Source organism: Budorcas taxicolor, chromosome 5, assembly GCF_023091745.1.
Source record: "Budorcas taxicolor isolate Tak-1 chromosome 5, Takin1.1, whole genome shotgun sequence".
NCBI classification, from domain to species: domain Eukaryota; kingdom Metazoa; phylum Chordata; class Mammalia; order Artiodactyla; family Bovidae; genus Budorcas; species Budorcas taxicolor.
Window position 1 is genome coordinate 163,313,987 of NC_068914.1, and position 116,888 is coordinate 163,430,874.

Below are 116,888 nucleotides of genomic sequence, written 5' to 3' on the forward strand. Positions count from 1 at the left end.
AAATGTCCTGTTTTGTTTAAGGGGACTATCTTTATCTCATTTTCATTTTTCTCTCCAGCCTTCACTTCTGAAGGAGAGTATTGCTGAGTATAAAGTTTATTCATTGGCAGGTTTTGTCTTTCCTTTGACACTTTTCTTGTTTGTTTCGTTTTTCTTTCGACACTTTGCATGCGTCATTTCACTGCCTGTGGCCTCCATCGTCTCTTGTGAGAAGTCAGCTATTTAACTGTGTCATCCTTCCCGTGAGTGTGATGGGGGTCATTTTCCTCTTGCGGTTTTCATGGATTTCTTTGTCTTTGACATCCAGGCATTTGGCTATGGTGTATACAGGTGTGGGTGTCTCTGTGTTGGTCCTGTTTGGTTTATGGAGGAGTAGTTTTCTCATCTGGGGAGTCCCAGGTGTCTCAGTGGTAAAGAATCTGCCTGTCAACGCAGGAGACTCAGATTTGATCCCTGGGTCGGGAATATTCCCCTGGAGGAGGAAAGGGCAACCCACTGCAGTATTCTTGCTGGGATAACCCCATGGACAGAGGAGCCGGGCGGGCTGTACAAGTCCACGGGGTTGCAGAGAGTCAGACAGGACTGGGCAACTGAGCACGCGGGCATCAGTTTCCCGTTACTCCAGTCTGTGAGCTGCCGCTCCACTGGGCTCTTGCGGAGAGCAGGACAGGCCGTGGTTCTTCCTGCTCTGGCCGTGCTCCAGGGGCACGTTTATTTCATATCAGAGTTTCACTTTTTCTAATTGATTGGTGAATAATTTTGCTTTGGGTATTTATAGTGATAAGAGTTAATTTTATTTGGTCCTTCTGTCCAGAAATTCTGGATTCAGCCTGGCTTTGTACTAGCTGTTCTGTGTACACTATGGGAAGAGAGTTCTATGGAAAAGCCGTAACTATCAACTACCTCTTGTGACCAGTTTCAGAAACAAGGACTGTAGTAGCTTAGCGTGTTTTCTCTTTGCATATATAATATACAAACTAACTGTTGCCTTTTCTCTGTTTTCCATTTTTAAGAAATACACAGTGTTGGAATGGACATACACACAGCAGTGACACCGCATATAAAGCAGATAACGAGCGAGAGCCTGCTGTGCAGCACAGGGGCCTTCGCTCGCTGCTCTGCGGTGACCGAGACGGGACGGAAATCCAAAGAGAGTGGCTGAATGTGCGCGTGTCGCGGATTCCCTTTGCTGGGCATCAGAAACTAACCCAATACTGTAAATCAACTCTACTTCAATGAGAAATGTTGCAGGAGTTGGAATAGTACATACGTATTTTGCAAAAGGCAAAATGGCTGTCTGAGGAGGCCTTACAAATAGCTGAGAAAAGAAGAAAAGTGAAAGGCAAACGAGAAAAGGAAAGATACAGTCATCTGAATGCAGAGTTCCAAAGAAGAGCAAGGAGAGACACGAAAGCCTTCCTAGGTGATCAATGCAAAGAAATACGGAAAACAATAGCATGGAAAAGACTGGAGATCTCTTCAAGAAAATTAGAGATACTAAGGGAATATTTCATGCAAAGATGGGCACAATAAGGGACAGAGATGGTATGGACCTAACAAAAGCAGAAGTTATTAAAAAGAGGTGGTAAAACTACACGGAAGAACTACACAAAAAAAATGTGAATGACCTAGATAACCATGATGCTGTGATCACTCACCTAGAGCCAGACATCCTGGAATGCAAAGCCAGGTGGGCCTTAGGAAGCATCACTGTGAACAAAGCTAGTGGAGGTGATGGAATTCCAGCTGAGCTCTTTCAAATCCTGAAAGATGATGCTGTTAAAGTGCTTCACTCAATATGCCAGCAGATTTGGAAAACTCAGCAGTGGCTGCAGGACTGGAGAAGGTCAGTTTTCATGCCAATCCCAAAGAAAGGCAATGCCAAAGAATGTTCAAGCTATGGTACGATTGCACTCCTCTCACACACTAGCAAAGTAATACTCAAAATTATTCAAGTTAGGCTTCACCTCTCACACACTAGCAAAGTAATACTCAAAATTATTCAAGTTAGGCTTCAATGGTATGTGAACCAAGAACTTCCAGATGATCAAGCTGGATCTAGAAAAGGCAGAGGAACCAGAGATCAAATTGCCAACATCCGTTTGATTGTAGAAAAAGCAAGAGAATTCCAGAAAAACATCTGATTCATTGACTATGCTAAAGCCTTTACTGTGTGTATCACAACAATCTGTGGAAAATTCTTCAAGAGATGGGAATACCAGACCACCTTGCCTGCCTCCTGAGAAATCTGTATTCAGGGCAAGAAGTAACAGTTAGAACCAGACATGAAACAACAGTTCAGTTCAGTTCAGTCTCTCAGTTGTGTCCGACTCTTTGCGACCCGATGAATCGCAGAATGCCAGGCCTCCCTGTCCATCACCAACTCCCGGAGTTCACTCAAACTCAGGTCCGTCGAGTCGGTGATGCCATCCAGCCATCTCATCCTCGGTCATCCCCTTCTCCTCCTGTCCTCAATCCCTCCTAGCATAAGGGTCTTTTCCAATGAGTCAAATCTTTGCATGAGGTGGCCAAACTATTATGCACAGCACATCATGTGAAATGTTGGGCTGGATGAAGCACAAGCTGGAATGAAGATTCCTGAAAGAAATATTAATAACCTCAGATATGTAGATGACACCACCCTTATGGCAGAAAGTGAAGAACTAAAGAGCCTCTTGATGAAAGTGAAAGAGGAGAGTGAAAAAGTTGGCTTAAAGCTCAACATTCAGAAAATGAAGATCATGGCATCTGGTCCCATCACTTCATGGCAAATAGATGGGGAAACAACTGAAACAGTGACTGACTTTATTTCTTGGGGCTCCAAAATCACTGCAGATGGTGACTGCAGCCATGAAATTAAAAGATGCTGCTTGGAAGAAAAGCTATGACCAACCTAGACAGCATATTAAAAAGCAGAGACGTTACTTTGCCAAGAAAGGTCCGTCTAGTCAAAGCCATGGTTTTCCCAGTAGTCGTGTATGAATGTGAGAGGTGGACCATAAAGAAGGCTGAGCGCTGAAGAATTGATGATTTTGAATTATGGTGTTGGAGAAGACTCTTGAGAGTCCCTTGCATTGCAAGATCAAACCAGTGAATTAAAGGAAATTAGTCCTGAATATTCATTGGAAGGACTGATGCTGAAGGTGAAGCTCCAATACTTTGGCCACCTGATGTGAAGAACTGACTCATTAGAGAAGACCCTGATGCTGGGAGGGATTGGGGGCAGGAGGAGAAGGGGACGACAGAGGATGAGATGGCTGGATGGCATCACCGACTCAATGGACATGAGTTTGAGCAAGCTCTGGGAGTTGGTGATGGACAGGGAGGCCTGGCGTGCTGCTGTACATGGGGTCACAGAGAGTTGCACACGGCTGAGAGAGTGAACTAAACTGAATACATACATTGAATAATAGATTTAGTTAACAAATACACAAGTTGTCCAAAGTTAAGACTGCTGTTGAGTTCGGAGAGCATAAGAGAATACTCGGTGGGGCAGTGACCATCTGAGGAGGGGTGAGTGGACACTCGGTGGTGGTGCGGTGACTGCTGGGACTGCACAGACGCCCTCCCTCAGGGGAAAGTGAGGCTTCTTCACTTACAGTAAGAGTGGATGCACCTCGCCAGGTGAAAACAGAGCCTTGTTTCTTGTTGATAGGAGGTTCAGGTGTGTTTGAGACTGCATACAGAAGCTGACTTTCCAGAAGGTTAGACTTGTTCGCTTTCCACTTACTGCCTCAAATCCAGACCCAGTTTCCTCTGCTGCTCTGTAATAATGGAGCTGGGTCCTGGGAGCACTGAGCAGGGCATGTTCTGTCCTTTCTTGAATATAGCATTCTTTATAATTAATCTCACTATCAGTAGTGTTTATATCAAATGTTCTCTGAAGTCACTGTGTGGTCTCTGTCTCCTTATTGAACCCCGGCTACTGATACAAGGAGGAAAATCCAAGCCGGGAAAGGGGGTGTGAGTGTGCCCGTGTGCGTGCATGTGTGTACACGTGCGTGTGTGTATGGAGGTTTGAGATTTTAAGCAGGGATGCCAGGGAAGTCCTCAGAGAGAAGGAGACGATGGAATAAGATGTAGGAGGTCGGTTAGCATGAGGACAGTTGGAGGGCGTGACAGGTTGCACAGACAATGGCCTGTGGCAGGAGGGTGTCATGGTTTGGCGCTAAATGAACAAGGGGCAGAGCACAAATGAGACCCGACTGTGTAGGACCTGTGGGTGGCAGCAAGGACTGGCTTTCATGCTGCGTGAGACGGGAGCCCCTGGGAGAGGGAAGCAGTTGAACTTGCTTCCACTAGGCGCTATTCTGACTATGACAAGCTGGCCTCCAGCAAGTATGGCAGGGTAGCAGCCAGGAGCCCGCTGGGAGGTTGCTGCTGTGAATTTGGTGGCAGAGACTGTTCTAAGACTAGGACTTCGGGGAGAGGGGCTCCAGTTAGAAGTGGAGGGACTAACTCAGGGTGGGTGGGAGAGGAGGGGGTCCTAGCTGACCGCAGAAGAGCATCATGATCAGACTGAGGATTGCCGGCTCTCACAGGAGGACAACCAGCCCGAGGATCGCAAGCGCCGGCCCCTATTCTGAAACTGCCTAGTGCACCTCCAGCCTCCGAGGTGGGGGCGGGGGCGGTCTTCGCCTGCAGGGCTTGTAATCTATTCTCGGTTGTAACATTGACGCTTTTAACCCCATTTCCTGAACGATCACCCTACAGAGCTTGCCAGAGATCCACCCGGCGGTCTACCTGGGAAAGATGTTCTGGAGGAGCTGTCTAGGCAAATGTGGGACCCCGGGGAAGCGGTGCTTGACGCCAGCGGAACGGCCCTGTAGCAAACCTTCTCTGGCAACCTCTCCAGCACCCTCTGCTGACAAGGCTCGGCATAGCTCAGGGATCAGATTCATTTTGAAGTGAAAAGAAACGCTCCTTCGAAGGAAAGCTATGACAAACCTAGACAACATACTAAAAAACAGAGAAATCACTTTACTGACAAAGGTCTGTCTAGTCAAAGCTATGGTTTTTCCAGTAGTCATGTATGGGTGCGAGAGTTGGACTATAAAGAAGGCTGAGGGCCAAAGAATTGATGCCTTTGAACTGTGGTGTTGGAGGAGACTCTTGAGAGTCCCTTGGACTGCAAGGAGATCCAACCAGTCCATCCTAAAGGAGATCAGTCCTGGGTGTTCATTGGAAGGACTGATGTTGAGGCTGGAACTCCAATACTTTGGTCACCTGATGCGAAGAGCCGACTTATTGGAAAAGTCCCTGATGCTGGGAAAGATTGAAGGCAGGAGGAGAAGGGGACGACAGAGGAAGAGATGTTTACCTAGAGGGAGCAGAGGGAGGGGAAGCCGCGCCCCCCCCCCCGCTTGAGGCCCTTCCGACCCCGCGGCCACGCCCACCACGCGCGGCCCCGCCCACCACGCGCGGCCCCGCCCACAGTCGCCACACCCACACGGAGGCCCCGCCCCGCCCCGCGCCGAGGCCCCCGCCCCCGGCGTGCGCGCGGCCGGCCGCCGCCGCCGCCATTTTGGAGCGACCAGCGCGCGGCCCGCGGCCTGAGCCGGTCCTGAGGCGCCGGCAGGCCGCGCCGGGTCTGTGGGCGCAGCGTCTGTGGGCGCCTAGCCCGGCCGGGCCCATGTGCGCGCGGCCTACCGCAGGCCGCCCGGGCTTCGCCTGCGCCCGGCCCCTGGCCTCCACCCGGGCCTCCGAGGAGCCGCCGCGACGCCCGGCCCGCCGGGCAGGTGAGTGCGGCCGCGGCTGAGGGCCGGCGGGGCCCGCGCCCCGGTGTCCCCATGGCAGCCGCCGCCGTGAGGCCCGGCTTGTCCGCGCCGCGCGGCCGGGGTCCGCCGGGCCCGCGCCCGCCGTTGGCGCCCGCCGCGTCCGCGTCCTCTCCACGTGTCCGCCGCCGCCTGCCGTGCCGTCAGCGCCCGCCCGCGGGGACCGCCCGCCGGCGCCCCCCGCCGTCAGCGACCCCCCGGAGCCTCTCCCCCTCGTCAGGCAGTTGCGCGTTTCTGCCCTTCCTTCCCCGGTGCCGCCAGGGCCCCCGCAGGCCGCGCCCCGCTTGCCGGCCGGGCGCCCCGTCAGTGCCGCGGGGCTGAGTCCCGCCCAGGGCCCGCCCCGCCTCCCCCGCCCGGCCGCGGGGCGCTCCCCTCGCCGGAGCCCCCTGTCGTCTGTGCCCTTCCCCACTCACTGCCTCCTCCTCCCTCCCTGTGCCCTTCCCGTCTCTCCAGTCGCCTGTCTCTCCGTCTGTCATCTGCTGACTCCTTCATGGCAGCCCACTCTGCTGCTCTTGCCTGGAGAATCCCGTGGACGGAGGAGCCTCGTGGGCTACAGTCCACGGGTCGCAAAGAGTCGGGCACGACGGAGCGACTTCTCTGTCACTGCCCCGTTTCTTCCCCACCACCTCTCCTTCACACCTGGGGCGGCCCTTATGCACTTTCCAGGCCCCGTGAATGTCCTCGCACCATCACTGTGAGGTCCATACAACCCCCCTTCCACTTTGTGTCTTCACAGCCTAACGCCCTGCATCGTCCGCAGACTTGTCCCTGACTGCTCCCACCTCGCTGCTGACCCCCTGGCCTGTCGCCACCAGCTCGCCCAGTCTGTGGCTTCCACGTAGCTCCTGCGTTTCGCTCTGCCCTGCCCCGTTCTCTCCCTGTGTCCACCTGCCTTGTCCATAGGGCCTTCTCCATCCTGTTACTCGCTTATACACCTGTCATCTCCCCCCTTCCCTTGTGTCTCAGCTGGTAAAGAATCCACCTGCAATGCAGGAGACCTGGGCTCGATCCCTGGGGACAATCCCCTGGAGAAGGGGAACGCTGCCCCCTCCAGTATTCTGGCCTGGAGAATCCCGTGGAACGTACAGAGTTGGACACGACTGAGCGGCTGTCACTCGCTCACCTCCCGCCGTGGCCTCTTCCTGCCCTGCCCTTGGCTTCTCAGGGCCTGAGTTCTCACTGGTACTCTCAGCTGTTCACCTCTTCTTCGTGTCCCTTCTGTTTTGGCTTCTCTAATGTCTTTGGAAGGAATGATGCTGAAGCTGAAGCTCAGTACTTTGGCCACCTCATGTGAAGAGTTGACTCATTGGAAAAGACTCTGATGCTGGGAGGGATTGGGAGCAGGAGGAGAAGGGGACGACAGAGGATGAGATGGCTGGATGGCATCCCTGACTCGATGGACAAGAGTTTGGGTGAACTCCGGGAGTTGGTGATGGACAGGGAGGCCTGGCGTGCTGCAGTTCATGGGGTCGCAGAGAGTCGGACACGACTGAGTGACTGAACTGAATGTCAGCTAAACCCTGGAAGGCGAGAAGAGCCTTCTGGACTGAGGGGGCAGCACATGCAAAGATCCTGGACCTCCTCCAGGAACCTGGATAAGACCGCTGTGTGGCCAGGGTAAAGGGGAGAGACACTCAGAGCCTTGGTTAAAACGTTGGCCTTCCAGTCGTCTCTTCCTTGTAGTCTGTTGACTCTGGGTTGTGAGGGGACGCAGGCTGCAGGTTGAGTTGGGGAGTGCCATCGACATGTGAATACCAGAGGGAGAGACAAGATGTTGGGGGGAGTGCAGCTCCTTTGTGTGCCGTTTTAGTTGTTGAAGCCATCCTTCAGAATTGAAAGGTAACAATTCCTGATTCTGATTTCTATTTTTAGAGTAATTTTGCAGGTCCTTCAGCATCGTAGAAGTGGAGCCAGAAAGTATACTACATAGTCTTTCGCGTCTCTGTGGGTTTGTTTGGCTGTGCCGGGTCTTGGTTGAGGTGTGCCAGATCTTTTGTTGGCAGCGTGCAAACTCAGCTGTGGCACGTGTGCTCCAGTTCCCTGACCAGGGGTGGAGCCCAGGCTGCCCGCATTGGCGGTGCGGAGTCTTAGCCATTGGACCACCAGAGAAGTCTCTGTGTCTGTCTTCTTTTGCTCAGTATATTTTTGAAATATAATGATTTTGATTCTTTTATCTGTAGTTGTGCTCTTCTTATTGATATTTGGGTTGGTTTCCCCTTTTGGCTCTTGTAACTAGTCACTAAGTTTATTTACATTCTTTTGTGGATATATGTATTATTTCTTTGGGATAAATGTGTGGGAATGGAATTGCTAGGTCATAGAATAGATTTATGTTTAATCTTTTTAGAAACTGCGAGTTTTCCAAACTGGTATCATCTTATACTCCCGTCAGTAATGTATGAGAGTTCTAGTTTCTCCACATCCATACCAACAGTTGATATTATCATTTTTTTAAATTTTATTTTAACTCAGGTGGTAGTGGTGTTTCATTATGGTTTTAGTAATGTCGGTGGGGCTTCCCTGGTGGGTCAGTGGTAAAGAATCTCCCTGCCAGTGCAGGAGACACAGGTTCGATCCCTGATCAGGGAAGATCCCACATGCTGTGGAGCAACCTAAGCCCGTACACTACAGCTGTGGAGCCTGCGCTGTGGGGCCCGGAGCTGCGCCTCTGAGCCCGTGTGCTCTGTGGAGCCTGCGCTGTGGAGCAAGAGGAGCCACCGCAGTGAGGTGCTAGGGTAGCCCCTGCTTACTGCAACTAGAGAAAAGCCCGCATCGCAAGGAAGACCCAGCACAGCCAAAACTAAATAAATAAATAAAGCAAAACAGTGGTGAGGGACTTTTCACGTGCTTTCCGACCGTTTGTGTCTCTCTTGTTAAGTCTTGTTAAGTGTCCAGTCTTCTGTCCGCTTTTTGTTGGATTGTCTTTATTATTTAGTTTTTGCAATTAAAAAAATTCTGGTCGTCAGTCTTTTATGATGTGGATACAGACACAGTGAGGGAGTGGGAGGAGGAGAGGAAATGAGGGCTTAAGGTTTCTTCTTATTTTGTAGTTTGCCTGATTCTCTTTTTTTCTGGAAAAAATTTATCTGTTTGGCTGCGACAGGCCTCAGTTGCGGCACACGGGCTCTGCTGGTCGCCTTGTGGGCTGCAGCGCGTGCGGGCTCAGTGGTGGTGCTGTGAGTGGGCTTAGTCACCCTGTGGCCTGTGGGGTCCTGGCTCCTCCACAGGGATGGAGCCTGTGCCCCCTGCATTGCCAGGCAGATTCTCAACCGCTGGGCCACTGGGGAATCCCCTAAACTGCAGGCGTTTAAAGTGTGAAAGTTGATAGCTCTTGACATATGCACATAGCTGTGAAATCATCGCCACAGTCAAGATAGTGAATGTGTCCATCATTTCCCAAATTTCCTCACATCCCTTTGGGATCCCTCCTGCCAACCTTTTTTGCCCCTCTATCTCCAGGCAAATACTGATCTCCTTTATGAATGATCCATCTTGTGTCTTTTATGTGTGAAGTGGAAAAGGGTACATTTTCCCCATATGAAATAGATAATCATTCTAGTATCCTTTGTTGAAAAGACTGTCTTCATTAAATTGCATTGGAACCTTTGTTATGAATTAATTGAATATGTGTATGCAGGTTTATTTCTGGGCTTTCTATTATGTTCCATGGGTCTATTTTTTATCCTATGCCAACACCATGCTGTCTTAAGGGCTGTGATTTTACGGTCAGTTTGGAACTCAGGCCGTCTAAGACTTTCACCTTTATTCCTCCACGAAATTGTCTTGCCAGTTTGAGAATAAGCTCTTCAGTTTGGACGTGAATTTTCCTGGGAGTTTGGTTGGGGTCACATGGAATCTCTAGATGGGTGGTGGTGGTGTTTGGCCTAAGTCGTGTCCAGCTCTTTCGCAGCCCCATGGACTGTACCCCGCCAGGCTCCTCTGTCCATGGGCTCCTCCAGGCAAGAGTACTGGGGCGGGATGCCATTCCCTTCTCCAGGGGATATTCCCAACCCAGGGATCGAACCCGAGTCTCCTGCATTTCAGGAGAATTCTCCACCACTGAGCCACTGGGGAAGTCCAGATCAAGTTTAGAATCGAGTTATTAACTGAGTCTTCTGTGCACATGGTGCATCTCTCCATTTATTTAAATTTTCCTTAATTTTCCTCAGCAACATTTTGTAATGTTTGGTGTGAAAGATCACTTTTTTCATTCAGTATGTTTGTAAGTACTTGGTAGTTTTGACGTTATTTAAAATGTCTTTATATTATTTCTCAGTCACTTACTCATGTGCAGGAGCACAGCTGGTCCGTGCGTGCTGGCCGCACTCCCTGCAGCCCCTCCCAGTCTACTCATTCGTCAGTGCGCATGGCAGGCTTGCATTCTGTCTGCATAAGAGTAGAGGCAGTTTTCTTTTCCTTTCCAATTACTATGCTTTTTGTTTCTTTTCCTTTGTAGCACCATCTAGGACCTCTGCTATAATGTGGAATGGAAGTGGTGATAGTGGGTCCCTCGGGTCTTCAGTGGTTGAGGAGGTTGCCCTCTAATTTGTTTTAGGGGATGTTTTTACCATGAAAGGGTGTTGGATTTTGTCCAGTGCCTTTTCTACATTTGTTGGGATGATTATTTAGTGTCTGTCCTTTATCTTATCAGTGTAATGAAAATGAAAGTGTTAGTCGCTCAGTCAAGTCCCACTCTTTGCAATCCTATGGACTGTACCCTGCCAGGCTCCTCTGTCCATGGAATTCTCCAGGCAAGAATACTGGAGTGGGTCGCCATTCCCTTCTCCAGGGAATCTTTCCGAGCCATGGATCAAACCTGGGTCTCCCACATTGCAGGCAGATTCTTTTACCATCTGAGCCACCAGGGAAGCCCCATCAGTGTAATGTGTTGTATTAATTAATTTTCAGATGTTAAAGTAACTTTGCATTTTTGGATAAATGCCCTTAGTGTGGGGGTATGGGGGGAATTCCCTGGTTGAGGAACTAAGAAACTAAGATCCTGCACGCCGCCAGGCATGGGCCCCCTGCCAAAAAAAACAAAACCAGAACAAAACACAGTGGCTGGATTTTTGTTCACTGGTGTTTTGTTAAGGGTTTTTTTTGGCACATATCATACATATATTCATGAGACATATTTGTGTATGACTTTTTTCCCCATATGATATTTTTTGTTTTGATATCTGTGTAATACTGGTCTCAAAGAATGAGTTGGGAAGTTTTTCATTCCTTTTTGTGGATTGGATTTCTATAAAGGATCATTTTCCTTTGGCTTAAAGTACTTTCTTGAGTATTTCTTATGTTGTGGCTGTGCTGGGGACAGAATCACTCCATTTTTGTTGGTCTGAAGAAGTCTTTACTTACTCTTCAGCTTTGAGAGGTATTTTTGCTGAATATAGAATTCCAGGTTGACAGCTTTTTTCTTTAAGTGCTTTGAAAAAATTATTCCATTGTGGTTTTTTTCTAAGATTTTTTTTTTTTTAATGTGGACCATTTTTTAAGTCTTTATTGAATTTGTTACAATATTGTTTCTGTTTTATGGGTTTCTGTTCTGTTTTTTGTCCACAAAGCATGCGGGATCTTAGCGCCCCCGACCAGGGATCAAACCTGACCCTCACGTTGGAATATGAAGTCTTGACCACTGGGCCGCCGGGGAAGTCCGTACTCCACTGTCTTCTAGCCTCTGTTGTTTCTGATGAGGAGTCAGCTGTCATTCTTACTTCTGTTTACCTGATATCCTTTTTCCTTCTGTGTTTAAGATATGTATTTATTTTGATTAAATAAATTCTTAAAAGCTTTTTTTCCATTTGAGTATTATTTTCTAGGTGTGGTGTTTCTATATTTATCCTGCTTGGATCTGTGGGTTGATGTATTTAATCACCTTTGGAAACTTTTTGGCCATTGCCTCTTAAATATTTCTTTTACTTCCTAATCCTCCTCCTCTTGGAACTCTGGTGGTATCTGTTTTAGACTGTTTGATACCGTCCCACAGGCTTTGAATGTGTTGGTATTTTCGCATTCATTTCTCTCTTTGTTTACGTTGTATAGTTTCTTTTCGTCTGTCGTCAAGCTCACTGCGTTTCTTCTTTGTGCCCATTCTGTTATTAATTCCATCCAGCGGCATGTTAATTTCAGATGCTGTGTGTTTCAGGCGTCCTTAGTGGCTCAGACAGTAAAGCATCTGCCTGCAGTGTGGGAGACCTGGGTTTGATCCCTGGGTTGGGAAGGTCCTGTGGAGAAGGGAACAGCTTCCCACTCCGGTATTCTGATCTGGCGAATCCCACGGACAGAGGAGCCTGGAAAGCTACAGTCTGTGGGGTTGCAAAGAATCGGGCACGACTGAGCGACTTTCACTTTCACTGAGTTTTCCAGTTGCAGAGTTTCCTTCTGGTTCTCCTTTCAAGTTTGCATTTCTCTGCTAATATTCTCCACCTGGTCATTCCTTCTGTTCCCTTTTCCTAAAACCCTTTAACATATTTATAATTACTCTTTTGAAGTTTTCATCTTCCAGTTTCAATATATGGCCATTTTTGCTTCCTGTAGCTTGTTTTTCCTCTTGATCATGGGTAACATTTTTCTTCTCTGCCTGTGTAATAATTTTTTTAAATTGCAAAACGGACATTGTGGGTAGTGTATGCTAGAGACTTTGTTTTAGGTTGTCTTTCCTTAAAGAGTGTTGAGGTTTGTTAGGGCAGGCTGTTAAATGACTGGAAGATGATCTTGATCCTGTCAAAGCTTTTCTAGGGTAGATCTGTTTTGGTTTTGTTCTAAATTTTAGGGCATAACTTTTAGCTCTGGAACATGGGTTTTACTCCTAAGGCATGGCCCTTCTGAGATTTTAATAGAAAACCCATCTAGTTTAGCAAAATTTAACCTCTGAATTCTGTCTCCACGGTGCTGGACAGCTGCCAAATCTTGGCTTAGCTCTTGTATCTTACAACAGCTGATTTCTGCTTAGTTTTTTTCCCCCCAGCTTCATCAAGGTGTAATTGACAAAAATGTAATATATTAAAAGTAGGTTGTGATGATTTGATAAATGTAAATGCTGTGAAGGAATCCTCCCCATCCAGTTAACTGTCACAGTCACCACTGTCTTATCATGCATACACACGTGCATATACATGGGAAGAACACGTGAGGCTTGTCTTAGCAGACCTCAGTGCCTTGTTACTGACAGCAGTCACCATGTCTCGCACCCAGTCCTCAGACCTTATTCATCTTGGGCTTCCCTGGTGGCTCAGTGGTAAAGAATTGGCAAATGCAGGACGCGTGGGTTCGATCCCTGGGTTGGGAAGATACCCTGGGGAAGAGAACGGCAACCCACTCTAGTACTCTTGCCTGGGAAATCCCACAGACGAGAAACCTAGTGGGCTGAGGTCTGTGGGGTCCCGTAGAGTTGGACTTAGTTGGTAAAGAATCTGCCTGTAATGCGGGAGACCTGGGTTTGATCCCTGGGTTGGGAAGGTCCCCTGGAGAAGGGAGCGGCTACCCACTCCAGTATTCTGGCCTGGAGAATTCCATGGACTCTATAGTCCATGGGGTCACACACAGTCGGACCCGACTGACTGACTTTCACTTTCGCTCTCATAGAGTTGGACTTGCCTGGGCACACGCATGCACTTCTCTCTTAGATTCTCCGGTCCAGTTTCAGCCGTCCTGGCAGCCCTGAAATCGGGCCTCCTCCTCCTGTGGCCGACGCGGTCTCAGGAGCTCCCCAGTGCAGAGCTCGTGGGGCTCGCTCTCCTTTCAGTGACTGTGTCCCCTCCACTCACTGCACGTTTCTGTGTGTTCAAATAGGTGTTTTTATGTTTAGTTTAGAGTTTATACTTACTATCAGCAGGGAGATTAGTGTGATATAGCCGCTCCAGTTTTTCTAGAACCAGAACTCGGAGAGCTGCACTTTTAAACCTGTGCAGCAGAGGGCAAGGAGGGAGACAGGACTGACGCTGGGAGGTGCCCACTGGTGGACTGAGCAGAAGTGGGAGCTGACAGAGAGTAGCTCTGGGGCCGCAGGGCCCTGCAGGGTGTGGTGTCAGGGAGGCTATGACATGGTGTTACTTCCACCGTGTCAGGCCAGGAGATGCCAGGGGGTGGTCCTGGGGGGTCACTGACTTCCTTCATGGGAACAGTCTGGTGGCGTGGTGGGCGCAGGAGCTGGATGGGAGGGGACGGCGCGAGCCAGCGTCCCTCGGGGGAGCATTGCTGTGAGCAGAATCAGAGAGGCGTCTGTGGGGCGACGGCGTGCACGGCTGTGCGTGCACAGTGAGCGAGGGGGAGACAGGCCAGGAGGTGTGAAGGGCAGGGTTGAGCGCGCGGGTACAGTGGTTTGTCTTGGCGGGAGCAAGGCCCTTTTTGTGCTGTAATGACGGGAGGCAGGGACTGTGATTCGGGTTGCAGATTTGGTGAGCTGAAGACTGGAGGGTTCCCACTTGAGACCGTGTGCTTTTTCTGTGAGTTAGGGGGGTAAGGATGTTGAAGGGTTGCGAGGAATCAAATGACTGTTTTTCCTGAGTTGGTGGGTTGAGCCCAGTTTGGGTGGCGCTGGCTCCTGTCTGCTCTGTGTGTGGAGCCAGGCCTCCTCGCGAGACGGGGCTCTCCAGGGTTCAGTCATCCTTGGGGAGGCTGGAAGGGCTTCTTTGCACTGGCCACAGGGCTCCTTGGGGGCAAGAGCAGAGGCCGTGGGGCCTCTCGGAGCTGAGACTTGGACCCGCCCCATCCCTCCCCACCTGTGGTGACTGGGGGTCCTGGGCAGGGGGACTTGCTTTGTGATGCGAGGGGTTGTGCAGAGTTCACGTCTGTCCAGCGCCTGTCCCGGTCGTCTCAGAAGAGGCAAGCTCGCTCCAAGAGGAAGCAGGCTCGCCGGGCTGTGTTCTCTGTGCACATGAGGTTTGTGGTCAGTAACTTAAAAGGAGTAGATAGAGCTCCTGCAGGTTTCCTTGTGGCAGCTGTCACTGAGCACAGCGCCATCCTGACTCCTGAGTTCAGTCCTGTGGGCTCTCTCCCAGCCCTCCAGCCTCTCCTCGGGGGGCACCGCAGAGCTGCTTTCTCTGTCTGGTCTGCTCCCCTCTGGGAACTTGACTGTTACCTGTCAGCCCACTGAGTGTGCGTGTTTTTTCATTAAGATGTAATTCCTGTCCTGTGAGATCCACTCTTTCAAAGGGTGCAGTTCGTTGGTGTTGAGCACACTCAGAAGGTTGTGCTTGGTGGTCACCGCCTGACCCCAGCTCGTCACGGTGAAGGCCCTGGGCGCTCTGCTCGGAAGGCTCGCTGGGTGACACCCTGGGCCATCCAGCCCTGGGTTGGGCCTTTGCTTCCATTCCGTCTGCCTCAGGCCTACTGCATCTGCTGTGATGCCTTCCTTTCCCCTGTATCAACTAGAATCTGGGTCAGAATCTGGGGTCGTGTAGAGATTGAGAACATGGACTGCTTTCAGACAGCCTGGGTTCCAGTTCGAGAGCTGACGGTAACCTCGTGGCCTTGGGCTGGCCCTGCCACGATTGCGGCCTCTGCGGTCCCACTTGTGCCCGGGGGTTGGCGGCGGATCGCCTCCTGCGCTGAGTCGTCCTCGGCTCGCGGGCTGCCGGCCCTTAGTGAGAAGGTCCCCGTGGCAGCGGCTCCTGCCGCTTCTTTTCTCAGGGCAGGCGTCACCCCGCATCAGTGCTCCTTAAACTAGTGCTTTTGCGCCCTTGTTTGGACTCAGCTCTGTTCATTGCCCTGGTTTCCACCCTCGTGCTGTTGGGGAGTTTTTCTGCCTATTTGGCACTGCTTCTTAGCTGCCTGTTTAACATTACTTTTCCTTCCAGAGTCTCAGCCTAGAGGCCTTCCTGGTGGTCCGGTGGTTAAGAGTCCACCTGCCTATGCAGAGGGCACGGGCTCGATTCCTGGTCCGGGAGCTAAGGTCCCACGTGCCTCGGGGCACCTGAGCCCGTGTGCCGCAAGTCCTGAAGCTCCTGCACCCTAGAGCCCGCGCTCCTGGACGAGAGACCCCTCCGCACCAAGAGGCCTGCGCGCCGCACTCGGAGGGCCGCGCCCACTCGCCCCTGGTCCAGAGGGCCCGTGCACAGCGACGGGGACCCGACGTAGCCAGAGCGACAGGCTCAGCCTTGGCTCGAGCCTGCCTGCCGCCGTTGGTTTTGGTTCTCCCAGGAGCGCAGTGCTGAGAGCAGGTCCAGGCAGGCGCTGCTTGCCGCTCTCAGCTGTGTGCTGGGGCGGGTGCCCCCCAGGGCCTTGCTGTGGCGGCTCTCTGTGGTGCAGATTCGTACCCTCCATGCCACCAGGGAACTCCTAGAAACATTTTTTTGAGTAGGTGGCATATGTCAGCGGTCCTCCATGGTGTCTCAGACAGTAAAGGACCTACCCACAGTGCGGGGGACCCAGGTTTGACCCCTGGGTTGGTGCTGTCCCCTGGAGAAGGGAATGGCACCCCCCTCCAGTGTTGTTGCCTGGAGAATCCCACGGACAGAGGAGCCTGGTGGGCTGCAGTCCATGGAGTCACCCAGGGTCGGACACGACTGAGCGACTAATACTGTCTCCATACGTAAGCAAATAGTTAACATTTATTAGATCTCAATACATGGATTTTTTGTAGTTTTCTCTGGACTTTTTAATATTTTAATTTTTTTTCATGATTGAAGATAAAAAATACTTAAAACTAGATTATAGTGTGTTGATTCTCTTGTAACAGTGCTGAGGAAGAACTCAAGAAAGCCTGATAAAAGTGATTGTCTTTGAATTTTGAACTTGAGGGGCAGATAGGAATTTGCCAGGTAAGGAAGGTGGAGGGAGGGTGTTTCAGGCAGAGGCCCACGTGCCGAGGTGTCCGCTGCAGAGGCTGGCAGTGAGTCAGGAAATCGTGCAGGGCGGGCAGGGGGAGTAGGGGTGCGCTGAGAGTGAGGCGGCGCCCGGCACCCCAGTGTGCCTCGCGGTGGGCTCTCGGGGCCCTTGTCCTCTCTCTCTGCCTTTTGTTGGATTTAGAGTATGTTTCTGATTCTCTTTGGGGCTTTGTACATCTTCCGTGTCTCTCTCTAACACATCTCGTCTTCCCTCCAGGTGTCTGAACATGGGATACAGTTACAACCACTGTCTAATGTCCTTGTCTGTCAGTTTTACTGTCTGTCATTTCTGGGTGGATCATGGTTTGTTTTTCCCGCTTCCTTGCATATCTGGTCATTTTTGATTGGATGCCAAGATACTGTGACTTTTATCTTCTTGGATGCTGGGTATTTTTGTTTTCTATAAATATTCTTGACCTTTGTCTGGAATGTTGTTAAATTACTTGGAAGGAGTTTAATTCTGTGAAGTGAAGTGAAGTGAAAGTCACTCAGTTGTGTCCGATTCTTTGCAACCCCATGGACGGTAACCTGCCAGGCTCCTCTGTCCATGGAATTCTCCAGGCCAGAAGACTGGAGTGGGTAGCTGTTCCCTTCGCCAGCGGATCTTCCCAACCCAGGAATCGAACCAGGGTCTCTTGCATTGCAGGCGGATTCTTTACCAACTAAGCCAGATTCTGTGGGTCTGGCTTTTAGGCTTTGTCAGGTGGGACCACAGGAATGTTGAGTCCAGGTCTCATTTTGCCCCACCACTGAAGCAGAAGTCTTCTGAATATTTGTGCAATGCCCAGAAGTTGGGAAAATAGCCTCTGTGACGGGGAGGAGGAGCAACTCTTCTTGACGCCATGTGAACCTGGAGGATGGTTCCGCTAACCCTTGGCTTGGCTGCTCTTCTCACACACACGGGCTGAGCAGTACCTGGCCGGCGCGGGTGCATCCTCGGCGCTGTCCGCGCCTCTGTCTCACCCTGTGCTCTGCTTGGCAATGCTCGTGCCTTGCCCCCTGGACTCCCAGCGCTCTTTCTTCCCCTCGGGGACTGCTGGACCCACCTGGTTCCTCTGCTGTGACCCAGAACTCTTTGTCAGGCAGGAAGCTGGGCAGTTAACGGGCTCCTCTGTTCCCTGCTTGAGGGGTCACTGTTTTCCCTGCCAGGTAGCCAGTGTCCTGAGAACCATTTCATTTGTAAATCTGGTCCAACTCCGCTAGAAGCGAAAGTGTCAAAAACAGATCCTTGAATGAAGGCATTGGGAGGCCCAGAAGGGCGTGCTGGGCCTGTGAGAGTGCCGGCCCCTGTCCAGTTCGGGGTGCCTGTGTGGACCTCAGGGAATACGTATGTTTAGGGATGGAGGTGAGGTAGGGCTTGGGAGAAAGAGGTCACAGGAAAACCAGGCTGCTGACAAGATCTGAGAGCCTGCTGTGATTCTGAGCAGGACAGTGTGCCTGCCTTGGCAGGGAGGGCACGGGAGAGGGTGGCGCTGCCAGGCAGTGCGAGCATGGGGTGTGTGCTCAGGGTCCCTGCCTGCTGAGGAGCCTCGTCTCCCGTTCCCCGGCTGCACACCCCGCCCCAGTTCCCCGGCTGCATCCCCAACCACGTCCCAGCTGTACCCCCCATTCCCCGGCTGCACCCCTCATGTCCCAGCTGCACCCCCCATGTCCCGGCTGTACCCCCCATTCCCCGGCTGCATTCCCATGTCCCGACTGCAACCCTCATGTCCCGGCTGCACCCCCCACCATGTCCCGGCGGCACCCCCATGTCCCGGCTGCAACCCTCATGTCCCGGCTGCACCCCCCACCACGTCCCGGTGGCACCCCCATGTCCTGGCTGCACCCCCCATTCCATGGATGCACCCCTGTTTCCTGGCTGCACCCCTCATGTCCTGGCTGCACCCCCCATTCCCCGGCTGCACCCCTCATGTCCTAGCTGCACCCCCCCATTCCCTGGCTGTGCCCCCACCATGTCCCGGCTGCAACCCCCATCTCCCGGCTGCACTCCTCATGTCCTGGCTGCACCCCCACCATGTCCCGGTGGCACCCCCACATCCCTGCTGCACCCCCATTCTGTGGCTGCACCCCCTGTTCCCTGGCTGCACCCCACATGTCCTGGCTGCAACCCTCATGTCCTGGCTGCACCCCCACCATGTCCCAGTGGCACCCCCATGTCCTGGCTGCACCCCCATTCCCCGGCTGCACCCCAGTGTCCCAGCTGCACCCCCTACCATGTCCTGGCTGTTGGGCTTCCTCCAGCTCACACTGAGGAGAATGTGTCAAGAAGATGCAGTGTTATGAAAGCACCCTGTTCAGTCAGAATAAACAGGTCTGAGGGCCCTTATAGAGAAACTGTATGAAGTGCTGAAAAGCCAGTTCTGAATTGGGTGGGAGTTTGAGAATAGCAGTGCAGGACAGCCAAGCAGTAACAAAAGCCATGGGCAGGTCTCTCTGAGAAGACGGAGGGCACTAATTAGGGGAAGAGGAGGAGGTGCGCGGCACTCTTGAGCAAAAGTCCCTTGGAGGAAATGAGAGTTCAGGGTGCTGACGGTTTGTTACTGACTGAGTTGCTGGGCAAATGGGAAGCCTTCCTCCTTGGGGGTCTGTGATCGAAACCCGGCAGTGCTGGGTGAGGGCTCCCCTTTGGACCTCCTGACTGAATTTTAAAGGAAGGGTCCTTTGTTCTGTTTCACAGTTTTAAAAACTAGTTTCCTGTGTTAGGGTATAACATTGACTTACTGCTGGTTTACTAGCACAACTCCAAGTACTTTTGTTTCTTTTTATATGGAATTTAAAAAGACACCAGAAAACACCGGATACCCTTGTGCTCACTTCCCAGCTTCATCGGTGATCAGCACTTTGCCAGGTTTTTTTTGTTGGTGGTGTTCTTCTCTCTCACACCTTTAAAATTTGTTTGGCTCTTGTGTTTTGGTAAAGTGTTTTAAAAGTAATCCGAAAAATAATGTCATTTCACTCATGAATACTTCATTTTTTCTGCCAGATAAGGGAGGTTTTTGTTTTTAAAACCAAAGTAACCATGTTATTTCTACAACTGAGAGGTTCACATCAATTCCTTAGTGCTAGTACCAGCCTGTATTTAGATTTCCCCAACAGCGTCAAAAACGCACTCTTCAACTCGGTTCATCTTAATTGGACCCGAACAAGACTTAAGTGTTGTGTTTGATGGGCCAGTCTCCTACGGCTGGTATGTTCTAGAGCGGCCATCCCTCCTTGTTGCGTAAGCGTGCTTTTCAGATGGTGAGATCATGACTCTCGTGCAAATACAGAGTGAACAGTCCAGGGCGCTCTTGGTCCACGTTTTTGCTGCACACCTTGAAGTCAGGATTTTCTCCGAGGAGTGCTGCTGACGTTTGGAAATGGTGTCTAGCAGTCCCACCTGGAACCCTTTGGAGCCCCTGTTTTCTGGAATTGTGAGGGGCGTCGTCTAGGCGTCTTGTGATCAGGATGTGTGTTTGTTGGGGTTGGTAGTGCGGGCGTGGCCCTGGACGGCTCCGCAGAGGCCTGCTCAGCCCTGCGCCCCGGGCATCCCATCGGCTGGCTGCCCAGCTGGGGGTGGGCGTGTGGCGCTGGCACCAGTCTCACAGAGCAAGCAAGGACAGGGGAGGTTTAGACCCTTGGTCACAAATTGTTCTGATAATCTGAATTCTCGGTTAAGGTAATGACTTCTGTTTTTCTTTTCTCTATCATTTTGGAGAGTTGACTTTAAAGACGTAGAACTTAAGTTTTTTTTCCTCTCTTATTTTTCAGGTGAAGAGATTCTACATCTACTGAATGAAAATTTTTTTCTTAAAGTTGCATATACTCCAAGAAAAAGTCCCAAATGTTTTTATATTTTGCCTAAATATAAAATTTAAACGAGGAGTTTCCACAGAAGGTAAGAACTGTTTTTGATTCTCGTTAATTGTGTGGTATATACAAATAGACGGTATGAGGAGACATTCAAGGATGGATGACAATAAAAATTTTAGTTTTGAAGATGTGTATATGGTCTCCTGACTTTTGGGGTTTCTTTGACCCTTGTGTGTCTGTGGGGTGCTGTGTTGTGGAAAAGTGACTTGGTCTCTCTAAGCCAAAGTGTAATCCAAATAAAACAGCCAGTTTTGAGGTGCTGTGTTGTGGAAAAGTGACTTGGTCTCTCTAAGCCAAAGTGTAATCCAAATAAAACAGCCAGTTGTGTGTGTGCCGTGTGGTGAGTCACTCGTGCGGAGCAGGTGGCTCGGGCTTAGGTGTGAGCGTGGCCACCGTCAGAGCACAGTCCGTGCAGGCGCCGGAAAGGGAGGGAAGGGCTCGTGCCTCCACAGGAGCAGAAGCGCCTGAAAGGCTCTCCCATTGCAGTCCAGTTAGATGCTGGATGAATTACGATAGTTATAACTTCTTGTGAGTGCTTCAGTGCTTTAGAAATTAGGCTAAGAGGACTTCCCTGCTTGTCCAGTGGGCAAGAATCCACCATGCAATACAGGGGACAGATGTTCAGTCCCTGGTCTGGGACAAAGATCCCGCATGCTGTGGAGCAAGTAAGCCCGGGCACTGTGGCGAGCGTCTGCTCAGTGCGCTGAGAATCTGCGCGCTGTGATGGAAGATCCTTCACGATGCAGCCAAGATTCCGAGTGCCACAGCTAAGACCATCGCAGCCAGCTAAGTAAATAAATAAAACTTTAAAAGTAAATTAAGCTATCTCTTCAAAAGTCGGAAGAGACTTGTTCTTTGGTCTCTAAGTCATGTCCGACTCTTCAGAACCGCGACTGCAGCACACTGGGCTTCCCTGTCCTTCACTGTCTCCCGGAGTTTGCTCAGACTCGTCCACCCTCTTCTGGAGGCCGGTTCTGGCCAGTTCTGCATCTGACAGGGCTTTGACTGGATTTCCAGAGTCCAGATGGTTCAGCGTAGTCTTAGGTAAACTATTCTTGGTAATCATTTAAACTTCCTTCATGCTTGTGGCCATTTCTTCTTTCACTTCTGAGTTTAGACTTTTATTCGTCGGTTCCTGCCAGCCACCCCCTTTCTCTGGGTCTCCCTCCTGCCGCCCCTAGCGGACTGTGTCCAGTATGGACGTGCTCTTGCTTGTGGACTGATGGATTGCGCAGGTATCCGCTGCTCTCCATGGACTTGCATTGTCACTTTTTTCCAGACCAGTGAGGTTTCCGCGGTGTGTTGAGAAATGTTTACCTACTGACTCTCTGGGAGAGTCAGAATCCTCCTTGCTTACAGCGTCTGTTGATTCCGCAGTGCAGAGCTCCCCTCATGCCCACCTCCAGCTACCAGTGTGACGCCACTGAAGCCGGCTCCGGGAGAGGCGCTGCTCCGCTGCCTTGAGCAAGCTGTGCCCACCCCGGCCAGCGCTGAGCCCAGCCTCGGCGGCATGGTGCCTGTGTCTCTGTCTCCTCCTCTCTGCCATCGGTACCTCTGAGGAGAGGCTGTGCCAGTCCTGTTCCGGGCTCCTCACCCAGAGGGCAGCTTGAGTCGCCCTCACAGTTGGCCCTCTTTGGAGGGGCTCCTTGTCCCAGTTTTCAGGTGAGGACCCGACACACAAGAGGCCGGGTCACCCAGCAGAGCCGGCGCTTGAGACTGCCCTGTGGCCGGAGCCTCCTTTTCCCTTAGCGACAGTCTCTGCCACAGAATGTCCGCGTCTCAAGGGCTCTGCTCATGGAACTGCGTGGTCGCACGGGCAGCGTTTCTCTTTGGAAGCTGCCTTCTGTCTGATGGTCGTACTGACCAGAAAAAGAGCAGCAGCAGCACTTGAAGTTCCTCTTTTGGCTCTTGGATGAGAGTCTGGAAGGTAATGGCAATCCTTTGCTTGGCATTCCCGAGAGACTGGAGGGCGTTGTCAGGATATGACAGGAATGCTTGTAGAGTATTGGAGCTCAGGTATAACCAGAGATACCTCGAGTCACCACGCCAGGTCACGAGCCAGGTGTTGTTCAGTCGCTCAGTCATGTCCGACTCCTTGCGACTCCGTGAACGGCAACACGCCAGGCTTCCTTGTCCTTCACTATCTCCCAGTTTGCTCAAACTCGTGTCCGTCGAGTTGGTGATGCCATCCAACCATCTCATCCTCTGCCATCCCTTTATTCTCCTGTCCTCAGTCTTTCCCAGCATCAGAGTTTTTTCCAGTGAGTCAGCTCTTTCCATCAGGTGGCCAAAGTATTGGAGCTTCGGTGTTAGTCCTTCCAATTAATATTCAGGGTTGATTTCCTTTAGGATTGACTGGTTTGATCTTGCTGTCCAAGGGTCTGTCTGGAATCTTCTCCAGCACCAGTTCGAAAGCATCAATTCTTTGGTGCCCCACTTTCTTTATAGTCCAGCTCTCACATCCATACATGGCTACTAGGAAAACCATAGCTTTGACTATACAGACCTTTGTTGGCAAAGTGATGTTTCTGCTTTTTAATACGCTGTCTAGGTTTGGCATAGCTTTTCTTCCAGGTGCAAGCATAGCTTTTAATTACATGGCTGCAGTCACCATCTGCAGTGATTTTGGAGCTCAAGAAAACAAAGTCTGTCACTGTTTCCATTTTTTTCCCTATCTATTTGCCATGAGGTGATGGGACTGGATGTCATGATCTTAGTTTTTTGAATGTTGAGTTTTAAGCCAGCTTTTTCACTCTCCTCTTTAATTTTCATCAAGAGGCTCTTCAGTTCCTCTTCACTTTCTGCCATAAGGGTGTTGTCATCTGCATACCTGAGGTTACTGAGATTTCTCCTGGCAATCTTGATTCCAGCTTGTGCTTCATCCAGCCAGGCATTTTGCATGATGTGCTCTGCATATAAATTAAATAAGCAGGGTGACAGTATACAGCCTTGTTGTACTCCTTTCAAATTTTGAACCAGTCCAATGTTTCATGTCCGGTTCTAAGTTTTGCTTCTTGGTTTCTTTGCTTCTATGGGTTTCTCAGGAGGCAGGTAAGGTGGTCTGATATTCCCATCTTTTTAAGAATTTTCCATAGTTGGTGGTGACCAACATAGTCAAAGGCTTTAGTATAGTCAGTGAAGCAGAAGTAGATGTTTTTCTGGAATTCTTTCACTTTTTCTGTGATCCAGCAGATGTTGTCAATTTGATCTCTGGTTCCTCTTGCCTTTTCTGAATTCAGCTTGTACTTCTGAAAGTTCTCAGTTCGTGTACTGTTGAAGGCTTGCTTGAAGGATTTTGGGCATTACTTTGCTAGCATGTGAAATGAACGCAGTTGTGTGGTAGTTTGAGCATTCTTTGCCATTGCCCTTCTTTGGGATTGGAATGAAAGCTGACCTTTTCCAGTCTTGTGGCCATTACAGACTTTTCCAAATTTGCTGGTATATTGAGTGCAGCACTTTAATAGCATCATCATTTAGGATTTGAAATAGCTCAGCTGGAATTTTGTCACCTCCGCTAGTTTGGTTGGTAGTAATGCTTGCTAAGGCCTGCTTGACTTCACACTCCAGAATGTCTGGCTCTAGGTGAGTGATCACACCATCCTGGTTATCCAGGTCATTAAGATCTTTCTCGTAGAGTTCTTTTGTGTGTTTTTCCTACCTCTGCTTAGTATCTTCTGCTTCTGTTAGGTCCATAGCGTTTCTGTCCTTTATTGTGCCCATTTTTGCGTGGAATGTTCCCATGGTCTCTCTGATTCCCTTGAAAAGCTCTCTAGTCTTTCGCATCCTGTTGTTTCTCTCTGTTTCTTTGCACTGTTCACTGAAAGTAAAAGTGAAAGTGTTAGCCTCTCAGTCGTGTCCGACTCTTTGCGACCCCATGAACTGTAGCCCCCTAGGTTCCTCTGTCCATGGGATTCTCCCCTGGAGTGGGTAGCCACCTTCTCCAGGGGATCTTCTTGACCCAGGGATCAAACCCAGGTTTCCTGCATTGCAGGCAGATATTTTACTGTTTGAGCCATCAGGGAAGAGAAGGTTTTCTTCTCTGTCTTTGCTGTTGGAACTCTGGGTTCAGATTGGTATATCTTTCTTTTTCTCCCTTGCCTTTTGCTTCTCTTCTTTCCTCAGCTGTTGGTAAGGCCTCCTCAGACAGCCATGTTGCCTTGTTGCATTTCTTTTTCTTGGGGATGGTTTTGGTCACCACCTCCTGTACCGTGTTACGAACCTCCGTCCATAGTTCTTCAGGCACTCTGTCGATCAGATCTCATCCCTTGAACCCATTTGCTACTTCCACTGTATAATCCTAAGGAATTTGATTTAGTTCATAGCTGAACGGCCTAGTGGTTTTCTCTTTCTTCAGTTTTAAGTCTGAATTTTGCCATAAGGAGCTCATGATCTGAGCCGCAATCATGAGCCAGTGCCTTGTTCTAAGGATGAGCTGTCAGTGGCGGGCCTCTGGGTCATCTTGGGAAGGAAAGTTAGTCTTCTGGTAGGCAAGGGCCCAGTAAGAGGATGCCAGCATCTCTTTGGAGGGTAGCACAGAGTTGTCGGGATACAAGAAGTGTGTGGATAAGAAGTGTGCAGCTGTTACCTGAGTGACAGTTCTGGAACCAGTTTATACCAGTTCCTTGGGCGGTGAGATGAGGTCACCTAAACTGGTGCTGTCACTGTGAACTCTTCATGGATGCTGCTGATGAGATGACCCGTTTCTTAAAGTACTTGGTAGCCACCAAAGCTCAGGAATGTTATTACACAGAGATTTTTGGTTGAATGACCTAGAGCTGTCCCGATGTGGGCCAGTGGGGTGATGGTCAGTCTAAGTGAGTGACTTAGAGAGTAATTCAGTTTTATTTCTAGTCACAGTGCTGGTTTATATGTCTTAGGTGAGATGAGCAAAGGTGAGCTTTTCTCTAAAAAATCGGTTTTTAAATTTATTCATTTTTGGCTGCATTGGGTCTTAGGTGAGATGAGCAAAGGTGAGCTTTTCTCTAAAAAATCGGTTTTAAATTTATTCATTTTTGGCTGCATTGGGTCTTAGGTGAGATGAGCAAAGGTGAGCTTTTCTCTAAAAAATCGGTTTTAAATTTATTCATTTTTGGCTGCATTGGGTCTTAGGTGAGATGAGCAAAGGTGAGCTTTTCTCTAAAAAATCGGTTTTTTAATTCATTCATTTTTGGCTGCATTGGGTCTTCGTTGCTGCCCGTGGACTCTCTCTGTTTGTGACGAGGAGGGACTCCTCTCCAGTCGGGGGGGGGCAGTCTTCTCATCGCAACGTTCTCATTGTGGAGCACAGGCTCCGAAGTTCTGGTGCGCAGGCTTAGTCGCCTTGCGGCCTGTGGGGTCTTGGACCAGGGATCGAACCTGTGTCGCCTGGATTTGCAGGCAGGTCTCGTGACCACTGGACCACCAGGGAAGGCCCCTAAAGTGTGTCTTTTGTTAGAGATTGTTTCTAAAAATTAAATCTGAGAAAATTCTTTTGCATTGATTAGTCCATATATTATACTACTATTAAAATTATCAGCACTAATTTCTTTTTTAAAATTCATTTTTATTGAAGCACAGCTGGTTTACAGTGCTGCCTGTGAGTGTTACTTTCTACCACTTTGTTCCACATTTCCCTTTACTAGTGCCTCCCCGTTTTTATATCTCCTTTTCTGTTTTCCGTCGGATAGATCCTTTTTGTTTCACTCCTGATTAAAAGTCACACATTCTGTTTTGTGCATGTGTGTGTGTGCGCGCATGTGTGTGTGAGGCCTTCTTGAACTTAAGACCTTTCGCCATGGGTGTTTGACTTTTCAAGCGTCACAGGATCTTTGCTTTCCTTCAGTAAGACGACTGTCCTAACACGCTCCTCTCCTGATTGACATGCCCCAAAATTCTGACCTCTGCTTTATTTTATTTAAAAATGTGAGTAGTGATTGAAGGATATGTTAGGATTCTTGGGCTTCCCTGGTGACTCGGTGGTAGAGAATCTGCCTGCCAGTGCAGGAGACACGGCTTTGATCCCTGACCTGGGAAGATCCCACGTGCCTTGGAACAGCTAAGATTGTGTGCCGCTCCCCTGGGCCTCTGGTCAGAGCGGGAGCTGCGCCTGTGAAGCCCTCGTGCCCGGGAGCCTGTGCACCGCAGGAGAGAGGCCACCACAGTGAGGAGCCCGCACGCCGCGCCGAGGAGCAGCCCCTGCTCACTGCACGTAGAGAGGGGCCTGTGCAGCGGGCAAGACCCAGCACAGCCCAAAGTGAATACAGTTTTTTGGAAAAAGGATATGTTGGGGTTCCTTATCATGTTACTGGATAATGCCAAGCTTGTTTTAGTAGCAGTTTTGTAGCGATTCTGGGTGGGAGTGGTAGGTGGTTTCTGCCTCCATGAAGACCGGTGGGATATGCCTGAGGCTGAGGTCAGGCTGCAGGCGGAGAGGCGGAAGGGGCCCTGGGGGAGACTGTTTTCTGTTTGGTTGTTGTTACTGAAATCCTGTAGATGTTTTTGTAAATTGCAGATTATTTTACAGTAAGCCTCTCCAATTTATGAATCCTTTCTAAATCTTGCGCTCAGCTTTATGGCTGTTTCGTCAGTGGCTGTTTGCCTTCAGTCTTTGTTTTAACGGTTTCTGGGCCTCTCTGCTGCTGTGCACAGTGCTGGCTGCGCATGGCTGCGCCTGGCCTTTCTCGCGGCGGCGCGGGCAGGGGCAGCGCTCTGCGTGCTCGGCGGCTCACGGCGGCTCCTCGCGCTGCATGCCTGGGCTCTGGGTGCAGGGCTTCGTTCACGGCAGCACACTCTGAGCCCCGCGGCACGTGGGGTCTTCCTGGATCAGGGATTGAACCTGTATCTTCTGTATTGTCAGGCAGGTTCTTTTTTTTTTTTCCTTTCTCCCCCCACCTTTTTTTGGTAATATAAATGTATTAATTTTAATTGGAGGCTCATTACTTTACAATATTATATTGGTTTTGCCATACACTGACATGAATCCACCACGGGTGTACACGTGTTCCCCATCCTGAACCCCCTCCCACCTCCCTCCCCATCCCAGCCCTCTGGGTCATCCCAGTGCACCAGCCCCGAGCACCCTGTCTCATGCATGGAACCTGGACTGGTGACTCGTTTCATATATGATAACATACATGTTTCAATGCCATTCTCCAAAATCATCCCACCCTTGCCCGCTCCCAGAGTCCAAAAGACTGTTGTATACATCTGTGTCTCTTTTGCTGTCTCGCATACAGGGTTATCGTTACCATCTTTCTAACTTCCATATATATGTGTTAGTATACTGTATTGGTGTTTTTCTTTCTGGCTTACTTCACTCTGTATAATCAGCTCGAGTTTCATCCACCTCATTAGAACTGATTCAAATGTATTCCTTTCAATGGCTGAGTAATACTCCATTGTGTATATGTACCACAGCTTTCTTATCCATTCATCTGCTGATGGACATCTAGGTTGTTTCCATGTCCTGGCTGTTATAAACAGTGCTGCGATGAACATTGGGGCTCACGTGTCTCTTTCAATTCTGGTTTCCTCAGTGTGTATGCCCAGCAGTGGGATTGCTGGGTCATAAGGCAGTTCTATTTCCAGTTTTTTAAGGAATCTCCACACTGTTCTCCATAGTGGCTGTACTAGTTTGCATTCCCACCAACAGTGTAAGAGGTTCTTAACCGCTGTTAAGAATACTACAAAAAAACCCAATATTACAGAAACATTATGTAACAGTATCACAGAAACATTATGTAACAATATCACAGAAACATTATGTAACAATATCACAGAAACATTATGTAACAATATCACAGAAACATTATGTAACAATATCACAGAAACATTATGTAATAATATCACAGAAACATTAATAATATCACAGAAGCACTATGTAATAATATCACAGAAGCATTATGTAATAATATTACAAGCCATGACACTGAGGGTGCTCATGGTGTGCTTGGTGCTCCGTTGCTTGGGACTCCGTGCTTCTGCTGTAGGGGACGCTGGTTCGATCCTTGGTCAGGAAACTAAGATTCTGCGTGCTGTGCTGTGCAGCCAAAGGAAAAAAAAAAGAATGAGAATAATATTATATGAGGTATAATTTACGTACAGTAAATGGACCCATGTTATGTTTGTAGTTCTGTGGGTTTTAATAAATATGCCGCCACGGTCAAGAAGCAGAGTATTTTGACATCGCCCCCACAGCTCCGTCTTGTCGCTCTCGCCTGTAGCCTGTGACCCTGAGCAGCCACTTGTCTCCTGGGCACCATGGGCTCGGTTGCTGTGCTTAAAGTCGCATATGAATGGAATCATTCAGCTTTACTTTTTCGTGTCCAGCTTCTTTCCCCACCAGGGTGCTTCACTTCATCTGTCCTCACAGAGGTGCTTGCTCCCCTCGCTGAGTAGTCTTCCGTTGTGGGAATGGCATCATTTGTCTCTCACCTGTCGGCGGTATTTGGGCTGCGTCCAGTGTTTGGCTACTGTGAATGAGGCATTTGTGAACCTTGTTTACAAGGAGTCTTTGTTTGGATTTATGGTTGCATTTCTCTAAAGTTAATACCTGGGATTGGAATTGCTGGGTCACATGGTAAGTGGATGCTTAATTTTATAAGAAACTGGCAAAGAATTCTCCAGGACGGTCGTGCCATTGTACAGTCCTGCTCACAGTGTGGGGGTTCCTGCCTTGCATCCGTGCACACGTGGTGTTGGCAGCATTTTAATCTCAGCTGTTCGAGTGGCGCCCCTTAGCATACGTTTCCTGACAACAGTGGTGATAGTTTTCCATGTGCTTATTGGCTATTTTAAAATCTTTTTTTGCAAAGTGTCCAGATCTTCTGTCCATTTAAAAAAACACATTTTTACTAGTCTTCGTTGCAGCGTGTGAACCCTTAGTTGCAGTGTGTGGGATCTAGCTCCCTGTTCAGGGACCAGACCCAGGCCCCTGCACTGTGAGCACAGAGTCTTACCCACTGGACCACCAGGGAAGGCCCTGTCTGTTTTTTAGTTGAGTATTTTTCATATTACTGCTTTCTAAAAGTTCTTCATGTTATCTCGTTAAGAATCCTTTGTCAGAGACTTGTGGCTCGGTGATAAAGAATTTGCTTGCTACTGCAGGAGACATGGGTTCTATCCCTGGTCCGGGCAGAGCCCTCTGCTGCGGAGTAACTCAACACGTGCACCGCAGCTGTTGCGCCAGACTGCAGAGCCCTGGAGCCGCAGCGCTGAGCCCAGCGCCCCAGAGCCCCTGCTCTGCAGCGAGCGGGGCCCCCACGGTGGGAAGCCTGCACACCTCTGCTCTCCACAAGTAGAGAAACGCCGCACAGCAGTGAAGACCCAGCACAGCCAAAAATGAAAAGCAATAAAATTATTTTTTAAAAAAAGAATGCTTTATCAGATATAGAGAACAAATGCTTTCTCCCTTTCTGTGATTTACCTGTGTATTTTCTTAATGATATCACTTAAAGAGCAGAAGTTTTCAATTTTGATAAAGTCCTGTGTATCGGGTGTTTTCTTTTTATTGGGCTGTGGGGGTGAGTTGGAAACCATCTCTGCCTTATGGCCGCTAGGGAAACGTCTGCTCTGATTCTCCTGGGATGGCTCTCAAAGCTGTTTCTTTTTCTTGCAGCCACAGCTCTCGCTGTAGCAGCCTCTTCAGGCCCACTGCTGAGTGGCTTCTCTTTGGGAGAGAATGTCCTCTTTTTCTTGGGATCACTCTTGTTTCCTGACTCTTCGGGGTCACTGTCTGGCTCCCCTCTGGGGACAGAGTTCTTCCTTTCGGGAAGACTTGCAGTGCTAGCTGTCTCTTCAAGATCACTACCAACCAGCTCCTTCTTGGAGAAAGATTTCTTTTCCTTGAGTTGGGAGAGGAGACATCTGGGTCTTCCATCCCGTGTGCCTGAGGAGCCTCCTGGGGCTTTTGCTTCTTCTCAGGCCTCTTGCGTGTCTGCTCAGGCTGCTCTGGAGTACTGCTGCTGTTTTCCGAAGATGCCAGGGCAGTTGCAGCCAACCATTTCGTTTCCTTCTGTAAGCGTGTCTTCTCCTGTTTTTTGAGCAAAAATAAATAAATAATAATAATAACAGCAGTTTGCTTTCCTTGTGTCTTATCTATCGCAAGTTTACAAATATTTTTTCCTTAAATTTTCTTCTAAAGATTTTAGTGTTGGTGTTTATGGTTAAGTCTGTGATCCGTGGATGATGTGAGGTAAGGGTTGAGGTCTGATTTATATATAGATACTCAACTTTCCAGAGCTGTTTGTTAAAAAGGATTATCCTTTCCCCATTAAATTGCTGTGGTACACTTAGTTGAAGTCAGTTGGCCGTGTGTGTGTTGGTCTTCATATGGTCTCTCTGTTTTGTTCTGCTGAACCACTAGACCCACACTCTCCTGAGTAATCTCACTTTATAGGAAGCCTTAAAATCAGGCGGTGTTAGCACTCCAACTTTGTTCTTTCCTTTCAAAATTGCTTTGGTTCTCCTGGGTTTTTTCCCATATACATTTTAGTAGCAACTTGTCCATTTCTATTTTTAAAAATCTGCTAGAATTTATTTGGGATTGCATTGAATCAGTAAACCAGTTTAAGAAAAAAGACCCGTGTCTTAACAGGGTCTTCCCTGGTGGCTCAGCTGGTGAAGAATCTGTCTGCAGTGCAGGAGACCTGGGTTCCATCCCTGGGTTGGGAAGATCCCCTGGAGGAGGGCCTGGCAGCCCACTCCAGTATTCTTGCCTGGAGAACCCATGGACAGAGGAGCCTGGCGGGGCGCAGTCCACGGGGCTGCCAAGAGTCGGACACGGCTGAGTGACTAAGCACGTCACAGCAAACGTTGACAGTTGGGTATTGCTAGTACGCTGAGAGACGGCTCCTTTTTGGATATCGACCTTGTAACTGGTAAGCTAGCGAGGATCACTCTCATTAACTCTCGTGGCTCTTTTCCACACAGGCTTCTAGGCGCCTCTGCTTACACAGTCGTGTCATCTGTGAGTGCGGGCAGTCTTGCTTGCTCTTTTTTGACCTGCATGTGTTTCCCCTGTCGTCTGGCACTGCCGTGGATGGAGCAGGTCTTCACTAGAATCTCGAATAGAAGAGCTTAGTTTCTTACTCCAGTCTCAGGAGGAAAACATTGTCTCTTCAGCGCATTAAGTGTGCTGATAGCTGTAGGGTTTTAGTAGATGCCCTTTATCAGGTTCAGGAAGCTCCCTTCTATTCCTAATTTATTGAGAGTCTTTTTTTGGTCATAGAAGTGTGTTATATTTTTTTCAAATTACGTAAACCCAACCATGTTACGTTAAATAATCTAAGTACTTTAATTAAAAGGCAAAGAATAACAGAATAACAAAGCAAGACCATATCAACTGTGTGCTGTTTAGAAAAGAAACACTTTAAATGTGAAGATACAGGCATATTTCACAGATATGTAAAAGGAAGCTGCAGGATGTAGCCAGCATGAACTAGGAGAATGGTGTGCTGTGTTCATGTGGGACAAGCTGACTTCAGGACACAGGACACAGAGAGACCACCTCTAGCTGCCCTGCTTGGCAAGTTCTTGTTTGGAAAAAAAGCCCTGGTTAGGTGGGGGTCTCCTTCCCTGGATTGTGTGTTATCCAGGTGCACAGGTCATTCTGTAGGGCTTCAGAAGAGAGGGCACCTGCTGTGTGGGGGGGCAGCAATCTTGTCCTGAAGGCCCGTCTAGTAATCGTTTTTTCTCGTCCCCTAGAATCTGTCACTAACACCGCAGATACCCACCTGCACTCCTCACAAGAGAAATAAGGAAGATGTTAGGACCTAGATGAAATTGAGTGCAGAGACTTCCCTAGTGGCTCAGACGGTAAAGCGTCTGTCTACAATGCAGGAGACCCGGGTTCGATCCCTGGGTTGGGAAGATCTCCTGGAGAAGGAAATGACACTCCACTCCAGTACTATTGCCTGGAAAATCCCATGGACAGAGGAGCCTGGTAGGCTGCAGTCCGTGGGGTCGCAGAGAGTCGGACACGACTGGGCGACGTCACTCCCTCACTCAGCTCGTGGAGTCCCTGCACTGAATGTCCCAGTGGCCTGCACCTGAGTCTGGCAGGCACCTGGGATCTTCGTCAGTGAGGGGCCTGAGCACAGGAGCGTGTGCAGAGGGTGAAGGCAGAGCGTGCTTTGTGTTGGCAGAGAGATGGCATACTTGTGGCAAGGGTGAAGTTGGGGGGCAGCAGGGAGTCCCCAGAGGACGTGGAGGCACACTGGGGACAGTGCCCTGGTGAGTGGTGGGCATTTGGGGCCAGACAGGCTTTAACGCCGACGTGAGAGGACCATGAAGATGTCTGTGTTTTGGGAAATGGAGTTTAATGCAGCAAAGACAAGAGGCTGTGGAGGGCATGGCTGGACAGCTGAGGGGCCGGTGTCATGGGGTTCTGAGAGGTGGGCTTCACACACACAAACTAGGGCTTCCTGTCGTGTGGGGAGTCCTTTACTCTTCCAAATAAAAATATTAGATCAGATAAATCCCCCGTCTGTTATCATCATGATTTTGTAGATAGTGATTTAACACTGAAAAGATTCGTAATCTCAAATAGAGGTTTAACTTGGTTAAAGATACAAGACTTTGAGGACTTGCCCAGTGGTACAGTGGATGAGAGTCCGCCTGCCAGTGCGGGGTCCGCAGGGTTGATCCCTAGTCCGGGAATGTCCCACCTGTGGAAGAGCAGCTGAGCCTAACACAGCCGCTGAGCCCGCTCTCTCGACTGCGCGCGGCGGCTGGCACACCGCAGAGGGAAGAGGCAGGAGGCCGGAAGGGAGCGTAGTGCTGCTCCCGGCAACTAGAGAAAGGCAGCCGAGACCGAGCGCAACAACGCAAAGATAAATGATTGTTGAATTTTTAAAAAGTACAGCCTTAGGTTTTCCATTTTGTATCTAACACAGAAAACTTTGCTGCAAACCAGCCTAGGCTCACAGACTGCCACAGGGACTTGGTGAGCGGCCAGACCTTGTATAGTCCAGGCACAGAGAGCCAGGCCTGGAGACAGGGTGGGGCTGCGGCCTGAGGGCTGCTGGGTGAGGGGCCTGAGGTGGGGAGTGTAGAACCTCGGTGTGCAGGCGGAGGCGGGGCGTCAGGGGCAGCCCTGGCCACCCAGCAAGGGACCGGCGGGGGGCAGGGAGGTGGGGGCGGCGGCGGAGAGACAGGAGAGCAAAGCTTGTTGCCCTCCTGGGTCCTGGAGACGGGCGGCCCCAACCTCAGTGGGGCCGAGTAGGGAAGCCCGGGGTCAGGAGGCAGAAGAGGCAGGAGTGGGGGGCTGAGGCTGTGGCCCTTGTGGGGTTTCTGCGTGAAAGGCGAGGCTGGGCAGGGGGAGCAGCTTAGGGCCAGCTTGCTTAGATCATTTTGGCGGGCTTTAAGCTGTGTGGGCGGGTTCTGCTCGCCTGGCCCCTGGTCCCTGGTGCTGGGATGATGAACGCAGAGGAAGGGGTCTGCTGGCCTGTGGGCCCGCAGCAGCGCAGAGCCCTGGGGGGTCAGCCTGCAGGCTGGAGATGTGCTCCCGGAAACGCCCTGCTGCTCTAAGAGTTGGCTGCACAGGAGGGGCCGTCTCTCCTCAGCCAGAAAGCTTTTTCAAAGATAGTGTACAGAAAATTAAAAACGTACATGATTCGGAGACATCTGGGGAGAGGTGGGCAGTGTTGATTAAGGAGGGAGGGGGACACTGGGAAGAGGTTTGTGAGTCGTGAACTCTCTGGGTGGAAGGGTATTCGCTGTCTGACACAGGGACAGGCCTCTGCGGCCTCGGGCCCGGGGCTGTGAGCAGGAGCTCCGGTGAGGGGAGGTGGCGGGGGTGGCCCATGGGGGCACCCCCTGCTGCCCGGGCCGGCCAGCATGGGCTTGGGATTCGCCTCAGGGTGGCTGAGGCCAGCGTGGGCGTGGGACTCGCTGCAGGGTGGCTGAGGCCAGTGTGTGCGGGCTGGGGGACGTGACCTTCTTCTCTGCTTGCAGCTCTGTGGCCAGCACCATGTTCTGGAAGTTTGACCTGAGCGCCACGTCGCACGTTGACAAGCTGCTGGATAAGGAGGGCGTGACGCTGCGGGAGCTGATGGATGGAGAAGACATCCTGCAGGAGTGCAAGGCCCAGAACCGGAAGCTGCTGGACTTCCTGTGCCGGCGGCAGAGCATGGAGGAGCTGGTGGGCCTCGTGACTCAGGACCCAGCCCTGGACCTGGAGGAGAGGGCCCGCTTCAAGTGCGTACCGGGCCGGCCGCGCTCAGGGGGTAGCGGATGGGGCTTGAGGACAGCCGGGCCTGAGCTGTCGGAGGGAGCGGCTGACCCTCAACGTTGACCCCACCCGACGTGTGAGAAGGGCCGCCAGTGGACGTTGTGTCTGTGATGTTTAAGGTCTGGGATCCCCGCGTGTGATTCCTCACCCTGGGATGTAGCGAGCAGCAGTGCAACACGTGGAAGCGTTTTGGGGAAATGCTGGAAAACAGCTGAGCCCTGACAGAGGCCGATGCGTGCGCTCGGCCTGGTGAAGCGGGCAGTCCCCAGTGATGGGTGGCGTGTGGCCGCTGGACCATGGGGCCTTCTGCCTGGAGGAAACACGCTGTGCCCTTCGTTGTCCCAACTGGTCTCAGAGCCGTGACGTTAGGAGATGACAGAGGGGGCCGAGTGAGGACTTGGGACTGGGGCTGGGTGCGGGTGCGGACAGAGGAGTGTGAACGGCGGGGCCTCGGGGGGCGGGAAGGACCCAGCACTGGCCTCTGACTCTGAGGGTGCCGCTCGGGTCCCACTCAGACTCGGGGACGTGCGGGAGCAGGGGTTGGTGGCACGGGGAATCAGGGCAGACAGAGTGCCCGCAGCTTCTCACGTGTCCCACTGGGGTCGGCGTGTGTGGTCACGTCTTAGAACGGACTAGGGAGTTACGGCCTGAGGTCAGATCCTGTTTTTGTAGGACTTGTCAGCTGAGAATGGTTTTACATTTTAAAATGGTTGGGAAAAAAGTGAAAAAATTGTATTTATTTACCTGAAAATGGCAAAATTCACATTTCATTGTCCATCAGTAAAGTCTTGTTGGATACACCCATGACCTGTTGGCTGTGACAACATAGGCCTTCTAAAATAGTTACTCTCTGACCCTCTGTAGGATGTCTTTGCTGACTCAGGAGGCAAATAAAGCAAGATGAACCGACGAGGGCGGGGGCGTCAGGGCTGTGGTCTGCACTCCTGTCTGGCTGGAGTGCTCCAGAGAGAGGCAGGGGCTTGCTCGTGGAGGAGCCGCCACTGTGGCGCGTCAGAGCCCGTCAGGCCATCTCCTGAGATGTGCCTGGTCTTATCTCCGCGTCGCTGTTAGCGACCCCATTCCTCTGATTCTTTCGCTCTCGGGTGGGTCCTGATGCTGCCCGAGCGAGGCTCTCCGGTCTGAGGCGCTGGCAGCAGTGGGAGGGCAGGAGGACCGGCTGGCTGGTTGTGCTTCTGGGTGGAGGGTCCCAGCACAGCAGTAGAGACCGGAAGAGCTTTACAGTCAGAGTCGGAGGAGATCGGCAGTCGGGAGCACGAACAAGGCAACAAGGAAACCTGCCGCTCTGGGCAGGGGCACGCACAAGTAAGCAGGTGGGACAGTGTTTGCACGTGTATACAAAAAGGGCAGCCCCAGATAGGGATTTAACGAAGAATTGTGGTATAATTTTATAGAGGCGAGGAGAGGGCAGTGGGGGGGACGGGCCGGATGATGGGAGAGCTCCAGCGTCACGCAGGAGGTCGGTTCGTGATGTCTGCAGTTGCTGAAGATGTCTGTTTGTGTTTTATTTGGAAACACGGAGGTGAATAGTAGAGAAGGTGCCAGGAGGCTGGGTGACCGTCTTAGCAGTGTGGCCTGCGAGTGGGGATGGGGGCTCTTCCTCAGGAGCCTGGTCATGCTGAGTCGTTACAGCATGTGTGCATGTCACCTGTTAAAAAAGTAGAACCTTTTTAATTTAAAAGTTAATTTTAAAATTAACTTGCTTATTAAAGATTAGTTTGCTTTTAGTTAAAATTAAATGTCCTTTTTGAAAAGAGAAATAGGCTGGGTAGATGGATGAGGTAGTAGCTGGAGGAGGGTGTGGGGTCAGGATTAGTTTTCAGAGGTGCCGAGGGTACAGGTTGGACCTGTTTCAGGCTCTGAGCCATGGGTCTCCGTCGAGCCACTCCGTGGGCTCGTGCAGCAGCGCCCGGTGAGCTGGGCATGAGTGCGGCGGGCAGGAGCGCCCTCGTCCCAGCCTCCGGACGGCTGCTCCCGTGGCTGTCCTGACGGCCGCGTCAGCCTTCTGGCTGCAGGCTGGATTATGCAGAGACCTGTCCGGGATGTAGGGGTGCCTCTGAGCCGAGGGGCCCAGGGGGCCACCCTGAGTGGTCGGCTGCTCTGCAAATGCCAGAGGAGCTCCGTGCAGGTGAGGCCCTGTGCAGCAGCCCAGGGCTGGGAGCTGGCCCGAGATTCCTGAGGGTGCTTCTGGCTCTTTCTTAAGGTTCCCGTGCAGTTTGCCTGCCGAGCTTTGGACCATTTGAGAAATGAGATGATAAAGAGTCCGCAGGTGGATGCCAAGCTCACACTGTTGTTTCTGGCGCGGTGGTGTGGCGATGGGTGGAGGAGGGCTTCCTCTTCTCGAGTCACAAACCTGCATGCCTGTGGGGAGCAGGGCTGGGCCCGGCAGCCCAGGAAGGGCTCCCCGCACCCCCACCCTGTCCTGCAGGGCAGCGCAGAGGAGGACGCCGAGCCCTGGGGAGCGCCTGGGGAGCAGCCGGGCGGCCACAGAGAGGCGTGCAGAGGGCCCAGGAGCCTCCACCGTGATGGCCCTGGACTCTTCTTGCTCACTCGGAGATGGCTGCGGCCCGTCCTGTGTTCCTGAGGTTCGCTTTTCTTGCTGCGGCCCCTCCTGTGTTCCTGGGGTTCGCTTTTCTCTCTTTCGCTTGCTGCCCCTGGCTAATTCTGTTCTCTGACAGCCTCCTGAGTGCGCCCTTTTCTCCCGGGCTGGCTCTGCCGGGTCACATCCAGGCTGGACATGGTTCTCTTGTCATTTTGAAGACTCCAGGGTTGTCTTTGCCAACTGAAAAAAAGGGCACAACTTAAAAGCTGAGAATTACGTTTTACTTGGCGGACTCTCTGAAGACTTTAAACCCTGGGGAGAGGACTCCCAGATCACTCAGGGATGCCTCTGAAGAGGCGAGTGAGGAGCCAAAATGTGTAGTTTTTCCAACAAAGATCAGGTAGTCAGAACTTCAGAAGATTGCTGTTCATTAAAGAAGACCAGACGACTCACGCTGCGGATTGAGCGCCTCTCTGTGCCTGGGAAGGTGCGGGGTCTGGGCTCACCGCTCGCTCTTCTGCCCTGCCCTGCAGCTGTCTTGGCAGCGTCCTGTGCACTCCCGTCCTGAGTCCCCTCGCGGCTCGCCGTTGAGGGTGGCGGCTCTGACAGAGGGAGGAGCCCCGCGGGGCTTCCAGGCCCGGGGCGGACTGTGTTTACCAGACGTCCACACGGTTCACTCACACCTTCTCTTCCTGACTCCATCCCTGCTGCTGAGAGATCTGAAGCCACAGGCCCCCAGTTTTCCTCAGGGGCATCCTAGGGCCTTTTCTAACTCTGTCGCTTTGCAGTCTCCCAGGACTTTATCCCCTGGGTCAGGACGGGGATCTCAGAAGTGGCGCCAATAATCCAGGAGAACTTTATAGTCAAAGTGTTTGGCGAAAATTAGTAATAAGTAAATACAAAACAAAGTGAACAAAACCAGGGAGTTTCATTGCAGCAAGCTGCAATGGGGACCTGCCTGGGGACCACTGTTTGCATCCAGGCCTCTCTGAGCGTTAGAGAACACAGGCTCCTATGCTCGAAGCACTGTGAGGCCAAACTGGAACGCCAGAGGCTGGAGCAGAGAAACGTGTTTCACTGTGGGGCTAAGCAAGAATGGTGGCTTGTGCTGTTGCCAGAATGTTGGCTCTCTGTGCCCCATTGCCAAACAGAAATATGAAGACACAGTTGTGGAGGAGAAGGAAAGAAAGTGAAAGTGTTACTCGCTCAGTTGTGTCCGACTCTTTGCAACCCATGCACTATAGCCCCCCAGGCTCCTCTGTCCGTGGGATTCTCCAGGCAAGAATACTGCAGTGGGTAGCCATTCCCTTCTCCAGGGGATCTGCCCAACCCAGGGATCAAACCTGGTCTCCTGCATTATAGCAGATTCTTTCCTGTCTGAGCCACCAGGGAAATGGCTTTATTACTTTGCCAGGCAAAAGGGGAACACTAAGTAGGCTAATGCCTCAGGGACTGTGCCCCCACTTCCTGGTGAGTTGGGAGAGATGATGTAGTCAGGCAGGGGTCTGTGATAAGGACCAGAGCCGTAACAGTCTTGCGTTCTTTATTCTGCAGTTGCTAAGGAGTGGGGTGGCTGACACGGTCAGAGTCTGTGTGCAGAGCCTCGGGTGGTCGTCTCCTAGTCTTCTGTGGGCCTCTCTGGGCCCTTTAGTCTTGCTTCCCGTGGCTTCCTGGCTGCTGCTCCTCTGATGAGTAGCTGCTCTGCCTTTTGGGACTCAAAGAAGGGCGTGGGAGCTGCAGTCTTGTCTATAAGAAGGCTGTGTGCGCGCACTCAGTCGTGTCTGACTCTTTGGGACCCCATGGACTAAAGCCCACCAGGCTCCTCTGTCCGTGGAATTTTCCACGCAAGAAGACTGGAGTGGGTTGCCATTTCTTTCTCCAGAGGATCTTTCCAACCTAGGAATTGAACCTGCATCTTTTGTGTCAGCAGGCAGATTCTTTACTACTGAGCCAAGAATTGATGCCTTGTCTAAAGGAAATGGGGGAAAAAAATAAGTAAAGGAAATGGGGGACAAAAAGACCTCCTTGCCTGGGAGACCTAGAGGGCCCTGCTTGGCATCAGTGCCCAAAAACCCCAAACTCCCCAGTAGTTTTAGGGGAGAAGCTTATAGGCAAATTTGAGGTGAGGGCTGCGGGATGTGGTGCTTTCTTCTCTTTGGTTGGTGGTGAGGTAACAGGGCAGAGCTCCAGGAATCTTGGGCTCAGGCTGAAGTTACTGTCATCCATCTGGGGGTGGGTGGGGGGAGCTTAGTTCTGCTGAAGAACTCAAAGGTATTGTTGTGTGTATCCCTTTAGCAGAAGGTGCTTGCTCCTTGGAAGAAAAGCAGTGACCAACCTACAAAGCATATTAAAAAGCAGAGACATTACTTTGCCTGTAAAGGTCCGTCTAGTCAAAGCTGTGGTTTTCCCGGTAGTCATGTATAAGTTGTGTGAGCTGGACAATAAAAAGGCTGCTGCTGCTAAGTCATTTCAGTCGTGTCTGACTCTGTGCAACCCCATAGACGGCAGCCCAGCAGGCTCCGCTGTCCCTGGGATTCTCCAGGCAAGAACACTGGAGTGGGTTGCCATTTTTCTTCTCCAGTGCATGAAAGTGGAAAGTGAGAGTGAAGTTGCTCAGTTGTGTTTGAGCGCTGCAGAATTGATGTCTTTGAACTACGGTGTTGGAGAAGACTCTTGAGAGTCCCTTGGACAGCAAGGAGATCCAACCAGTCAGTCCTGGAGGATATGAAGACTGAGTGTTCATTGGAAGGACTGACGCTGAAGCCGAAGCTTCAGTACTTTGGCTACCTGATGGGAAGAGCCAACTAACTGGAAAAGTCCCTGATGCTGGGAAAGATTGAAGGCAGGAGGAGAAGGGGGCGACCGAGGATGAGATGGCTGGATGGCGTCACCGACTCCACGGACGTGAGTTTGAGCCAACTCCAGGAGGTGGTGAAGGACAGGGAAGCCTGGCGCGCTGCAGGCCTTGGGGTTGCGAGGAGGAGGACGCGACTGGACGAGGGGACAGCATTGAGGACCCTGCCCCGGGGCTGTACCATTGTTTCTTGACTGCCCCTCGCTTCTTTGTCAGCTACTGTTTGAACCTGCCCTTCCTAACTTGGGGGAGGTGTGTGTTTGTTCCCTCCCTCAGTGGTGTCTGACTCTGTGACCCTGTGGACTGCAGCACGCTAGGCTTCCTTGTCCTTCACTATCTCCAGGAGTTTGCTCAAACTCACGTCAAGTCAGTGATGCCATCCAACCATCTCATCCTCTGTCGTCCCCTTCTCTTCCTGCCTCAATCTTTCCGAGCATCAAGGTCTTTTCCAGTGAGTCAGCTCTTCGCATCAGGTGACCAAAGTATTGGAGCTTCATCGTCAGTCCCTCAAATGAATATTCAGGATTGATATCCTTTATGATTCACTGGTTTGATGTCCTTGGTCTCCAGGAACTCTCTAGAGTCTTCTCCAGCACTGTAGTTCGAAGGCATCATCTGGGGCCCCTGTGGGGCCTCTGCCCCCTGGGCTAACAGGAGCACCTGCCCCACAGCCACGCTGATGGCCCTGCTTCCGCCCCTTCTGCACCTGGATGGCTGTGCGCGCCATCAGCTGTTTCCTCTCGAGTCTCTTAACCCCAGACCCCTCTAGCTGACCCACAGTGAGCACCTTAGTTTGGGGCCCTCTGGGTGGCTTCCGGGAGCTGAAGGTCACTGTGGCTGACCTTGACCCAGGGCTGACCGTGTGCCAGGCTCTGCTCTGCTTTATGCACAGCTCGGGGAGTGGGCTCTCAGCCCCCATGTTTGGCTGCGGCAGCTCAGGCTCAGAGAGACTCAGTCACATGCCTGAGGCTACACAGCAGGTCCCGCGCCTCGTGTGGCGCCAGGCCTTATCACTGTACTGCGTGGCGGCGGGCTCTGGGTGCTGCAGGGCGTTGGGTAGGCCTGTCCAGGGCCCGTGTCTGTGAGAGGGTCAGGCAGGGAGCACGGTGGTACGAGGTGATACATGCTGGGATCAGGACTGTGTTGTGTCCGATCATTTTTATCAAAGGAATAATACATTTTAACAGACATTGATATTTGTAGGGAAGTAGCCAATTAGCCAAAATGGCGGTGGTCAGGCTCTCTCACCCCAGCCCTGTCCCCCAGGTTTTGTAAACTCACGGTTGTGTAGCAGCTGAGGTCACTTACTGCACACACACGACACGATGTACCCACTCAGCCATGGGCCGCTTGTATTCTGTAAACATACATGAGCTCCACCTGAAAAGCTCTGGCCTCCGGGTTACGGCTACGTCAAGGCTGTGTTACGTCTGTCCGCTGGGTCACCAGCAAGAGGAGAGACCGCCGTGTGTCTGCTGCTACGGCCATGCCAGTCAGGAAGGAATAAATGTGTCTGCCATTCCTACGGCTCCTTGGGCTTTCTTCCAGCTTCCCCGTTCACACTTTGCCTACCCTGGGTTCAGCGAACAGTGTGGACAGCAAGATAGCCGGCGTAGTCCACAGTGAGCTGCAGTGAGACAGCATTTCTGAATACTAACCGGCATACCACGCGCCCTGGCGCTGCATCCTAGGCTGCGACACGGGGCCTCTTCAGTCTGGGAGCAGGCCGGGTCTGTGCTGGTCGACGTGTGGGGGTGAGCAGGGTGCGGAGAGGGAAGGACGACCAAGAGAAGGCTGTTGGGCAGCTTCCTGAGCAGCGGAGAAGCCCAGTTCACACCCAGCTGTTGCTCTGTGCCCCTGCAGATACCCGAACACAGCCTGCGAGCTGCTGACGTGCGACGTGCCACAAATCAACGACAGGCTGGGAGGCGATGAGACTTTGCTGAACGTTCTTTACAACTTCCTGGACCGTGAGCCGCCCCTCAACCCTCTGCTCGCCAGTTTCTTCAGCAAGACCATTGGTAATCTCATCGCAAGAAAAACTGAGCAGGTAATCAGCTGCCCAGCCTGCGCGATATGGGAGGGAGGCTTGGCTGATGCCGAGCATGCCGTCAGCCGTCGCGTGGAGGCGGGTTCGGGCTGCTCCGAGGGACTCACCAGGAGCCCCACGGCTGCTGCTGTGGGAGCTGCGGTGGGTGAAGAAGCTGTCTTCCCGAGAGAGGGCCACTGGCCTGCTCTGGACGAGCAGCGCTTGCGCCCTTCCCGCGAGTGCACAGGGCCCCAGGCGAGGCCGGCCTATCCTCCCACTGACCGCTCCCACGGTGAGGGCCAGGTCGGGCCTGGGTCGTGCTGGGACCGTCGGGTTCCTGCTGTTGCATCTGTGTGGGTGTCGGGTGTCTGTTTATACCGTGCCCGTGTGCTCAGTCGTGCCTGGCTCTCTACAGCCCCATGGACTACAGCCAGCCTCCTCTGTCCATGGATTTTCCAGGCGGGAATACTGGGGTGCTAGCCATCTCCTTCTCTGGGGAATCTTCCTGACTCGGGTGGAATCTGCGTCTCCTGAATTGATGGGCGGACTTTTTACCACTGGAGCCACTTGGGGATCACTTCTTTGTGTCTAGGGCACTTATTATTTCAGAACAAATAAAAGGAAGTTCTCCTCTGTCCAATGGATAGGACTCTGTGTTTCCACTGTAGGTGGCGTGGTTGGCGAACTAAGATCCTGTAAGCCACGTGGTGCAGCCAAAAAATAAAAGGAATGCCCTGTTGTAGGTTCCTGCAGAGTGTGGGGTGAGCTCACCTCATGCAGCTGGAGCGCGGTTCTTCTGGGAGCGACGCGGGCGCCTGCCCCACACCGCCCTGGCCCGCTTTGGCGCCGCGCACTGCACCCGTCCCGGAACGGCCGCGCGGTGTGCAGGCGCCCGCTCCAGGAGCTGGCGTGTCGCTCTTTCATCTCCTGACCCAGCTCACCGTCCCCAGTGCGAGTTTCAGAACGAACCCCAGACAGCATGTCAGTTCTGTAAGCACTGCAGTGTGAGTCTCTGAAGCACGAGGACTTCTTTCTCCTGGTGGCACATCAGGTGGGCAGCGTGAGTGGCTGAAGCGAAGGTGCTTGAGGCGCTTGCAGTCCCAGCAGCAGCGCACGGCCCCTGCTGCTGCCCTTGCTCTCCAGCCTCGCTGTGGTCACCCGGCTCACTGCAGCCTCTGCAGCAGTTGCAGACAGCAGCGTTGTGGCTTTAAGTCGCGCCACTTCGCTGACTACTGCGGATGAGCACCTTTTTATACATTCACCAGCCATTTGGATATTTTTTGTGTGAGATCTCTTGCCCATTTTCTTTCAGCCTCTCTGTTTTCTTTTCGTTTGTAGGAATTGTCTATTTTGTGGATACAAGTCCTCTGAATTTTTTTCGGCTGTGCCACATAGCTTACCAGATTTTATTCCCCGACCGGAGATTGAACCTATGCCCTTGGCAGTGGAATCTCGAGCTCGAACTGCTGGGCTGCCAGGGACTTCTCCCTTTGTTGATTTTGTGTTGCAAACATCGTTTCCTACTCTGTTTGCTGGTCTTTTTGGGTTTTTCTTTTTTGGTTTTTACTCCCTTAATTGTATTTTTTTAATGAACAGAAGATCTGATTTTCATGTAGTGCAAGTCTTAACTCTAATTATGGTTGTTTTTTTTGTTTGTTTTGTCCGTTAAACTTTTATCTACTTCAAAATCATAAAGATACTCTGTATTATTTTTTAGAAGCTTTGTTGTTTTCAATTCAGTTCAGTTGCTCAGTCATGTCCGACTCTTTGTGACCCCATGGACCACAGCACGCCAGGCCTCCCTGTCCATCACCAACTCCCAGAGTCCACCCAAGCCCATGACCAGCGAGTTGGTGATGCCATCCAACCATCTCATCCTCTGTCGTCCCCTTCTCCTGCCCTCAATCTTTCCCAACATCAGGGTCTTTTCAAATGAGTCAGCTCTTTGCATCAGGTGGCCAAAGTATTGGAGATTGAGCTTCAGCATCAGTCCTTCCAATGAATATTCAGGACTGATCTCCTTTAGGATGGACTGGCTGGATCTCCTTGTAGTCCAAGGGACTGTCAACGCCACAGTTCAAAAGCATCAATTCTTCGGCGCTCAGCTTTCTTTGTTGTCCAACTCTCACATCCATACATGACCACAGGAAAAACCATACCTTGACTAGATGGACCTTAGTTGGCAAAGTAATGTCTCTGCTTTTGAATATCCTGTCTTAGGTTGGTTATAACTTTCCTTTCAAGGAGTAAGCATCTTTTCATTTCATGGCTGCAGTCACCATCTGCAGTGATTTTGGAGCCCAGAAAAATAAAGTCAGCCACTCTTTCTACTGTTTCCCCACCTATTTGCCATGAAATGATGGGACCAGATGCCATGATCTTCGTTTTCTGAATGCTGAGCTTTAAGCCAACTTTTTCACTCTCCTCTTTCACTTTCATCAAGAGGCTCTCTAGTTCTTCTTCACTTTCTGCCATAAGGGTGGTGTCATCTGCATAGCTGAAGTTACTGATAGTTCTCCTGGCAATCTTGATTCCAGCTTGTGCTTCCTCCAGCCCAGCGTTTCTCATGATGTACTCTACATATAAGTTAAATAAGCAGGGTGACAATATACAGCCTTGACGTACTCCTTTTCTTATTTGGAACCAGTCTGTTGTTCCATGTCCAGTTCTAACTGTTGCTTCCTGACCTGCATACAGATTTCTTAAAGGCAGGTGAGGTGGTCTGGTATTCCCATCTCTTTCGGAATTTTCCACAGTTTATTGTGATCCACACAGTCAAAGGCTTTGGCATAGTCAATAAAGCAGAAATAGATGTTTTTCTGGAACTCTCTTGCTTTTTCTATGATCCAGAAGATGTTGGCAATTTGATCTCTGGTTCCTCTGCCTTTTCTGAAACCAGCTTGAACATCTGGAAGTTCACGGTTCACATATTGCTGAAGTCTGGCTTGGAGAATTTTGAGCATTACTTTAGTAGCATGTGAGATGAGTGCAATTGTGCGGTAGTTTGAGCATTCTTTGGCATTGCCTTTCTTTGGGATTGGAATGAAAACTGACCTTGTCCAGTCCTGTGGTCACTGCTGAGTTTTCCAGATTTGCTGGCATATTGAGTGCAGCACTTTGACAGCATCATCTTTCAGGATTTGAAATAGCTCAACTGGAATTCCATCACCTCCACTAGCTTTGTTCGTAGTGATGCTTTCTAAGGCCCACCTGACTTCACATTCCAGGATGTCTGGCTGTAGGTGAGTGATCACACCATCGTGATTATCTGGGTCATGAGGATCTTTTTTGTGCAGTTCTTCTGTGTATCCTTGCCACCTCTTCTTAATATCTTGTGCTTCTGTTAGGTCCCTACCATTTCTGTCCTTTATTTTTGCCCATCTTTGCATGAAATGTTCCCTTGATATCCCTAATTTTCTTGAAGAGATCTCTAGTCTTTCCCATTCTATTGTTTTCCTCTATTTCTTTGCGTTGATCGCTGAGGAAGGCTTTCTTATCTCTTCTTGCTATTCTTTTGGAACTCTGCATTCAGATGGGTATATCTTTCCTTTTCTCCTTTGCTTGTTGCTTTCCTTCTTTTCACAGCTATTTGTATGGCCTCCCCAGACAGCCATTTTGCTTTTTTGCATTTCTTTCCCATGGGGATGGTCTTGATCCTTGTCTCCTGTACAGTGTCACGAACCTCCATCCATAGTTCATCAGGCACTCTGTCTATCAGATCTAGTCCCTTAAATCTATTTCTCACTTCCACTGTATAGTCAGTCATAAGGGATTTGATTTAGGTCATACCTGAATGGTCTAGTGGTTTTCTCTACTTTCTTCAATTTGAGTCTGAATTTGGCAATAAGGAGTTCATGGTCTGAGCCACAGTCAGCTCCCGGTCTTGTTTTTGCTGACTGTATAGAGCTTCTCCATCTTTGGCTGCAAAGAATGTAATCAATCTTATTTCGATATTGACCATCTGGTGACGTCCATGTGTAGGGTCTTCTCTTGTGTTGTTATATATTCTCTTATGTGGCCTATAGATTGGGGTTGGCTAATTACTGCCCACAGGTCAAAACCAACCTGCCACCTGTTTTTGTAAAAAAAAAAAAAAAAATTTCTGAAGCACAGCTGCTCTCATTTATTTACCTGTTACCTGTGGCTGCTTTTGTACTGTAGTAAAAAGCTGAGAAGTTGGGGCTTTTTAAATTTCTCTCAGTAACCTCGTTCTCAGGGTATCAGTCTTACAGATTTTTCGCTATGTTTATTCTTAGGTGCTTTATATTTTCATGTTGTTCTAAACAGTATCTTTTTTATTGAGAAACTTTACTGAGATAACTGTTGATTTTCTGGAACACATTCAACTTGACAATGATACATTATACTTTTTTTCATATTGCTTTTTTTTTTGAAGAATTTTTTATCTGTTGTCATCAGTGAGATTGGCATATAATTTCCTTTAAAAAGAGCTTTTATCGGGAATGGTTGGTTTGGAGTGTTGTGCTGGTTTCAGGCGCACAGCAAAGCAGCGTGCGCGTGCAGACGTCCACTCGGGCGCTCTCCCCGCACGGGCGGGCCGTTAGAGAGCGCTGAGCAGAGTGCGCCATAGTGGGTCCTCCCAGCACTGCCTGTTCTTAAAGTGCCCACAGCAAGCTTTGGAGTCAAGGTTTTATGTCTTCGTACAATGATATGGGGCATACTCTCTCACTTTGTGTTCCCCTGTTTATGCAGGGGGAGTCCTGCATAAGACTGAGATGTGTTTCTTCAAATGTTTGATAGAATTCTCTAGTAAAGCCCTTGCAGTCTGGAGTTTTCTGTATGGGGAGGCTTTTAGTTATAGATTTTGTTTCTTTTGACCCTCTATAACTCCTTTTTTTTTTTTTTTGGTCAGTTTACTTAAGTGTGTTTCTCAAAGAAATTTATCTTTTCAGATTTACAGAATTTGGCATAAACTTGTTCCTGACATGCTCTTGTGACAGTGTCTGTAGGTGCTCAGGGGTGTTCCTGGAGCCGTCTCTGCTGCCTCCTGTTTCTCTCTTTTCAAATACCAGTCTCCCCGCTCCCCATCGCCTCTCTTCCCTCTCTTCCTCCTCCTTCCTCTGCTCCCCGCTTCACTTCCAGAATGAGGACGGTTGGGACCCCCTGCCTCCCACATGTCCCCATGGCCCTGGTAGAGCCCTGGGTCTGCCTCAGTGCAGGGGCCTGAACTCACAGGCCCCTTATTTCAGGGGCCAAGGAGGCCTCTGCATGGGCCCCTCCTGGCCATCTGTGCTCGGCCAGCCGCCCCTCCACCCTCCTTTCCCAAAACCTCAGTCCTGTGCCTTCTGCCATCTATGGGACCTGTCAGCTTTCCGGGTTTGCGGCTCGTGTCAGGGACCATCAGCCCTGTCTGCACTGGTTACTTCTGGGGAGACCTGGGGCAGTGCGCATGGAGTAGTCACTCTGACCTCTCACTCAGGTGTTTGGGCCCCCTTGGTGCCCAGGCTCAGTGTGGGGGAAATTCTGCCAGCCCAGGGCCCTCTCAGGCTCCCCACTGCCTCCTGGACTTGTCTGTGTTCAGGTCTCTGCCTGTCACTGAGGTCATCTTTCTTATAACTCTTGCCACGTCTTTCCATTGTTTCTGCTCAGTGTTGCTGGAAATACATCTTTCTGTGGCAGTTCTCGGGGGAAGACAGTGTTTCCTAGGATCAGGGCCTGCCCTGCTCGCCTCTCAGGGTCCATCTGGTTGCAGGTGATTGCGTTCCTGAGGAAGAAGGACAAGTTCATCAGCCTGGTGTTGAAGCACATCGGCACGTCAGCCCTCATGGACCTGCTGCTGCGCCTGGTCAGCTGCGTGGAGCCTGCGGGGCTCCGGCAGGAAGTCCTGCACGTGAGTGTGTGGGCCCTCCTCCCCGTGTGTGCCGTCTGCAGCTTCTCTGAGTGTGGACTAAGCGCCTGGCACTGGGTGGCGGGGGTTGGCGGGGCAGCCCTGAGGTGCCCAGCACCCAGCTTTCCACCCAGCAGGACCTTCCCTCCTGGCTGGGCCCTCAGAGGTTCTCATGGCGGCTTGTGTTTGAGGCGGGGTCTGTCCTCTGCACCTTTTCTCTTGTCTTGCCTCGGTCCATTCATGAGCAGAGCAGAAGGGGGCTGCCTTGCTTGCGCCTCCCCTCCAGGGGCCTGCCAGGGCTCTGTTGGGCGCTCTTCCTGCGCCCAGGCGCCCGCCCGAGAGGAAGCACTCGCCTTCCGGGCTCCACGTAGAGGTCGTGCAGACTGGAGTTGGCCTGCTGTCGGTCCTGCCGCCCGTGCCTGTGTCTGTCCTGACGCTCTTGCAGTGAGGTGCCCCCCACAGCTCCCTGGGCTTCCCAGAAAAGAGAGGGTCCTCAGCCGGGGAGCCCAGGAGATCTGTGCTAGTCACTGTTAGCTGTTGATCGGCAGGTTGTGTTTGTAATTTAAAGTAAGGTGAGTAAAGCGTCGAGCCTCCTGGCCAGGCTCCAGCTCCTGGCATCGACAGTCGCCACTCTTAGGCTCATGGCTTGTTTCCTGTCAGAGCGGCTGCCCGCTGAGAACGAGCTGTACTGGCCCTCGTGGCTTGGCTAGCACGGCGCGAGCGCCAGCGCTGTCAGAAGCTGGCGGAGCCCTGCCCGGGACGCGCGGAGCCTGCTGTGGATAAGGAAGTGCGTGGAGGAGCCCGGCTGCCCTGGAAGGCCCAAGTGCCACCGGGAGCAGCTGGGCTGTGTGCGGGAGCGCACCCCCAGGCCCCGGCAGGGGGCTCCTGGCTCTGCTGCGGGGGTGTCCTGTGAGCAGAGTTGCGTGTGCTCGAGTGAACCACGGGCGCATGTGGACGGGGCCTCCCTCCTCTTGGCATCTTCGGGTCACTCCAGAACTCGGCCACTGCCTGTGCCTGCTGGGCCTGGGTACGCGCCGATGCGGTGAGGTGTCTGTGCTAGAGCCTGGACCTCCCTTCCATTCAGTCAGATGTGAGCAGTCACTGACACGCCTCCGTTTCCCTTTCAGTGGCTTAATGAAGAGAAGACCATTCAGAGACTCGTGGAGCTGATCCATCCGAGTCAGGATGAAGACGTGAGTAGGGGCTCACGGAGCCACCTTGGGGTGGGAGCCCGGCTCAGGGCGGCCGCGGGCACTCGCTCGCACTGTCTGAGGGCAGGCCACTCGTCCTCAGATGCAGACTGACGAGTCCTCCTCTTCCTTTAATTAGGCACTGACTTCTAGTTGGCTTTTTTCTAAAACATGAAGCATGCATATTATAAAAAACCGGTTGGAATAGGGTTGTGCTAGTTATCTGTGGCTCAGTGACAGGTCACCCCAAACGCTGATTCCCTGTAACAGTATTGTCTCATCTCCGCTTTTATGGGCCAGGGTCACAGGTCCTCTGCCCAGGGTCTCTCACAAGACTGTGACCATCTCAGGACCCGCCCCTGGAGGCTCGGCGGGGCTGAGTGTCTTGAGGGCTGCTGCCCGAGGCTGCCCTCAGCTCCGCCCCGCCGCCCTGCAGGCAGCTCAGAGCTGCTCCTCTGGCCCAGGCACCCCTCTTGGGGACGGCCCTCACTGGCCGCGTCTGGCTCCCAAGGGGGAGTCCAAGGGCATGAGCCCTGGAGGAAGCCTGTGGGGTGGCCCCCCTTCTCCTGTGGTGTCCCTGAGGGTGTCGGGTGTAGCCCGAGAGGCGTCTTCCGCTCGGGACGGCTGCGCACATTCTCGGTGCTTTGGAGAAGGCGCTGCTGGCTCGTGTCTCACCTTTGGCTGCTGCCTGGCTGTGCTGTGTGGGGCCGTGTTGCCCACGCGTCTGACCAGGCAGTGGGCAAGGGTTGCTGGGCTCCAGATTGGGGTGAGCGCTGGGCACCGACTGGCCCCTCCGCAGGCCTGGGGCCGCCAGGCTGCTCTCGTTGGCCCTGAAGGAGCCCCAGAGCGCATCGTGCAGCCTGTTCCCTGTGCTGCGCACGCCAGGGCTGGGCATGCGGTGCTGCCTGCCCGGAGCCTCCAGCTGAGTCTTCCTCTGATCCTGCTCACCTGCTCCGTAGCCTCATCCCACACGGTTGGCAAGCGCCCCGAGTCAAAGAATCTGCGTTTTCAGAGGCTTCGTGTTTCCATAGAAAAGCTGAGTCCTTTGTGTTCTCTGTAGCAACTTTCCTGTTTTCATTAGCTCACAGGACTCACCCTGTGTATTAATAGCCACTTACTAATCTAAAGCAGAGACCTGGAGCAGGGTCTGCGGGGCGTACTTGCCCACCAAGGCCCAGTGCACACGCCTGAGGGGCGGCCAGGGCTGCACTCTGTGGGCAGAGGCTGGCCCTGAGGGCGGCTCTACGTGCCCATCTTGCAGAGGCAGTCCAACGCTTCCCAGACGCTTTGTGACATCGTCCGGCTGGGCAGGGAGCAGGGCAGCCAGCTGCTGGAGGCTCCGCAGCCAGACCCCCTCCTCACGGTGCTGGAGTCGTGAGTGTGGGCTGCAGCGCTGCGGGCCTGGGGGCGGGGGCTGGGGACGCTGCTGCCTCGGATCACTTCTCAGGAGCTCGCCCCTACCCAGGGTTACCTTGATGGGCCTCTTCCGCAGGGGAGGGGTCTCTGCGGGTCTCCTGGCAGGTCCAGGAAGTGTGGGCCCTGGGGCAGCTGTGTCCTGAGGACCGGGGTGCTCGGCCTGAGCCCCAAGTAGGGCCCCTCTGGGGTTTGGGTGCTGCTCCTTTGGTGGGGGTGGGGTCTGTGTGTCTGCCCACCGGGCCGTGACCTCGTCGTGTCCTACAGGCAGGAGTGCGTGGAGCAGCTGCTGAGGAACATGTTTGATGGAGTGCAGACTGAGCTCTGCCTCGTCAGTGGGACGCAGGTGTTGCTTACCTTGCTGGAGCCCAGGCGGGCGGGGTGAGTGTCCCCCGAGAGGGAAGAGCTGCCCCTTCAGTGGCCTGAGGCCCAGGGCAGCGCCTGGGGTGTGCAGTCTGCGTCTTTAACATCTTTAGTTACGCAGGTAATCCTGGGGATCCTTTTCTCGTTGAAAGATAGACCCTATGGCAGTGGCCAAGTCTCCTCTGACCTTCGCCATCAGTCACGTTCCCACCTCAGCCCAAAGGAGCCCCGTCTCCAGTGTGCAGTGCTTGTCCACGCGTGCGTCCCTGCAGCGTGTGGGCGCGGGTGTGCGTGTGGCACGTGCACTGCTGACATCTGACCCCCAGGGAGACTGCGGTCCCCGCGTGTCCTTGCTCTGGAGGGGCTTCACTGCAGCCTGTGCCCTTTTTTTTTTTTTTTAAAGAAAGAAAACCAGAAAATGATAAGAAATTGACTTAATTTCAGTGGTGAGATTGTTGGCAGTTTCTCTTTCTCACTCTGATACCCAATACATATTTATTACCTGAAACTAGAATTATGATGTTATCATCGTTTTCTCTGGTTCAGCAAGCAGAATATTGATGTTTTATTTGCGTGAGCCCAGGGAGGCTGGGCCCTTCGCACAGGAAGGAGGCCTCTGGTGGAGGCCTTGCCTGCAGCTCAGGGACAGGAGGGCCATTGGGCAGAGACGGCCGCTAGCTATCTTTGGCATTTTTATCCTTTCGTGTATTTAAACACTGGAAACAGTGTTTATATAAAAAGCCAAGGGGTGGTGTGGCCAGTCCTGTCTGTGTCTCGGGTTAGGAGGGGTCAGCAGGAAGGGCTTCAAGGCGGGTGAGGGGGAGCCGAGCTCATTGGGCTGTGACGCTGCGGCCCACCAGCCCCCATCCTGTGCAGTCAGCAGCGCCCCCGGAGACGAGCGGACATAGCCAGGAGGGCTGCGGGGTGACGGGGGCGTCCCTGTGTCCAGCCGCTTCTGGTCCACAGGTCAGAGGGCTTGCTGGACTCCTGCTCTCAGGGACTGGACAGGTCGTGCACCATCAGCCCCGGTGTCCTGCATGGCATCGAGCCGCGGCTGAAGGACTTCCACCAGCTTCTGCTCAGCCCGCCCAAGGTAGGTGTCCTGAGCAGAGGCGACCTTGTGGGTGGGGTTGCTGGCAAGGCGAGGACCGCATGCGTTGCCCGCAATAGCGGACACACTCAAGCCCCATCTGCTGAGTGTCCATCTTCTCTTATGGGAGGCCTGGGAGTAGAGCGGTTCACTGACCCCCAGATGACTCCTGCCTTCTGATAAGGGGTTGCCCAAGGCCCAGATACACTGTAGGCCTGGCCTCTGTGTGGGGGACACCCAGCCAAGGGTCAGGGGGTCCCCAGGGAGACCCTTAGCTGCACTGAGCAGCTCTGGGCAGAGTTGGCGACACTGAAGAAGGCCCACTTCTTCGCCCCCTTAGTCCTTCAGCGTAGCCGGGGAGAGGCTGGGCAGGTGGGCAGGGCGGGCGGGCCGCCCAGCCTCTCCCTGGGTCTCCTGCTCAGCACCGTCTGTGCTGCTGCTTCTGTTTGCCAACCTGCTTGTGGTCTCCTTCCCACTGGAAAGGGGGGCCTGTGAAAGCAGGGATTCTGGAACATTCAGCTAATGAAAAGGTGGACTGCGTGCAGGATGACCTGTCACAGGGCCAGCTTTCTCATCAGGCTCCTCTGCCTTATGAGCTCAGGTCACACCCCTGTGGCTGGCCGGCGGAGACCAGGGTGCCCTGGGCTCCCGGCAGCAGCAGCCCGCCCGGGGCCACTCTGTGAGCCCTGAGGGAAGCGCTGAGGCTCTTCACCTGACCAACTCCCTGTCTCCTCCCGCAGACCACCTTGAGGGCTCCTCCCCAGCTAGGCCACGTCACACAGCAGGGGCTCCTGAGCTTAAGTGAAGCCCACAGGTGGGCACAGGCTTGAACTGGCGGTGCTTCTGTGTTTGCAGAAAGCAGCCATCCTGACCTCCGTCGGCGTGCTGGAGGAGCCCCTGGGCAACGCGCGCCTGCACAGCGCCCGCCTCGTGGCTGCCCTGCTGCACACAGGCACACCCAGCATCAACCAGGAGCTCTGCCGGCTCGACACCATGGGGCTGCTGCTGGTGAGTGCGCCCGCGGGCGCCTGTCAGGAACGGGGGCCAGGCCGCAGCCCCAGACCAGGCCCGCCTAAGGGAGGCTGCGCAGAGACACGTCCTGCCCCCAGGCCCTGCCTCAGTGTTGGTTCACACAGGGCTGCCCTGAAAGCAGAGGTGGTGGGGAAACAGGCCTCCCCTTTCTCGATTCTGCCTCAGAATGTTGTAGCTCTTCAGCCTAAAACAGCCTGAAGAGCTGCTCCTCGTCCTCCCACAAGGAGCCGCCTTGGAACTGGGCCTGAAGGACCGCCTGCCTCAGGCGAAGTCCCTGGGCTTTGCTGTGACCGTGGAGCTCAGACGTGGGTCAGAGGGCGGCTGGGAAAGGCCTCATTTCCGCTCCCCTCCCCCAAAGCAGATTCTCTCTCTCCCACTTTTCATTTGATTCTGGCAGAACATACGTATATAATGTGAGACACACTGCTGTGACAGCTGTCACCCGTGTGGCTCATCGCTCACAATGTGGTACAGCCATCACCACCATTGCCAGGCCGTGCTCCTCTCCTCCGACTGACCGTCACATGCTCGGTCGTCCTCCCACGCTGCCCAGCCCCACGCTTCTGCCGCCTGTCTGCGGTCTGACTGGCCCAGGCCTGTGTGCGTGGCTCTGCGGCCTTTGTGCTCCTTGCGTGTCTGGCTTATTTCATCCCCAGCCCCGCGCTTCTGCCTCCTGTCTGTGGGTCTCGCTGGCCCTGGCCTGTGTGCGTGGCTCTGCGACCTGTGTGCTCCTTGCGTGTCTGACTGCTCTCGCGCAGGGACGTCCGCCCGGGCTGCAGCGCGTGCCACGGCTCTTTCCCTCTCTCAGGCCGCATGGCGTTTCATTGTGTGGACATACTGCGTTCTGTGTATCCGTTCATACATTGATGGACAATGGGTTGCTTCCACATTTTGGCCATTTTCTAAAAAAAATTTGTATGCTTATTTTTCACTTGGCCATGAGGCATGACATGAGGGATCTCAGCTCCCTGACCAGGGCTCAGACCTGTGCCCCCCGCACTGGAAGTGTGGAGCCCTGATACCCAGGCTGCCACAGAGGGCCTCGGTGTGGCCGCTGAACACAGTGCTCCAGCTCAGTCGCTCAGTCGTGTCCGACTCTCGGCGACCCGATGGCCTGCAGCACGCCAGGCCTCCCTGTCCATCACCAACTCCCGGAGTCTACTCAAACTCGTGTCCGTTCAGTGGGTGATGCCAGCCAACCAGCCATCTCATCCTCTGTCGTCCCCTTCTCCTCCTGCCCTCAATCTTTCCCAGCATCAGGGTCTTTTCCAGTGAGTCAGTTCTTCGCATCAGGTGGCCAAAGTATTGGAGCTTCAGCCTCAGCATCAATCCTTCCAATGAATATTCAGGACTGATCTCCTTCAGAATGGACTGCTTGGATCTCCCTGCAGTTCAAGGGACTCTCAAGAGTCGTCTCTAACACCACAGTTCAAAAGCATCGATTCTTCAGCCCTCAGCTTTCTTTATAGTCCAACTCTCACATCCATACATGACCACAGGAAAAACCATAGCCTTGACTAGACGGACTTTTGTTGGCAAAATAAAGTCTCTGATTTTTAATGTGCTGTCTAGGTTGGTCATAAATTTCCTTCCAAGGAGCCAAGTGTCTTTTAATTTCACGGCTGCAGTCACCATCTGCAGTGATTTTGGAGCCAAAAAAAATAGTCTGTCACTGTTTCTACTGTTTCCCCATCTATTTGCCATGAAGTGATGGGACCAGATGCCATGATCTTCATTTTCTGAATGTTGAGCTTTAAGCCAGCTTTTTCATTCTCCTCTTTCACTTTCATCAAGAGGCTCTTCAGTTCTTCTTCACTTTCTGCCATAAGGGTGGTGTCATCTGCTTATCTGAGGTTATTGATATTTCTCCCGGCAATCTTGATTCCAACTTGTGCTTCATCCAGCCCAGCATTTCTCAAGATATACTTTGCATATAAGTTAAACAAGCAGGGTGACAATATATAGCCTTCAGTTCAGTTCAGTTCAGTTGCTCAGTCGTGTCCGACTCTCAGCGACCCCATGAATCGCAGCACACCGGGCCTCTCTGTCCATCTCCAACTCCCGGAGTTCACTCAGACTCAAGTCCATCGAGTCCGTGATGCCATCCAGCCATCTCATCCTCTGTCGTCCCCTTCTCCTCCTGCGCCCAATCCCTCCCAGCATCAGGGTCTTTTCAAATGAGTCAGCTCTTCGCATGAGGTGGCCAAAGTACTGGAGCTTCAGCTTTAGCATCATTCCTTCCAAAGAAATCCCAGGGCTGATCTCCTTCAGAATGGACTGGTTGGATCTCCTTGCAGTCCAAGGGACTCTCAAGAGTCTTCTCCAACACCACAGTTCAAAAGCATCCATTCTTCGGGGCTCAGCCTTCTTCACAGTCCAGCTCTCACATCCATACATGAGCAAGAAAAAACCATAGCCTTGACCAGATGGACCTTAGTCGGCAAAGTCATGTCTCTGCTTTTTAATATGCTATCTAGGTTGCTCATAGCTTTTCTTCCAAGGAGTAAGCGTCTTTTAATTTCATGGCTGCAGTCACCATCTGCAGTGATTTTGGAGCCCCCCAAAATAAAGTCTGACACTGTTTCCACTGTTTCCCCATCTATTTCCCATGAAGTGATGGGACCAGATGCCATGATCTTCGTTTTCTGAATGTTGAGCTTTAAGCCAACTTTTTCACTCTCCTCTTTCACTTTCATCAAGAGGCTTTTTAGCTCCTCTTCACTTTCTGCCATAAGGGTGGTGTCATCTGCATATCTGAGGTTATTGATATTTCTCCCGGCAATCTTGATTCCAACTTGTGCTTCATCCAGCCCAGCATTTCTCAAGATATACTTTGCATATAAGTTAAACAAGCTGGGTGACAATATATAGCCTTCAGTTCAGTTCAGTTCAGTTGCTCAGTCGTTACAGCCTTGACGTACTCCTTTTCCTATTTGGAACCAGTCTGTTGTTCCATGTCCGGTTCTAACTGTTGCTTCCTGACCTGCATACAGATTTCTCAAGAGGCAGGTCGGGTGGTCTGGTATTCCCATCTCTTTCAGAATTGTCCACAGTTTATTATGGTCCACACAGTCAAAGGCTTTGGCATAGTCAATAAAGCAGAAATAGATGTTTTTCTGGAACTCTCTTGCTTTTTTGATGATCCAGCAGATGTTGGCAATTTGATCTCTGGTTCCTCTGCCTTTTCTTTTTTTTCTTTTTTTAGCTCTCTTCCGAGGTTTATAAGTTCTTTCCTCAAGAAGCTGTCTTTTTGCAGATGTTTGTTGTTGCGAGTTGTGGTGATGGGGACTACCCTAGTTGCAGTGCACAAGCTTTTCGTTGCGGCGGCTTCTCTTGTCGTGCGGCACAGGCTCTAGGATGTGGGGGCTTCAGTAGGTGCAGCACGTGGACTCAGTAGTTACGGCTCCTGGGCTCTAGACCACAGGCTCAGCAGTTGTGGTGCAGGGACTTAGTTGCTCAGCAGTTGTGGTGCAGGGACTTAGTTGCTCAGCAGCATGTGGGATCCTCCCAGATCAGGGCTCGAACCCATGTCTCCTGCATTGGCAGGCGGATTCTTTACCACTGAGCCGCCAGGGAAGCCCTCCTCTGCCTTTTCTAAAACCAGCTTGAACATCAGGGAGTTCACCGTTCACGTATTGCTGAAGCCTGGCTTGGAGAATTTTGAGTATTACTTTACTAGCATGCGAGATGAGTGCAATTGTGCGGTAGTTTGAGCATTCTTTGACATTGCTTTTCTTTGGGATTGGAATGAAAACTGACCTTTTCCAGTCCTGTGGCTACTGCTGAGTTTTCCAAATTTGCTGGCATATTGAGTGCAGCACTTTGACAGCATCATCTTTCAGGATTTGAAACAGCTCAACTGGAATTCCATCACCTCCACTAGCTTTGTTCGTAGTGATGCTTTCTAAGGCCCACTTGACTTCACATTCCAAGATGTCTGGCTCTAGGTGAGTGATCACATCATCATTATCTGGGTCGTGAAGATCTTTTTTATACAGTTCTTCCATGTATTCTTCCCACCTCTTCTTAATATCTTCTGCTTATGTTAGGTCCATACCATTTCTGTCCTTTATCAAGCCCATCTTTGCATGAAATGTTCTCTTGGTATCTCTAATTTTCTTGAAGAGATCTCTAGTCTTTCCCATTCTGTCGTTTTCCTCTATTTCTTTGCATTGATTGCTGAAGAGGCTTTCTTATCTCTTCTTGCTGTTCTTTGGAACTCTGCATTCAGATGCTTATATCTTTCCTTTTCGCCTCTCTTCTTTTCACAGCTATTTGTAAGGCCTCCCCAGACAGCCATTTTGCTTTTTTGCATTTCTTTCCCATGGGGATGGTCTTGATCCCTGTCTCCTGTACAGTGTCACAAACCTCATTCCATAGTTCATCAGGCACTCTATCTATCAGATCTAGGCCCTTAAATCTATTTCTCATTTCCACTGTATAATCATAAGGGATTTGATTTAGGTCATACCTGAATGGTCTAGTAGTTTTCCCTACTTTCTTCAATTTCAGTCTGAGTTTGGCAATAGGGAGTTCATGATCTGAGCCACAGTCAGCTCCTGGTCTTGTTTTTGCTGACTGTATAGAGCTTCTCCATCTTTGGCTGCCAAGAATATAATCAATCTGATTTCGGTGTTGACCATCTGGTGATGTCCATGTGTAGAGTCTTCTCTTGTGTTGTTGGAAGAGGGTGTTTGCTAGGACCAGTGCATTTTTTTGGCAAAATTCTATTAGTCTTTGCCCTGCTTCATTCCGCATTCCAAGGCCAAACTTGCCTGCTACTCCAGGTGTTTCTTGACTTCCTACTTTTGCATTCCAGTCCCCTATAATGAAAAGGACATCTTTTTTGGGTGTTAGTTCTAAAAGGTCTTGTAGGTCTTCATAAAACCATTCAACTCCAGTTTCTTCAGCGTTACTGGTTGGGGCATAGACTTGGATTACTGTGATATTGAATGGTTTGCCTTGGAAACAAACAGAGATAATTCTGTCATTTTTGAGATTGCATCCAAGTACTGCATTTCGGACTCTTCTGTTGACCATGATGGCTACTCCCTTTCTTCTGAGGGATTCCTGCCCGCAGTAGTAGATATAATGGTCATCTGAGTTAAAATCACCCATTCCAGTCCATTTTCGTTCTCTGATTCCTAGAATGTCGACATTCACCCTTGCCATCTCCTGTTTGACCACTTCCAATTTGCCTCAATTCATGGACCTGACATTCCAGGTTCCTATGCAATATTGCTCTTTGCAGCATCGGATCTTGCTTCTATCACCAGTCACATCCACACCTGGGTATTGTTTTTGCTTTGGCTCCATCCCTTCATTCTTTCTGGAGTTATTTCTCCACTGATCTCCAGTAGCATATTGGGCACCTACTGACCTGGGGAGTTCCTCTTTCGGTATCCTATCATTTTGCCTTTTCATACTGTTCATGGGGTTCTCAAGGCAAGAATACTGAAGTGGTTTGCCATTCCCTTCTCCAGTGGACCACATTCTGTCAGACCTCTCCACCATGACCCGCCCGTTTTGGGTTGCCCCATAGGCATGGCTTGGTTTCATTGAGTTAGACAAGGCTGTGGTCCTAGTGTGATTAGATTGACTAGTTTTCTGTGAGTACGGTTTCAGTGTGTCTGCCCTCTGATGCCCTCTTACAGCACCTACCATCTTACTTGGGTTTCTCTTACCTTGGGCGTGGAGTATCTCTTCACGGCTGCCTCAGCAAGGCACAGCCGCTGCTCCTTACCCCAGCCATGTTGATACATATACAGCCTTGATGTACTCTTTTCCTATTTGGAACCAGTCTGTTGTTCCATGTCCAATTCTAACTGTTGCTTCCTGACTTGCATACAGATTTCTCAAGAGGCAGGTCAGGTGGTCTGGTATTCCCATCTCTCTCAGATTTTTCCAAAGTTTGTTGTGATCCACAGCAAGGTACGGTCAGCAGCGGCCTGCCGCAGGGGCAGGGGCCCTGGGTGCAGCAGCCCTGGGTGTTCCAGAAGCCCTCTTGGAGGAGGTCTCCCTTAACCCCATCCTAGAGCCGCCAGAGCTCACACAGGACTGGGACACAGACTCTTGGAGGGCACAAGCAGAACCTGGTGCACCAGGACCCAGGAGAAAGGGGCAGCGACCCCCAGAAGACTGACCCAGACTTGCCCGGGAGGGTCCAGGCGTCTCTGGGGAGGCGTGGGTCGGCGCCGGCCTGCTGCAGGGCCGGGGGCGCTGAGTGTGGCAGTGCCTGCACGGGGCCTTTTGAAGGAGGCGCCATTGTCTTCGTTGCCTCCACCATAGTTTGGCCCAGGGTTAAATAGCAGGGAAGGAACACAGCCATCAACAGAATATTGGATTAACGATTTACTGAGCATGGCCCCGCCCGTCAGAACAAGAGCCAGTTTCCCCCTCAGTTAGTCTCTCCCATCAGGAAGCTTCCCTACGCCTCTTATCCTCATCCATCGGAGGGCAGACAGGCTGAAAACCACAATCACAGGAAACTAACCAGTCTGCTCTCATGGACCACAGCCGTGTCTAACTCAGTGAAACTATGAGCCCTGCCATGTGGGGCCACCCAAGATGGACGGGCCATGGTGGAGAGTTCTGACAAAACGTGGTCCACTGGAGAAGGGAATGGCAAGCCACTTCAGTATGCTTGCCTTGAGAAGCCATGAAAATGCTCCTGTAACTGTGGGTGTGTAAGAAGCCTGAGCCCGTGCTCTCACCTGCTCTCACTGCGTCCCCAGAGGTGGAGTCGATGGAGCATGTAGTGATTCTGCGTCCAGCTGTTGGAGGCAGTGGGATTCGCACCGGCAATTTCTTCACAGCCTCACTTACACATGCTTTCTGTTTTTTTGATAATAGCCATCCTGACGGGTTTCAGGTGGCATCTCACTATTGCGGTTTTTTAATAAGTCTGTTTCTGTGTTCGGCTACACTGGGTCTCCGCTGCTGTGGGGGCCGCCGTCCAGCTGCGGTGAGCAAGCTTTCCGTCACAGTGGTGTCTCGTCGCAGAGCTCAGGCTTCAGTAGTCGAGGTGCAGACTCAGCTGCCCCGTGGCATACGGGGTGTCATTACTGGCTCCCCGGGCAGGGATGGAGCCACAGCCCCTGCGTTGGAAGACAGGTTCCTAACCACTGGGCCACCAGGGACGCCCTCACTGTGTTTCGATTTGTGTTTCCCGGTGGCGCAGTGGTGAAGAACCCACCTGCCAGTCCAGGAGGCACCAGAGACACAAGCTCAGGCCCTGAGTTGCAGAGATCCCTGGAGTGGGAAGTGGCAGCCCACTCCAGTATTCTTATCTGAAAACCCGTGGGCAGAGGAGCCCAGTGAACTGTACAGCCCATGGGGTCGCAGAGAGTTGGTCATGGCTGAGCAGCTAAGCGTGTGCCCCATCTCCCCACCCTGTGCACCTGGCTTCCTTCCGTGGGGGCAGCAGGAGGTCTGGGCGTGGGCTGCTGTGAGCCCTGCTGGGTGTGAGGTGGCCATGGGGCATGGGTAAGGCCCGCCCCCCGCCCTGCCATTGAGGCCTGCTGACCTCAGGCAGGTCTGGAGGAGGCCCCGCGCGGGATGCCACTGCCCATTCAGCCCCCAGGGGCTTCCACCCCAGGCCCCTTGGGGAATGTCCACACGGGCACCTAGTCATGGCCCCCAGGGGGTGGAGAATCGCTCACGCTCCCGGTGATTTGTGGGTCTAAGATAAAATCATAAAAGAAGGATGATAAAAACATGACATAGCAAAACGTGCATCATGTAGCGGAGGTGATTTTACAGGAAACTCGCAGCTTCATGGAGACGCACCCGAGAGGGAGCAAGGCTGAGCCACCATGGGCCAAGCCTCTCACTTAGGACGGGGGAAAACACACCCACAGGAAGCACTCAGGAGCAGAGATTAGAGATAGAAGCACGGCCTAGGCTGGATGGGGAGAGGTTGTGGGTGGTTCTTTGCGGAAGTTGCTAGAAGCCCTGCAGCCAGATGTCAGGGTGGAGTGGGAGGGGGACAGAGCGGGCGGGGGGGGCAGTGTGGGAGGGGGCCAGTGTGGGAAGGGGGCCAGTGTGGGAGGGGGCCAGTGTGGGAGGGGGCCAGTGTGGGAGGCGAACGGACAACAGGGTCCCCTCAGGCTCCGCCCACAGGAGACAGCCTGGTGCGTCCCTCGTCCCCTGTCTCTGCAGGACCTGTTTTTTAAGTACACTTGGAATAATTTCCTGCACCTCCAAGTGGAGCTCTGCATAGCTGCCATCCTGTCCCACGCTGCCCGGGAGGACAGGGCCGTAGCCAATGGACCCGAGGGGGCGCTGGAGCCTCCACCCTCCAGCGGGGACCCAGCAATCCCCCAGCCTGCCAGCAGCCTCCCTGAGAGCACCATGGTGACCCATGTAAGTCCAGCTGGGGTCATGTGAGTTGCCGTGTCCTGCCTGTCTCTGCATCCTGTGTGCCCTGAGGTCCACCCAGGCCATGTGCACAGGCGGGGCTGTGGGCCTTGTGTGGTCTCCTTAACCCTCACATGACGTGGGTGGGCTGCTCTGCTTTTGAAACCAGGAGACAGGAGACCCCAGCACTCGTGGGTAGAGGGTCTAGGAGGGGTGCCAAGGAGCCCTGATGCTGCCTATGTTGGCTCATCTGGGCTGTGGGGGCGAGCGGCCCCCAGATGACGTGTCTGCCGCGGCAGGAGTACCCGGGGAAGAGCAAACGCGCTTTGATTCTCATGAGGGGGCTTCCTGGGGCTGTGAGCCTCTGGGGAGAGTGGCGGCTCTGCACGGCTCTCCCGCTTTCCCAATAGCCCGAGACCCCCAGGGCTGGCCTTCTGGGGGCTGCAAGCCCTGCGTGGCCAGTGCCAGGCCTGCAGGGAGTTGGTCTAAGTGCTCCTTGGCGCTCCCTAAGGAGGGGAGGGAAAAGCAGAACATGGCACACGTGGTCCCCAAGCCAAGAGCCCAGCGGTGCACACTGGGCCCCAGGAGTCAGCCATGCCGCCCTCCTGCAGGTGACGCGAGGCCGGGGCGGGGGGGCGGGGCAAGGGGCCCCTGGGTCTGTGGCCAGAGGCCTGGGAGAGAGTCCTGAGGGGCCATGCCTGCAGGCCTGACCTGGGCGACAGCAAAGGCAGCTTCGGTGGGGAGAGGGCCACGGGGCACGGGGGCGGTGCTTGGGCCCTCCCACATGGTGAGGCTGCATGTGGGTGCAAGTGCGGCTGAGACCGGCACAGCCTCTGCAGGCGGGGGAGCTGCAAAGGGCTGGGGGCAGGGCAGCCCCGGGCCAGCGGCCTCCGCCCCGAACAGGGAGAGCAGGGGCGTGGCCAGCGGCAGGCGGCGGGCCGGAACTCGTGTCCCCTCGTGGATGTCCCTGGACGGCACCTGCCTGGGGCTGTGGTGGGGACCGTAGGGCTGGGCTCTGATGCCAGGTGTGCCCACAGGGAGCTCGGGGCTGACGTGTCCGCGTGCTGCCCGCTGAGCCCACTCAGCCCCGGGGGTGGGCGGACGGGGCGTGCTGCCCGCTGACCTGACCTGACCGCTGCCGCCTGTCCCCAGCTGTTCCAGAAGTGTTGCCTGGTCCAGAGGATCCTGGAGGCATGGGAAGCCAACGACCACACTCAGTAAGAGCCCTGGGGCCTGCGTGGGGCTCGGGGGGTGCCACGGAGGGTTTGTTTCCGAGGACAGGCCCCACTGCTGGGGGAGCAGCTGTGCTGCTGGCGGGGCTGAGGCACAGGGCAGGCGGGCGGCGCAGCTGGGCCGCACTCAGGGTCCTGCTCCTTGAGGCCTGCTTGCCCGGCTTTGGGGCCCCTCGCCTGCTCAGCAGCGGAGACCCCAGTCCTGTGTTCCACGCCGTCTCAGGTCCCTGTGCCAGCCTCCAGCTGTGGCGCTCACGGAAGCCTCAAACCCTGGGCAGAGCGCCCAGGCCAGTCCCTGCCTCCTCCCTGCCCCTCCTGGCCTCTGGTCCCTTTGATCGGCTGGGGCCTCTCTCAAACGAGCAGGTGGTGTCACCCGCCGCTCAGAGGTCTCGACTGCCCGGGTACCTGGTGGGGCTGCAGGGCCCTCTCTGCTCCCACTCTGCCCTCCTGAGAGCTGCTCTGGGCGGGGCTCTCTGCGACCTCAGCTGGTTCATCCTTCCTGTCCTGCTGTGCTGAACCCACAGATCTGCGTCCGTCCTCACGGAGCCCCAGGCACGGTGGGGTCACCCTGGCTTCCGCTGGGCCCGGGTGTGGTGACTCGGGAGGCCTGTGCTGGGTCTCCTCCTGTGTTTCGCTTGTTGGTGCACACGTGTGTGTGCCTGTGTCGAGAAATGGCTCAGTGCTGTTAACCGAGGAGTCTCTGAGCCCCAGGAAGCAGCGGACAGGTGTGTGACGCCTCAGCCCAGCTCTCCTGTGTCCTGAGCAGCTTGCTCACAGGCCTCCACCCTCGTCCGGCTTCGTCTCTGGCTGGTTCCTCCCAGTCTCGTGACCCCTTTCCCCTGCTGGGGGGCCGCCGAGTCAGCACCCTGGGTGTCCTCTCTGGCCGTGGCTGGGCTGAGCAGAGAACACGGTGCAGAGCAGGTGCCGCCCGCGGGGACCCGAGCCTGCGTCTTTCCGTCCTCTGCTGTCGGCCGCCCAGGGGGCAGATGAGAGGCTGAGGAAGGGCCGTGTGGGCGTGCTGGTGGCCGCCAGCCAGGGCGGGGACAGCCGCCCCTGCTGCTGCCCGCTGCTGGGTCCCCAGTTGGCCCTCAGTCTCCCTGGGTCTTGGGACGCCCTCAGGCAGCTCTCGCGGCCCCAACGCGACCCTGGTGTGCCGGGCCTCCGGCTGTGCAAAGTTGAGTTGGGGGCGCTGGCGCCGAGCACATGCGGCTCAGCGAGCTCCGCGGGGAGGAGGCCTGTGGGAGGCGGCGGCCGACGCTGGGCCACGCGGGGCCCCGCTGACCTGATGCTCCCTCTCCTAGGGCGGCGGGCGGCATGAGGCGCGGGAACATGGGCCACCTCACCCGGATTGCCAACGCGGTGGTGCAGAGCCTGGAGGGGGGCCCCCTGCAGAGCCAGGTCAGCGAGGCCTTCCGAGGTGAGCGCCTCCAGGCCCGGGCATCGCTGCCCGCGGTGCCCCCTGCACTGCGGCCTTCATCGGGTGGGACTGGCCCTGCTGCTGGATGGTCAGCTCGCCTCCCACGGGGTGACCTGCCCAGTGGGCCTTGGGCCTGAGTTGGTTCCCTGCTGAGCCCTGTGCTGTTAGTAAGAGCAGCCCGGAGCCCTTTGGGGCCCCCTCTCATCGCGGTCTGCGGCCTCTCCACCTGGGGCTGCCGTGTGCCCCTTGTGTATCCCGGACGCCACTCTTCAGCTCCCAGCAGCGCATCCTGGGCTGAGCTGGGGGGGCCTGAGGGGTTCAGATGGGAGGAGGTGGGCAGCCTGGCCTCTCGGGGAGGAGGACAGCACCTCTGAAGCAGTGGGTGCCAGCAAGGGTGAGCACTCGGGGCGCCAGGGGCGAGTGCACACAAGCCAGGCCCGAGGGCAGGAGAGCAGCAGCCCAGAGGGCGGGATTCTGAGGGCAGTGAGGGGCTGTGGGTGGAGGCTGAGGACAGGCCCGGCCCGGGGCGAGGGGGCGCTGGGGAACGCTGAGCAGGCGCGCACCGTCTGGGAGCCCTGGCTGGCTGTGCGTGCCGCCTGGGGCCCCTGAGCCCGCCGGGGCGCGGGAAGCTGCCTTGCCGATGTGCAGCTGGTCGTTTGCGTGCATACGGCCTTGGCGTGTGCCCTGCCGTGCCCCGCCAGGCACCTCCACAGTGGCCGCCGTGGCCCCCACAGCCCAGGGACAGCTGTGAGCTCAGCAGCTGGGGGGGCCTCCGATACCAGCGTGGCGCTCAGTCCCTGGTGGGCTGGGTCAGTGTCTCATGGAGGCATGCGCCCCCGACGGCCCTGTGCAGGGGACGGGGGCGGGCGTCGGGGCCCGGTGCGCCCGGGAACATTCGCCCACGGGTCAGGCCTGTGAGGCCAGGACGGGTGCGCGCTGCCGCGGGGTTCCAGAAACCAGGGGCTCAGTGCACGGCCTTCCCACAGGGCTCCCGGCGGACTGCCGCGGGCGCTGGGAGAGCTTCGTGGAGGAGACGCTGTCGGAGGCCAACCGCAGGAACGCGGTGGACCTGGTGAGCAGGCCTGGCCTCCGGGCAGAGCTCTGCGGGCCCTGCGGTTCCGCCCGGCCTGGGCTCACGGGGCTGCCTGTGCAGAGGGCTGGGGCGGCAGGGTGCCCGCTCATGCCTGCCCGCCCTGGCCGTTGCAGGTGAGCACACACCACCTTCACCCCTCGAGTGAGGATGAGGACATGGAGGGCGTCCTCCCCAGCGAGCTGTCGCTGCAGCAGGTGTGTGCGGCCAGGCCTCCGTGTCCCCACAGCGCCGCACCCTGTGCGCCGCCAGAGCCGCCAAGGGGGCCCCGGGCACTCTGCATCCATGGGACCCATGGGGACGTGGTTGGCTCTGTGGACATGGCCGCCTCGGGCGCCCACCCAAGCGGGCAGGAGCTGGGAGAAGTCGCTGAGGGCATCTCCTGAGAGCAGCCGGCCCTGTCGTCCAGGCGTTCTCCGAATACCAGGTCCAGCAGATGACAGCCACCTTCGTGGACCAGTTTGGCTTCAGCGACGAGGAGTTTGCTGAGCAGGACGACAGTGTCAAGTGAGCCAGCAGCCTATGCCCGCCTCCCTCGTGCCCGCCGCGTCCTCGGTGCCTGTGGGCGGGAGCTGGGTGCCGCTTGGCCTGACCAGGTCCCTGGCCTGCGGTCAGCACGGCTCAGGCTGTCACACCACCTCCTCAGCTGGACCCACATGTAACCCCAGGGTCTCGAGGTGCCCTCCGGGGAGGGCGGCGGGCGGGTCGCCCCTGGCTGTGAGCCTGCAGTGTGGCGCCCCCGCCCCCACCCCTCAGGTCCAGACGGGGCCGCCTCCCGCCCCTTCTGGTGGAGGTGACGGTGTCCCTGCTGTCCCTGCAGCGCCCCATTCGACAGGATCGCAGAGATCAGCTTCAGCGTTGATGCCGATGACGACAGCGTGAGTCCGCGGGGTCTCTCGGAGGCGGCCAGGCTTTGTGGGCGCAAGGCCACGGGGCCCACGTGCACTCTCTCGCAGCCTGGCGCCGCGCTGTTTGAGGCCTGCTGCAGCGACCACATCCAGCCCTTCGACGAGGACGACGATCTCTGGGAGGCGGAGGAGACGCACCATGCAGCCCGCGTGACCAGAGCCAGGTGGGCCCGGACGCGCCGGCCCCGCCCCACCTCAGCCCCGCCTCAGCCCCGCCCCAGCTCTCGGGGAGGGCAGCTGACTCCTCTCCCCCCAGGTTCGGGGCCCCCCACGCCTCAGAGCGCTGCCTGAAGGATGGCCCAGAGCGCGGAGGCCAGGGTGCAGGCGAGGGTGTGGACGCCGCTCAGGCAGGCTCGCCGTGCGAGGGCGGCTCAGAAGGTGGGTGACGGGGCTGTGGGGGACCTGGGGGAGACGCAGAGACAAAGGGTCTGGTGACCCCACCCTGCAGCAGACCCCTTCAGCCCCTGACAGTCTCTGGGTGGAGCCCAGAGCCACCCTCCGGCCACGCTGTCCTGGCTGGGGTGGGTGTCCCTGGGACTCTGGGGGAGGCACGCCTGCCCCCCTGCTGCGGAGCCTCCACGGTCAGTCACGCCTGGACCCCAGGGCAGGGCTGGCCGGTCTGCCTGCTGGGCAAGGGTGTGGACACCTGTCTCCCCCAGCAGGCTCCCCATGGGCTGTGCCTGATGGGCCAGCGACTCCCATGGCTGCCAGCCCGGCCCCAGCAGTGGCGCTGGACGTGGGTTCCAGTGTGTGGGCAGCCGGCTCCCCCAGCACCTCTGCTCCAGAGGAGAAAGGCTGGGCCAAGTTCGCCGACTTCCAGCCTTTCTGTTGGTGAGGCGGGCGCTGGGGGGAGCGAGGGGCCCGGCTGCCTGAAGCCAGGTCTCCTGGCTTGGGCTGAGTGTCAGCCTCGTCCACAGCTCTGAGTCAGGGCCGAGGTGCAGCTCCCCGGTGGACACTGGCCACGGCGATGCCCAGGCTGGCCTGAACCAGGGCCCAGAGAGAGCCCGTGAGTGGGGGCCGCCTTGGGGCAGAGGAGTGGGATGGGGCAGCCGTGTCCCCTGGGTGATGGTGGGCCTGGAGCGGGCCTGTCGGCGGGGGGAGGGTCCATCTCCAAGCAAGGCCCCCGGGCTGGCCCACCGCCTCCCAGGGGCGGATGGCGGGGCGCACCGTGCTGCCATGTGCTTGTCCTGTGCCTGTGCAGGGCCTGGCCCTGAGCCCTGTCAGACAGACTTGGAAGCCACCAGGCTGCGTGGTTGGCCCTGCCTGCGGGGAGGACAGTTCTCTGCAGCTTCTGTGAATTCACAGACATGCGTGTGCATGTTGTACGGGCACAGTGGTGGGCGTGGGGGACAGGTGTGTCCCTGGGCCGTGGGCTGAAGTTCCCGCATGCTCCACACCGGCTCTCTGTCCTCACCTGGCATCGCTGGCCCCGTCTTGCAGTTGGTGCCTGGAGCACATGTGTCCCCAGGAAGGCACCCCTGGTGGCCGCCAGCAGCCGCGAGGATGAGCAGAAGGCAGCTGCTGCCTCAGAGGCTGTCGGTGTGGGTCCCAGCCAGAAGGCCTCCCCGCTGCCCGTGTTGGGCCCCAGGTGAGTAGGCGGGGCGGGCGGCAAGGGGCTCCCGGGGGCGTGCAGAGGCCTGGACCTGTGCTCCCTCTCGTCCTGACGGCCCTGTGACTTCTCAGAGGCCAGCTCTGGACAGGAGGGACACCCCTTCCTCTACGGGGAAGCCACGGGTGGTCACTGAGGTAGCGAGGGGCCAGCCCACCCCAGGCCTCGCTGGAGGGGATGGCCAGGCTTCGGGGGTCCCGGGGGGCGGGGGGCAGCTCTGGAGCTGCTGCCGTCCTGGGGGTGGGTGCTCAGTCCAGAGTCACAACCATCGCTGGGTGCCTCACACACACGTCTGTCTCACTGGGCCAGTAGGACGAGGGTGTCTGGGGCTCTGCTTCGGCCCAGGCCCTGACAGAGGTGCTCTCCCTGCGAGCTCAGCCCTGCAACCACTCCGTGTGCAGGGCAGGCCTACGGCCTGTGGGACCCCCTGTGGACAGATGCTCCGGGCTGGGCAGGCGGCAAGAGCTGTGTGCCGAGACGGGACGCGGGCGGCAGGGCTCTGGGCCGGGAGAGAAGCAGAGCTGAGTCGGCGTGAGGGGCGCCAGGTGGGCAGGGAGGACGGGGCTGCTCCCGGCTCCCCCGCCCCCTCGGATCCTCCTCCTCAGTTCTGGGGTCAGCCTGTCCATGGGGGCCCAGCTCTGCCTCAGCACACACTAGCTCCTGGGACCCAGGGGACGCCGATCCCACCGGTGCTGGGCTCACCCGTGGGCACAACCAGGAGGGAGCAGGCGCCCGTCAGGAGGGGCTGGTTCTCACCGAGCCGCTCAGGGAGACCCGAGGCTCAGCTTCTTCCCTTCCTGACCCCCGTTTCCCCCGAGGCGATGTTCTGAGAGCAAGTCCTTTGGTTTGGGGGGTGCACTTTGGGCCATTGTGGGTAACGAGCCAGGCTTGCCTGTAGGCTCCCCCCCAACCCTTGCTGCCTCCCCGGAGTCCTTGCGAGGCAGTGGGTGATGCCCTGTAGTGGGAGCGGGTGCGGCTGCTGGGTGCTGTGGGTGCTCCTGGGCCCCAGGCCGCCCTCCTGCGCTCCCTGTCTCCAGGGGTGGGTGGGCACATTCTGGGCAGATGTGGCCTGTGGCTGTCCAGGGAATGGCCCTGGGCCACATGGTCCACAGAAGGGCGTGGGCTGTGGGAGCACCTGAGGGTCATTCCCGAGCAGGCGGGGGCCTGCGGGGGGCACAGGGGCGGGCCGTCCTGGGTGAGCGCTCCTGGCAGGAGGCAGCTGCCTGGCGGGCTGTGCGGGGGGTGGGGTGGGGGGGGTCTCTGGAGTGTTTGGAACTTGGGGCGGCAGAACAGGGGCCCAGGTAACCAGAACCCATCTGCTGTGCAGGGCTGACTGTGCCCCCAGCTCACCGCCCGGCCCAGTGCCCCTGGACCCTGCCAAGGCGCCCACTGCCCCCGCTGAGGCCACCGTGACAGGCCCTGCGCCCCAGGCCGTCTCCCCCGTGCTGGCCGTGGCTGCTCCCCCCGGGCCCATGGTGGCCGCCACCACCGCCGCCCCCGCCAGCCCAGCCGTGTCCGTGGCGGCCGCCTTGGGGACAGTGCCGAGAGACAGGTGAGCCGGCAGGCCGGGGGAGGGGCGGGGGGCCCCGGGCCGGGGAGCCCAGCCCTGAGCGACCCCCCACCCCGCAGACAGGCTGGCGGGCCGCCGCCCTCCGGAGCCGCCCTCAGTGGCCCCGTGTGACGCCGCTGCTGCGCAGTCTTGGCACCCAGCCCAGAAAAGCACCTGGTGATGCAGTCTCTTTTTAATTTAATTTAATTTAATTTTAAAATAAATGCTGCATTGGTAAAGCTGGCACTTGGAACCAGCCAGACAGCCCCGCCTGCATTTCTCCTGCCTGACCCCGACTGGGTGGCCACGGGGGTCCAGCCCCGCACACAGCAATAAGGCCTTGGCCGTGGCTCTGCCCGTGGGAGCCCGGGGCTGCGACCCCAGAGGCCCGAGGGCCAGGCCAGACTCCACGGACTCCCTGCCTGTGTTTTACCAGTTTTTTCTTAGCAGATGCAGGAAGAGCCACGTGTTTGCACTTTTTATCTAGCGCAGGAGAGGGTCTCCGAGGCTCTGGGGCCAGATGCGGGGCTGGAGCAGGGCTGGCCAGACCGGGTCCCTAGCTGCCCAGAGCTGGGAGCGGGCCGTGCCAGGCTGCAAATGACTGCCTTAAAACCCAAGCTCCTGCAGCCTGGCAGGGTGTCCTGGGCCTCCCGCAGTGCGCGCTGGCGGTGTGGGCCGTGGGCGGGTCGGGGCAGGTCGGGGCGCCCCGAGCAGTGCTGGGGAGGCGCCAAGCTGTCCGGGGGGTGGGGGGGTGGTCTGCAGGGTCAGCTCACATGACCTGACGATCTGACGGCACTCAGACCCTCGCCTCCAATAAAGGTTGTCACTCACCTACAGACCTTGTGTCTCGCGTGGTGTTCAGCGGCAGGCCCTCCACTGCCCCAGGCCCGTCTGAGTCAGCGCCAAGAGCAGCTCCGCCTGGAGTTGAGCGCTGGGCAGGGCCTTAGCCCGACGGCTGTCTCCGGGCCGGGAGCCCCCCTCCCACAGTGGGTGCCCCACCGTGCTGTGCTCTCCACCCAGGACCTCTCGGGGGGCCCCTGGCCTCTGCAGTGCCACACCCCACCTCCTACCTGCTGCCGCCCTGCCACTGGTTGGCACCCATTGCAAGTGAGACCCAGTCCAGGTGACCCCCATTACAGCCCAGAATAGGGCAGTGGGGATGGTCAGGGCCAGGGGGCAGGACTCACGGGAGTAAGAGATGGGCATCTGCATAAGAGTCCCCAGCACAGATGCCGTCAGGGCACCATGCCCCGCCACCCTGCGTCTGCCCGAGCACCCCTGCCCTCTCCAACACCTGCCCTCTTCAACGCCCACCCTCCTGGCGTCCCCCTGGCCCGGGTGCTCTCATCTGGCCAGGGGCCAGGGCCCAGGGAGCTGCACCGTCCTTGCCACCCCCAGCCCTCTGGATGCAGGGCAGCTTCCTGGGGGTCGCTGCTCTGTACCAGCCCCAGGGTTGCCTGAGGCCTGGTGGGGAGCAGACCCCAAACAAGGGCCTGACGATGGCCCCCATGATGCGGCCCGGGCTCAGGGTTGGGGGGTGGGGAGAGCAGGCGGAACAGACGCAGGCACGCGGTGTCGTTAGCTCTTTATAGACTCTCGTTCTAGGAAGAGGGCGCCTGGGGCCGGCCGGCCAGGGCCAGCGCGCAGACGGGCGGGGGGGGGGGGGGGGGTACTATTTACAGGCCCACCGCGAGGGCTGTACCGTGCTGCTCCCGGCGGGCACTCAGCCAGGCCTCCAGGGAGCTGGAGCTGGCTGGGCGGGGCGGGGCGGGGGGCTGTACACGCGGGGGGAGGGCCTCAATACTGTCAAGGGTGGGGGCTGTAAACATGGCCGGGGGGCCCTGCCCACCCCTAGTGGTCGGTAACTGGACGCAGGGCTGCGGGGCAGGGCCACGCTCAGGCGTCCGACAGGCAGCTCTGGATCTGGTCCACCCATTGCTGGGCCGACGGCACGTCCTGGGCACAGAAGTTGTAAACACGACGTGTCGTCTTCACCTGCGGACAAAGGACGCTGACTCTCGGTCCTCCCGTGGGCAGCTGCCCCAGCCCACTCCCACCGCAGCTCACGTCAAAGAAAGCCTTCTCGTCCACGGTCTTGGGGGCACCCATGGCGGGCGTGCCCGGCGCCACAGCCTCCACCTCGGCCAGGTCGATGACACCCTTGCACTCCGTGTCAGCGCGGTGGTCGTAGTAGCGCAGCTGCGGTGGGGGGGCACGAGTCAGGGTGGGGCCCTCGACGCCCCGCCCCACCAGGGCGCCCGGCACTCACTTGGTGCTTCGTCTTGTCCAGCACAAACCAGCGGGCCTTCCAGGGCTTCATGAAGGCACCTTTCTTGTACAGGGTGCCCTCGTAGGACCTGTGTTGGCAGCAGGACCGGCCAGACCACCTCAGGGCCCGGCCCCGGTGCCCTCTGCACCCCTGCCAGGGCCGGCAGCAAAACCCAGGCGCTCGCCCCCAAGCCAACCTCAGCCCAGAGCCCTGGTCCCCAGACAGACACTCGCGAGGGCCTTGCTAGGGCCTCAGGGCAACAACATCCCACGCACAGCAGGTCCCAACAACCAGGCAGGTCTCCGATGACTGTAGCCAGCGGCCCCTGGGCCCAGAAAGGGGGTGCAGCCCGCGGGGCCTGTGCCAACCCCAGCCGTCCCTTCCCTCTGTGGCTGAGGTCACCAGCTCCGCGTCCCAAAGGCTGAGCCCAACTACTTCTTCCCAGCCCTGGTCAGCTCACGTGGAGGCCACTGGTAGGGCCTCCCCCACCAGTAAGTCCTGAAAAATCCCTGCGAGCCCCCCGAAGGCGCCCGCCGCGCCTGTTCGGGGGCGGCCGCAGACCTGTTCTCACTCTCCGCTGTCTGGAACTGGCTGTAGAGGGTGCTGGTGCTGCGGCGGGCTGCCTGCCGCGAGCTGGACACGGAAGAGCCGCTGCTCTGGTCACTGTCCAGGCTGAGGCTCAGCGTGGACCCCACAGGGCCCTCCTGCAGGTATACACCCAGCGAGCGGCGGTGGTGGGGCACACTGGACACCAGCAGGGAGCCGGGGGTGCCCTGCAGGCAGGAAGGGGCCCGGGTCAGGGGGGCGTCCCCGCCTCCTGGCCGCAGGCCTGCCCACCCACCCCCCACACCCGCCCCGCTCACACGTCCGTCTGGCCGGCCCTCGAGGCGCTGGGCTGCCTTCACCCGATCCCAGGCGTCCTTCCAGCGCTCGGGGGGTCGGCCCAGCTCAGTCTCCAGTCGCTGCATCTCCTGCGGGGGGGGGGAACCAGTGAAGTAAAAGGTTCTGCAGAATGGGACACGTGAAGACAAAAGGATGAAGGCTGCAGAAAGGAGACGGAGAAAAGATGCACCAAGCGTGTGACTCATCCACGAGCAAGAGGCGCAAGGGTGTGGGGCTGGACAGAGCCCGCACGTGGAGAAACCCCTGGAGAGACGGCTAAAGAGAGACTCCAAACGTGTGAGCCAGGAAAAAAGCTATCTTCAAAAGAGCAACAGGGAGCTGCCTGGCACACAGGCATGAGGAGCTGAGCGGTTACGGGGCCGTGCTGCGGCCTGAGGCCCAAGAGGGTCACACGGGAGCCCGAGCGGGCAGGGCAGAGGCGGGGGTGGGGGGAGCAGGAGCTCGACCCTCTCCCCACAGACAGCCCCCACCTCGAGCATCTCTAGCCAAGAGCAAGCGCCACGTGTGCAGCAAGATCCTGCGAGGCCTGGCAGAGAGCAGCTACTCAAAAGCTGTGAGCTACATCCAGATGCTGGAGGCCACACGGCGCGGGGAGATGCAGGATCCACGGGGACACCCTGCTGATGGCACAGACCTTCTGCTGAAACCTGAAAAGACCATGTCCGTGGGGCCTGGAGGAAAGGCTTCTCTACGAGGAGCAACCCCATGTCCAACGAGCGGTGGCTGCGCAGGGGCCGAGAGGAGCTACTCCACGTGCAAGGTCAGGAGGGGCGGCCGTGAGGAGATACCCCTCGTCCAAGGTAAGAGAAACCCCAGTAAGACGGTAGGTGTTGCAAGAGGGCATCAGATGGCAGACTGAAACCACAATCGCAGACAACCAGCCAATCATCACACTAGGACCACAGCTTGTCTAACTCAGTGAAACTAAGCCACGCCGTGTGGGGCCACCCAAGACGGGCGGGCATGGTGGAGAGGGCTGACGGAATGTGGTCCACGGGGAGAAGGGAATGGCAGACCACTTCAGTATTCTTGCCTTGAGAACCCCATGAACAGTATGAAAAGGCAAAATGATATGATACTGAAAGAGGAACTCCCCAGGTCAGTAGGTGCCCAATATGCTACTGGAGATCAGTGGAGAAATAACTCCAGAAAGAATGAAGGGAAGGAGCCAAAGCAAAAACAATACCCAGTTGTGGATGTGACTGGTGATAGAAGCAAGATCTGATGCTATAAAGAGCAATACTGCATAGGAACCTGGAATGTCAGGTCCATGAATTGAGGCAAATTGGAAGTGGTCAAACAGGAGATGGCAAGGGTGAATGTCGACATTCTAGGAATCAGAGAACGAAAATGGACTGGAATGGGTGGTTTTAACTCAGATGACTATTACATCTACTACTGGGCAGGAATCCCTCAGAAGAAATGGAGTAGCCATCATGGTCAACAAAAGAGTCCGAAATGCAGTACTTGGATGCAATCTCAAAAATGACAGAATGATCTCTGTTCGTTTCCAAGGCAAACCATTAAATATCATGGTAATCCAAGTGTATGCCCCCACCAGTAACGCTGAAGAAGCTGAAGTTGAATGGTTCTATGAAAACCTACAAGACCTTTTAGAACTAACACCCAAAAAAGATGTCCTTTTCATTATAGGGGACTGGACTGCAAAAATAGGAAGTCAAGAAACACCTGGAGTAATAGGCAAATTTGGCCTTGGAATGCGGAATGAAGCAGGGGAAAGACTAATAGAGTTTTGCCAAGAGAACGCACTGATCATAGCAAACACCCTCTTCCAACAACACAAGAGAAGACTCTACACATGGACATCACCAGATGGTCAACACCGAAATCAGATTGATTATATTCTTGGCAGCCAAAGATGGAGAAGCTCTATACAGTCAGCAAAAACAAGACCAGGAGCTGACTGTGGCTCAGATCATGAACTCCTTATTGCCAAATTCAGACTGAAATTGAAGAAAGTAGGGAAAACTACTAGACCATTCAGGTATGACCTAAATCAAATCCCTTATGATTATACAGTGGAAGTGAGAAATAGATTTAAGGGCCTAGATCTGATAGATAAGAGTGCCTGATGAACTATGGAATGAGGTTCGTGACACTGTACAGGAGACAGGGATCAAGACCATCCCCATGCAAAAGAAATGCAAAAAAGCAAAATGGCTGTCTGGGGAGGCCTTACAAATAGCTGTGAAAAGAAGAGAAGCAAAAAGCAAAGGAGAAAAGGAAAGATATAAGCATCTGAATGCAGAGTTCCAAAGAATAGCAAGAAGAGATAAGAAAGCCTTCTTCAGCGATCAATGCAAAGAAATAGAGGCAAAGAACAGAATGGGAAAGACTAGAGATCTCTTCAAGAAAATTAGGGATACCAAGGGAACATTTCAAGCAAAGATGGGCTCGATAAAGGACAGAAATGGTAGGGACCTGACAGAAGCAGAAGATATTAAGAAAAGGTGGCAAGAATACACAGAAGAACTATACAAAAAAGATCTTCATGACCCGGATAATCACAATGGTGTGATCACTCACCTAGAGCCAGATATCTTGGAATGTGAAGTCAAGTGGGCCTTAGAAAGCATCACTACGAACAAAGCTAGTGGAGGTGATGGAATCTCAGTCGAGCTCTTTCAAATCCTGAAAGATGATGCTGTCAAAGTGCTGCACTCAATATGCCAGCAAATTTGTAAAACTCAGCAGTGGCCACAGGACTGGAAAAGGTCAGTTTTCATTCCAATCCCAAAGAAAGGCAGTGCCAAAGAATGCTCAGACTACCGCACAGTTGTACTCATCTTACATGCTAGTAAAGTAATGCTCAAAATTCTCCAAGCCAGGCTTCAGCAATACATGAACCGTGAACTTCCAGATGTTCAAGCTGGTTTTAGAAAAGGCAGAGGAACCAGAGATCAACTTGCCAACATCTGCTGGATCATAGAAAAAGCAAGAGAATTCCAGAAAAACATCTATTTCTGGTTTATTGACTATGCCAAAGCTTTTGACTGTGTGGACCACAATAAACTGTGGAAAATTCTGAAAGAGATGGGAATACCAGACCACCTGACGTGCCTCTTGAGAAACCTATATGCAGGTCAAGAAGCAACAGTTAGAACCGGACATGGAACAAGACTGGTTCCAAATAGGAAAAGGAGTACCTTAAGGCTGTATATTGTCACCCTGCTTATTTAACTTATATGAGTACATCATGAGAAACGCTGGGCTGGAGGAAGCACAAGCTGGAATCAAGATTGCCGGGAGAAATATCAATAACCTCAGATATGCAGATGACACCACCCTTATGGCAGAAAGTGAAGAGGAACTAAAAGGCCTCTTGATGAAAATTAAAGAGGAGAGTGAAAAAGTTGGCTTAAAGCTCAACATTCAGAAAACTAAGATCATGGCATCCGGTCCCATCACCTCATGGGAAATAGATGGGGAAACAGTAGAAACAGTGGCTGACTTTACTTTTCGGGGCTCCAAAATCACTGCAAATGGTGACTGCAGCTATGAAATTAAAAGACGCTTACTCCTTGGAAGACAAGTTATGACCAACCTAGACAGCATATTAAAAAGCAGAGACATGACTTTGCGGACTAAGGTCCGTCTAGTCAAGGCTATGGTTTTTCCTGTGGTCATGTATGGATGTGAGAGTTGGACTGTGAAGAAAGCTGAGCACCGAAGAATGGATGCTTTTGAACTGTGGTGTTGGAGAAGACTCTTGAGAGTCCCTTGGACTGCAAGGAGATCCGACCAGTCCATTCTGAAGGTGATCAACCCTAAGATTTCTTTGGAAGGAATGATGCGAAAGCTGAAACTCCAGTACTCTGGCCACCTCATGCGAAGAGCTGACTCATTGGAAAAGACTCTGATGATGGGAGGGATTGGGGGCAGGAGGAGAAGGGGACGACCGAGGATAAGACGGCTGGATGGCATCACGGACTCGATGGACGTGAGTTTGAGTGAACTCTGGGAGTTGGTGATAGACAGGGAGGCCTGGTGTGCTGTGATTCATGGGGTCGCAAAGAGTCGAACACGAGTGAGCGACTGAATTGAACTGAATTGAACAGCTGCCTACCAAAGTGTAAGAACAGCCCCTGAAAAGACCAAGCTGACCCACAAGGTCACTAAATGCCAGCAGGAAGAAAACCCACGACCCTGAACGAAGACAAAGAGATCTTGGTCTTCAACAATGTCCAGCTCCCAGCAATTCTTAGACAAGCCTGAAGGCAGGGAGAGAGGAAGCATCATCAGAGGAAGGTGAAACAGACCCTGCAATAAACTGGATACTCAAGTAGCATACGAGAATTCAAAGCAGTCAGAAGTACATTTACGATTTCAAGATGAACCTAACAGTTGAGAAGATGGGGAATCTCTAGAGAGAAAAAAACTATAAAGAAAATGGAAACTCTCGAGGTGAAAACTCTTAATATCTAAAATAAGAAATTCATTAAATAAGCTTCAGAGCATTCTAACCATAAGGAGGAACAGGGCAGTGGACTCGTGAGCAGGGTGATATAAATCGCACAGCACAATCTGCAGAGGAAAACCCACAGAGCCTTAACGACCTACGGGGCCAGAAAGTCCCTCCCAGAAGAAATGAGGGAGCAATCATAAAGGGTAAACTGTTTAAAGAAACAATGGTCTAAAATCCAGTAAATCTGATTAAAACCATCACCCCACTGCGTCTAAGACGCTTAAAGAGCTCTAAGCAGAACACACACAAAAGCCCACGCGATGGCCAGACTGCGGACACTGGAGATGAAGAGGGCTCCCCGGCGGCCGAGCGCGGAGAGAGCCGGCCGCCCACGCGGGGACACAGCCCCCATCCCGGGCCAGGAAGGGCCCACACGCGCCGGAGGAAGCAGGGCCGCGCGCCACCAGCACAGAGCCTGCCTGTGCGCCAGAGCCGCGCTCGGCAGCGAGGAAGGCCGCTGCCCTGAGAAGCCTGCACTCCGCAGCTGGAGAAAAGCATAGCAACAGCGGAGACCCAGGACAGCCCCAAGGAGGCGAGTGAGATGGGCAGGAGGCCTGAGAGGTCGTCGGGGAAAAGGGTGACGTCACACAGACTTCACACGGGCGAGAGGGAGAGCCAGCACTCAGACAGCACCAGCAGGAGAGCCTGGAATGACGCCTTTAAACTGCCAGGGCCAAAGCTGTGAGCCTAGGGTCCTGCATCCGAGGAAAACACCCTTTCAAGAAAGAAAGCACAGAGAGAGAGCAACGAAGGGAACAAACGCCGTCTGCCGCTGCACCAAAAAGAGCGAGACAGCCGGGAGTGCGCCTGCCCACGGAGGCCGGAGACCCCACGCAGAGCCGTGGGGCACCGAGGAGAGCCGCCGCAGGTGCCAGCTCGCTGGGGAGGCGCGGCGCGCTCTGGGGCCGGGAGAAGCCGTCCTGTGAGCTCGCTGCTGACCGGGGCGCTGTCTCCAGAAATGACCACCTGTGGCCAGTGACTTTAGTATTGTGGCTGGGCGAACATTAATCTGCTCATTCACTGTGCAGGTTGTTACACGCAGCGTTACACACGACACGCCTGGAAAGCTGCCTAGTTTCCGAGCAGGGCTCTCGGCCCACTGTTCTTTAGCGTCCTCCAGTGCCATGAGTTTCCGTTTCACTTCCCATTTCAGAATCAATCACTAAGGGTTTTTTTGGCTTTCGTTGATCTAATGTTCACATCATCTGAACAGAACTATATTCTGAGGAACTATCATCTTCTGAGACATTACTACATATATCACTTAGACAATCAAAGACGGTATCTGCATAAAATTCACTGACAAATTCCTCACTCAAAATTTCACAGAGCATCAGTTTTGAAAATTTCACGTTTATAATATACACAAGGTTGGGAGAAACAGAGCAAAATCTGAATGGCAGAACTTCCCTGGTGCCCAGTGGTTGAGAACCCACCTGCCAATGCAGGAGACACGGCTCGGCCCCTCGTCTGGGAAGACCCCACTTGCCGCAGCCGCAGAGCCACAAGCACCGGGCCTCAGGCTGCGCCTGCGGAAGCCTGTGCGCCTGGAGCCCCTGCTCCGCGCGGGAGCCGCCGCCACAGTGGGAAGCCTGCTCACCACGAGGAGGAGCAGCCCCTACTCGCTGCAGCAAAGCTGTGCAGCCAAAAAACTAATCAAAAAATGAACCGAAGACCTAACAGACATTTTTCCAAAGAAGACACGTATATGACCAATAGGCTCGTGAAAAGCTGCTCAATATCACTATTAACATTAGAAAAATGCAAATCAAAACTATAGCAAGGTACCACCTCACACCAGTCAGAAAGGCCATCATGAAAAATTCTACAACTAATAAATGTTGGCGAGGGTGTGGGGAAAAGGAAGCCCAGCTCCACTGATGGCAGGATGGAGACTGGTGCAGCCGCTACGGACAACAGTATGGAGGCTCCTTAAAAACCTTCCAACAGAGCTGCCACGCGACCCTGCGATCCCACCCCCGGGCACACATCCAGGAAAGACGAAACCTCTAACTCGAAAAGACACATGCACCCCAGTATTGACCCCAGCAGCATCTGCAATAGCCTACATGGAAACCCCGTAAATGTCCATCAACAGGTGAACAGATGGAGGCGTGGTACATACACACGGTGGAATACTACTCAGCCATGAAAAGCGTGGAGTACCGCCACCCGCAGCAACATGGATGGGCCCAGGGGGTTTCACTAACCAAAATTAAGTTAGAGAAAGAAAGATACCATCTGCTATCGCTTACATGTGGGATCTGAAAAATTACATAAGTGACCTTATTTACAAAACAGAAGCAGACTCACAGACACAGAAAACAAACATGGTTACCAGAGGGGATGAGGGGAAGGGACGGATTAGGGGTCTGGGGTTGACATACACACTCTGTCTGTATGAAACAGACCATCAACAAGGGCCCGCACAGCACAGGGAACATATTCAGTATCCTGTGAAAGCCTAGGACGCGGAAGAATCTACTCTCTACATATAGACACACACATATATGTACATACACATATATACACACAGATATGCTTTCCTGGTGGCTCAGACAGTAAAGAATCTGCCTGTGAGGCAGGAGACCCAGGTTCAATCCCTGGGTCGGGGAAATCCCCTGGACAAGGGAATGGCAACCCACTGCAGGACTCGTGCTTGGAGAATCCCACGGACAGAGGGGCCTGACAGGCTATACGGTCCATGGGGTTGCACAAAGTCAGACACGACTGAGCGACTGACACTCTCAAATACAGATACATCTACATCACTCTATTATACACCTGAAACACAACACTGTAAATTAATAGTACTTCAAAAAAGAAGAAATGGTGAAAATACAAAAATTTTAAAGGCACAATAAAGAGATTTTCAAGTGAAAAAAAAGTGCTGGGGGAGTTTATCCCTAGCAGATTTGATTTACAGGAAACATTAAAAGTTCTTCAGGGTCTTCCCTGGTGGTCCAGCGGTTAAGAACCTGCCTTGCAATGCAGGGGACACATGTTCAATTCCTGCTCAGGGAACCAAGATCCTACGTGCTGCAGGGAAACTGTGCCCCTGTGCCTCAAGTACTGAGCCCCCGCGGCCAAGTAAATAAAATACATACATAGTATTAAAGAGAGAAAAGTTCAGGCTGAAGAGAAATGACACAATGGCAGACCTACAAGGAAAAAATGAAACATACTGGGCACGGCAGACAGGCTAGCCCTTGTCTAATTCCTTCAAAACAAAGCTGCCACTTAAAACATAATCCATGCTGAGTGCCGACATTCGAGGTGAAAGCAAAACGGGCGGCGACGGCAAATGGCAGGAGCGGGCGGTTCCGCGGGGGGTCAGGGTGTGGGTACAACTCAGCCCCAGAAGACCTGTGACTGCAGTCACTGGCGACCACTGCTAGTACTGCAAAGGCACAGCTCAGAAGCCACACAGTGCTGGTAGCTGGAGTAATGATGCCCAACTATCTGGAAAAATAACAGAAGCAAGAAAAGAGCAAAGAAAGGACAGCAAGCTGCAAGTCCGACTTCACGTCAGTGTGAAAGTGCAAGCGTTAGTTGCTCAGCTGTGTCCAACTCTGCGGTCCTCTGTCCGTGGGATTCTCCGGACAAGAACACTGGAGCGGACCGCATCTCCTTCCCCAGGGGATCTTCCCAACTCAGGGATCAAACCTGGGTCTCCTGCACTGCAGGCAGATTCTTTACCCTCCGAGCCAGAAGAGCCCATCACACTTCAATGATTAAGTACAAATGCTTATGCCGGATTCACATTGTGTGGCGGAGGCTAACAGCACAGTAATTATCCTCCAACTCGATTTTTTTAAAATGTTTAAATAAAGAGAAAAACTTAGACGTGAAGATACAAGTATAAATATCCCAACAAGTCCAATGAAAGACAAAAATGGGTAAAAAGAAGACCTAACCACGAGTACCAGGCGCTCCGCTCAACTGTAAAGACACAGACCAGTCAGAAGGGGAGGCAGCAGACAGGACACGCCGCACAGACGCTGGTCTAGGGCGCCAACTCCAAGAGCGCGAGTAGCGTGGGGGGCGAGGGCCGTCCGCTCTCTGAGCCTGAGAGTCCCCTTCATCCACAGCGCCAGGACCCAGGCTCCCCCGAACCCTGGGGGGCAGGCTGCCAGTGCTGGTTCCCGCCTGCTCGCTCCTCACCGTGGCCCGCGCTCCCCGCAGGAAGCCGCGGGTATCCCCGAAGCCACCCAGCCAAGGGCGGGGCCACGAGGCGCCGCCCACCGCACAGCCCCGTCTATTCCAGGGCGCACCGCCAGGTCTGGCAGAGAACAGGAGCGGCCTCCAAGCCCACCCCAAGCTTCTCTGAAGAGACGCCAGGCAGCTGGAGCCCAGCAGAGCACCGTCCACACACAGGCGTGCACGGCCGGGAGGGAGCGCGCAGGGGCCTTCAGAGGACACACAGGTTCTGCGAAAACCCCACTTGCCCTTGGGTGACTCCAAACCTTCCTGAGACGGGGCTGGGGTGGGGGTGGGGGGGCGCGGGGGTTGGTTCCCCACAGCCTCGATCACCGCTGCCTGCAGACACCAGTCAGGGTGGGCACTGCAGGCCAGTGGGGGGAGGGGGGAGCCCACTCCCAGTCCCCGGGGCCACACGCACCTCCAGGAGCCGGGAGATGGCGTCGGGCTGGGCTCTGGGCCGGCTGTCATAGCAGGGCCACACCACCCGGCGCCTGCTCTGGGGGGCACCCCCATCTGGCCGCTCTTCCTCCGGGGGCTCAGGGGGCCCCTGCGCCAGTTCCCAGTCGTACGGGGGGCCCTCGGCCAGCGTCTCCTCGGTGTAGAAGTCCCACACCTTCAGGTTGGACACGTTGCTGTAGGGTCGCAGGACCTGGGGGCGGGCCTGGCGTGAGCACTGGGCGTGGAGGGGCCCAGCCACCTCGCCTGGGGCCCGGCTCACCTCCGCGTCCTCCGGCGCGTACATGTAGTTGTAAAACACGGGCGTCCGCTTGCTCAGCCGCTCCACGTACTCCCACACCGAGCGGCAGGCCTGCGGGGCCCGGCGATCCCCCTTCTCCTCGTAAAGCAGTCCTGTGGGCGGGCGGGTGGGGGGCAGCGCCGGACTGTTGACCACGCCCCTCCAGACCACGCCCCTACCCGCGGGCCACACCCCTTCTACAGGCCACGCCCTCGGCCAGCGGACCGCGCCCATCCCCGGGCCGCCCCCACCACCTCCCGTACCCACCCGCCCTGCCCCTGTACCCAGCTCAATGCGTTCGTAGTCGGAGTCCAGCAGGAAGGTCCGGAAGCGGCGAGACACGTGATGGTAGCCAAGGAACTTGAGGTAGAAAGGGCTGAACTCGAACTCCATGGGGAACTGCAGATGGATCTGTGTGCAATCTAGGGTCAGCGGCGAGAGGTCAGCACCCACAGCCCCCAGCCACGGCCGCCCGCTCACCTGGTGCACACAGTCCAGGAACTGCAGGAAGACTGGAGTGAAGCCGCTGCTCTGCCCAGCTAGGGTGTGGGCGCCGCGGTGGCTGAAGCGGTGGCCGAAGGACAGCCACTCCTTCTCCACCAGCAGACGGAAGCCCTCCAGGGTGCGGTAGAAGGGGTCCGACAGCAGCTGCACCAGGGACACCACCTGCCCGCCGCACCGAGGGTCAGCAGGGCCTGGGGACCCCGCCCCCCCACGCACCTGAGTGATGTCCCCACCCCCCCCACGCACCTGCGTGATGTCCCCGCCCCCTCCACGCACCTGAGTGATGTCCCCGCCCCCCCACGCACCTGCGTGGTAATGTCCCAGCCGTCCTCCAGGCTCACCAGGACGGAGGAGCCCGAGTCCAGGAGCTCCACCACCAGCACCGACACCTGCAGCAGCTTGTGGATCTGCGGGGACCCACACCCCTCAGCACCTCCCAGGCCCCCAGGCCCCACACATCCACAGAAGAGGTGGTTGTGCAGGCTCCCACCAGAGGACAGCCTGTGCCGTGGGAAGGCTGGACAGGCCCAAAGGGCGCAGGGGTGTGTCCCTCCTCCCGCCCACCTGGTCAGCGCCTTCTGGGCCTGAAGAAGTGGCCTTCCCTGACACGCCCAGTCCCACCAGGACAGAGCAGAGGGCGCCCACACGGTCGGGCCCTGGCCTCCACCTCTGTTCACCTCCCACCACTGGGAAGCAGCCATGATCTCCTCCCAAAGCCAGTGAGCAAGTCCAGACCCCACCCACCTGTGGCCCTAGGTAACTGGGGGGCCGAGCACCCAGGCGGCCACTGGACAGTCCCTCCCCGTGGCTTCTGCACCCCCTCCCAGCGCCATCCCCCACAGCGGGGTCGGAGCAGGGCAGAGACCTGGATGAGCCACTCTGAGTCTTCCAGTGAGCGCAGGAAGGAGGCAGGACCAGGCTCGGTGGCAGGACAGCCAGGGACACAGGCCTTTAGCAGCTTCTTGAAGCTCGCCTTCACCTGCCGTGCCTCGAACACCTCAATGGGCACCAGCTCCCACTGCTGCAGGGGGTCTGGCCGCACACCCTGGAAAAGGCCGACCGTGGTAAGGCGGGCCCAGGCCTCACGTCCCCTCCCGGCCCTGGGACCCCACCCCTGTCACCTTCAGCTGGGCTTTGTCTCCAATGATATAGAGGGCTGCACGCTGCGGCCGCAGAAAGCCTGGGTCAGCAGGGGCCCCGTTGGCCTGGGGGGGGCCCACGCCTGCTAGCCGGGAGCCCACATCAGTGCTGAGCCCACCACTGCGCCCGCTGGCCCGGACGCTGCCCCATTTACCTGCACAGAGAAACGAGGTAAGCGCCAGACCGGGGCCAGGGCAACACTTACCTAGGGCTGAGTTCCCAGGAAGGGCAAGGGCGGGACTCGGGGCATCAGGCTGTTAGTGCCCAGGGCTGTGGGGAGGGCTGGGTTACACCAGTCTGCAGGTGGGGCCGTTAGTGCCAGACATGGGGACGTCAGTGCCCGTGACCGCTCAGTCCCGTGGGGACCATCGGGGCCAGGTGTGGGGGAGCCGGCCGGAGTGGCCAGTACGGTACCTCGGGGCGCAGTCCGTCTGGAGGCCGAGGCCGCCATGGGGTTGGACAGCGTGGTGACCCTGGCTCTGGGGCTGGGCGCTGGGGGTACAGCAGAGAGAAGGCTCAGGCCTGGCCCCAGGCCTGGGGGGCGCCCAGCGACGGGGAGACTGCGGCCTGAGGGGACTGCGTGCAGGGCTGGGTTGCCCCAAAGCCCCAGAGAGCCATGGGGAGACAGAGACAGCGGGGGTCAGCACCAAGACCCTCTGGGCCCCCAGGGCGAACCAGGGAACAGAGGACCCAACGGTAGGTAGAGAGGGGAGGGGACAGGCTGGACACTGGGCCTCCTCTGCACCCTCAGCCCATGGACGCTGCCCGGGCTGCTCATGACGCGGCCGCCCAGCACTCCCTGCCAGGCACACAGCAGCAGGAGGTGACCACGAAGTACGGCCCAGAGAGGAGGCGGCCCCCAGCCTGGGACCTCCAAGGCTGGTTCAATCCAGGCCACGGGCAGGCTCAAGGCTCATGGGCTGGACGTGCAGGGAGCTGGCAGGACGAGGCTCTGAACTGGCCTCTGGGTTCCAAAGCCAGCACCAAGCCCCGCCTCTCCTGAGTGGGGTGCGGGCCACGGGAGGTGAGCACGAAGGCAGCCTACCACGCTGCAGATGGAAGCACCGTCACCCACAGCAAGGACACTGTGTCTTCGTGACAGTCTGAACCGGAACCGGGCACAGCTGAGGTAAGCTGAACCCTGTCCACCCCAGGCAATGAGGGCATGGCCCCTGCCCGGAACTTGGGGGACACCAAGCAGCCACACCACAAGCACCACTAGGGGAAACCCAGGCACAGGGGACAAGAGGCCCTGCGGAGGGGTGCCTGCTGCCTCACGGGCTGCTCAGAACCTCTGGAGGGGACGGAAGGCAAGACAGCACGACCGTAAAACGTACTGAAGCACGGAAAACTGAAAACTAGAAGTGACGTTCCCAGCAGAGAAGCGACGCGGGTAAGGTACGTGCCCCTTCAGAAGGGCAGATGCCAAGGCTGGTCCTCCCTAGGTTGGCATCCCCGTTAACCACGAGGACAGGGGAATGCCCGTTTCCACAGCCGACACAAGTCCTGTGCCTCAGGGTGGGGCAACTGACCGCAGGGAGGGCTGCAGACGTGGGTGGTGAGCTCACAGGACTCAAGAGTGGGCAGCAGGAAGAATCAAGGAAGATGCCTGGGCTTCTGGAAGGCTGGGCCCACAGGTGGTGCCAGCCCCCGAGCCCACTTGAGGACCCTAGCACGTCTGGCAGCTAGAGCCACAGCAGAGGAAAGCGCAGACACGTCTGAGGGAGGGAGGGAATCAGGAAGGCCTGAGTGACAAGCGACCCCTGGTGTGACGCCTGTACCAGCTAGGGTAAGCGGTGGGGGGTCTCACACAGAAGAGACCCCCGTGTGACCTCTGCCGACTGCACACACAACCGCCAGGACAGCTCCGGGTGCGCACAGGTCCTAGGTGGACCCTGTCACCCTATCTGCTAAGGAACAGGCGGAGGTCGGCTCCGGCCAGCATCTGGGCCATAGTCAGGCCAAGGGTGGGCAGCTTCTCAGACCTTGTGCCTCGAGCGGGCAGAGGAGCCCTCCAAGCACAGACTGAGAGGGCTCTGATCCCCAGGCCCCAAGCACAGAGAAGCAACAGGAGTTACATGGCAGCTGGGGGAGGCCCAGTGGGCCAAGAGAACAAACCAGAGGAGGCCAGAGCATCGTGAGGGCCCAGGAGGGGAGACGGGGGCAGGGAAGGAGGTGGCCGTCACAGGGCCTCGATGAGGGGAACCGGGCGTGGGATGGGGCTGGGGGAGGGTAAGCGCAATGTAGAGGTGACTGCCTCGGAGCAAGGCCCCTGGGCGAGGCTGCTCCTGCCAGCACACACCCCTCCCCTGCCTGCAGGCCCTGGGGCCCTCACGGGTGTCTGTCTAGAATCTCTCCCACTGCCAGGCACTCACGCGGGGCACCACCCCAACAGCGTTCCCACCCCAGGACACCAGACCCTGTGCACAGCATCACAAGCTCTCCTGCACCACCGAGTACCTCCCGGGTCACCCGGCACCTGTACCCTGAGGGCGAATGGCAGGGCCCAGGATGGCCCCTGGTGCATGCCCTTGGCCTGCCGCCTCCTCTGCAAACCCCCGAAGGAGTGGTCAGAGCAGGGCCTCAGGACACTTACCTGGTCCCACTGCCCTGACACTGCCCCCTTACGGGCCTGCCCTCCATAAATGCCACCACTGCCTGCAAGTCCTCCCGTCCAAGCACTCACCATGGCTGCCCATGTGGGCGGAGGAGAAGCCGCTGAGCGTGTTGCGGCCGGACGCATCCGCGTATCGCGGCATGGAGCTGACCACGGCCTGCAGATACTTCTCCTGTTCCAGGCTGCTGGAGTCCGCCTGGGACTGGCCTGGGGGGGGAGGCGTAGGTGGGGGCAGGGCCCTGGGGCGGGGCGAGAGGCAGGGCGAGGGTGCCCGGGCGGGGCCATAGCAGGCGCAGGGCGCCTACCTGGAGAAGGCGCATTCTGGGCCTTGAAGAGGCCTACGACACCCTTGCCGTGCAGGCCTCCAGAGCGCAGCAACACAGCCTTGGAGCGCCCGCTGCGCCAGCAGACCACCGGAAAGCGGTTCTGGCGGTAGCAGCGGGAGACGCGCTGCAGAGCGTTGTCCTGGACGCTCTGGGGCACGATCAACAGCCCGGGGTAGCTGCGAGGAGGCAGCGGTGGCGGGTGAGGGCGGCGGCAGCCACCGTGGGCCCGCAGCCAGCGCCCCGGGGCCACGCCAGGGCTCACCTGCGGCAGATGGCGTACATGCGGTTCACCGGGGAGATCCGGAAGGGCTCAGACTTGGCTCGGCTCAGGCTGCTGCTCAGCGTGCCCAGCCCCAGGCGCTGGTAGTCCCGGCAGCACGCCCGCTCCACCAGGCTGCTCATGGTCATGCGGTCGGAGGGCTTCAGGGCTGACGACGGCGTCAGCGTGCTGGGCTCCAGCTCCTCCGAAACTGGGGCAGACCAGGCACGCAGGGCTCGTCACTCACAGACCTCCCAAGTCCCCTACCCTCCCCAGGAAGGCCTTCACCCAGACCGCCCAGGGCTCCCCACCCCCACCAGAGATCTCATCCTCCTGGTCCTCCGGGGGCGGCTGGCCCCGGTGCTCCCAGCTGGGGGGGTTGTACTTCTTCCGCGTGACATACTGCCGCCCGATAGTCTTCTTGGCGTTCTTCACCAGGTTCCTGGATAGGGTCCTGGGGGTGGGAGAGCCCGGCCACCACGATGAGATGAACAGGGGACACACACAGTGTGCTGGCTTTCGGGCCCAGCTCCCTACCTGAAGGAAGGTCCCTTGTCCTTGGTGGCACGGGGCGGCCGGCCGGGGGTGTGGGCAGAACCCAGGGTGAGTGCGAACGTGCCTCTGATGTCAGGGGGGTACCGCAGCTTGTGCAGCTGCTTGCGGAAGAGCTCAGCGCTGTCAGACCCCACCTCCTCGTCAAATGCCATCTTCAGCAGCTGCGTCAGACGGGAGGGCCTCAGAAGCTGGACAGCCCATGGGCCTGAGCCCAGCCACCAAGGCAGACAGGCCTCCGGGACAGCCCACGCTGCATCACTGGAACGCGAGTGTTTTTAACAGGGTGGATGGGTGAGAGCCCTATGGCCAGATGGGCCCCGGAGAAGGTGGCTGGTCTACCACGGGACCGTGAGAGTCAGTCTCGCCTCTGCATCCAGAGACGGACACCCCTGAGGGAGCACCCCAAGGACACAGGGCTAACGGAGGGTCTGCTCCCCAAACCACACGCAGCTGCAGACGGACGACCCAATCTTTGTGTGCACCCCCTCCGCAGGGGTTTCAGTCAGGCGTGCTCATGCAGCACACGCGACCCGGATCCTGGGGCCCAGCCTCACACACGAGACAGCGAGTCCCGACAACCAGCACTTGGCGCCGCGGCCCCTGCACAGATCAGGGCCGCAGAGGGCTCGGTGCGGGCGCCACTGCCGCCCGTGCGGACGGCACGAGGGGCCCTCAGACCCCTGCCCACCTGGAAGGTGCAGGAGCGCAGCTGCAGCCCGTCCTGCAGGAGCTGCTGGTCCACAGGGGTCTGGACGCTGATGCGCTTCTCCTTGGTCAGCGCAGCCACCGGGAAGGAGCGGACCACCACCTGCTCCCCGACTTGGAACAGGCCGGGTGCAGAGTCAGAGGGAGGGGAGGGGGTCACAGAGCCTCAGGGCACCAGAGCTATGGGGCAGCCGGGGAGGGAGAGACAGCAGCCCGTCTCCACAGACCCCCCACCCCTGAGGCGGGAGAGGGAGGGGCCGAGAAAGTCCCGCTCGCCCAGGGACCTGGGAGCAGAGGGGAGGCAAGGGCAGGGTGGGCGCAGAGGCCCCGAGGCTCACCCAGGGGGTCGGTGGGCATCCCTGTGAAGATGACCCGGTACGTGGTGAGGAACACGGCGCCTTCGGCCGGCAGCAGCGCGGGGCCGCCTCCGGGCCCCCCCGCGCCCTCCTCTCGCCCGTCGGGCAACAGGTAGACACGAAGGCCATCCAGCACGCACTCCTCTCCGGGCAGCAAGCGGGGCCGGAGCAGCTTGGGCTGTTTGGGGAGGGGAGTGGTGCCTCAGGACCCAGCTGGGTCCTGGGCCCGGCCCCCGCGGCGCCCCTCACCTTCTGGATGGGGGGCAGCCTCTTGCTCTCTCTGTGCACGGCCTCCAGGGTCTCGATGTGCATCTGGACGATGTCTGGGGGAGAGCGGCTCTCACACCAGGGCCTGGGCCCGCCCACCCAAGGGGAGTGTCTCCAGGCCCAGGCCCCATACCTGGCACCATGACATGCAGCCCCTTGAGGTGGTCGCTGGTGACCCCACTCTCTGTGCAGACCTTGTCCACAAAGCGGTTGATGAAGCGGACCACAGCCCCGGCCACATCACAGGTCTCTGCGTCCTCGAAGCCGCTCTCCGTGTCATAGCTCTCCGCCACGCTGCCCGCCATGCTGGCCAGGGAGGGGCACAGTGGGCGCCGGCCCCAGCCTGAGGCTCACGCCGCCCGTCCCCACCTCAGGCCAGGCCCCACCTGTTGGTGACAAGGCTGTTGCTGGCGCTCTCGAGCTCGCCCAGCCCCGGGCGCTCCCGAAGCAGGCGGCTCTTGCTGCTGTCCAGGGGCAGAAGCAGGTAGCTCATGCGGTTGGCGTAGTGGATGGCCTGGCTGAAGACGGTGCTCTCCTCCTTCTGCACCAACTCCTGCTGCTTCTCCCGGCTCAGCGTGGGCCACAGGCGCCTCTGCTCAGACGCCACGTCCAGGGCAGAGCGCTCGTCCTGCACGGGGGCCTCCCCTGCCTGCCGCAGGGCCACAGGTGAGCGAGAGCCAGGCCCACCCACCCCCCGGCCCAGGGAGCCCCCACACACCGAGAAGGGGTCTCGGTCCTCAGCAGCCTCCAGGTAAAGGGCCCGGATGTGGGTCTGCACGTCCCCGTAGAACATGGCCTCCCAGAACTGTGGCGTGCTCCAGACCACGTGCTCCTGCACGCAGCTGTAGGCAAACTGCGTCACCCCTGGGCTCAGCTTCTGCAGAGGCCAAGTGGGAGTCAGCGGGGGCAGCCGGAGCGGGCAGGGGAAGGCCCTGGCCACCCCAGCACTCACCCGGCAGAAGGCAGTGACCAGGGGCAGCAAGGCAGCTGCGATGCCGTGCTCATCCAGGGAGGTGCAGTCCTGCAGCAGCCAGGGGCGTCGGAACCCTGCCCAGCGCGCCCCCACCGGCACCGCCGCCAAGAGCAGCACCTCCCGCCGTCCCTGGACTGTCTGCACCCGTCCCCAGAGCTGCCAGGAGGCTGAGGGCAGGAGGCCTCTGCACGGGGGCCCTCCTAGGCCGCCCTCAGCAGCAGACCAGGGCCTCCCAGCTGCTGCGCTACCAGGAGAGGTCCCCTTGCAGGCTAGCTGGGGAAGCCCTGCCCGCCCCCGCCCTGCGGCCCCCTCGCCAGCAGACTGTGGGGCCTGGCCTCACCTGCAGACAGCAGTTCATCATGCGGACCACGAAGTCGAACTGCTGGTGGTCCAGGACGGCCCGGCTCTGCTGCGCGTGCAGGCGCAGCTCCTGGGCAAGGCAGCGGCGGGCCGCGCGCCCCTTCAGGGCCCTCAGCACAGCTGGGAGCAGCTGCGGGCAGAACCACAGGGAGGAGGGCTCCAGCCTGTGCAGACCCCCGCCGTGCCCTGCGGGTCTGCAGGGAGGCACAGGGAAGGCCCGGCCCAGAGGTGGGGGCCGGAGCACAGGCTCTCCGCTCTGAGGAGGCTGGAAGCCACTCGGGTCCGGTCTGCACCAGCCTCGGCGCTTCACTGCCCCAAAGAGACTGACGCTCCAGTGCAGCCAGCCCTGCCCACACGCGGCTCACGACTCGGCCAGCGTGCCGAGGCGCTCTGAGGGAGGCGACCCCCTGGCCGGCCAGACCCTGTGTCCAGAACACACGTGCCAGCAGCCAGCTCAGCACCGCGGGCTCAGAAGGGCTACGCTCGCACCTCTGTTGCTACCATTCTCTCTGAAACGATCAGGAACCCAGTGAGGGGCTGGTGTGAGCACCAAGTGCCTCACGGACAACCACACAGCCACGACCCACGAGGCAGACTCAGCTGGTTGTCCTGAGGCCGGAAGCGCCAGTGGACGCCACAGGGTGGAACGCTAAGTGACCTCCACCTTCTACAAATCAGAACACACAAAACACACAGACGCACGCACGTCTACACTACTTCCTGTCAGAGAGAGAAAAAAACCACTGAAACCCTTAACATGTTCTGATACCTAAACGCTGAAGGAAACCCCCCTGCAGGCCACGTCCAGCTGCTCTGAGCTGGAGGGAGGGGGACCCAGACCTGGCGTCCACCTGCCCTTCTCGCCTGCCTGGCTCCCGCCAGTGGCCCACGGGAGGAGGACCAGGGCTCCTCTGGGAGCTGCCGCCCCGGCCCAGAGCAGCCACATGGAGCGCCCAGCACCCCTCACCTTCTTGGCCTCCAGCATCTTCCCCTCGAACACGTAGGAGATGCAGTTCCGGACCACCTCCAGCCGGCGTGCGCTGTTGCCATGCAGCCCGCCACTCCGCTCCACGATGGCCGCTGGGGAGCAGACAACACGCTCGCCTCTGACCTCACACCAGCTCTCAGCCACACGCACGCTCCCCTCCCGGCTACGCACTCATGGGCGGCCCCGAGGGCACAGTGGTCCTCTTCTCAGCCTTCACAGCTGGGGGCGCGCCCTGCATCTTGGCGGCGGCCTGATCCACGATCCACTGCACCATGCCCTCGTCCAGCCGGGGGAAGGGCCGGGGTGCCCGCCGCAGGTGGCTGGCCTCGCCTGGCCGCTGCACCTTGTGCATAGCCACAGCTGGGTACGGGTTCTCCTGGGGGCACACAGGCAGGGTGGGCGAGCGGCCCCGCCGGGGCGACAAGATGGCCTTGCCAGACCAGCCCACGGCTCGCGTCGCCCGCCTTACATTCTTGTACAGCTGCTCGGCCAGTTCCTTGACGTGACGGAGAACTCGCTGGGGGTGGTTCTCGTCTGCCCGCATCCGAACGACTTCATGGGCCACCAGCTGGGTGCGGAGCAGAGTCAGGAGGGTTGGCTCAGGCAGGATGGGGTGGGGGGGCTCCTCCCGGCTGGGGTGGGGGCACACCTCATCAAACAGGTCCGTCGGGCGGTAGGGGACCCCGCGTTCTGACACGAAGCCTGCGAAGGCCATGCCCTCCAGCACCTTCATCAGGAAATCATCCTCCACCAGCCCGCGCTGACCCAGGAAAGCTGCCTGGGGTGCATGAAGGAGTCAGCCCTCGGGCACCCCTCTCTGCCCACCCGCGCCCCGCCCAGCACCCACCTTATGGAAGCGGATGACGGGCTCCGGGTGGACGCGGACCGTGTGCAGACACCAACGGTAGCCTTGCAGGAGCTGAGCAAAGAGCCGCAGGAAGACGGCGCGCAGCTCCTTGTCCTGGGGCACATGCGCGGCTGACTGCCCGCCCTGCCCTCCTGACCGCCCCCACACCCCCCGCCATGGTCCCTCCTCCGGGGCTCAGCAGCTGGGGCCCAGAGCTGCAGTGACGCCCACCTGCATCTTCAGGGAGGAAATGGACGTCGTAGGTGGAGGGAAGGCAAGATCAGCCAGCTCCAGCTCCGGATCCAGGACCTGTGGAGGCAGCAGGAACCAGGGCCGGCTGCACACCAGCCCCAGGCCCCGGGCCCCCCCCCGCCCACCGCGCAGCCCCACCGCGGCCCCAATTCCGCCTCACCATCGGGCCCCCTGCCCACCGCGCGGCCCTACCGCGGCCCCGCTTCCGCCTCACCATCGGGCCCCCCGCCCACCGTGCGGCCCCAATTCCGCCTCACCATCGGGCCCCCTGCCCACCGCGCGGCCCCACCGCGGCCCCGCTTCCGCCTCACCATCGGGCCCCCTGCCCACCGCGCGGCCCCACCGCGGCCCCGCTTCCGCCTCACCATCGGGCCCCCCGCCCACCGCGCGGCCCCACCGCGGCCCCGCTTCCGCCTCACCATGCTCAGGATGCTGTGTGTCTGACTCTGCAGTGGCTCAGGCAGGGGAGGAATGTGCACACACTCGGGGACAGTCACCGTCCCGCCATCCAGATCAGCAACAATCACGTCCAGCTGTGCAGCAAAGGGACCGAGAGGTCAGGGGCCACGGGCCGCTCGGCAGGGCCCGGGGTCGGCCCGGCCCGGAGCAGCAAGGCAGGCCCCGAGCAGGCCTCACCAGCTCCTGGGCCTCTGCCTGGAAGGCGGCGTTGACTCCGATGATGAAGGGCGTGGGCGTGCTGAGCACCTCCAGGAGCTGTGCCGGCAGGATGGGCACGTAGGTGAAGCTGCAACAGGCCGGGGCTCAGTGCGGCCGCCCCACGAGGGCTGGGGCGGGCAGAGGGGCCACGGGCGGCACTGAGGGAGGCACCTGTATCTGAGCGGGAACAGCAGCGCCAGGAGTCCCCGGCAGGCGTCCGAGAGCCGCTGGTAGCTCCGCGACAGGAAGAGCACCTTGTGCTCAGTGAGCGCCGCGCAGAACAGGGACAGCACGTTGGTGATGCCTGAGAGGGACGCAAAACAGGGACAGCACGCTGGTGATGCCTACGGGGAGATGGGCTCAGGGGCCCGGCGTGCAGGGCAGCCTCAGCCCACTGGCCGGGCGGGCGGAGGGGGCACTGTGCGGGGGGCCAGGCTCACCCAGCTGGCGGAACAACAGGGCCACGCTGCAGCGGCTGATGGGCAGCGAGTCGCTGAGCGGGGTCTGAATGACCTGCCGGTCCCCAGCGCCCAAAGAGATGGTTCTCTGCAGAGAGAGGGGCCAGGGCTCAGCTGCTCCGACCAGACCTGCGTCAGCCCAGGGCTCCACAGCCTCAGGAGAGCCTGGGGGGCGGAGAGACCCCCAGGTGGGACTGGCAGGGATGGGCAGGGGCAAAGGCCAAGCCCGGCTTCTGCCGGCCCAAGGAGCGCTCCAGAGAAAACTTTGGGCCTCTGACCTGGGGTGAGGATGGGGCCTAAGTGGGCAGAAGAAACAAACAGTCCGTACCACTCCATCCTCACCAGAGTCCAGCTGCACAGGACAGACAGGCAGAGAGACAGTTAGACACACCCACACGCGGGGGCACAGACGGGGGCACCGACAACCAGAGACAGGCACACCCGTGGAGCGCGCGGGCAGAGCACACAGGTGCGGGTGGAGCCAGGCGTGAGCCGGGACACGAAGCAGGCAGGGCCACGGGGGGCGGCGACTGCCAGCGGCCCTGACACAGGAGGGCGTCCAAGGCCTGGCGCTCCACCAGGCGGGACCCCGAGGGCCTCCAGGCCCCACCCCGTGGCCTCGGACACGACGTGGGCCTGAGGCTGCAGGCGACGGCCTGCCCCTCAACCCACCTGCGAGCCCCCGGCCAAGGGGATGACGCAGGTCAGCAGGTTCCCGACCACGTTCTCCAGGCCCACGTTCAGACCCTCTACGTGGATGGTGTAAATGAGGCCGAGGCTGTTCTGCAAGGATCACAGGCTGGGGATGACGGTCCAGCCAGCGAGAGCACCCCACGACTGACCTGGGGAGCCAGCTGCCCGCCTCACCCTGAACACCTCCACGTGGTCCAGCCGTGACACCAACACCAGCGTCTTTGGAGCAAACAGCTGGCCGGGCGGGCCGGGCGTTGGGGCGGGCAGTGCCCCCGGGCCCCCCTCATCGGCCTCCTCATCCCGCTCGGCGCCATCCTGGGCGCACGGACCTTCCTGCGGACAGAAGCCGTCTGCCAGGGTCTGCGCACACCCCCGAGCCCGGTGGGGAGGGGGCAGGGGTCCAGGCGACGCAGACGGGCCTGGCAAGCTGGAAAGTGCAGCCTCTGTGGGGTGGAGGACCAGACACAGACAGGGAGAGACGTGCATGGGGCGGGGGGGGGGGGGGGGGGGGGGGGGTCCGCAGCCAGAGGGTGGCCTGGCGTGCTGACCTGCGTGGGCTCCACAGGCTCCCAGAAGGTCAGGCAGGCACAGTAGTGCCGCTCGGAGTTGATGTCGGTGAGGACAGCGACGAAGAAGGTGGGCGGGTTCCGCTCAGGACACAGCTGCCACCCGCTGGGCTGGCAGAACTGGGAGAGAGGGCGGGCCACCCGTCAGCGCCTGCTGCCCCCAGCCCTCAAGGGGCCGCAGGCCAGGCCCAGCACCAGGGGACAGCGGGCTCTGCCACCCAAGTGCCTTGCCTCCCAGAGCTCAGCACCCTGCCCACAGGAGGAGGGAAGAGCCTCTGGCCGCTCCGTAGGGGCAGGGACCCTGGGACGCGGGACAGGCCCCCATCGTGAAGCAGGGACGTGACGGGGACTCCCCACCCTCCAGGGCAGCAACGTCGCCCTGTACCCAGCAGGGCCAGGCACTGTGGGGGCCCACAGCGTCTGCCCCGCCACCTCGGCACCCCCAGCCCTCAGCCCCACGCTCTGGGGCGCCCCACTCACCAGCTCGATGCCCTGAGGGAATGGGTTGTCCTCCCAGTCCTTCTCTGGGAAGCGCTGCAGGATCTGGCCCTGGCCTTCCCCACTCCCTGAGAACAAGAGCAGGGGTCAGGGCACCGCCCGAGCCCCACAACCCCACGCGACAGGAGCCTCGAGGGTCCAAGCGGAGCCATCTCTGCCACCTGCCCTCATCCGGCAGCAGAGCAGCCCCAGCCCCCAGACCTACGGTGTCCCTAAAGATGACTGCGTGAGGAATCTGCAGCCCAGGGCCGCCAGGGGCGTGGAGAGGAGCCCGGCTGTGGGTCGGGGTCTCCAAGAGCACCCGGGCCTCCCCACAGAGTAGAAACCAAGCTGATGGCCGCCAGGGGCAGGGCAGATGGACACAGGGAGGTTGGGACTGACGCCTACACACCGCCAACAGAAACAGGTAGCCGACCGGGGCCTGTGGCAGCGCACAGCAAGCGGCCCCGCGCCCTGCGGTGACCCTCGCGAGCGGTCTGTGAAACTGCGGTAGTGTTACTGGCTCAGTTGCATCGACTCCTTGCAACCCCAGGGGCCGTAGCCCCGCAGGCTCCTCTGTCCAGGAGTCTCCAGGCTGGAACGCTGGAGTGGGCTGCCGCTCCCTTCTCCAGGGGATCTTCCCAACCCAGGGACTGAACCAGGGTCTCCTGCACTGCAGGCGGATTCTTTGCCGTCTGAATAGTTAATTCACTTTCCTCCACAGCAGAAAACACAGCATTATGTATTTACTATAATCGAATAAAAAAAAATTTAATGACCTGGAAACTTCAAAAAGTAAAGCTATGAGTGCCTCAAAAAAACAAACAACAGAGTGCAGGTGCCCTGGCCCAGGGGATGGCAGCAAAGGGAGCTCAACCCGCCCACCCTCAGCCCCTGGCCCCAGGCCCCAACCCCCACACCCACTCCCCAAGTCAGAGCCCCCCAGCGAGCCAGCTCCAGAAGGGGAGAGCTGTTCCCGACCCCACGGCCGGCCCCCAGCTCAGGCCCTCAGCCCCCAGCTCAGGCCCTCGGCCCCCAGCCCTGCCTCCCCTCGCCCGCCAGCCCGACAAAGGTCTCACACCGATGTGGGCGCCCGAGAAGGAACCCCTGCGCCTGCGGCCCCCAACTGCCGCGTGTTCCTGCTGCCTCAGAGGCAGACAGGACCAGCAAAGGCCCCAGAAGAAGGCCAGAGTGGGCTGGGGCTGGCAGGAAGGGCAGGAAGGCTTTCCTGAGCCCTGAAGCTGGTGGGCACAGCTCTGCCCCCTGCCCACATGGGCTACCACGCACACCCACCGTGCACACACCACACGGCTGTGTGCAGCCCTGGGCCCCCTGGACTGGGGGAAGGGCATGTCCCTGCACCCCCAGCCTCCTAGCTCCCACGTGTTCCCCAGAGACCCCCTCCAGGCACGAGGGACTGTTCCCAGTCCAGCCCACATGGGCAGGGCCAGCTGGAGACCCCTCCCTCCTGCCCACCCTCCACGGAGCCAAATCTGGAGGCGTGATGCGGGCCCAGTCAGGGAACCACTCTCCTCGCAGAACTGGAGGAGGATGGACAGGGGTCTCTGACCCAGCAAGGCAGCAGCTCAAGCAGGAAAGACAGAGCCCCTCCCCCTTCACGTCCCACCCTCAAGCAGGTCCCACCGCCATCTGCTCAGACCAGCCTCGACTGCCGCCCCAGGCGCCAGAGGAGCAGGGGCAGAGGGCGGGCGGGAAAGCCGAAGCATGCAGCCCCTGCGGGCCTGCAAGACACGGGCCCAGAAGCCTCAGACACAGCTGGGGCCTAGACCCGAGGGCGCTGGCAAACAGACCCCAGCACCCCCCAGGACCCCAGAGGGCCGGCGATCGGGGCTGCAGTCTCGAGCCCACCACCCTCCAGGAAGAAGGCCGGGAGCAGGTAGGTGGCTGCTGGCTGGGGAGGGAGCAGAGCTGTGACTCTGACTCACAAAACCTCAGCTTCCTGCTGCCCTCCCCTCCCCCACTGACACTGACCGAGGTGGCAGACAAGCCAGGGTGGGGAGAACAGGTGCCTGTTGCTGCCACACCCAGACACACAGACACAGACACACACCCTGGGCCCTCCAGGCCCACCCTGAGGGCCGCCCTCAACAAGCCCAGGCTCGCGGGCCCTGCACAGGGCTCCTCCCCATCCACGCCCCCAGAGCCAGCCTGTGTGCAGCCCCAAACCGCACCCAGGGCTCACCCAGTTCTTGCCACGAGGCAACAGGAGGAGGGGGTGCGAGGGCGAGGACGGCAGCCCCTGCCACCCCCCCCCCCACCACCGCCCCGGCCCCGCATCCCCCAGCGTGGGGGCAGGCGGCCTACAGAGGGCGCTCCCCACGCCCCCTCCCCGGGCAGAAGGCAGAGAAACCGGCCACTGGCCCCCCATCATGCAGACCGTCAACTCCCAGAGCAGGCTCTGCCTCCAAAGAGCAGGCTTTCCTAGACCCAGAGCCCTCCCCTGCACCGACAGAGGTGAGGGCCAGCGGGGGCTGGGGCGCCAGCGGGGCGGTGAGCAGACCCCCACCAGCTCCTCCTGAGCCACGCCAGCCCCAAACCTGGCCCTCAGGCCTCAGCCCAACGACCATCACCTCCTCAAGCCAGCTCTCCGAACCCTGCCCACGCACAGGGGCTGCGGTGCGACCCAGGAATCTCCCACCCCCCAGCCACTGCCTTCTGGGGTTCCTGGGGCACCTGCCAGCCAGAGAGGCCTCCAAGAAGCTCCATCCTGCACCCGCGGCCCTCGGGCTAACCAGCCTCGGCCGCTCCTCCCACCCCACGGGCAGACCGGCTCCTGGGGGGACGTGTGGGCAGCATCCTGAGCCCCAAACACACCGGGCGCGCCACGGGCCTTCCCGATGCCCTCCCCCTCCTCTGAGACCCCAGCCCACACCTCCACTCTGTGCCAACAGGGGCCCAGGTGCAGCACGGCTGCGGGCCTGCATTCTGGGGATGGAGGGTATTTGCCACGTTGCCCAGCACCCTCACCAACCCCAGCTCCTGAGGCCACGGACGGGACCTCGAGCAGCTGAAGCTCCTGCCCCACCTCGGGTAGACAGAAGAGAGGAGCCCCCTCCCACCCGTGACAGGACTAACGCAGACAGCACAGCGGGGCCCCGCAGGGCTGGCCTCGGGGGCCTGGAGGAAGGACACAGAGGCCCCCTGGGACACAGGCAGTGCAGGGCTTCCTCCTGCAGCCGTTCTCCACACAGCCAACCCCGCGGGGGGAGCACAGAGCGCGCGTCTGTCATCCCCAGCAATGCCGTCACCAGTGCCAGGCTCCGATGCCCGGGCCAACCCAGGCCAGCAAGTGCTGGGGGCAGAGGCGAAGGAAGGCTGGCAGCCTGCTTGGCCACCCCCTCACTCAGAGCTCATGCCCAGAGACCAGCCCGGCCGTCGGAAGGACAGCACCCTCCTGCTGGTCCATACCCCAGACCTCAACACACGGCCCCCCACCACTCCCCCGAGGCCACAGCGCAGGACTCGGCAGAGGGGCTGCAGCCTCTCCAACCTGCCGGTCAGACAAGCCTGGCTCTGACCCAAGGCTTTAGACCCTTTGGGCTCCCAGCCCCGGCCAGCCCAAACAGCTCCGACCTGCTCCAGAAGAGGGGCAGGGCCATGGGTGGGGAGAGGTGACCAGCTCAGCGCAGTCAGGAGTGAGGCCAGGGCTGGAAAGCCCTCTCCTCAGACAAGACCACCATGGCCAGGAAATGGGCATGGGGGGGCTCTCTGGCCCCCATGATGTCCCCAGAGCTGGGCCAGGTTGTAAAATATGCTAAACCTAGGTCCTCAGTGAGGAGCGCCCCCAACTCATCAGCAGAGGAGCCTGCAGCCTCTGAGATGAATGGAAAGGTCCCACCCCAGCCCTCCCTGCCCTGCTACCTAGAGCCTGTTGTCAGGTAGCCCCACAAAACCAGGATGCTCCCTCAGGCAACGAAGATGTCCAGGTGCCAGGCAGGGACAAGGCCCCACCACGCCTACCCTCTCCACTGAACCCAAAGGCCCCGTGGCCCTGGGCTTGAGGCCGAGGCCTGCCAGCAGGCAGGGGCCCTCCAGCTCCAGCAAAGGCGCCCACTGCCACAAGCGTCCACACATGTGCGGCTCGGTGTTAACAAGACACCCGTCACTTCCTGGAGCTTCCTGTGTGATCGCGGCATGTGTGCGTGCCCCCCTCACTGTGCTCACGGCAGCTGGCGGGGAGGCCTCTGTGACTCATCCCGCCACCAGAAGAGGAGACGGAGGCGCAGGGGCCAAAAGACTGGCCCGAGGTCACAGAGGCACCGAGAGGCCAGGCCGGGGCCTCAGGCTGCGCGCCTCTGCTGCAGCCTGGGGGCTGGCTCCTCACAGGCTGGACCAGTGCTGCCAAGGAAGGCCCTGAGGCGAGGTGGCCAGCCAGCAGATGGCCAGCTCCAATCCCAGAAGGTAGCGGTTAGGGGGTTCCACGGCCCCCAGCCCTACTGCAAGGGACATCTTAAGACGCACTCCTTCCCGTCACTCAGGGTGACAGGCACTGTGGCACCGACCTTCTTCCCTGTCCCGCTCAGAGGCCACATACTCCGCGGGTGCCCACTGCCTGCGTCGCTCCAGCCAGCTTGTCGTGGAGCCCACCGAGGCTGCCTCTCCTCTCCCTGACACGCACTCCAGCTGCCGCCGCCGTCAGCATGCCTCCCCCGGCCTCTGCCTCCTCAGCCTCCCCGCACAGCCTGCAGCGACCTCAGCCCCCAAGCCCACACTGCTTATGCAGTCCTGGGACCCTCATGCTGGGGCCGCCCCAGACCCTGTGCACCCCCTGCCGCAGGTGGCACAGCCTTCTCGCTGCCCCACCCCACGTGTCCTGGAGAAGACAGCTCTCCATCTGGCCTGTGGGACACTCACAGCCTCCACGTGCAGGCTGCACGCGAGGACGACTGGTCCTGGCCCAGAACGCTGTCCCTGACACCGAGGGTGTCGGGCGGACAGGACGGGTAGAGGTGCGCTGTGTGAGAGGGAGTGAGGAGGGTGGGGGCCCAGCAGGCGCAGGCTCCGGGAGAGGCAAGGCAAGGAGGGCGACAGCGGCAGCCAGGGCGTCGAGAAGCAGGGTAGAATGGGGGTCTTGACCCCACCCTCAGGCTCCAGGCTCAGCCCCAACCTGACCACACAGCCGTCCCCATCACCCCAAAGCTGCGCCTGCCCTCCTGCAGCTGGGGTCTGAGCCGCAGCGAGGCTCTGGGCGAGCCTGGGCGCGGGTCCCACTCCCTCTGTAGTGGCTCAGACCAGGCGCTCAGCCTCTGCCCGGACTGCAGTGTACGGATGGGGGCGACGACGGAGCCCTCCGCAGGCTGCCGGGAGGAGGAAGCGCACTTGTGCACGCAGGGGCAGAGCAGGGCCTGGCACACCGAGTGCGCTCCCCGACGCCGACGTCTCCACGGCCGGTGCTGATGTCATCGTCAGGCTTTTTCCTACCCCCTGGGCTGGAGGGTTCTCAGACACAGGTGGTGATCCGAGACACGGAGCCCCCGGCCACGGGCACCAGGCCGCGCTCTCACCCAGGCTTGGCGGGCAGGCCCTTGGCCAGGAACACTCTTCTCTCTCCTCCCCACAGTTCTTGCCGATGTCCTCCGAATTCCGGCTCAAACGCCGCCTCTTCAAGAAGCAGTCCCTGAGCCCCAACCCCGTCTGCAGGCCCCCCAGCCTCCTGGGCCTGAGACACAGCACAGGGGCCACAGGCTCCAGGCCAGCGGCCCCGGGGGTCAGAGAAGGGGCTTGCAGCTGACTGAGCGGCCCGTGCCCCTGGAGGCAGAGCCGTCCGGCGGCCGGCCCCCGCGAAGGGAGCCCGTCCCACCCATCTGGGAGGCGCAGGCCGAGCCGCCCGGGGGCCCTCCCGCCTCCCGGCGACGCCGAGGCGCGGCCGGGCCGCCTCTGCCCTGACGGCGGCCGGCGAGCTCGGCCCGCCCCGTCACGCCGCGCGGCCCACGTCGGCGAGGCCGGCCCCCGTGACCCCCGACCCCGGGTGGCAGGCCCGGCGCAGCGGGTGCCCGGCGGGCCCGGGGCCGCCCCGCCGCCCCTTCCCGGCCCGCGGCCCTCGGCCCGCGGCCGCGCGCCGGCACTCACCGCGCGGGTGCGGCCCGAACGCCACCAGCACGAAGTAGTCCGCGAGCCGCGCCATGGCGAGGGGCGCGGGCGGGCTCCGCGGCTCGGGCACGCGAGGGCGGCGCGCTCATGGCCCGGCCCCGGCCCCGGCCCGCGCGCCCCGGACGCTCCGGGGTAGGTTTGCGGCGGCCGCCAGGCTTTGCGCCGCCATCTTCCCAGCCCGCCGGCCCGCCCGGCCGCGCCGTGCGCCTGCGCACCCTCGCCCCGCCCGGGAGGGCGTGGCCCAGAGCGGCGCGCCCTCATTGGGCCTCGCCCCGGGTGGGAGGAGCCCGAAGAGGCGCACCCTTATTGGGCCGCGCACCAGGGGGCGGGGCTCCGCTTCTCCCCGCCCCCAGGCGGTGACAGGGACGGCGGCTCCGGGTCGCAGGCCCGCTCGGCCCGGGTGGGAGCGCGCCCCGCGGCCGCGGCGCCCTCGCCGGCCGTGGGGTCTCGGGTCCTGCCCCGGGCGCTCTCAGTCTCGGGTCCGCGCGGCTCCCAGGGTCTCCCCGCCCGCGCTGTCAGCCCGGAGGAAGACTGGAAGGCGCAGTCCTGCGCACGGGCCTCCGGGACTGGGAGGGGCCCTGGGACGTCCCGGACGCCGCCATCCTGGCAAGGGAGAGGGCCCAGTCAGGCCTGCCCTTGGGGTTTCCTGCCTGAGGAGGGCTCTGGCCCCACTCGGGAGCCCGGTCTCAGTGAGGCGAAACGCTTAACATCAGTTCAGTTCAGTTCAGTCGCTCAGTGAGTGTCCGACTCTGCGACCCCATGAATCGCAGCACGCCAGGCCTCCCTGTCCATCACCATCTCCCGCAGTTCACTCAGACACACGTCCATTCAGCCATCTCATCCTCTGTCGTCCCCTTCTCCTCCTGCCCCCAATCCCTCCCAGCATCAGAGTCTTTTCCAATGAGTCAGCTGTTCCATGAGGTGGCCAAAGTACTGGAGTTTCAGCTTTAGCATCATTCCTTCCAAAGAAATCCCAGGGCTGATCTCCTTCAGAACAGCGCGCCACACACCCTGCTGTGAAAAGCAGGGAGCAGGCTGCCCTGCTGAGGTTCCCAGCAGTGCCTCCCACCCTCGGGCCCTGCATGCCGCACGGATGGGCAGGAGGGACTCAGAGTCTCGGGCAGACACTAGGAGAGGCGTCACGCGGTGGGGGGAGCCTCGGGGCTGCCACTGACTCGCTGGGACAGGGAGCTCGTTTCTAGATGAGTGTGGCGCTTTAAGAACCTGTGAAGGAGCAGGCTGCTGACGGTCCTGCCCGCCCTCACAAGTGGGAGCCCCGAAAACCCAAGCCAGAGAGGGCTGAAAGAGGAGACCCCTGGGCCCCCCGCCCTGCCCCGGGCACAGGCCTGTCACAGCCTCTTCCGCTGCTGTTGAGTACTGGGATGAGAACGCCTCCTTTCTGCCCCAGCTGTCTGAAGTTGGTTTTCCTCACTTCTATCCCAAAAGGTCCTGGCCACCACACTGCCACGCCACTGAGATCGTGCATGGGCAGGCAGCGTCCCTGGCAAGCCCTCTGGCCTGGCTCCTGAGCCCAGGACAGGCTCTCCTGCAGAGACGGTGGGGACCCTGCCCCCTATATTCCCCCACCCTTGGGCCCTGTTGCAAGGAGCCCACTCCCTGAGCCGTCTCAGAGGCACTTTAGGGTCAAAGGTAGGGTTAGGGTCACTTTCAGAGCATGATACCCCTGCTCAGCTTTCTTGCTAGCACCCTGTACCTGTCCCCCTCTGGGTGCTTCCTCCCTTCCTGATGATCTGCGCTTCCCCACCCGCAGCAGGTGCGCCCTCTCGTTTTGGGGCCCCTTGGCTCCCTTTCCGTCCTTTCACCCCCACCTAGCATGGCTCCAGTGCCCGTCACCCTGCCAACACCCTCGCCCCCACCTCCCCAACTGTCTTCACTGAACCCAGCTGGCAAATCCCAGCCACGCACAGCCCTGCCCACCCGTCTCCTCCAGCCTGTAGCAGCAGCTGGTGCAGAGTGACCCCACACAGTGACACCCCGGCCCCAGCTGCAGGTCACTGCTCTCCCTACCGCCCAGCTAGCCCGCATCTGGCCAGCACGCTTCACTCTGCGGTTTCCTCAAACCTCTGGTGCCCCCTCCAGTGTCTCAGAGATGGCCCTGCTGGCCTCCTTCACAGAGAAAACAGACCTGCATCACCCCAAGTCTGGCCCTCACCCCCCGCCATCCCCCCCGGCCGCAGTTACACAGAGGCTCGGCCCCTCCTGCCCCCTACCCTCCTCTGGCTGTTTGCTGTCGGTGCCCCTGCCTCATCTTTCCCTCTCTAGGATCCTCACCATCAGGATCAAGCTCAGTCTTTCCCACCTTAAGACACTCAGACAAAACCTCACTAGACGCGTCTACGCAGCCAAAGCCGCCCTGGCTTTTCCTGTCCCACGGACACTCTCCAAAGCATGCCTCCACGGCCACCAGCATGCCGCCTCCTGCGGTTCCCTGGGCTGCGTCGTTTGTCTCCACGGCCGAGCAGTGCTCGGGTGGCCAGCCTGTCATCCCCAGAAGTGGCTCTGCACTGAGCACTATGGGGGAGGCCTGTGGGTTTCCCCTGGGGGAGCGGCACACACACACAGTCACGGATGACAAGCGCCAGGGGCTGTGCCCCGCAGAGGCAGCGGGGTCACAGGGGTCTCTGACCCAGTCTGCAGCCGTGGGGTGAACTAAGCTCCCAGGCTGCACCCTGATGCCAGAGGACACCTGCCCAGGGGCTGTGGGGGAAACAGGACCCCAGGCCTTCAGTGGCAGCAAGTGTTTTGAGAGGAAGAATGCAGACGGACACTGCTGAGGCTTTCCTCCGCCTGATGTAGAGACTGGGAATTTTTATTTCTTTTTCCTTTATTTAGTAAAAAAAAAAAAAATGGGGACTTCGGTGGTGGTGCAGTAGATAAGAATCCACCTGCTAAAGCAGGGGATACAGGTTCGATCCCCGGTCTGTGAATATTCCACACGCGGAGGAGCAACTAAGCCCGCGCGCCACACCACTGAGCCCGACTGCCGCAGTGATGAGGCCGCTGAGCCGGGAGCCTGTGCTCCGCAACCAGAGAGACCGCCGCAGGGAAGAGGGGCCTCGGCTGCGTGGCTAGAGAAAGCCCGCTTGCAGCCACAGAGACCCGGAGCAACCAAAAGTAATGAGTAAATTGAGAAGCTTTTGAAAAATAATAAAGTAAATTTAAGAAATTAAGAAAAAATTGGGGGCCACACCACACAGCTTGTGGGATCTTAGTTCCCCAAGCAGGGATCAAACCCACACCCCTGGCACTGGAAGCATGGAGTCTTAAGCACTGGCCCGCCAGGGCCAGGGGACACACCAATTCTCCTTTGTTGGTGGGTGAGGGATGTGGTCACTTGTGTTTTGGAAGGATGGTCCTGGCAGCACGGAGCACAGCGCACTGCAGGGGGTGGGGCGGCTGGCCCGCCCCAGGGCCTCTGCCTGTCCCCCTCCCACTCCAGGTTCTGTCCTCTCTCTGCACCGTCTGAGAGTGATGCCCAGCACGCTCCCACCTCCCACAGACGTGCCAGTTCCAAAACTCCCCAGATGGTGCTCCAGTTCTGCCTTCTCTTCAGCCCCCGGCCCGGGACACTGGAGGCCAGCCAGACATTCCTGCCCGCAGGTCCCCCAGGTAGCCAACCCCTCCCCCGCTCGCCCCTCGTCTGCCCCCCACCCCTGCTCTGCGTCTCTGACCCATCCACCCACCCACCGCATCCTTCCTGCCCGTGCTTCAGACTGACTTCCCTGCTGAAGCCCACTTTTCTAACATAAATGTGATCACATCACCCACCCTCCTTCCGGTAAAAGTAAACAAACAGAAACAAGAATACCTGCTGCTGCTTCCTTACCTGCCTCAGGACAGAGGCCCAGCTTTGTAACGCAGCGGGGGGCCCCCACTTGTTAGTCTATTCATCCAGCTAGTGTTTGTTGAGCTCCCATGGCCTGTGCAGAAGGAGGCAGGGAGAGTGACCAGGACACTTATGATGACCTCACAGCGTGAGCGAGATTGGGGTGGGAAGACAGAAGAGGAAACACGGACGCAGATGAACGGGCGATCAAAAATGTCTGGGGCATGATGGGATAACCGTCCCCGCTCAGACGGACAAAGGGGTGAGGAACCCCGGCACCAAGGCCATCATCGCTGGCGGCGCGTCAGCCTTGTGGAGAGCAGTTTGGCTCCACCTGTCAACACAAACACGGGCTCACCTTTAGCCAGAATCCCCATGCCTGCAAATATATCCTGTAGGGACACATCCTTGAGCTCACGAAGCAGGGTACTTGCTCTTGGAAAGCCTGGAAATCACCTAATTGTCCCCCAGTGAAGGATCAGTGAAGTCACAGGCACCTCCTTGTCAGCGTGGGCTCAGGCATGGGAAAGTGTGGCAGTCTCTCTGCTTGTTGTCGTTGCCGTTCAGCTGCTAAGTTGTGTCTGTCTTTTGTGACCTCATGGACTGTAACGCGCCAGGCTCCTCTGTCGCCCACTCTCTCCAGGAGTTTGTAAAGATTCACGTCCATCAAGTCTGTGGTGCTGTGTAAACATCTCATTCTCTGTTGTCCCCTTGTCCTCCAGTCTTCAATCTTTCTCAGCATCAGGGTCTTTTGCAGCAAGTCAGGTCTTCGCATCAGGTAGCCACAGCACTGGAGCTTCAGCTGAAGCTTTATGTTTCCAGATGTTTTTGCCTGCACATGGATATGTGTGCGTTTATAAGGCACACACACAGGACACAGACCCCCCAAAAAACGCACATACGAGAAAGTAAAAGAACAGCACCCATCCTGGCCTGGGAAAGGAATCCACAATGGGTGGCAATTAAGAGTCCTTACCTATTTAAATTCCTTGCAGAAACCATTTAATATTTCAGTAATGGGAGGAAATGTGTGAAAGTCGCTCAGTCGTGTCTGATCCCCTGGACTATATGGCCCACCGAATTCTCCAGGCCAGAATACTGGAGTAGCCCTTCTCTTCTCCAGGGGATCTTCCCAACCCAGGGATCGAGTCCAGGTCTCCCACATTGTAGGCGGATTCTTTACTGTCGGAGTCAGCGGGGAGGCCCCCCGGGGGCGTGGGTGGAGATTTCAGGAACAGAGCTGCTGGGCGCTCTACTGAGGAGGGGATCTCAGAATCTCCTCTGGCTGGCCTCCGCCTCCCACTGGCTCAGAAATCTGGGGGCAAGCCCCAGGGCGGTGGGCGGGATCCACTCTGCGACCACACCCCGCAGCCCCCTCTCCTTCACCCTGGACAGTTCGGCCCCTCCAGGCCCAGGGACAGGGTCTCCCATCGGAAGGTGGCGGAGGCGACGCTGGCTCTGGGGGCCCCCGGCCCGCCGCCGCGTCTCCAGAAGCGGCCCCAGTAGGGGTCCGGGTGGGGAGGGGCGGGACCCCGCCCAGCCGGCGCGTCCGGCTCCGCCCCCCTGGGAGACTATTTAGCCCGGGAGGGTGCTGGGGCTCTGGCACCTGCAAGACTCTGGGCACGAAGTGACGAGGAGGCGCCCGCACCACCTCCCGGAGACCCTCGCCAACTGACCGACCGGCTCCAGTCTACGCCCCGAAGTGCCCGCGGAAGCATTGCGGGCCTGGGGCCGCCCCCCACACCTGCCCGGCTCGCCGCCTCCTCCGGCCCCGCCCGCATGGCCCGGCTCCTGACGGTCACCCTCGGTTGCATCAGCCTCCTCTACCTACAGCTCCCAGGCGCGCTGTCCCTCGGCCTGGCCCGGAGCCGACCGCCCACGCGACACAGGTGAGCAGGTCTCAGACCACCCTGGCTGCGGGGACAGGAAATCAGATGCTCCGGAAGGCCCCACCCCGCCGCCGCCCCAGGACTGCGAACTGGGGGAAACCCGCTTCGACTGCTAGGGCTCACATGCTAAATCCAGCCCCAGGCCCTGGGCACCCCCCGCAGGGCAGACGGCTCCTTTTTCTTTGCTTGCTCTTCTAAGGCATGCCCACTGCCCCACTGGCAGAGCAGACCCCTCAGAAGGAGGGTCAGCTGTGGGAGGGGAGGTTAAGGGGCTTCCCACACCTGCCCACCTTCCCCCACCCCAAGGGAAGGGAGTAACTTAGTCCTGAGCAGAGTAGCCCAGGGAAGTCAGGCAGCTGCTTGCCCGGCCCTTGAATGGGCTACTGAGATGGCTGAGGGCCAGAACCCCAGCCCTGAGCTCAGTGGGCTTCCCCTGGCCTGCTGGCCCATGGCGTGGGGTCTGTGGGCTTCCCCTGGCCGTGCTCCAGCCTGGGGGGTGGGGGTGGGGGGGGTGGGCTTCCCCTGGCCTGCTGGCCAGTGACTTGGGGGCTGTGGGCTTCCCCTGGCCATGCTCCAGGCTGTGGAAAGCTGTGGGCTTCCCTGAAAGGCTGGACCACTGGGTTTACTTCCTCCGTCTCCCTGTGCAGGGAGCCCCCAGCCCGGACACCTGCCAGTGGCTCGCAGCCTCGGCACCCTGCAGCCCTTCCCGCAGTCTGGAAGCTGCACCAGGCCCTCCAGCCCAAGAAGAGTGCCAGCCTGGCCCCTGCCAGGGGTCAGCCTCTCCGCAATGGCCCCCGCCGACACTTGGGTCCCCGCAGGCCTAGAGCCCAGCTCCTGCGTGTGGGCTGTGCGCTGGGTACCTGCCAGGTGCAGAACCTCAGCCACCGCCTGTGGCAGCTCGTCGGGTCGGCCGGCCCCCGGGACTCGGTCCCTGTGGACCCCAGCAGCCCCCACAGCTATGGCTGAGCCGGGGGGCAGGCCTGTCCCAGCTGGGATGCTGCACCACATTCCCAGGGCTGCAGCTGAGCCCCCAGCCCAGCGCGCCTGCAGAGAGAAGCCCTTAGAAGGGCAGTGCAGGCACCAGCAAACACCCCTGCCCCACTCTCCCCCGTCACGTTCTGCAGCAACCAGCCTCCAATCGCTGTGGACTTAGAGGCCCACGTGGGGGCTCAGCGGGGTCTGACCACCCAGGGGCTCTGCACTGAGAGAGGGTAACACTTGGGGGTCGGGGCTGAGAGGAGGTGGCTGGCAACATTAGATGCCAGAACAGGGCACAGAGGAGAGGGTCTGCCCGAGGACATGGGGCAGACGTCGGGGACCTGAGCACACCAGGCCTCCTCTGGGCTGCGGGAGAGAGGGACTCTGGGTTGGCCACTCGTCCTGACATGGTAGGGTTAGGGCTGGGCTGTTCTGCTCCAGGTGGGTCCAGGGTAGCAACAGAGACCTCTGCCTGCACTCCCTGAGGGCAGCTGGGGAGAGGGTGGAGGGGTCCTGGAGCTAGGCAGAGCAGGGTGGGAGTGGGGTGGGAGTGGCAGTTCTCCCAGAATCGCCTGGGAGAACCTTAGCTCCAGGTGCGTAGGGGTGGCCGACCAAGGGCCAGGGCTCCACAGCCCACAGGGGCTCCCTGAGCGCCCCCTGCCCAGCACGGGGACTCAGTGGGACCAGGCCCCGGCTATCAGTGCACAAGTCAGCCAGAGGCGGAGTCTGGAGTGGGCAGGTTGGCAGCTGGGGGAGGAGTTACATGCTGGGAGCTAGGGCCTTCTGTCCTGGCGCCTGGGTCTAGGGGCTCAGAAGGGCGATCTCCCTGATTCAGCAGACCTTTCGTGCAACACTTAATTTGTCGACGTTTGCCGTGTCACCCTTTCAGCCACCGAGTGAAGGGAGCACCACCAACTCCCAGCCAGGGAGCAGGGCCGGGCCTGTGGGCACCGCAGTGCCCACCCACAGATCCTGAGCTGGGTGCCCCACGGGTGGGCGCTCCCCATCCTCGTGCTGACTCCTCCGGCTCGTGGCTCCCCTCCCCTCCGCCAGGCCACAGGAGGTCAGCCCGGGCTGGTCCCTGCCCGGCTGGGGGGGTGGACGGAGGGCAGCCACAGCAGCTTGGATGCCGTGCGGAGGCTGGAATAGGCGCTTGCCGGGGCTGGAGAGGCCTGTGGTCACTGAGGGGTGTCGGAAGAGCGGGCAGGGAGGGTGGGCCGTGAGGGCCAGACAGGCTCCGGGATGAGGAAGAGGAGGCCCCAGGAAGGCTGGGTCGGGGAGTTAGGAGCTCAGCTGGGCAAAGCCCGCCACGGCCCTGGCCCTGGGCAAAGTCCCCGCGGTGCAGTGCCCGGTGCTCGCCGGGAGGGGGCACGGCCCCACACGGCGCCTCCACGAGGCGACACCGCCTGCCAGGCGGCCCCCAGGGCTGTGGTGCCCGGCATCCCCCCAGGTGCTCCCTGAGCCTCGGGCCCCCAGGGCCGTGGTGCCCGACGCCCCCCCAGGTGTTCCCTGAGCCAGGCAGCGCCCCGGGCCGTGGTGCCCGGCGCCCCTCCAGGTGCTCCCTGAGCCAGGCGGCCCCCAGGGTGCTCCCTGAGCCAGGCGCCCCCCCAGGTGCTCCCTGAGCCAGGCGGCCCCCAGGGCTGTGGTGCCCGGCGCCCCCCCAGGTGCTTCCTGAGCCAGGCGCCCCCCCAGGTGCTCCCTGAGCCAGGCGGCCCCCCAGGTGCTCCCTGAGCCTCGGGCCGTTTTCCTTGGGTCGCCTGTCACGGTCACAGCATCACACTGGTGTCCAAGCTCCAGGCCATGTCCCGGACGCCTGTCCGACCGCCTGCTTTGAGACCTGGGGGACGCCCGCCGGGACCCCACCCACCCCCTCCCGCTGCTCCCGCTGCTCCCGCTCCAGCCAGAGCCTATCGGTCCTGTCCTGTCTCCCGCCCTCAACCAGACCCGCCAGCCGGCCCTTTGTTCCTTCCCTCAGTCCAAGTGACCAACCTGCTTTGGGGTGATGGGTCCAGTCTCCCCCTGGCATCCCCTCTCCATCCCTGAAGCAAATATTTGTGGAGCACTTGTAGAAACAGTGAATAAAACATCAGCCCCCACCCAGAGACTGACACGTCCGTGGAGGAGCGGAGGAAACTGACCTCAGGAGCACAGAGAACGAGGGATGCCTGGCGGCGGAGTGCTGGAGGCGCCGCGGCTCACAGGGCTGAGAGCGCTCCGCCGTTTTAAACGGGGGGCCAAGCACCCCCAGCTGACTCTCAGGAGGGCAGGAGGAGCCGCGTGGAGAACCCCTGGCCCACTGCCTTCTCCTGGCCCAGACTGCACCCTGGCCTCAGCCCTCTCTGATGACACCGTCATCAGCTCCAGGCTGTGAGGCCCTGCTGTGTGTCCTGCCGAGCCTGGCCCTTGAGTGACCCGGGCCGTGAGTTCATCTCTGCCCTGACTGGAGATGCAGCCTCAGCCTCAGAGCCTGGCAAAGATCCCCTGAGCCTCTCTGAGCCATGAGCCTCACCCAGTGTTAGCAAGAATCCCACCCTGGAGAGAATCCTGTCAAGTCGGTTTAGCAAGGCTGCCCCTACCCTTGACGTCTCCTCTGGGAATTTCCCCTTGACCCCTGCCCAGTCCCCCACCCCCACCCCAGGGCTGTGAAACCCCAGCTGACCCTGCTGTGTTCCAGCAGACCATGTGAACATCTCTCCCATCTCACAATCATGAATGAAGTCTTCATCCCTTCTGAACAAGTGTCAAAGGGCACTTCTCTGGAGCTCTCATGGTTAAGGACCCTGGCGGAGAACCAAGACCCCACGCGCCATCGAGCACCTAGCCGGGGCACTGCAACTGCTGAGCCCTGCAGCCAAGACCCCGCTTGGCCAAATAAATAAATATTCTGTCAAAAATGTCAAAATAGCGTTTTCTGAAACAAGCCCCGCCCCGCCCCACTCCCAGGTGCCTGGGGAAGATAGGGAGCTGGGAGGGGCAGCGTCCTGGAGGAGTTTAAAGCTCCTGGCAGGGGTGGGAGTCTGGCGACCTCAACCTCCTGGGCAGGTTAGTTGCTGCAGGGACGTGGAGGTTGGCTGGGGGCGGGGGGAGGGGGTGCTATGCTGACACATTAACTCTCAGAGGCCAGCAGGAGGGTGGATGGTCACTCATTACCGAGGGCCAAGGCCAAGGGGCTGGGTGGTGTCCGGTCACTTATGTAACCTGTGGGCATATATACGGGCACGCAGGCCCGTGGAGCTGTGCCTCTCTCAGGATGAAGGTGGCTGCGGTGAGTACCCCCGGCCCACGCAGACTGCACGCTCAGGGAAAGCAGGGCAACCCCGTGCCCCGCGCCCAGCGGGTTTCTGCCGGCCCACTCATCTGGGTCAAAGGGCTCCCTCCCGGCCGTGGTCTATCTAGGGCAGAGGTCACGGGCCCAAACGCTGGGTTCCCTGCGGACCTGCGTCCTGAGAAGGAGACTCCGGTGCGGGTGCTGTGTAGCCACGGCCAAGCATCACTCTCGGAGCAGACATCCCCAGCATCCGCTCAGCAGATAAGGACTCGGGGCCGGAAGTCTTGACTCGGGCTCGCCAAGGCCACGCGCCGGTGCCCTGGGGTGCCCACCGCCTCTCTGCCGCTCCACATCCAACAGTCCCGGCCCCCATGGGGTGTCCTCCCTTCCTCTTGGAGCTGACTTCCTGGTGAAATGGGTTCACCCCCCTCCCCACCCTACCAGGACCCAGACCCTCCCCTGGTCTCCCAGCCTGATACGGAGCCAGAAGCAACCAAAGACAAGGACAGCTTCCGAAACTACACGGTGAGGACCGCTCCCCGGCCCCGCCTCTCCTGCCCTGGCCCCTCACACAGCTCCAGGGGCCACCCTGTCCACAGCTTGGGGCCCGGGAGAGGCAGGCAGTGGCCCCCTGGGTGTCAAGGGCAGGGGTTGGCGGGCTGCCTGGCTGACCCTCTGGCTTGCAGTCTGGCCCGCTTCTGGACCGTGTCTTCACCACCTACAAGCTTATGCACACTCGGCAGACTGTGGACTTCGTCAGGAGGAAGGTAGGTGGCCGACTCCTAAACGAAGGCCCTGAGGGCTGACCCTGGGACCACACTGACCTCTCCCTTCCTGGCTCAGCATGCCCAGTTCGGGGGCTTCTCCTATAAGAGGATGACTGTCATGGAGGCTGTGGACATGCTGGACGGGCTGGTGGATGAGTCAGACCCCGACGTGGACTTCCCCAACTCCTTCCATGCCTTCCAGACGGCTGAGGGCATCCGGAAGGCCCATCCAGACAAGGGTGTGCTCCCCACCTGCCCTGACGGGTGCTGGGGAAGGAGGGTTGGTCTGGCCCTCTCCCAGTAGGCCCTGCGTCCCCCCACAGCCCCAGAACTGTACCTCTGCCCCTGACCCTGCACCCCACTAGCCTGCCCTGTCCCTCCCTCTCCTTCAGACTGGTTCCACCTCGTCGGGCTCCTGCACGACCTGGGGAAGGTCCTGGCTCTGGCAGGAGAGCCCCAGGTGAGGAGAGGGGTGGAGGGCGGTCAGCAGAGCAGGGCCCGCGGCAGTCTCCGCTCCAGGCTCTGGACACCCACTTGGGGGGCAGGCCAGTTACGTCCACCCACGGCTGCCCATCCATCCGTCCCCAGTGGGCAGTCGTCGGAGACACCTTCCCAGTCGGCTGCCGTCCCCAGGCCTCTGTGGTCTTCCGTGACTGCACCTTCCAGGCCAACCCTGACCTCCAGCACCCCCTGTACAGGTGCAGCTCCCTTGCCCTCCCTCGCCGTGGTTCCCCTCCCTCCTCCCCCTTCCGGGTTCTGCTCCTGAGCCCCTCCCCTTCCGTCCCCCCTTGCAGCACGGAGCTTGGCATGTACCAGCCTCACTGTGGGCTCGAGAACGTCCTCATGTCCTGGGGCCATGACGGTGAGGCCGGTTGGGGGCGGGGACGGCGGGGACCATCTGGAGCTGCCCCTCTGGGTGCCCGTGGTGACCCGCCCTCTCCCACAGAGTACATGTACCGGATGATGAAGTTCAACAAATTCGCCCTCCCACCGGAGGTAGGAGCGGGGTGGGGACCGAGCCAAGGTCAAGCCCCGCCCCGCCCTGCCCGCCGCGCCCACCAGCCCCGCCCACCGCCCACCAGCCCCGCCCACCGCCCACCAGCCCCGCCCACCGCCCTCCACCCCCGTCCGGTCCGCCGTGCCCCCAGCCCCGCACCGCTCGCCGCCCACCAGCCCGGCCCGCCCCCTCCAGCCCCGCCCACCAGCCCCGCCCGGCCCGCCGTCTCCACGCCCCGCCCCGCCCCGCCCCGCCAGCCCCACCGCCCCACCTCCAGCCCCTCCCGGCCCGCCGCCCCCCGAGCCCCACCCGCCAGCCCCGTTGCGCCCCCACTCCAGCCCCGCCCGGCCCGCCGCGCCCCAGCCCCGCCCACCGCCCTCCAGCCCCGCCCCGCCCACGGCCCCCACGCCCCGCCCCGCCGCCCCTCCTGTCCAGCCCCGCCCGGCCCGCCGCGCCCCAGCCCCGCCCACCGCCCTCCAGCCCCGCCCCGCCCACGGTCCCCACGCCCCGCCCCGCCGCCCCTCCTGTCCAGCCCCGCCCGGCCCGCCGCCCCCCAGCCCGGAGCCTGAGGCCTGGCCCCCCGCAGGCCTTCTACATCATCCGGTTCCACTCCTTTTACCCCTGGCACAAGTTCGGCGACTACCAGCAGCTGTGCAACGAGCAGGACCTGGCCATGCTGCCCTGGGTGCAGGAATTCAAGTACGGTCACAGCCGCGGTCGTGCCCGGGAGGGGGGGCGGCTCGGGGGGCTTCACGGGCCGGTACGGTCACGGTCACGGTCATGCCTGGGGAGGCGACTCGGGGGGCTTCATGGCCACCGTCCCTGTGCTGCAGCAAGTTCGACCTCTACACCAAGAGCTCCAGCCTGCCGGACGTCGCCGCGCTGCGGCCGTACTACCAGGGGCTCGTTGACAAGTACTGTCCTGGCGTCCTGTGCTGGTGACCGCCCGCCCACCCCCTCACCCGCTGGGTGTCCCGGGCGCAGCCACTGTCCGGAACACTGTCGACCGCCGCAGCCCTTCCGGAGGACCCCACGGGCCCACCTGCACGGCCTGCCCGGCTGGCCCCGCTCCCTGCTGGCAATAAAGACCCTGAAGCGGCTCGAGACCGAGGCGTGTTGTGGTGGGGCACTCACTGGGGTACCAGTCTGGAGGTGGGGGACCCCTGCTCTGGGCTCAGTCTCCCTAAAGAAAACAAAAACATCTGCTGGCTAGAACACACTACAGGAAACCCCGTGGTAAACGCACAGGCTAACCGTGAGGAACGCGACCCCTGAGGAGACCCCCAGGCGCAGCCCTCTCCTTGGCCAAGTGTGCGCCCTCACGCGGCGGCGCTGCGAAAAGCTGCCCATTTCTCTGGGGACTTCCCGGCAGGATTTTGCTGATTGCACCCTCTTGGGATCTTTTCATGTTTTCCTTGGTATTTCTTGCTAACTGATAACTGAGCGGAGGCTGAATCAGATTCACGTTTGACTTAGGGGCCAGAGTGCTCTAGAGGTGGGGGCTTTCGGAGAACACCGCTGTCCTCAGCATGGTCAGTTGGCCGCGTGGTGGTCTCGGGTCTGAGAATGCCCTCCACCGGATGGAGAGAGACTCACCCCAGGGACCAGGAAGCTCCCCGCCCAGTTTGGTTACTGCCTGTGCAGGAAGGGGAAGTACGTGCTCCCACCTCTCTTAATCAGTCTGTAAGAGCTGCTTCCGTAGCATCCTTCGAACACAATCAGGTTGTCTGTTGTGTATCAAGAACACACAGATTCAGCGGATTTGTGCTTCCATGAGTTGTTATCCTTCCTGGTGCTCAGACAGGGCTGGGGAGGGGCTTTGCAGCGGGCTCCTGGGCCCTTCCGATGATCGAAATTGGTCTCCGGGATGGGATGTCTTTACATCCTGGGATGGGATGTTACATCCTGGTGTAACAGGATGCCCAGACTCTGTTAATTTCCTGTGTCTGCTGTAACAAACTGCCATAAACTTGGTGACTTGTTGAAAATAACACGTTTCTTCTCAAGTACTGGAAGGCAGAAGTCTGAGGTCACGGTGTCAGCAGTGCCTCTTCCAGGGCATCCGTTCCCAGGTGGCGGCCAGCACCCGCGGCTCGTGGCTGGCCGAGTCTTCTCCGCCTTCACGCTGCTGCCTCTCTGTGTGCCGCTCCGCCCCTCTCTATAAAGGCGCTTGTGATGGCACTCAGTGGGCACCCAGATGATCCGGGATGACCTCCTCATCTCACGGTCCGTGATTATAGCCACAGGGTGCTTTTTCCAAGTGAGGCTATGCGCATGTTTCACAGGTCAGATGTAGACCACTTTGCGGGCCATTTCCAGTGGAACTGGCCCTTTCTCCAGGAACTTTGGGAGTGGGAAAGTGGAATTTCAAACGCACGTGCTGCGGGCTGAAGACCCAATCACTTCTTGAACGTCCACGGGTTGTGACCGTGGAGGTGGCGCTGCCCCCTGCCTCCCTGCCCTGCTGCCCAGTGAGACCCCCCCCCCCATCCTGCTCAAAGCCGTCCTGAGCACTGCAGCCCCGCTGCGCCCTGGCAGCAGGAGAGGACCGGTCAAGCGTGGCCAGAGGCTTTGCCTGGGACTTCGCTGGTTGCCCAGTGGTTGCAGGAGGTGGGGTTCTGACCCCTGGCTGGGTGCACATGCCCAGAGCAAGCGCACCGGTGCGCTCGGGAGCCCGTGGGCTGAGCTGCAGCCGCAGCCCAAGTGCCTTAATTAAAGAGCAAGGTATGGTTCAAAGAAGATCCTGCATGCAGCCAACCAATGAGTGAAGCCCACATGTGCGCACACACACGCATAGGAAACTGGTCTGCCCAGGCCTTCCCCACTCACTCCTCCTGGAGCCCTCCTGCCTGCTCGGGGCTCCCTCGCACCAGCCTCAGGCCCCCTTCCCCGCTGCGGCCCCTCCCAGACTGTGAACTCTGGCAGGGAGGTGCAGGGCACCAAGGGGGCCCTTTCCCTAGAGCGGCTTGTGAGGTGCAGGGGGCTCTGCAGGGGCAGGCCAAGGGCTCTGAGCCTGGACTGCATGTGGGCAGCGGGGCCTCTCTGCCTTCCTGAGAGTGGGGAGGAGGCCAGTCTCCGAGGAGGTGAGGGGGAGACACAAGAGCCTCAGAGCTGGGGGCGGGGGATGCTATAATGACTGTCTGGGCCCAAAGTCATCACCCAAGGGGGGCCTCCACGGTGCACAGCGTGGGTGGCCACCTTCACCTGGGACCCTAGGTCCCCACGCCTCTCTGTGGCCCTGCAGACTGTAACCTGGTCGTCTCCAAACAGGCCCCAGGGTTGGGAAGGGGGCCAGGGATCTCATGTCCTAGTCTACCCACGGATTGCCGGTCTTGCTGGGGGCCTCAGGGCACTGGGCAACTGAGGAGCCCGCAGAGGCAAGGCTTGGCTCTACCTCCAGACTGCACTGGCCAGGCTCCTCTGCCTGTGGGCATCTCCAGGCAAGAATGCAGGAATGGACTACCATTTCCTCCTCCAGGGGATCTTCCCGACCCAGGGGTTGAACCCAAGTCTCCTGCATTCTCCTCCTGCATTGCAAGCGGATTATTTACTGCTGAGCCATTGAATTTCCCTTTAAACGAGCCAGTTTCTTCTAAGAGAGTGGTTGCAAGCAAGAGTCTTAGAGGAATCTAGAGTTTGTTATCGGGCCTGTTTGGGGTTGAAAGTTGGGAACGCCTGCCGGTAATGGAGACCTGTCGGTTCGTGGCCCACAGGAGTGGGGCAGATAATCACGGCCTCAGTTACTCTGGCCAGCTCTCGGGGGTAGCAAGCAGGTGCTAGAGGAAGGCCGTGGCTTCTACAGGCACCGATGGCCTAAGGCAGGACAGCGGTGAGTCCAGCTCCCGAAACCCAGGACCAAGCCTGGACCGGAAGAGACCATTCTGTGACTTGCTGGACTCTGCGACTTGCCCAGAACTGTGACTTGCCCAGACCGCAGCCCTGAGGGCATGGTTAGCGGCTGCCCAGCTGCCCCGGAGACTCTGGGCTGTTGGAGACCATGAGGTCACTGCTGCTTTCACCCAGAGAGGTCGCTGCCTTAAAAGGTCAGTTTTACTCAAGAAGGTCTTTTTCTATTTTTTTGCCGCACTGAGTGTCGTGTGGGATCTCAGTTCTCCGTCCAGGCATTGAACCTGCACCCCTGCAGTGGAAGCATGAAGTCCTGACCTCTAAGCCCCCATCAAATAATATTAATGAGTAAATATTTAAAGAATTCCTCAGGTTAATTTCC

General features: G+C 57.8%; 4 protein-coding genes across 12 annotated transcripts; 3 read left to right on the forward strand and 1 right to left on the reverse strand.

Moving 5' to 3' along the window:
- Window positions 1–5,613: 5,613 nt before the first annotated feature.
- Window positions 5,614–69,941, forward strand: PPP6R2 (protein phosphatase 6 regulatory subunit 2). Of its 6 annotated transcripts, none has more exons than XM_052641541.1 (24): window positions 6,820–7,613; window positions 20,354–20,480; window positions 34,388–34,630; window positions 41,942–42,128; window positions 47,821–47,958; window positions 49,083–49,148; window positions 50,407–50,519; window positions 50,826–50,939; window positions 51,888–52,014; window positions 52,867–53,019; window positions 61,204–61,407; window positions 62,554–62,618; window positions 63,935–64,050; window positions 65,037–65,122; window positions 65,257–65,337; window positions 65,550–65,647; window positions 65,961–66,018; window positions 66,097–66,212; window positions 66,305–66,426; window positions 66,708–66,879; window positions 66,966–67,054; window positions 67,489–67,636; window positions 68,985–69,209; window positions 69,291–69,941. In XM_052641541.1, exons 3-24 carry the CDS (start codon window positions 34,404–34,406, stop codon window positions 69,385–69,387), a joined length of 2,802 nt encoding a protein of 933 aa, XP_052497501.1. In that variant the 5' UTR covers window positions 6,820–7,613; window positions 20,354–20,480; window positions 34,388–34,403; the 3' UTR covers window positions 69,388–69,941. The 6 variants fall into 6 exon arrangements, with proteins under 6 accessions (XP_052497497.1, XP_052497496.1, XP_052497501.1 ...); XM_052641542.1 differs by having other exon boundaries at window positions 66,711–66,879; XM_052641543.1 differs by having other exon boundaries at window positions 6,821–7,613; window positions 69,287–69,941.
- Window positions 69,942–70,846: 905 nt separating this feature from the next.
- Window positions 70,847–100,971, reverse strand: SBF1 (SET binding factor 1). Of its 4 annotated transcripts, none has more exons than XM_052641443.1 (41): window positions 100,894–100,971; window positions 94,807–94,892; window positions 94,309–94,446; window positions 93,944–94,093; window positions 93,740–93,850; window positions 93,050–93,155; window positions 92,781–92,913; window positions 92,589–92,697; window positions 92,372–92,485; window positions 91,932–92,009; window positions 91,701–91,814; window positions 91,503–91,631; window positions 91,323–91,421; window positions 91,025–91,229; window positions 90,833–90,945; window positions 89,846–89,995; window positions 89,485–89,553; window positions 89,251–89,409; window positions 88,919–89,181; window positions 88,666–88,838; window positions 88,515–88,588; window positions 88,248–88,443; window positions 87,893–88,023; window positions 87,187–87,365; window positions 86,967–87,103; window positions 86,653–86,860; window positions 86,370–86,566; window positions 86,134–86,271; window positions 83,862–83,939; window positions 83,429–83,601; window positions 83,173–83,352; window positions 82,613–82,714; window positions 82,284–82,469; window positions 82,088–82,214; window positions 81,786–81,916; window positions 81,486–81,716; window positions 72,339–72,446; window positions 72,037–72,248; window positions 71,476–71,563; window positions 71,274–71,405; window positions 70,847–71,201 (listed from the first exon to the last, which is right to left on the reverse strand). In XM_052641443.1, exons 1-41 carry the CDS (start codon window positions 100,946–100,948, stop codon window positions 71,103–71,105), a joined length of 5,661 nt encoding a protein of 1,886 aa, XP_052497403.1. In that variant the 5' UTR covers window positions 100,949–100,971; the 3' UTR covers window positions 70,847–71,102. The 4 variants fall into 4 exon arrangements, with proteins under 4 accessions (XP_052497403.1, XP_052497402.1, XP_052497401.1 ...); XM_052641442.1 differs by having other exon boundaries at window positions 93,935–94,093; XM_052641441.1 differs by having other exon boundaries at window positions 88,919–89,409; window positions 93,935–94,093.
- Window positions 100,972–106,540: 5,569 nt separating this feature from the next.
- On the forward strand, window positions 106,541–107,616 carry ADM2 (adrenomedullin 2). Its single transcript, XM_052641512.1, has 2 exons — window positions 106,541–106,650; window positions 107,298–107,616. The coding sequence occupies exons 1-2, from the start codon at window positions 106,541–106,543 to the stop codon at window positions 107,614–107,616; spliced, it is 429 nt and encodes a 142-aa protein (XP_052497472.1).
- Window positions 107,617–110,878: 3,262 nt separating this feature from the next.
- MIOX (myo-inositol oxygenase) lies at window positions 110,879–113,757 on the forward strand. The gene is made up of 10 exons (XM_052641140.1): window positions 110,879–110,893; window positions 111,341–111,421; window positions 111,583–111,663; window positions 111,740–111,902; window positions 112,056–112,123; window positions 112,252–112,361; window positions 112,458–112,525; window positions 112,610–112,659; window positions 113,247–113,359; window positions 113,494–113,757. The coding sequence occupies exons 1-10, from the start codon at window positions 110,879–110,881 to the stop codon at window positions 113,600–113,602; spliced, it is 858 nt and encodes a 285-aa protein (XP_052497100.1). The 3' UTR covers window positions 113,603–113,757.
- Window positions 113,758–116,888: the final 3,131 nt, after the last annotated feature.

What these genes read in the sequence shown, in the direction of transcription:
- PPP6R2 (XM_052641537.1), top strand. Translation starts at nt 34,404, where the DNA reads ATGTTCTGGAAGTTTGACCTGAGCGCCACGTCGCACGTTGACAAGCTG. An exon ending in TTCTGCTCAGCCCGCCCAAG is followed by an intron (nt 52,015 to 52,866) that starts GTAGGTGTCCTG and finishes CTGTGTTTGCAG; the next exon opens with AAAGCAGCCATCCTGACCTC. An exon ending in GCGAGCTGTCGCTGCAGCAG is followed by an intron (nt 65,338 to 65,549) that starts GTGTGTGCGGCC and finishes CCTGTCGTCCAG; the next exon opens with GCGTTCTCCGAATACCAGGT.
- SBF1 (XM_052641441.1), bottom strand. Translation starts at nt 100,948, where the DNA reads ATGGCGCGGCTCGCGGACTACTTCGTGCTGGTGGCGTTCGGGCCGCAC. An exon ending in CCATCTCCCGGCTCCTGGAG is followed by an intron (nt 72,447 to 81,485) that starts GTGCGTGTGGCC and finishes CCCCCCCCGCAG; the next exon opens with GAGATGCAGCGACTGGAGAC. An exon ending in ACAGCGGAGAGTGAGAACAG is followed by an intron (nt 71,564 to 72,036) that starts GTCTGCGGCCGC and finishes CTGCCAACACAG; the next exon opens with GTCCTACGAGGGCACCCTGT.
- ADM2 (XM_052641512.1), top strand. Translation starts at nt 106,541, where the DNA reads ATGGCCCGGCTCCTGACGGTCACCCTCGGTTGCATCAGCCTCCTCTAC. An exon ending in CGACCGCCCACGCGACACAG is followed by an intron (nt 106,651 to 107,297) that starts GTGAGCAGGTCT and finishes CTCCCTGTGCAG; the next exon opens with GGAGCCCCCAGCCCGGACAC.
- MIOX (XM_052641140.1), top strand. An exon ending in GAAGGCCCATCCAGACAAGG is followed by an intron (nt 111,903 to 112,055) that starts GTGTGCTCCCCA and finishes CCTCTCCTTCAG; the next exon opens with ACTGGTTCCACCTCGTCGGG. An exon ending in CTCCAGCACCCCCTGTACAG is followed by an intron (nt 112,362 to 112,457) that starts GTGCAGCTCCCT and finishes CCCCCCTTGCAG; the next exon opens with CACGGAGCTTGGCATGTACC.